The sequence below is a fragment of the Gymnoscopelus braueri genome (assembly GCF_963280865.1).
Source record: "Gymnoscopelus braueri genome assembly, chromosome: 12".
Lineage (NCBI taxonomy): Eukaryota > Metazoa > Chordata > Actinopteri > Myctophiformes > Myctophidae > Gymnoscopelus > Gymnoscopelus braueri.
Window position 1 is genome coordinate 16,649,330 of NC_137614.1, and position 144,179 is coordinate 16,793,508.

At 40.7% G+C, this 144,179-nt stretch overlaps 4 protein-coding genes across 9 annotated transcripts in view; 3 read left to right on the forward strand and 1 right to left on the reverse strand.

Moving 5' to 3' along the window:
- The first annotated feature begins 2,772 nt into the window (after positions 1 to 2,772).
- kif1b (kinesin family member 1B) lies at positions 2,773 to 92,977 on the forward strand. Of its 3 annotated transcripts, XM_080445270.1 has the most exons (47): positions 2,773 to 3,072; positions 4,496 to 4,646; positions 24,482 to 24,558; positions 25,230 to 25,409; positions 27,109 to 27,177; positions 29,089 to 29,267; positions 32,200 to 32,311; positions 33,280 to 33,357; positions 33,467 to 33,532; positions 34,968 to 35,046; positions 35,508 to 35,586; positions 36,375 to 36,517; positions 37,312 to 37,353; positions 39,538 to 39,752; positions 43,107 to 43,186; positions 43,429 to 43,504; positions 45,491 to 45,570; positions 46,048 to 46,154; positions 46,860 to 46,943; positions 51,123 to 51,303; positions 51,719 to 51,791; positions 60,663 to 60,768; positions 62,517 to 62,665; positions 64,925 to 65,103; positions 65,551 to 65,688; positions 70,273 to 70,391; positions 70,856 to 70,941; positions 71,345 to 71,474; positions 72,481 to 72,634; positions 72,811 to 72,901; positions 73,230 to 73,348; positions 73,520 to 73,575; positions 75,090 to 75,198; positions 76,284 to 76,350; positions 76,831 to 76,915; positions 78,549 to 78,654; positions 80,810 to 80,924; positions 81,120 to 81,253; positions 81,406 to 81,467; positions 82,712 to 82,857; positions 83,675 to 83,941; positions 84,587 to 84,658; positions 85,319 to 85,440; positions 86,192 to 86,344; positions 87,285 to 87,477; positions 88,270 to 88,388; positions 89,021 to 92,977. In XM_080445270.1, exons 2-47 carry the CDS (start codon positions 4,541 to 4,543, stop codon positions 89,061 to 89,063), a joined length of 5,226 nt encoding a protein of 1,741 aa, XP_080301396.1. In that variant the 5' UTR covers positions 2,773 to 3,072; positions 4,496 to 4,540; the 3' UTR covers positions 89,064 to 92,977. The 3 variants fall into 3 exon arrangements, with proteins under 3 accessions (XP_080301396.1, XP_080301397.1, XP_080301398.1); XM_080445271.1 differs by lacking the exon at positions 37,312 to 37,353 and having other exon boundaries at positions 39,616 to 39,752; XM_080445272.1 differs by lacking the exons at positions 37,312 to 37,353; positions 60,663 to 60,768; positions 62,517 to 62,665; ... (22 more) ...; positions 88,270 to 88,388; positions 89,021 to 92,977 and adding an exon at positions 54,029 to 58,036 and having other exon boundaries at positions 39,616 to 39,752.
- A 4,691-nt stretch (positions 92,978 to 97,668) lies between these two features.
- Positions 97,669 to 109,645, forward strand: pgd (phosphogluconate dehydrogenase). Its single transcript, XM_080445631.1, has 13 exons — positions 97,669 to 97,749; positions 99,272 to 99,347; positions 99,466 to 99,645; positions 100,081 to 100,146; positions 100,234 to 100,352; positions 100,607 to 100,673; positions 100,828 to 100,962; positions 101,202 to 101,391; positions 103,438 to 103,568; positions 104,286 to 104,419; positions 105,385 to 105,484; positions 108,259 to 108,381; positions 109,031 to 109,645. The coding sequence occupies exons 1-13, from the start codon at positions 97,742 to 97,744 to the stop codon at positions 109,148 to 109,150; spliced, it is 1,449 nt and encodes a 482-aa protein (XP_080301757.1). The 5' UTR covers positions 97,669 to 97,741; the 3' UTR covers positions 109,151 to 109,645.
- Positions 109,646 to 113,145: 3,500 nt separating this feature from the next.
- tardbpa (TAR DNA binding protein a) lies at positions 113,146 to 118,430 on the reverse strand. 4 transcript variants are annotated; one of them, XR_013934160.1, is made up of 7 exons: positions 117,571 to 118,430; positions 116,654 to 116,820; positions 116,416 to 116,556; positions 115,826 to 115,996; positions 115,628 to 115,712; positions 114,632 to 114,784; positions 113,146 to 113,835 (listed from the first exon to the last, which is right to left on the reverse strand). XR_013934160.1 is itself a non-coding variant. In XM_080444325.1 (6 exons), the coding sequence occupies exons 1-6, from the start codon at positions 117,809 to 117,811 to the stop codon at positions 114,684 to 114,686; spliced, it is 942 nt and encodes a 313-aa protein (XP_080300451.1). In that variant the 5' UTR covers positions 117,812 to 118,430; the 3' UTR covers positions 113,915 to 114,683. The 4 variants fall into 4 exon arrangements, 2 of the variants coding, with proteins under 2 accessions (XP_080300451.1, XP_080300450.1); XR_013934161.1 differs by having other exon boundaries at positions 115,592 to 115,712; XM_080444325.1 differs by lacking the exon at positions 113,146 to 113,835 and having other exon boundaries at positions 113,915 to 114,784; positions 115,592 to 115,712.
- A 3,420-nt stretch (positions 118,431 to 121,850) lies between these two features.
- ciroz (ciliated left-right organizer protein containing ZP-N domains) overlaps positions 121,851 to 144,179 on the forward strand; it is a 43,121-nt gene continuing 20,792 nt past the window's right edge. Inside the window, exons 1-9 of the mRNA XM_080444743.1 lie at positions 121,851 to 121,908; positions 122,000 to 122,101; positions 122,314 to 122,435; positions 122,610 to 122,753; positions 122,970 to 123,008; positions 123,462 to 123,599; positions 123,708 to 123,792; positions 123,949 to 124,145; positions 124,253 to 124,370. Coding sequence (XP_080300869.1) covers positions 121,854 to 121,908; positions 122,000 to 122,101; positions 122,314 to 122,435; positions 122,610 to 122,753; positions 122,970 to 123,008; positions 123,462 to 123,599; positions 123,708 to 123,792; positions 123,949 to 124,145; positions 124,253 to 124,370 — 1,000 coding nt within the window. The 5' untranslated portion in view covers positions 121,851 to 121,853. The remainder of the gene's footprint in view (positions 121,909 to 121,999; positions 122,102 to 122,313; positions 122,436 to 122,609; positions 122,754 to 122,969; positions 123,009 to 123,461; positions 123,600 to 123,707; positions 123,793 to 123,948; positions 124,146 to 124,252; positions 124,371 to 144,179) is intronic.

The following is a 144,179-nucleotide window of genomic DNA, read 5'->3' on the forward strand; positions in this document are numbered from 1 at the left end:
CCCAGCTAGACGGCGCCCTTTCCAGTGACCCTGAATGTGGGCTGTCTGGTCTGGGATGAGGCCTTGTGCTGGTGGTAGTGCGGTGACAGCGCTGGGGACAGTGTTGCCATGTCCGCCTATTATAAGCGACTTTGGGCTTGTTTTTCTCTAAAGTTGCTTGTAATGAAATAGTTTTTTGGGGCTTGTTTCTAAAGTGTGGTTGCTTATTTGGTCTTGCTTCCTAATTTTGTTTAAACCAGTGGGTCACATTTTGAAAATATTTTACCCCCATACATTGTTGTTATTTAAAGGGATATTTCACTTTCAAAAAAACTTTTGGTCATTCTATCGTCTACTCGGGCTTTTGTGAGCCCCCCAGACCGTTTTTAAGTTGCTTGATTTAGTATTTAGATATTTAATATTCATTTTATCAGACACGCCCCCTTCCTATACAAACCCATTATAACTTCAAACTCCATTTTTAACATGTTAGATTCGTCAAAAGGGGGCCCCCCCCGCGAGGGGGCCGTGTTTTTTCGATAACTTTTTTCATTTATTTTTTAAAAAAAATTTGGAAAATGAAAAAAATTAAATACATTAAAAAAAATAAATAATAATAAATGAAAAAATTAATAAAAAAAACACGGGCCCCTCGCGTATTAGGAGGGCAGGGTGAGTGAGCAGAACCAAGGACGGGTGTTTTTGATGAATCTAACAGGCTAAAAATTGAGTTTGAAGTTATGGGTTTGTATAGGAAGGGGGCGTGTCTGATAAAATGATTATCAAATATCTAAATACTAAATCAAGCAACTTAAAAACTGTCTGGGGGGCTCACTAAAGCCTGAGTAGACGATAAAATGACCAAAAGTTTTTTTGAAAGTGAAATATCCCTTTAAAATGTATAACTGTTATAAATGTACAAAAATATTCTACATTTTTCTAATTTTCTTAAGTTTTTTGTTGTTGAAAATAGCCGATCTACAAGCTCACAAAGCGTGGCATCGCGACGCTATTTTCAAATAGCCAACGTATGTTTAAAGTGTCATAGTCGCTTACTCGCTTCTTTTGGGCTTGTTTTCATAAACCCGGTTACTTGTTTCTCTCGCAAAACCTGGCAACACTGGCTGGGGAGCGGTGAGGAGAAATCCTGCAGTATGGCGTCACGAAAAAAAAATTATAAAAAAAATCAAGACCTCTCTACATCCCATGGCTCGGAGGGATGATCCCGCTGTGATTGGTTTGTTGGTTGTCATGAAACTTCTAACTAGAATAGATAGACACAGCATCATCAGTTTAAAATCACTATGCTTAAAATGTATAATCCGCACATTGGAAGTATATCTAAAAAACGTGCGCCTGACATACTATATACGAGGCCTGTTTGTTTATGCAAGATCGTCTCGTGACATTTAAGAAGCAGTTAGATTTTACCGTATCTCAGCGTTGACTCTAGCCCTGATATACTGTCATAATATATTATATGACAGTCATGGATTAACTTCAACATAGTATTTTCACTTTCTCCCTTTTTGGTCCGTACATCTGCATAAACATTCACATTTCAAATATAAATGGTGTATTCCATGGCCACGGATGTTACAATTATGTACGGGCCCCCAGAAGTACCCATATATTCCGTATTGTTCAATAAACAGCATTTTAATCTGATCGGTGGCCATTTTCTCCATATGCTTTCAACTACGTGACCCTATCGGTTGGGAGGTGTATTGCACTCATACATTATAGCTATGAGGAAATGGCCACCAATCAGATTAAAATGCTTTTTATTCAACAATACGGAACATACGGGTACTTCTGAGGGCCCGAACATAAGTGTAAGATCCGTGGCCATGGGGTAAGAACTTTATATTTGAAATCTGAACGTAAATATAGATGTACGGGCCAAAAAGGGAGAAAGTGCAAGCACTATGTTGAAGTTCATCCATGACGGTCATGGCAGATGAGATGACTGTCTTGGATCCATGGCTAAGATTGACCGTACTTCAGCGTTAGCTCTAGATTGAAAAGTTTTAGATGTGACTTTCCACGTTCCTCTTTTAAATGTGGCAATGATAACCCGTCTAAAACAAACATGGTACCGCTATCGCTACTGTCCCAAGCAGGCAGTATTGCCAGGTTGTGCGAGAGAAACAAGCAACCAGGTCTATGAAAACAAGCCCAAAGGAGCAACTAGGCCATGCACATGACATGAGCACTTTATCTACAAGCTCACAACGCGTCGCATCGCTTGTAAATCTGCTATTTTCAAACTCTCTTGCAATAAAATGTGGAATATTTTAAACGTTTTTGAAACATTCCAACAACACAAATGCTCCCTGGCGCAAAACATTTTGATTAAAACATTTGAGAACCACATGTTTGAATAATAATTAAAACATTTGGAAGTAAGCCTAAATAAGCAACTACACTTTAGAAACAAGCCCAGAAAACCGCAACTACCAATATTTTCAAGTAAATTAACAGAAAAATAAGTTCAAAGTTGCTTATAATAACCGGACATGGCAACCCTGCACGCAGGCCTACAAAGGGCAATGATGGTCGTCTCCTCGCGTCAGCCGGTTGCCTGGCAACCAAAATAGCCTATCACAGCGCGACCATCCTCCTTTCAGACTATGGGATATATAGGCCACCGTGTCAAAACGACACAACTTCTCATTAAAGGATCACCATTGGCTCGTCAAACCATTAGTCACGGACGGCTCCCCTTTCATTGGTCCGTCAGGCTGTCAATCAGAGCAGGGGAGAGGGAGTTGACGTAATCTCTTCGGTAAATCAAGGCAATCTATCAATTCCGTTTCGCTGGTGTGCAGCAGATAATATACGGCCTGGCTTTTCTATAACAATTGGGGAAATAAACTCGTCCAAAGAGGCACCCAATGCAGTGAAACCCATCTGGTGGTGGACAACATGCTGCTATGATGGGTGTTTTTCATCAGAGTGGACTTCATCATATCTTCTCCGCTCGCACATTCTGATAAACCACATTTTGACGCCCACTAGTTTTCCGCCTGCTTTCCTTCAGTCATATGGTCGGTGTTCCTGTTTTTTCCTGCGTGAGAAGAATCTGCTAAAGTGAGTAAAAACATTTAACGGTATTGTGTTTGTTATGTTGGCAGAAAGTGTTGTTTTTTGGGGGGGTTGGTTGTTCCGCTGTGTTGGATTTTGAGGGCTGTTGATAGATACTATAGGACTGGACTGCTTGGCTGTCCCATTGCCTGATGCCTAAAGAAACCCCATTTATACTTCACCATTATGACGGAGTTGGACGCCAAAAATTTTCCAGCATAAGACGTGTCGCACGGTGAAGTATAAACGAGGCTTTAGTTAAAAATGACAGCTGCTCATCTCGTTTATAACATGGAAAAAATACATTTAGCCTATGTTTACATAATATTGTTTACGTGTACAGTAATTGTCTGCTGTCTGCGTTATCTTCTGTTCTTTCTGAATGCTGTAGAATAGATGTTGAGGCCAAGGCTGTCTGATAAGATAAACCTTTGATGACACAAATCACGGTCCCCAAGAAGACATCCGTATCCCTCCACACCCCACTGTCACTGTCTGTCACTGATGAGTGACATGTTTGTTTCACCTCTAGTCTGGACCCAATAGTTACATTGTTTCATTCCTAATTGTCAAGGCCTGAATGAAAACAATGTATCAAGACCGTTTTTAAAGGGGGGGGGGGGTGTACTGTTCTGGAAACAGCTTCGGGGCCCCCATCATACTTGTGTGTGTGTGTGTGTGTGGGGGGGGCATGACATTTTTGACATATGACAAAAATATAACATTTTATTTTATGCTTAGGACAATACTATAGGTATAGCAAGCAGGCCTGTCTAGCTCCCCCTCCCTCCCTCCCTCCCTCCCTCCCTCTCTCTCTCTCTGACTTTTGCCTATCTACCCAAATAGGGTAGATAAAATTTCATGGGCGTATGCTTTAGCAAGTATGGCTGACTGCACGGACAAGATGAACAATATATTTATTTATGTAGTAATGATGAGACCCAAGAAGTACAGCTTTATTATCAATTGTAAAGAAGACATACTGACTTACTGTATATAGTATGATCAGTAGTTGCATGGCCATGGCGAGCTGCTCTTAAGGACATAACTGGCAGGCCATTTTCTTTTGAACACAAGGCAGATTTAAATACGTTGTACAGTTGATAAATACTTGCTGCCTGTATTTGAATGGTGAAAGATTTGCTTGATTGTTTTTACCAAAATAAAAATGTCCCCAGCGCTTTTGGTCGGCCATGTTTGTTGTAGGCTGTTATGAATGGAAATGGAATATAGGAGGAATAAAGCTATGTATGGTGGGGACTATAATGGAGCTGCTGCAGTTTAGAATGTACCCTGGACTGGACAGATGCAAGCTGTTTTTACTATTTCATTCTGTTAGTTGTTGAGTGTGTTGTCACACTATTGCATTCTGTTTGTTGTGAGTGTTATGTTATTCATGCAAACACAAATGTTTTTATACTTCTTGCAGGAGGGACATATTTGGAATCTTAAGTGAACGTCCTTAACTGCAACCATGTCGGGGGCGTCTGTAAAAGTTTGCGTTCGAGTTCGGCCCTTCAACTCCAGGGAGACGGGCAAGGACTCAAAATGCATCATTCAGATGCAAGGGAACTCCACCAGTGAGTAACACACACACACACACACACACACACACACACACACACACACACACACACACACACACACACACACACACACACACACACACACACACACACACACACACACACACACACACACACGCTATCTACATAGTGACACTATTATCCAAGTTTATACTCCCCTGCCGTGTAGTACCAATTCACTTCAGTACGTCATACAATCTCCTGTCTGCTCTTGCTTCAGGGGTCTTATTTGCGAACAGCAGAATGAGCAAACTGAATGGTGGACGGTTGAGGAACAAACAGCCTGAAAGGGAATAAAAGGCATACTGAGTGAAATTCCTCCTCTTTTGAAAGGGGTGCATGCCTGAGGAGTCTCAGTGTGAGAAACGCTGAGTTAGTCCATTGTGAGGGACAGGGAGGTCACCAAACAGTCTACGCTTTGGGCCCCTCCCCCATGCAGTGTTGCAGAATGCAATAATAGTTATTGTAGTTTTATACATGGTTTTATCATTTCTGTAGTTTGCACATATAGTTTGGCAACACACACTCCCTTCTCGGCACATAGCTCCATTTTAAAGGACAGTATGCTGTATGACAGTTGCAGATTTTTGGTCAAAAGTTGGCCATTTTAAATAAATATTTACGGTAATTACATTTTCAAAAAAACATGGGAGATTGAGATCCAGTATTAAAAATATGGAGTTTAACCTTCGCAGATGTATTGTTTAATGTAGAGGTGGAGGAAGCATGTAAGGAAAATGACCTTACTTTATATTCAGTTGCAGTGTCAGCCAATGCAATTTGTCTCCCCTCCGACAGCATATAATCTGGATCGATGATTAAGATGGACGCTCAATAGATACACTTAATATGCTGCCCAGAGCTTGGGCTCCTTCTGATAACTAAACTTGGCAATGTCATGTTTCAGTTAGACTGTTGGATTTTACATCTCTGTATGTGTGATATGACTCTCCCAACAAAAAACAAACAAACTAAAAAAATTAAATAACTTAATGTTCCATTGGGGACTTGATTCATTTAATTAAATTCTGTCTCCAAAGCTCATGTTCAAATAATAATAATAAAAAGCCATATTGCAATTTGTCTAGATACTTTCTTATAATAATTCAATAGCGGTGTGGTGCTTATGCCCGTGACATCAGATAAACCAATCCATCACTGTATAGTATACTAGTCATGAAAAAACAGTTTCCACACTTTGTTACTCAATCATCCTACTCATTTGAATATAGGTTTGTGTTGGCTAAATGTGCCATGTGCTTCTGTGGTAATAATTGTATTTGTGTGAAAGGCCAGAGGATATCTGTGGCAAAACTACAGGGCTTACACATGTTTTGTACAGATTCAGCCTCTTAACCTGTTACTGTGAGTCACTTGCCATTTCAAATGGCAAGCTTGGCTGACCCCAAACACATTGTTGCGTGTCTCATTAAAAGCATTGGATCAATACCATCTCCCTGACGTCAGGTTACCCTAGAGACGTTAAATGACCCAATAACAAGACAGGGTCTTATTACGGCGTAATAAGCGTGGATCTCGGACGTCATGTGGCCACTCTGACGTCAGTCAGCCATGATGTATCTATGACATACTGTGCATGTTTGGGCCAGGTTTCAACTCGATCTGATCACCATTAAGTATGATGAAAAAAACAATGCGTGGAGGTAATTCCTTGATGTAGGCCTGTTGGCAGCATGCACAAGAAATTGTGACATTTGATCGGTCCAGTGGTTTGTGAGATTATCCCCGGACAAACTCGCAGACAGACAGGCAGGCAGACAGACCCATTTCTATACGGCTCGCCTCCTACAGAGCCACGCAGTAAAAAATACATTGCCAGAGACCCTGTGAGAAACCTGTTCTATTAAAACAGGATCCCATGTATGTGTTTGCCTGGGGCTTGTTCTTTCTGTCACTGGAATCATATCAGCCTCATTAGACTAAGCCCATATGAATCTAACATAAGATCAGGCCTTTCCTACCAGATACGCCTCACTTGTCCTTTATCTCTCAAACTCCTCCAAAGAGAAGCTTTCTGTCAAATCCCTAGTACTTTCGGGTTCATATAGCATCAGATCCCTGGGTTTTCATCATGCCAATGACACCCAGAGGTGCTGGAGGGTGACTTGAGGTTTGTAGCAGAGCTGCAGTAGAATATGCAGTGTTTTTCTTTTCTTTTTTGGTGGGGGTAGTGTGTAAGTGAGGGAGAGAGAGAGAGGAGGCTGCAGTAGTGTCTACTCTACAGTACCTCCTCCTATCACATGGGCAGATTGCAGAGCAGAATGGGAGGCTGGCAGGCAGCCATACTCTTCCCTTCATCAGGACTCCATTGCAGATGGTATGCTGAGAATGCTGTCTTATTAGCGTGATGAGCGATTGTGGCTCGCTTGTGTCGCAAACACACACATGCACACACCTATGAACACACACACACACAGCCCTGATGATATGATGTGTTGTGACTTGTGAGAAAATACGCTTTTTCTCTACGTCAGTCGCTTATGGTTTACTTGCGTTCCTCATGCATTGTTTACATAGGCCATACCCCTACTGGTTCTTTTTCTGAAACGCTTCCAGCAGCTGTTTGTTCTGAAAGGCCAGAGACTGTCATGGCTTGGGTGATGCATAGACATATTCATACTTTTTTCATCTTGAAAGCTAAAATTGTATAGCGTAATTTTGAATTTCAAAACGAGTAAGCCATTTTATGATATGGATCCAATCATCATAAGATATTTGCCATTTCCGACATCGGTAGTCTTTTGTCTTTAGTTTCTTTACAGCCTTTAGCATTTGTTTGTTTATTTTAGTACTTTTTTTAGTGCTATTAGCCTTATGAAGGCTAGCATAACCTGGGAGCGAGAGCTGTTCTGGTAGATTTGGGGTGTTAAATGTATAGTTGCTTGGTCAGGTTGTACTGTAGATGCTTGGCGGCTGTGTGGATCAGGCCATGACATTCCCCTCATTGTTGCCATGTGCTCAAGGGCATGATATGTTTTGGTGTGTGTGTGTGTGTACTGTGTACCTCAGTAGAACAAAGATTGTGTGGGTGCAAGGGTAGGATATGCTTCGCTCACTGTCTCGCTCTCTCCAGTCTCCACCGTGCTTGGAGGACTGTGAAAAATAGTGAGCAGGCTCAGACGCGGTAACTTGATTATCCAGTGTGCAGGAGAGGTGTTGTCCAAGGCCTCCAAGAACAGGCTTGGAACTAAGTAAAGGCCCCTTTCAGCAGACACTCTCAGACATACCACAGCAAATGCAATTACCATGTAACAAGCTAGGCTTTTGGGTTAGCAGGACTGCTCCTCCAAATGTGAGAGAACCCCACGACTTCAAAAGCCAGCCTTCATTAGGACCCTGATGTGTGCACCACGTTGGTCTTGGGCCGGTTATGTAACCCATGTGTTATGTTCTAACTATCAACCAATGAGTAGTTACTCATGTATGTACAGCCCAATGAGGCTGATGACTACAGTAAAGAGAAGACAGTTGGTCTATGTTATGTCTGTTATGTCAGGCCAACAGCACTGAACAAAGCTGTGTAAATTGGATACACATTGCTTGCTCATTGACCTGTTACATTGTTTTATTTTTTTCAAAAACGAGTTATCTAGCTATTTTTTTACATTTTCAAAAGTTTCAAATAGAGCTCATGTGATTAAAATGAAGAAAAGACTCATATCGTGATATTACGATATCCCAGATGACATCTTGTCTCAGATCATCATGATATCAATATAATATTGATATATTTCCCTTTTCCCAGCCCTATGTTGAATGGTCCGTTCATGGATGATATGGGCCCACCCATTGATGGTTTGTCCTCTCTGAGCAGGAAGTGGCAAAGCTCCTGAATGTTATATTATCTCATGATGGTGCTTAGGGAAGGTCAGGTCACTGTATCGGTCAAGTCTACCTCTCAGATACAATTCTGCTGAGTTTCCTCTCAGAGCCAGCTAAGGGAAAGATGCCCTAAAGATCACCTGCAGATAAGGATCGAACAAGGCCCACCATTGCCTTCCAAAGTATATTAAATGTATAGATGTGTAATTGTGTATTAATGATCTCCGCCAGGCCGGTAAACAGAGATTATGTTTTTGCCCCTGTTTGTCTATTTGTTTGTGTGCCTGTGAGCAGCTAATCTCAGGCACTGTTGGACCAATCGGTGTAAAACTTTGAACGCACACACTCCCAGTAGGCCAAGGAAGGACCTCTGCCCCAAATCTTTCAAATCAGCCTCATGGCATTGGTGGTGCTGTAACAGACAGATTCACGTTTCTTTAACCGTAGGTCATACAGTCACAGTCTTTCCCCTGGATTAATATAGGTCATGCCCATTTCTAAACAAAATGTCCCCCCATTTTTTGCAAAACACTTGTTTGTGATCAAGAAGTATCTGCTAGATGTTTCATATTCCATTCCCATTGGCTACGATTGACTTCCAAAGTTTGTGGGCTGTGGGGTAGCACTAGCCAACCCAGTCTGGCAGAGATCTGCACTCTGAGGAGCGTACTTTTCTAGTTGATCATGTTTCGATTAGACCCTGACCAGTTTTGCCAATATATCGCCATTTGATGACATCGGTATGGGCAGTTACGCAGCCAACATGTCCCAATGTGATGTATTGTGCTTGTAGATTGGCTATTTTAGAAATCTATTTGAGCTTATGGGGTTAAATAAATGTATTACATTTATTTGTATTTAATATTTATTTGTTTGCTTATTCATTGTATAATTAATGTTCATATTGAAGTTTATGTATATAAATGATCTATCAAAAGGTTGTTTGTTTTTTGTTCTATTTGTTAAATGTTTTTTTTAATTGATCGGTTATCGGTGGACTCTCCAAGATCGGGATCGCCGTTGAACCCCAAAACATTTGGCATCATCACCTTTTAGAAGGCCACTTGGGCCTGAGGATGTATGCACAAGTGAAGGGAATTTTGCTCTCCCCCAAGTCATCATGACCAATAAATAATCTTTGATGATCATAATATCTAGCAAAACAGTCTGGCTGATCAATAATTATGTAATTGTTCAGCCCTACCTCATAGCCCTCCATCGGGTCATCCCTATGTTCCCTGGGTTCTATGTTCCCCGCTTACCTTAGGGTTATTGTAAGCGGGGAACATAGATACGCTCCCCCCTCTATGATTGCATGTGTGGGGTAATGGTTGAGGGTCTCACTGAATAGCAAAGTGACAGGATAAGACCAAGGCAGATTGTGAGCAGGGGTGTTGCACATGGAAGGTCATCTTCTTACCATTGAACTCCGTGGAGACAGACAGGGCTGATTGACCTGATTAAGGCCAGTAATCCTCCTGCATGCCTCAGGTTGCCACGCCCTGCCCACTGTAATCCCGCTGACCCTTGTAGTTCCACCAAGACACACACACACTCAGGGTGTCGCATTCCTGCCCGACTGATCGTCATGCTTGTGATTGTTTTGGAGCATGACACACACACACACACACACACACACACACACACACACACACACACACACAGACACAGACACAGACACAGACACACACACACACACACTAGTTGGTGATCATCAGAGAGATGCATTCCTCACTGACCGACATGATGTCGAGCTATGGGAGGCTTATTTCTCTGTGTTTATTACTTAATTGGGATGGTCAGGAAAGTTGTTAGGATGGGATGATTTAGATCTTGTGAATTTAGGTCAAGACACAATCCGGTCCATGTGCTGCTGTTTACTTATTTTTCTGCAAACTATTTATAACATGATGTGGTCTGCTGATACTATCAGCTGTTCTATCACCTGCGAGTACCATGAATTTCAAAGTGTTATTCTGTGTATGTTGATCAGAAGCACATGATTTGGCGTAATTTCCGCACCACAGGAGTGAGGTCTCATGATCCCATTTGCACTCTGTCTGTTTCAATGAAACACTGTACACAGTCAACCATTTATCCAACTGAAGTCGGATACAGAAGCTTAACAAAGATGTGTATGTGTGTGTGTGTACAGTATGTGTGTTTGTATTATCTATCTTCTGACTGTCTGTCTGTCTCTATAAACTGGGGGCAAAACAACATGTTGTGAGCTTGTAGATTAGCTTTTTCTTTCTGTGAAGAGACTGTACTGTGAAAAAAGGAGTGGACCAAGTACAGTATAGTGCCCTGGGGACCTCAGTCTTAATTGAGCAGCCCTACAGCATAAGTGCATCCTGAGTGTTATTGTTACTATGAGAGTGTACAGATGTTGGTTCTACTGGTACACATTAAATGCACCAGGAATATGGTATGTCCTGGAATTCACTTGCCCAGGCAGAGGTCAGAAGGGTAAAGTGATAAATGCTCTCGTACATTGCTGTTTTTGCTCTCTAGCTGACCACACACCCCTTGTGGCTTTCACACTCCTCACTTGTGTTGACTTTTCACCACCCTCTCCATTTAGTTTCAGTTTACACATATCCGGGAAGCCAATACTTATGCAGAGTTTTGTTACGGCATTGCTTCACTTTGGATTGATTTCACCCCAGCATCAATCCAGTGATGGGCTTGCTTGGTATATGTGACAAATTTGAGATTGCATAGGTCTAGCTTCATTTAAAGTAAGCTTATGGAATAAAACAAAGAAACAGAAAGTTGACCAATTATCCTAGTATCTGCACTCGCATACTTCAAACGTACACAGTAACTGTGTAGTTGACACAACAATCACAAGGTAGACAGTGTGCCTGCCTGGTGAAGCGTTTGGCAGGTAATTCACCACAGGGCTCAGGGATTGGCAAGACATGAGACGGAAATAATGAAAAGATGTACAGTTCTACAAAACAGGTGGATTTCATTACCTTTCAGATTGTACCGTGTGTGCACCTGGTGAATAAAACCTACACGAATCCTCATGAAACTATGAAACTATGCCAGCTTACAGTTTACAGAAACATGAAATGTATTCTGCTGCCCTGATTAATGATGCACCTTGAGATTTACCAAGTATTATATTGCTTTGGTCTGTAGTCCTTTGGATATTTTGACAGTTATGATGAAGCTCTTAGTTTGCATGTTAAGTAGGTAGCTGAGCAAGCAGCAAAAATGCATCACCCCACATTTGTATTATAGTGAGATATTTTCCTATATTGTACATGGCCCCTCAGTATTTTTAGCTCACTATCAGTTCCTTCAGGTAATTGAGTCTCTGTGCGTTAGTTAGTAAGTTAGTTTGCGTATGTGTGTGTATATATTATATACACAAGACTGTGCACCTCTCCCCAAAGATGAGGGATATGAGGAGAGAGAAGAGCAGAGGATATGATGATAGGAGGAGCTGGCTTGAGAGGGGGAGGGGGGTGAATTGTCGTAGCGGCAGAGACGGTGAAAGTCGTGCACAAGCATGAGTCACGTGCGGGAGAGCGTGATTGGGGGGGCACAGTGCACACAGCCGCCCGGCCAGCCAGGAGTGATGGGATTTCAGTCACACCGTTCAAGGCTTAGAAATGCGTGAAATATATACACAGTTTTGCCAAAGGGGGAAAAAAAGATAAAGCTGTTGTCTCTTTTTCATTGTCCTCTTGTGTGTGGATTGGAAGCACTGTCCAGTGTCCCTTACAGTAGATGGATGCACATTGGGATCTGATCCTAGAGACCTGCACTTGGATTACAGTAGCTGCCTGCCTGCAGACGGCAGTATCCATTTTATTAATATTACTCAAGTGAAAGGCCAGTGTTTAGCCCACAAGTCCTTTATTAACTCTTCCCCCACCTAAGAAGGTACAACGTTAAGTGTGTTTTGCAAAAAAACACAAAATAGCGGAAAATCTTGACGGGCGGAAATGAGCGTGGTGGTGTCCTGTTGTCATGATCCAAGAAATCCAGGGAAAATGTATTTTGATTGTATTACTTATGGTTCAAGAGTTAAAGCCCTAAACATGAATTTTATTGGCCTATAGAGCCACCATGAGGCAGATTTGAAAAATGTATCTTCTTTGTCCTAGTGGGAATCTTTCACGGCAATCGGACACTGACGTTCATGATTTGAGCCGTTGTGGTCCAATGGTGCCGGATATTAGCTGTTCACAGAAAAAAGGACGGACAGACACACCTGGCTTGGTGGAGACAATTAGTCTGGTGAAATTCGACTTAACTCCACCAAACCTTTAAGATATGTCCCAGTTTGAGGCTGCCTAAATCATAAGTCGTAATAGTGAGGACTGATCTCATAACATCACTAGGTAATTATTGTGAATCTAGATGGAAGAAGGCCAGTTAATGGAGTTTCTGTTTGTGTGTGTCTCTCGACTCTCCATGTCTATTCATTTGTCGGTGCGTTACCTCGTCGGTCGCCTGTGTGATAGGAAATGCATGGCTAAAAAAAGTTTTTCACACAGCAGCGAAAATGAAAATGCTACAGAATGGATATCCACATTTAGGCACCTATATACCAGGAACGTTGTGGTATGACTTCCTCTTGAGTGGCAGGATCCTATGCAACTTATGGAAGGGGAAGACAATATTGATAAGGCGTCTGACTGTACATCTTGCTCATTGAGGTCATAATTTATATTGTTTGTTCAGTGGATAAAGATTCACCGGCTGTCTACGCACAATGGATGTACAGTAGGATGTGATACTCTTGTTTATGGGTGCAACAGTTAATCAAACTAATCGATTGAATAGATTATGAAAATATAAAATTTCAAAAAAATGATACATTTTTGTGAATGTGAAATTTAGTATTGTAATTTCTTTTTACATTTTCAAAAATACAGCAATAGCCATTGTAGATTGACAGCGCATCACAATTCAACACAGCTTACCTTGTGCATTGGCTATTTTTGTGTGACACTGTTGACACGATAAAGGACATTTTATTGATCACAAAAATGTATTTGGAATATTTTCGGGTTGATGTAGAAAAGTAAAACAAAAACCAACAAGAAACTGACTTCTCGGTTATTCATTTAATTTAAGAAATTATTTAATATTTTGCTGAGAAAAGAATCAATACTTGCAGCCCTACTCTTTCTTGTTTCTAACACAGAGACCAATATAGGTCCAGTGTATTTTTCCTCTGTTGCTTTAAATCAGACTGCGCTCACAGCAGCAGCCCACATCCATCTCCACGCATCTCTGACTTGATGATGCAAGCAGCGACTAAAGGCAGATAATGGTGCGCTTGTTCTGAGGTCATCGCGTTCCTGGCTTACTTCTTTTCTTCTGCACTTTGGCTCGTTACCCTCAGTGGGCTAAAATGGCCATTGAAAATAAAGTGAATGCAGTTTTTTAGTTCGTTTTGTGTCTGTTTGTTTTCACTCAGACCAACACAGCTCTCCTTCCAGACCTTGTTTCATTTCCTCCCACGGGCTGAATTCAGTGGTTAGCAGCTAGCCCTCTGTAGTCCAGGCACGAGCGGCATAGTGTTGGTCACTGTGCTCATTTTGTTTGTATTATTCATGAAGCATGGTGGGGAAAGGGAAGAATTATTTTTGAATCCTTAATTAATAAGTTGGATGAGTGTTCCCTCCCTCTGGTTGGCTCCTTGAAACCTCTGTCTCATGCTGCTGTGCTGTGTTAATACCCTGCAGCTTATTGAGAGGAGAGACTGACACACTCACACACGCATGCGCACGCTCATATGCGCACACACACACAGCAAGTATGCATGTGTAACTCACAGACACACACACACACACACAATTTCCCTTTACCGCAGAGAAGATGCTAGATAAAAGGTGTTAGTCATATAACGGTGTGTGCAAGAATAGTGAAGATCTACAAGCTCACAATGCGATGTGTTGTGAGTTTGTAGATGGGATATCTTCAACATTTTGCCCCTTTTTTACTTTTTACCTATAATGACATCCCCAAAATAGGGTTTGATTATGAATTGATTATTCTATTAACCATTATCAATTATTTGTCAAATAAACACAACATAAATGTCCAAGTATTAATCTCTATTCTGTGGGTTAGTCTTTTGCTGCTCACAAGGTTTACATAAAGCAAGTGGGCACTTAAAGAGAGGCTATGGTTTCTGTACATAGGCTAGTTGAGGAAATCCAGGTCACTGCTGAGTAAAATGGGTGCCTATTGTGAGAAGTGGATGGTGAGAAGTGAATGTTAGGGGCTGTTTCCTCCCTTGTCTATAATGCCTGGTCTCCACTGTTGCCCACGTCCAGCCATTCCGCCTAGGTCATATGATGTGTAGCAGGGATGGATGTATACTCTGCTGTGTGGAGGCTTGGGTTTTGGATGGGGTTTATCTATGTTTTCCAAGTTTAAACTCAAATAAATTCTAAATAACTTTTATATGGCAGGTATTCCCAAGACTGGTCTACTGTATGTAGAATCTGTGTTGTTCTGGTTCTACTTTGATTATTATTATTATTATTATTATTATTATTATTATTATTATAATTTTACAGTGGAAACCGTTTCCTACAAGCCAAACTTTAACAACCTATTCCCTTTCATGGCTTTTACTGGAATACAAACTGTGATCTACTCTCTACTGCAGATATAACACAGTTATATGGCAGTGGGCTCCTGCCCAACTTCATTTTAGGAATGAGATCTCTTGCCTCGGCCTGGCACTTGTGTTGATGGACAATTAATCCTGCGTTGGCTTATGTCTGGAAAAGCTTTCCAGGACAAGGATCTAGTTTTAACTCATTCACTGCCACAATTATTGCTGGCCGCGTTTGCCCACTGCCAGAGATTTTTCATTTAAAAAAAAAAGTACTCAGGAGCCGAGATACAGAATTTTTAAGTTTTAAGTTAACAAGGAAGTGGATGGGAGTGTAGATCTTTAAACAATCATATCTCCTTGGTCTTTGGGTCAAATTTGAAAAAAAAACTAAAAAAAAAAAAAAAAAAAAAAAATTAATTTTTTTGAAAAAAAAAAAATTACGTTTTTTACGTCAGTGGCAGGATTGGTAAACGGGACGAATTACGTTTTTTACGTCAGTGGCAGTGAATGAGTTAAGTGCTGGCTATAGTGGAGTTAAACAGCTGCAGAAGACGTTCACATCTCTCCAGTGGCTGCGTGCTGTTAATTTTGTTAAAGAAAATATGTTTTTTTTGTTATGTTTTTCTGACAGATTATACATAACCTTTTTAATATTGTTCCTTCACGTTGATATGTCAAAGTTGAGAAGAAAAGGTCTTTGTCCCACTATTAAACCAGACAGATTTTCTGCTCAAAAACACTATGAAATATTCCTTCCATGTCATTCATTTAAAATCTCTAGCATAGTGCCTTGTTAACAGCTTGGCATGTCATGGCAACTTTGAGTTCAGATAACACAGGTGTAATTTTTAAGCTGGAAAATGCCCTGTGATGCTATGGAAGCGCAACTAGCTCTGAGGCCCCCTTTTGTCACATTGGATATGTTTTGATTGATCTGGGACCTTTGCTGCAGGAGTGAAGAATGCCCTTTTTGAAGGAGGACTGCCTCCCCAACCCCAATGGCTTTGACGCTCAAATCTCTGCCATGTTACACTGACAAGAGGATCTTTTATCATTTTGTGAACGTTCTGTTAATGTGAAAATGACAAACAAGTACACACACACACACACACACACACACACACACACACACACACACACACACACACACACGTACAGTACACACAGTAAAGGCCCCCTGTGAACCAAAATTGTCATTCAGAGTTTTGTTATCATTTCACTTTCAGCTCTGATTTCCTTTCAGTCTTGTGCCATCATGAAGGCTTTAATTCTCCGTGTCAACACCTGAGAGACAGCCTAATATCCCTCTCTCTTTGTTGCAGTGCTGTGTTTGTTTAGCTTGTGAATGGAGCGCTGCTGGCTTAGCATGTTCTCTCTCTCTCTCTCTCTCTGTCTGGTAGCTTCTAGAAGCCTTTCTATGGCCCCTGTTGTCCTGGCCAGCAGCGAGGCTGCGTAAACGGCTAATATCAGGGGTCACTCGGTTTGCTAGCTAGCTATCAAAATGTCCCAAAGCGTGGGAGCAGCGTTCGGTGAGGCAAGGACTGTGGCGGAAAGGTTGTGCGGCTGAAATCTGCCCATTCCTTCCTGTCACTGACAGTCTGTCGGCATGTGAAGCGCCAGCTGCCATCTGCTGCTGCTGTATAAATAGACGGTGTACGCGGATGGAGCAGCTGGCCAGCAGGCCAGGCCGCTGCCTGCAACCTTTCCCAGTGGTTTGGAGCCAGCTATTGACAGACAACTCCAACTAGCCTTGTGTCCTCTGTGATAGGGATATCTCTGAAAGGAAGGGCTGTTATATAGGGCTAATAATATTAGGGCTACCCATATACTGTGTAGGCCATTATGGTCATGAATAGTTGGCTCAGGAAAAAAACGCTTCCTTTTATTGGAGATTGTGAGTGCATTAACCACTTTCAAGTTGGCGTCCCTATTTTGGGCATGTCGTAGGCAAGAAATCCAAAAATCTACAAGCTTACAACACGTTGTTGATGCAACAAGTGACCTTGTAGATTGGCTTTGCTGTTTTTGAAATGGGGCTTCTGGTGCTTAAAGCTCTATTATGTAATTTTATTTAGTGAGTAAAATGTTATTCTGTCCAATCTGTATGGTAGAGTGTGTTAATACAATATAACTTATACAATTGGGGTGGTTGTATCTGCTCTCCCTGCTCTTCTATTGAGGTTGGACATGGACAAAATCCTGTTTCCTGGTTTGACAAACATTTTGACCTGAAGGTCAAAATTCAGTTTCTTCCAAGAGCAACAGGTTTAACCTGTCATAAAGGTTTCTGCCTCCTTGCAGAGGTCTACCTAAGGTGGGGGTTTGAGAGGAAATTGTGCTGCTGACTTCAGCGTCTTGCAAAATGCTCCTTCATAGAAAGTCTTTATTAAACTTTTTATTTAAAATTATTATAATTATTATTTTGAAACATCATTGTATGAATTCAACATGCTGTACATGTACATGGGACATATATATATCCACGACCTTCACTGGATATATATATATATATATATATATATATATATATATATATATATATATATATATATATATATATATATATACAACTGGGTCTGCATTACCGACATCACGTTGTTACTAAGAGCACTTACAGGTGGCTGCAATTTGGAACTTTGGCCCCTTTGTATTAAACTGTACTTTCATTTTTGTTTCTACATCTTTTATTTCAGCCCGTCGACAAACATTTATTTTATAAAGTAATCAAATTGGTTAGGGCTACATCCATGTAAAAAGGGTCATTGTCCTTTGATGGAGGGGAACAGGCCACATAAAGGCTTGTCATAACAGATTACCTAATGTGTTTTGCAGGCTCTGTAGTCAACTGCAATACCCTGCATTCAATGCATTGTTCTGGTGTCTTCCTGTGCCTTTACCCCCTCCCTCCCTCTCTCCTCTCTCCTGTTAGAAAGGGGCGAAATGACGTGATCAGCTTTCTGAGTAGAAATGGACAATTCGTCTAGGGGTGGGAATTCAGCGCCTCCCCCTAGAGTTAAAATAATTACTCTGAAGTAATGGCACAACTAATGAAATAGTATGTACTGCTGTTAACATTAATAGGATTAAACTTTCTCATAGTCTGACGTCTGGTCCTCCCTGTGGGTACTGTCCCCGGTCTGACTCAACACCTCTGAGCTTAGGAATATTAGTTTCTTACAGCTCCCCAAGCTTACTAAACTCTTAACCATCTTAGGCCAGAAAGATCCAAGCTTTTTGTCAGGAGCGGTCCCCATTCTTTCTTTTTTCATTTTTTTTTCATAGCTATTGTTTTATGTTATGCCCTCGAATCCAGGGCTGTGCAGGGTTTACTGCACTTGGTGCATGCGTGTGCTGTATCCAAAGGAGGTAATCCATATACCACATGCCACAGTTTCTGTTTTGGAGATGTCGGGTTTGCTGTGTTTTGGCTGCAGCAGTCTCAGCTGTTTGTCGAGTTGTGCAGCAGCGCTCAGGCGCTACTTTTAGCACTTAGCGTTGAGCGGCCAGCGAGAACTCTCCGACACCTGTGCTGCATGGCCCTGACAACCCAGCCTTCTTGCAGGCTCTTGCCAAACAGACTGAATGTAACACGTGGAGAGTGTCCGTCAAGAATGTGCCCCGTAAACCCTTTCTGTTTCCTCTTTAAGATCGAGGAACAGTATTAATGATGCTTGGGTGAAAGTAAAATCATCTGTTCATGTTAAGCTCCTGTTTTGCTGCACCAGTCATGGATAAACTGTGACGTAGGTGTGTGCAGTTATCATGGCATGTCAAAATAGATGATACTGAGCTGTAGTGGGACCGAGAGAATTCACCAAAAATAATATATGGTGCCTACGGTGAACTGTTACATCACACTGCTGCACATATGCACACAGACCCCAGGGAAGTAATTAAAATTCCTCAGCCTAGCAGAAAGGGGCACATATGGTAATGACAATGCTGCACAGATATTATTTCAATGAATGTCTGGGTCCTTTCCTTGCAGCATTTAAGACATTTGCTCTGCTTTCTTTTGTTCTTAAATATGCAATTTATTAAATGAATCTTTGCACAGTCTCTGACGTAGGGCAGTGCTCTCAGTTGCAGCTATTGATCGACTCAAGCCAGACAGCAAGCACTTTAGAGGGTCATTGGAGAAGAGAGGCAGACATTTTCAGCCATTTTAGGCCCCACTTGCCTGTTAGTCTCAGGTGAATGGGGGTAGCTTTTAGTCCCCATCTGGTGCTCCCAGACATTCTAACGAGCCAATTACTGGGGGCATAGTTTTCCCTTTTCACATTGTCCTTGTGATGAAGGCCTGGACACAAAATGTCTGCCAGTCACATCCAGCTGTGCGTTGTTCTTGAGATAGCAGGATGTGGTTAGTTAACTGGTATCCACCCATCCTTGAAATGGAGTGCTCCTGGGGAGTCCTGGCACCTTATTGGCCAGGAAAGAGGAGCTGATCTGATCATCCAGATCGCTGGGGATGGGGAAGGATAAACATTTGACATCCCCCCTCATAACCTGCCATCCCACAGAGCCAGGACGCTAGAACAGCAGCTTGCATCTCTCTGTTAGCAGTGAATGAAACTCTCCTGATTTTGAAATGAGCTCCCCCACTCAGAGTCTCAGACTTGCAGAGTTGTCAAACTTGTCGTCCATTTGAGTGAAAGGGAGATAGGACTTGTAACATAATGACCTTATGATGACATCGATTGATTGAATACTTAACATTTTGCAAAAAAAGGCACAGAAAGTACAGTTTAATACAAATACAATGCTAAAAGGATTGAACCGAAGAAAGCACTATGGCTTGTTTCCATTGGGGTCCTGTGTGTTCAATTAATTGAAACATTTAGTGACAGACAAATATACAATACTATGCAAAAACAATCATATAAAATAGTTGTAATCCAAAAGAAAAATATGTACAGTAAACAGTTCTCGGGGGACACAGCGTTGATGGCGCTCTATTCTCTGTTCTCATGGCTGAATGAAGGTTATGCTAACCTGGTATAGGACCAGTCAACTAGTACTTTGTATTTCAAAGAAAAAACGTCCTAGATAAGTAAGGAAGAGACTCTGGCACTCACGTACAGCTATTTACGGGTGTAACTACTACTCTTGCGTTTATCACAAAGAAACAAAAAGGTTTTAATGCACAAGAGGTGTTTCTGATGTTTGCTTATGGAATATGTCATGTAAAAAAAATCATGGACATTAGTGCATTAAGTATTGAGGCGAGAGACAACAGAATGCAATGTGCTGCATCCCCCCCACTTGTGTCACGTTGAGGTTGTTATGGCAACCAGAATCTGGTCCCATACCTGTTGCCATGGTTGAGAAGGGCAGAGTGACGACGTTGCTCATTAGGCAGAAGGATGCGTTGGCCATTTTAACATGCAAGATATGATTCTACGTGGAATATATTTATCAACCATAAATAGAAAGCAGTTTGATGGTTGACATTATTTGTAGAGATATGTTGTATCTGAGCGTCAGCTCATGCAATTGCGTTTTTTGATTCTCTTATAAGAGAAATAAACACAGTGTGTGAGTTAAATTACTTAAGATGGTTTGAGACAGAGGGGAAAAGTAGTATATATATGTATATGTATATATATATATATATATATATATATATGTGTGTGTGTGTGTGGTGCACTGTAACAAACAAGGCCATGTGGCTCTGATTTACTAATTTCTCAACTTCATACTGATCAAGGCCAGTTGGCGATTGAGATTATTTTTTCGCATTCATAATTTGATGACCAGGCCATCGGTCAGTAGGACTCCGCCGGTCATCAAATTATTGGATTCGGAATGCGACAAAAACGTAAAAATCTAAAAAATTCAAGGCTTCATTTGGTGTGCAATTGATAGAAAATAAGTATTTTTGAAAAAGTTAAGGTGGCAGTTCTTCCTTGGCCTATAGTGGAAATGTGCGTGCAAAGTTTAACGGCAATTGGACGCTGTGTTTTGTGCTATTTTGTCCTGCAAACGTATAATAATATCTCTCATGAGAAAACAACAAGAAAAACGGGTGGTGGAGTTAGCTGGGGAAAGGTTTGGAGGGTGGAGGCATCTCAGAGAGTTTTGGGGAGTGCATTCCACAGGTTTGGGGCAGCAAAATCCCTGTCGCCCCAGGTACGGTACTTGGTCTTGGGGACCTCCAAGGAGGTTTGCGTCACCAGACCTGAGGAAGCGGGAGGGGATATGACGTTTGAGGATATCGAAGAGGTAGGGGGAGACAGATTGTTCAGTGCCTTGTAGGTGTTAAGTAGTATTTTGAAGTGGATTCTTTGTTTGACCGGGAGCCAGTGAAGGTCGTGGAGGACTGGTGTAATATGGTCTCTAAACTTTGGAAGCCAATTGTAGGCAATCTGAATGGAATAGGGGAACGAAATGAAATAGCCGCCCTCCATTTATCATGAAATAACCACCCTCCATTTATCATGATTGGTACAGTATGCATTAATTTTGTCATTTCACAGTACTTTTTAAGTCCTTATAATAGACCCTTTTTAATGGACTTATAAAAGACCTGTTCCTATGACGCACGAGCAGATGGACAAGGAGGCAGCTATCTGGGGTGGAGTGGGCAGATGCGTTCATGCCACGTCGTGAGCATGAATCACCACAGAGCGGATGGAAGGAAATGTGCACATTCACCGATGCAGCCTGCACAGCAACCATCCATCCTTTTATCCCACTGATTGCTAGTATGTAGCGAAGCCACAGGGTCCCATTTCACACTACATTGACATTTTTTGGCATTTAGTTGACACTCTTATCAAGATTGACATATAACAAGGGCAGCCAAATAATAAACCTCAATTCCTACATAATGACGAGCCGCCAACAGGTGTGTACGGATCAGAGCCGTAATGCCCGACGGTATTCCTTTATCTCAATAATGATCATGTAAAAGGGATGGTACTGTAGCAGGACAAGAAATGGAGGACGTTAAGAAGATGGGTTTTTCTTTTTATGTCACCATCCTGTCCCACATTATCCCCATAATGATTAAACCCCCAGTTCCTTCGTCCCACTTCTTGCCCCCCCACACATGTGTCCCAAGATATAAGCTCATGTTATGCTGTATTGGCGTGTAGCCCTGTTTCCTATTGTAAGTTTAGCTTGTCATGGCATGGGCATACTGTACAGTACCAACTGGCCCTGTCATGGTCAAACCAGTGTCCTTCATGCCCCTATCTATGCTGCTGGCACAGGGAACCTGTCTGATCATCAGCCAGGTTCTACTGCTAAGCGGCCTCGGTGGCAGTGGAACAGCCTGCCTGCTCTCTCATTAATAACCACTGTGGATTGTTCCAGGAAAGGGGAATAAGGGCGTTAGTAACATAAGTACTACATTTCTACCTCACCCCCTGGCTCAGTTTCCCTTTAGAGACGGGTCAAAGGTGAAACGGGGCTTTATATAGCCCCCCCCAACCCCTTCTCTCGTTGTCTATCTGTCTCCTCTTCCAGTGCCCAAAATGGAAGTCGCTGCACCACTTCGTGGGGGGGGGGGGGGGTAATATCGTTTTTTTACCTGCGCTAGGTTGCATTATTAGCTTCCTACCAAGATTAGAATTTCATCGCAGCAGCAGCTGCCATGTTCATCACATATTCAGACTGGAGCAGTTGGCATTCAGGTTTCTGAGGACACGCTGTGCTTCTCTGTCAGCATGTGACCCATGGAGGGCGATATGCAATCCCCTGCTCTCCGCATCCGCTGCATTATTGATCAGTGCGTTGAAATCCTCTGAAAACACACACACTCACACTCACTCTAAAAGGAGACATCTCTTTGCAAAATGCTCTCAAGCCCCCCTTTAGCTCAAGGAGCGAGTCACAGACCTGCTCGTAATTGGCCCTTTGACGATGCAGGACATTTGCATATGTAAGAGCTAATTATTGCTTTGAGGATGGGATTCAGAGATTATATTGGAAAGCGCTGAAAAGGCTGCAAAATGCCCTCACAGAGTTGCCATTGCTGTGGTTTGATTCCTGAATGTAAATTGGGCTGTGGGGGTTTTCCCTCTGTTTCTATTGCTGGACTGTTTAGATGGTTGCTATGTCCTGGGCACGCCCGTTACTTCAGCCATGTCTGCTCCTTTTTTTCCACTCACCCTTCCGCTCCTCCTCCTCCTACCCTACCCCCTTCTGCTCTGATGGTGGAGGTATGCATTAAGTCTGGCTGGCCCCAGCCAGCTCGTTGAATTGGCCCGAGTGCAAGGCAGCTTTAGCCAACTCGGGCACAGTCTGTCAAGGGATATGGGTGTTGAGTGTATACTGTATGTGGGGGGACAACTAAAGTCTAGAAAGACCTTACAGTACATTCATTCCTTTGGCTGTGTGTGTCTCCTCTTTCCTTTCCCTGTTCCCCCCCCTTTGCCAATACCACCGCAGAGGCTTAGTCTGCTCTTGGGTGTGGAAAGCTCGTACATCTGTGTCGTGGGACCAGCAAGCATGTTTGAAAGGGATGACATGCCAGACATGGCTGCAGATTGTTGTTCATTAAGAAATGTCTGTGTGGCCATAGGGAACGGCTGGGCAGAGCAGGAATGTTGTGGTGTCATCATCATGTCATGTCATGTGCACAACAGGTGATGGTTGGCTGGCCAGGAAGGGAAGGGTACATGCTTTACCATTAACTATCACTGTTCTATTGTCTCCTTTTTAACCACATGAACCCTAGCGCCCCTATTTTTGGTTGAATATTTGGCAAAAAAAAGCAGATCCACACGCTTGCAATGCGACACACTGTGAGCTTGTAGATCGGCTATGTTCACTGAAAATATTTGGTGTAGAGGGGAAAACAGGTGTGGAGGAATAGTTGGTGTAGAGCCAGTCTAAGTATATATGTTTAAGTGGTTAATAAGCAGTGCTGCTGTATGTAGTACACAGATCAAGGATGAAGATAGTGATTATTACACACATGCAGTTGACTTTCAGTTCACGGAAGAAAAAAGAAGTGTGACTTTTCGTTCCAAATATATCTGTGTTAGTGCCGTGATTCATTGCACAGGAAGTTGATGGACAATATTTACCAGCCATGTTTGAATGACATGTTGTGATTTGTCCATGATGTAGAACTGTATGTTTTTACAAATCCTACATACATACATACATAACTTTTTCTAAAAGATTTCATCTTCAAATCAGTACCCATAACTAAATGTATTGATGCATGGGCTGTCATATCCTTGCAATGTATGTTAATCCATTAGTAAACAAAACTGAAAATAGTAAAACAAAGAAAAGCCTATGATGGCACAAAATCACTGTGCATAGTGCTTGACGTTAAACCGGAAATAAAAGGAAGTGGCCGTTATCTTATCTTCACACTTGTTGTTGCCAAATGTTAGTGGTAACATGTATCTGTTTTTTCTCCCAACAGTCATTTCCAACCCCAAACAACCAAAGGAACCAGCAAAGTCCTTCAGCTTCGACTACTCCTACTGGTCACACACTACGGTGAGCCTGCACATTCACATCCTATTAACCCATTCAAATCAGGAAAGCATCTGTGTCATTTTAGCTTTATATATATAGCAACATAAGATTTTCAGAAAACTCTGAGGATTTAGAACGGTGGTTCTCAAAAAGTAGCAGATATACAAGCTCACAGCGCGTCACTTGGTGCCACGCTGCGAGCTTGTACATCTGCTATTTGAGATTTTTTTTTTAATGTGTTTGAATTTTTTGCACACAAATCTTCTCTTTTGGGGTCCCTGGCACAAAACATTTTTGGATGAGGGGGTCCGCAGCCAAATACATATCATATCATTTTAGGGGTCCTTGGCACAAAAAAGATTGAGAACCACTGATTTAGAAGGCATTATGTGGAATCAGCCTCAGGTCTTAATGGGCAGGGGTGCACATAACTGGTGCGCAGAACGGGACCATTTATTTGGTGAACGGGATTTGGTGAACGGGACCATTTATTTGGTGCGCACCAAGTCACATCTCCAGGTGCTCTTCTGAGTACTAGACCTAAAAAGTTATGTGCACCCCTGTTAATGGGTTAACAGCATCTCCAACATCTGACAACAAAGTGCAATTATAATTATATACTGGCCAAGTTTGATACAGCCTGAGTAGATTAAATATATGTATTTCAATATGCGTTCATATCTTTCCCACAGCCGGAGGACCCCAGCTTTGCATCACAGAACCTTGTGTACAATGACATTGGCAAAGAAATGCTGCAGCATGCCTTTGAAGGCTACAATGTCTGCATTTTCGCTTACGGACAGACAGGATCTGGCAAATCTTACACAATGATGGGCAAGCAGGAGGATGGACAAGAAGGAATCATTCCCATGGTAAGTACAGGTCCCTTTTAGGCACAGGAACTTTCCCTGAAGCTCAGGAACTTTATCTTGTTTTATCTCTTGGTTAAATCCTTGGGCATAATTTCTGGGGCAAAGAAAAGTCCCAGAAAGTCCCTCACACCTACAACTCATCTAACCCCTGCTCATTATCAATCCCTGCTCTCAAGGTAGTATAGTTTTGGAACTATCGGGATTGAACATCACTGGTTGGTCAAGCGCTAGGTCTTGCTTGGTGATAAATGTTACACATGCGCCATGTATATAAAATGGATGGAACAGAATATCAAAAAGGACATTTTAAAATGCTCAATGTGGAAAAAGCTTATTGTACCAAAACAACAACCCAGGAACATCAACTTTTGGCAGAAATCAATGTTTATTACCAGTAAGGAGGAATAACAAAGTGTGTGTTCCTGCGTTTGCATGTTAATCTGTTTACTTATAATCAGTTTCTATGGAGAGGAAAATGCTTAACATTAATTATTGTTTTGCCTTCGGATTACGTTGTCATTTGGCAGTTGATGGTGTCTATGACCAGTAAGGTGTGCGAGAAAGTATGTTAGCATGACCCAAAATAGGCATGGCTGCAGATCATGTAGGTCTACCAACGATCTCAGCCCAGGCGTGTATCAGCTGCAGCTGACCGAATAATACGACACAATGTCCCCATTCAGATACCTGGTTGAAAATGGCGTTGAATACCCACCCCCGCAGCACTCAGCTTCCTGTCTCTGTGCAATCTACAATGTCCGGTTTGGTAGTTTATGACAAACTGCCGTTTCAAATTAACACGAGCGATGGGGTACTGAGTCTGACGCATTTCAACGCATATGTTGCACGTGCATTCAGTCAGCTACAATAATAGGTTGTCGCTTAAAACTGAGCAGCTAAGCATTCTTCTCTGAGAGCATACTGCATTAAGAAATTAGGTTCCTAGCATTAGAACATCACAATTGAGTTACGGTGTTGACGTCCAGTGGCCTGGATGTTGAGGATGATGAGGTTACTGGAATGTTCTTGGCTGCCACTTGCCTTGATGAATTTTGTCAAGTTACATTTCTGTTTATTTAATGTCTTCTTACCTGGCTTCATCTAAGGTAGATTGGATCATTGGATGTCCAATTTCATCAACTCTATGGGCTTGTGAACCTGGCCTTATTTTCAGTAGACAAATGTTACTCCTTGTAGTGATCTTTCTAAATCAGACCCAACCTATTTTTACAAACCTCCTTGATCCAGATTCAGACTGCAAAATATCAGCCAACTCTAATAAAACCATCCAAACACACTTAAAAAGTCCTTTCCATTTCTAATATGTCTCTCCCTTAAGACACTGAACTGGATCCCATATTGTTTTACTTGTGTTTAGTTATTTCATGTTTCATTTTTTTAGACTTGTGTTTAGTGTTACTGTTATGTTTATAGGTCTTTTACTTCATATTTACTTGTTTAACTCTCCTTTGTGTCTCGTTATCTTTGTCTGCCTCCTGTTTTATTTTATGCTTCATATGAAGAGACTGAATATCCCAGCTAGTAGTCATATAAAATATTATGCACCGTTTTTTATTTTCCTTTGTCATTTATCCATAACTTATCCATTGATCTCATGTCTCTATCTCCTTTACATCTCCTTTTCCTTCCTGAATGCAATTAATTGACGGTAAAAATGTCTTCTCTCTCTGCCCCTCAGCTCTGTGAAGACCTGTTTGATAAAATCAATGCAGACAACAACCCAACGGAGCTCTCCTACACAGTTTCAGTAAGTGAACGAGCTTGTTCACGTTCACGGCAATGAATCTGTTCTTTTGAATGAATCTATTATGAACGTCTCATCACTACTCTGGGGACACCACCTCCTTTTTTGTGTAGAAACAGGAACTCGCTTTGGCTCCTCCCCTTTCTTAGTCCACTTCCTCCTGGGTGCTTCTGTCTCAGGGGACACCACCTCCTTTTTTGTGTATAAAAGTCTCGGTTTGGCTCCTCCCCTTTCTTAGTCCACTTCCGCCCAGGTGCTTCTGTGTTTATTGCTACTAACAACAACACTATATGTTTAAGGCAGTGGTTCTGACAGATTCAGCTGTTGGTAGAATCTGTCTTGAGAGATTACAGAAGTATAAACTCTGAGTTCTACTCGGTTACGTGCAGGTGTCGCGCACTGAAAAACGCAGCATTGTGAGCTTGTAGAGGGCGCATCACTGGCGTGTAACTCAGGCTTAGGGTGCGGTCACACATAAGCAACTGAAACAGTTGTATCCCGTTCACTTCCATTTTACGGGAGAGAAGGGAGTGGAGCTTATGGTTGCACCGTGTTGTACAACTGCTAATTTTGGTGTGCAACACCGGCGTGCAAACAAGTATAAATCAAGCTTAAATTAGGCTTTACACTTGCCTTGTTCTGTCTCTGATGAACCCTCTGAAGTCATGGTGTGCTGTTCACTGCCTGCGGTGTTGGGGTCTCTAATTCTCTTTCTCACCACTTCCCACACTCGCCTTGTTTTCTCCCTCTTTTTCTGTCTCCCACCCCTTCTCTGTCTCTCTCATGAACCCTGTCTCACCCCTTCTCTCTCCCTCTCTCTCTCTCTCTCTCTCATATGAACCCTCCCAAGTCTTGGCGCTCTGTTGACTCTGATAATACATCAATCTCACATTGACTGCAGCTTCTGAGCTCTGGGGTTTCCTTAGCAACGGCGCTATTAGGACGTTATAAGCTGTGCAAATATAAATGTCTTGTTTGCTCAAAGCTGAAAGACAAATTTGAGTATGAAAATGAAATGCTAGGTGATTCTAAGATTGTATTTTGAGCGCTGGCTATTTCGTTCATGCTGTATGGTAATTATACCCAGGCGATGTATTGTATTGTATTGGATTAGGTCACCAGAATGGATCTGTGTAATGACATACATTTTTATAATGCTGTCAGCAATAAAGTATATTGTGAATGAATAATGCATATATAGTTTATTTTATATTTTTTACCCCAAAGTATTACAATGCAATTTTATTATAGTGCTAAATCACAACAAGTTGTCTCAAGATACTTTTCATATCAAACAGAGGCCCATTGTTTCCCTACTGAGCAAGAATATGGCAGCAGTGGCCAGGAAAACTTCCCCTTTAAAGGGAAGAAACCCTGAGCAGAACCAGGCTCTGAGAAGGGAGGGAAGACGCAAAGATGCTCAACAATAACCTCCACAACAATAACGACTATAATGACAATAACAACAATAATAACAGTCTGCAGCCGTTTCCATGGAAACCCTCGATCCACAGCCGGGTTTTATTCTATCCTACTTTTAACCCTAGTGAGGAAGTCTGCCTCCTGGACCAAAACTGGGAGTAGGTTCCACACTTGAGAAGCCTGATGGTTACGCTATTCGAATTTTACAGATTCTAGGAATCCCAAATACATCTTCATATAAACACATACAAATTGTTTATCCCGGATAAAAATATGATATTGCTTCTCCGCAGTTGTAAAGTTCCTAAGGTCTCACCAGACGGCAAAGATGCCCTACTTTCATCCCCTTAGTATAACTCTACACAGCAGCAGACCTACATGATTTAAAACCACATAAATTTAGTTTGCATGTTGTTCCAAGTCGATGCCTTCGCAGCATAGCTCTGGGGGCAGCCAAACTGATGCTCTTGTTCTTCATGCTGTGGTTTCTAGGTCAGTTATATGGAGATCTACTGCGAGAGAGTTCGGGATTTGCTTAACCCCAAGAACAAAGGGAACTTGCGTGTACGAGAGCACCCCCTGCTAGGCCCCTACGTAGAAGACTTGTCCAAGCTTGCCGTCACCAACTATTCAGACATCGCTGACCTCATGGATGCAGGCAACAAGGCCAGGTAAGCCCAGCCTCAGGATGACGCAGAGATCTGTGGAGAGAGGATGGGGTGGTGGCCATTCTAGAGCCAGATCAATGGACATTATTTCACTTTTCTGACAGCATCGTTATCGGCAGTAATGCAACCAATGTGTCCCGATTTTTTTAACCACTTTCAACCACTTTGTCTTTATAGATGAAAATATTCAAAAGTTCAAAAAAGTTTTTTTCAAAATTGCATCTACAAGCTCGCAATGCAACACGTGAGCTTGTAGATCTGCTATTTTGAAAATGTTTGAACAGTGCTTATTTAGTTAAATGATAAATATGGTTTGTTTATTTTCTATCTATCAAAAAGTGGTGTTCAATATATATATATATATATATATATATATATATATATATATATATATATATATATATCGTCGGTGTCCGGGACGAACCAGCTAACTCCATTTTCATCTTTTTTTTTTTTTTTCATAAATCAACGCTATTGAACACCCTTTATGTCTGTAAAAAATCAAAACATTTGAACCAATGTAAAGTATTAAAAAGCGCCTCTGACGAAAACTCCCAATTCCATTGGATCCTCAAACTGTCCGTCAAAAACAAACAACTCCCCCCTCTCCTCCCCAGTGCTGCGTTTTCACAGCATGAGTAGAAGGCGCTGCGCAGTGAACGAGGAGGAGGAACGCGGATACAAACTCCCCGTAGTCTGTTAAAACTATGCAGTGTACCTGTTTATCAAACTTAGCACTAACGCTAATGTTATGAAAACAAGTAATTATATTTCTAAAATCTATGAAGTGTTTAATGAGGAGAGCAATGTGACAAGAAGAAAGGCGTTCATAGTTCTACTCGCTCTTTGCAGAAGTTATTGTAATATTTAAAGTCCTGTTTATTATTGTAGGCCTATATAATAAGTGTCATGAAGCATCAAGGCATTAATTCACATGTTGTTGTGATGCATTGTGAGCTTGGAGATCCATTGTTAGCTTTTGGGAATTTGTATCCTTTTGAAACCTCTCCCTCAGCAGCGAGTGGAGCTATTGTTGTTTGGACAACAACTCCATTTCAGCTTGATTTCTGCTTTCAGTCTGAAACTACTAACTCCACTTGCGCTGGGTAAAGTGTTGATTTACCCGCGATTTGGGTAAAGTGTTGATAATATAATGACACATGCAAGTATCTGACAATATATAAAGTCAATATACCAACTTTGATGAGGCAGTATTGCTTTGTTTTAAAAATATAAGGTTTTCTTCATTTCCTGAAAATCTTTTATTTTGTTTTTTCGTTTCCTGAACAATGAGCGTTTTGGAGGTAGCAGGTTCAGGCTGAACAGCAGATATATATATATATATATATATATATATATATATATATATATATATATATATATATATATATATATATATATATATATTTTTTTTTTTTAATAAGTTAAATGTTCTGAAATAGAAACTTTAATCAAATATAGGTTTAAATTTTTATAAAGAATGTTTTAAAGAACTTCATATATCAAATAAAACATTGGTAATCTGTGACCTAGGACTCTCTAAAATTGGGATCGGCATCGGTCGGCCCATAGCTAATAGTAGTAGAATTGATTAAGAGCCCATTTCACATGAAACCCTGTTGGCCTAGAACTGAAACCTGCCAGAACTTAATCTCTAGTACTGCTTCCCCTGTGCAAAGCGGAGTGGACTGCCCAGCAAGCTGCAGATGGATTTGGAATCAGGAAATGTTAATCTTCTAACCTGCATTTTTGACAGGTTGATAGCGACTGTTGACTGAGTGATTGGTGATTGGTTGTTTTTAGAACGGCATGTGTACGCACATATCTGTGTTTATGGGTCACAAGACACGTGTGTGTCTTACTTATATTTTTACTGTGGCCTTCCAGAGTTTTAAGGCCACTTAACATAAATAAAATAATTTAAAAGAAAGCACAAATAAATAGGTCGCAGAGGCTTATTGTCGGTATCAGCCAAGAACGCGAGGGTCTGTCCCTGTTTCAATGCGCTAGACCTCTGGGAGATGGATTTCTGAGGTGGAGTGCAGCATAATCTCCCAGTATATCAGCTCCCAGTACTTGCCGCACCCAAGCCGTGCTACCCGTGCCGGGATCGAACCCATGACCTTGTGTTCGACTGAGCTACCCGGACACACACATTTGTGTGTGTCCTGGTTAAACCAGGGTAGAACTAGAGAAATGCGGAAATAATTTGTGTGTGTGTAACACCAATCCAGTCATAATCTTCCCATGCTGACTCAGAAGGCTTATTTCTAGAACATATCGTGTAAAGCCCACATCTCCCATGTGGCGAGCCCTGTGAAATGTGTATTTATGTTTGGTGTCCTCATAATATTATTAATATTATAGCTGAATGATGTAATTCCCTGGGCTCATACAGACATTAAAGCCCAGTGATGTTAGAAATTGTAATAGAGACGATGATTCAAGTGAGTCGTGAGATTCATTGTTCCTAATCTTGGTGTCCTGAAAGTACTCAATATCAATATCCCTTTTTATTTAATGATAAATAAAATATCGTCGCTGTCGGGTGGAATCCTTGTATGTCCAAAACGTGTTACTTTTCAGGAAATGGGAGAACAGAACCTGTGTTCCAATGGATCTAATGTAGTTAGTGTTCAAGCACAAGTTCTTGTTAATACTTTTCACTGGTTAAATGTTTATAAACCCCACAGAGAGCTTTAACCACTTTCAAACTGGCATCCTTATTTTAGGCATGTTATTATAGATCAGATAAAAATAGCTGATCTACAAACTCACAACACTCATGGCGCGACAGGTTGTCAGCTTGTAGGTTGGCTATTTTCGCTACTTTTGTGTGACACTGTCATACGACAAAGTAGAAAACGGGGCATGAATTTGTGAAAAAGCATAGAAATATGGAGACATGACAAGTGTTTTATGTTTTGACTTACAGAACTGTGGCCGCCACCAACATGAATGAGACCAGCAGCAGGTCCCATGCGGTCTTCACCATTGTTTTCACACAGAAGAAACACGACAGGGACTCAGACCTCTGCACAGAAAAGGTCAGGGAGAGAAGGAAAAGCAACCTTCTGTTGAGACTTGGTTTGAGCTTCTGAAACTTATCTTGGAAGTTCTCCATATGTCTTAACTCCAGCTTCTGAATCTATTGTGGAAGTTCTCACCATGTTTTTCGTTTTACTTCTGAAGCTATATTTAAAAATGCTGATATAACAAGAAATGCACTCAATATAACATAGATAAGGGAATATGTGTATATAATGTATAGCATGTGTACTACCATAGGAACATGAAATATGAACTAAAGAAGGAAAAAAGCCACATCAAAAAAGCATAAAATGTGCTCGTACTGAAAACGTGGACAAGGTTTACATACTCTCATTACTTCATGACCAATCATTCTGCTCTGACATAAGTAGAGAGGATACTTTTATTTTTCTTCTTACTAGTATTTTACCCGCTGCCTACACTTCTTTTAACTCTGAGTTCGAGGTTTAGACAATAGTGTGACTTGGTCAGTGGTGATCTGAGGAAAAGAAATGTCCCTTTGGGATTTTGCTTCCCACACTTCCTCTGATTGTAGAGATAACAAAAGCCACTGTGTTATTCTAAACACAATGCCTATTGTAGTGAGATACAGATTTTATCGCAGTGTTACGTCTCATTTTCCCAGTAGCATTCACATAGTTGAAATGGTTTACAGTTTCTTTTTGGGTGGTTTGGTTGAATTTGTTCAAAAGCTTGAATTAATTCTCAATAGGTTCAAGAAAACAATAAGGCCTCATTCACTGCTGTAACAGTTGCTATAGACCATATTTACGCAGTGGCCATTCTGCTGTTATGTCATACTCAGGGTTTGTTTGACGTAAGAGCAAAATTGCCGCCGTGTGAATATGGTCTAGCAACTGTGAATGATTGTGATGGCAGTGATTATTTCTGGTTCAATGGTGCATCTTACATATTGGTTTTAGTCTGGTGCATGACGTTACAAATCAATGTATTGTACTTTCAGGTCAGTAAAATCAGTCTGGTAGACCTGGCAGGAAGTGAACGAGCAGATTCTACAGGAGCCAAAGGCACCAGGCTAAAGGTAGATCTCCCTTACACTGATTTTCAGCTGATTTCCAACTGAATTATTACAGAAATCAAACCCATGCTTCAGGAATAACACATATTTTCTTTATTCTGTGTGGTTGTAGGAGGGAGCAAACATCAACAAATCTCTGACCACATTAGGAAAAGTTATCTCTGCCTTGGCTGAAGTGGTGAGTGGTGCATCTTGTCTCTCCATTTCTCTATCCTCTTTCCCTCCTGTCTTCTCTTAGCCTCTCTCCTCCATTGTTCCCTCTTCTCCCAGTATTGTCAGCGAATCTGTGTATGTCACTGGCATGCTGTAATATTGTCTGCCCTTCTGTTCTCTCTCTCTCTCCCTTGTCCTGATAATGCATACCTAAAGGATAATACTATCAGCAAGGTAAACCCTCTGACAGCGCAACTATTAACATGCCAATTCTCCCAAAAAAAAAGGCAGATTTGATCATCCTTGTGAAATGTTGATCATGCCACTGTGTCATTTCCACATTAAACGACTTAAACCCTTTATCCTTAGTAAACTAATACGTAGTTGATCTTTACTTGGTCGGTTATTTTTTCCCTCTGCACCATATCTCTTAACCGGAAATAGCGATCTACAAGCTCACAGCACAGTGCGTTGCGACATTTTGTGAACTTATAGATCGTTTTATTTTCTCCGATATGTTCCCTCCAGAATAGGGATGGTAGGGTTCAAGGCGTTAAGACATTCATTGCCAGGTAATAATTAATTAATTAATCCGCCACTGCCAGCGGTTTTACCTTATTTTGAGTCTTTTTGACGATCCACAGAATTTCTTTTTCAACCCGGATGTAAACAAACGACAAGATGTCTCGGTGGAAAGACGAGTCTCTCTTCTTTCGACCGGGAAAAAAAACATTGTAACCCCGATCGTCTGTTCTGTAGTTATCGGCAGTTGAATATAGCTCGTTTTCACCAAAAACACAATCTGGGAAAAGAAATCCGAGATGCATGTATTTTTATAAATCTGATAACATTGTAGTGGACGGGGTGAAAGTGTTTTAGATGACGTCATTTCCGGGTGGATCCTTCTCTCAAAGTCAAGGCATCATTCATAGGTTGGCGAAGAGCGCCCTCTAGCGTAATCACTAAAAACACCACGATGACGTAATATTACGTCTTTGGCAGTGAAGCGTTGGATTTGAGATGACGTAATATTACGTCCTTGGCAGTCCATGTGTCCATTTTTATCACCAGTTCAACTGAAAACTAAATTCAACACGTAAATTTAGTTTGGTTTGACCACAATGATAAAACAAAGAAAAACAAGGGAAAGAAAACCATATTACTAATTTGTGAAATTGAAAAAAATAAGAAGAAAATAAAGGGGGTTTATTAAAACAATTGCACCTCATGAATTGTGGTACCTTCAGGACAAGCAAAAAGCACAATCTTTGCTCTCGGTGTGAATATAATCAAATCAGTTATATGACCTTGTTTCTGCTATATGTGAGATATTTGTCATCACACATTAGTCTCATTGTCAGTGATCATTTGTAATTTTCAGTGCTAACACAGAACATTGAATGAATAATGTTGCTGTCTTCCCAGACAGCAAAGATAACATGTTATTTTGTTTATCACAGAGCAAGAAGAAGAAGAAGACTGAAAACTTCATCCCATACAGAGACTCTGTTTTGACATGGCTGCTGAGAGAGAACCTTGGTATGATATTAATCATAGAAAATGACATATCTCACTTTTCAGTGGGAAATCCATTGTTGTCTATATCTGATAATAATGTACATGAAATGTTTAGCAAAATGATTCCTGGCTCACAAGAAAAGGATGAAGTGTTGGTGTCGTGTAAAATGAGTTCTAAAATGACAGACAAGAAAGACAGCACACTGTATTTAAACCTCACTCGACAAGCAGACTGTTCCCCTCTCTGATTCCGAATCATATGGCAGACAGGTGTGAGTCTTACATCATTAGTACCATGAACATACCAGTTCAGTCTGATAATAGTTGTATAAACTGAAAATGCATTCCCCACATTACTATTAAGTACAGATGATTCAATTTATGCTTGTCCTGCTTTTGTCTAAATCTGATATTGTACCTCTGTCACAAGAGTAGACTTGCAGAGACACAGAACTGACCCTTTATGGATGCTGTGTTTTCAGGTGGAAACTCCAGAACGGCCATGGTAGCTGCCCTCAGTCCTGCAGACATCAACTATGATGAAACGCTCAGTACGCTTCGGTATGTTTTCCTGTTTAAGACACAGAGTGATTGAAATAAAGTAGTTGTCTCCGCCAGGCCGAAGGCGTGGCCGATACTATGTTTTCGCCTGTGTCCGTCCGTCCGTCTGTGTGTGTGTGTGTGTCCGTCCGTCCGTACGTCTTTGTACAGCTAATTTCTGGCACCGTTGGACCGATCGCTGTGAAACTGTGCACACACACTCCCTGGAGGCCGGAGTAGAACCTCTACCTTTTCACATTGGCCTGTTATAGCGCCACCAGGAGGCCGATTTTTGCTAAACACTTTTATATTACTTATTCAGGTATACATTATCTCTATAGTCATGTGATCAAGATTTTTCATATTCCATCCTGATTGGCTAAGATTGGCTTCCAAAGTTTGTGGCGTTGGCCCGTTTTGCACAATATGCCACACATAATGAATGCAGCACATGTTTGCTGGGAAACCTTGCATGCACATTCTCACTTGGCCAAGGAAGTACCTGTGGCGACGCTACAACAGCCCACTTCACGTTTTGGCCGTTACCACTTGAACCGTAGGACGTACAATCAACATATTTTTTTCCCCTGGACTCCTTGGATCATGACGCAACTTATAGGCCCTGTTTGTGCCAGATTACATTTTCTTTAAAACACACTTTTTGCTACTACTACGTACATATTTTGACCAAAACTCACACAAATTGGTACACATTATCTCTGGGGAGCACACTTTTCTAGTTGTCTTCTAGATGTCTTCATCCGCTGAAGTTATCCTGTGGTTGTTGTTTTTCCCGCTTCCTTCGACAGCTATGCCGACCGTGCCAAGAACATCAAGTGCAATGCTGTCATCAACGAGGACCCCAACAACAAACTGGTGCGCGATCTGAAGGACGAGGTGACCCGACTGAAGGACCTGCTCCGGGCCCAGGGCCTGGGAGACATCCTGGACGGTAAGGCTTGATTTTATCACACTGCACAGCTGCAAGGCGTGCAACAATACGTTGCACACTACCTCCTCTCTCAGGGTCTACAGTACCACAAGCTGGCATCATCTCCTCCCTGACATTTCATCTGTTGTTGCTCATCCATCCAACTCTGTGTCTGACGCCCTGCCCTTTCTAGTGGCCACATATTGGCGCCTAAAACTCGATTAGAGCTGCAACTACTGCACAGTAAAAAACATAGTGTTGAATTAACTCTTGAGTGTGTACAAATGTACACATTTGAACTCTCTCAAAGTTACTAATGGATAAATTAACACTGAGGATGAGTGAAATTTGCTAATTCCTTAGTGTTCGTGGACTTACCATAAGGTTAAATTTGTCCACTAAGGTTCAACAATGGGTTTTCTCTGAAAATACCATTGCACTTTCAAGTGCATGTTGTATAGATTCCACGTTAAGTTCATATAACAATTGACGTGACTATGTTGTGTGTGTACCACAAATGGCAGGTGCAGGCTACATTAGTCCACAACACTTAATTAACTGCATATACTATAAGCTCATAGCCTAGTGAAATAGTGCCTATTAATGATTTCTAATATCTGAATTAGTTAATAACCAGTTTATGTGCATAGTTGCATGCTTAACCTAGCACTTGACAAAAGCCATCCCATCTTGTCTAATCCTCTTTCTCCTGTTCATTCTCATCCTACTCGGTGAGAAAATGTCTTTAAACGTTTCCTTCCATTCTACTGGTCCTGAACTCTTATCCTTTCCATCTTCTCCTGCTTACCCCTCAGTTGAGCCTATGGGGGATGATTACCCAGGAAGTGGAAGCAAATGTGTGTATATGAGCAGCGGTAGTCGTGCGTCGTATATTGATTGCTTTTTGCACTACTACTGCTAGCTAAGCTATTAGCTAACATTGCTTAATATATCCCAACCCATTTCCTCATGTGATAATAATGCCGCCCCTCCAGCTTTTTGCATGTCAGTGCTGAAGATGCTAAGATGCTAAAGCTAAACATGAGGAAATGCAGAATTGCAAGGCTTCCACCGGCCCGCTGATGTGGCTACGACTAGCCACTAGATAAGCATGCTTTGCACTCGCATTGGTTTGATTATTCAAAATTATGGGGCTGAGCCAGAGCTACATTATTCACTGGTTAATAATATACAAAATAATAACAAAAACCTCACAAGGTACAGATTGACGTCTTAACTTCATTAACCTCTGATTCCATCTGAATATCTTGTCTGTCTCCTCCCCCAACCCACCAACATCATTTTTACCATTATGGCTCCTAATATCACTCTCTCCAACTCTTCTTCTTGCCAGTAAGCTTGTGGTCCGCACTTTTATTTGATTTTCTTCTTTCATTTTTTTTACTAATTATCCACTGCAGGTGACAATGTTCAAGGCATTAGAATGCAGCTTCTCAGTCCTCAAAGTGAGGCTCAGAACTTCAGGCGGAAAGGTGCATGATTTTACTTTACTGGCTAGCCAGACTAGAGGTATTTGTATCCAGGTGGTGCTCATTTGAAGTGTTTTTTTTGCAGTAGTATTGAGTCAGTAGTTGCTGTTAGCTACGATAGCTAGTGTGCTTTCTTTTTTTGCTTTATTCTCCAAAATCCCCAACCTTTCCTCTCTTGTCCTGTCTTTTGTTTCAACATTCCCTGTAAATTCTCACAAGCTGCAAAGTGTACATGTGTATGTTCACCCAATAATGATTAGCCATAGAGAAGAGCATAAATTGGGCTTATTTTCCCCTAGCCTAGAGACAAACATACATTTGGCTTATGTTCCCCCTTTATGTTCTCTCTTAAGATTCAGTAGGCCAAGAACTAGGTCTTGATTGTTCTCCTAATTCTCTAAGAAAGGCATAACTTTCCCGCCCTTCTACAAATTTTAACTATAAATGTCAGCACCTCTGAAATTATTCAATGACTTTTATCAGTTGACCATATAACCACTTAAACCCTAGCGTCCCTTTTCTGGCGTGAACATTCGACAAAAATAGCAAATCTACAAGTTCACAACGCATCACATTGAGAGCTTGTAGATCGCAAAGAGCGAAAACAGAAGGGAGCTTAGTATAGAGCCCTGAGGGACTCCGGTCAACAAAATTTAGGGTTTAAGTGGTTTTAACTTGTGTTAAGAGGACAATGTTTCTGAAATGTTCTCCTTGAGGATTAGAGGGCAAAATCCCTCGTCACCTGAGACACGCCCTTCAGGCCATTTCTTTGAGATGAGCTAGCTGACCTTTATAGAGGCTGCTCTGGCTGTGTGACACTGGATTTGTGCGACTGTGTGTGTGTTTGTGTGTGCGTGTACGTGTGTGCATCCGCCCCAGGGTGAATCGAACGAGTGAACTGCAGGCTGAACTTTGGCAGCATGTGCCTATATTTATCACTCCTATGTCTCCTCCTTGCAGCCTACGTCTCCCTCCCATACTCCAGTTGATACAATGCCAGCAGTTTTCACACAGGGCATACATTTCAAGACGATAGCCAACTCTGTATCAGTGGACGAATTTAACACACCTAGAAATTATGTTATACATTTTAATAGTTGGATGACTGATAATCTCTAATTATGGCCTGTGGCTGTGGTAAAGGCAGGTTGCCTGTTTAATTGTGGCCTTCGGAGACTCTTTAATTGAATCAAAGCTGCAAGCTAATGTTTTTCCCAGGAAGTGGAATTGAGTGGCACTCGTTAAAATATTTGATAACTTGCCGAGCTCCTAGCCTAGAGACATTACAGTACCTGGCGTGAAAACTGCTGCTCTGTGTAGCTGACCATTTTGCTGGGTGTTTGTCTTAACCCGTTGGTGTGTGATATCCGTGTCTTACACTGCTGTTTCCTCCTCTTTGTCCTCTCTCTCTCTCTTTCCCCAACTCCTCGTCCTTATCTTATTTTTTTTTATATTTGGTTCCTCAATTTTGTGTGCCGTCTACTCCTACCCTGTGTCTGTCTCTCTATGTCTCTCTCCCTCCTCTCCATCTCTCTCCTGGTGTTGGCTCAGACCTGAAAGACATAACCAACAATAAGCATAGATACTTGCTAGCCTCAGAGAATCAACGCCCTGGCCATTTCTCCACAGCCCCTATTGGCTCCCTGACAGCCTCCCCATCTTCTGGCTCGCTCTGCAGCCAGGTGGGCCTGCTGCAGTCGGTCACCAGCATCCAGGAGCGCATCATGTCCACCCCAGGAGGAGAGGAGGCCATTGAGAGGCTCAAGGTAAATTATAGGCCCCCGCTTGTCTAGTCTAATCAAGATACATGTACAGTAACTACAGTAGGATAGGACAGTGACGTCCCAAACAATTGGGTGTGTGTGTAGTTTTGTGTTGCCCTCACATTGAAGCTTAAATTATATTCCATTGCAGAACCCTTTTGACAAGAGTTGCTTGACCAAAATGATATATTTTCAGCTGAACGTTTTTTTGTTTAAAATTCCTCCTTTTTGTAAAGTGAAAGGGTTGAGCGACGATAACGTGACAACGGCGTAACATCTGATCTCAGACTATAAATTGCCTTGCAATACCTAATTTGTCTTGAGAGTTAATGAGAGTTAATTATTTACACTGGTGCTCCCAGTGATACTATCAGAAGGACAGTTATCCCATGCAGCGTCAAGAATCAAGGTTTTATTTGTCACTTGACTAACGTACAGTATACAAGTACAAGCAGTGAACAGTTGGTGGGACTTATTCTGTGTTGAATGCAGTTCGGTGAAATGATGAAAATTAACATGAGCTAAAGCAGGTGTCAGTTTGAGACTCAAAAGATACATTTGGTGTTTCCCCGGAACCCAAAAATATATCATGAATTAACCACTTATGCCTATTTCAATAATGGTGAAAATAGCCGATCTACAAGCTCACAACACGTGAGTGTTTTTTAATTAATAGTTGTTTTTTCGAAAATGTTCGAAATTCTTTTGAAAAGTGTTTTCACATTTCTACTCACAACCCGTAAAAATGTATCAATGACCCCAAAATGGGTCCTGACGCCATGTCTGGGAAACGCTGAGCTAAAGCCTCACTGGGGGTTGCTGCTGAGAAGTTTAAATCACTACGATGCTTTATAGACTGGATAGACTTCATGCACTGACATGGTCCTTTAAGTAAGTGAAAATTAAGTATTTTAACCAGATATTTCATGAACTACAGGCTGCCGAGACGATGTCTTAAAAAAAACTACATGTAGGAAATGATGTGGAAGTCTAGGATATACATTGAAACAGCTTGGCTCCAATGTGGATCTCAGACTTTGTGACCAGCCTGTGACATCAGTCATCTATGACTTATCTATGACGTATGACTCAATTGAGTGCAATCACAGCCCCATTGACTTCATTATGAAATTACTTTTTGAAATATTTTTGTGGCCTACTTACTGTATAGCATGCACAAGAAATGTGGCGCTGATCAGGCCACATTCCAGCCATTTTCGTGGTTGGCTCCAGACACACACAAACACACCCTGTCATAGACATGGCTAGCATCTCGCACAGCAACGGCGTAAAAAGTTGCAACTCAGATACGCAACTCGGCATACTGTAAATACTGCATCCTGCACCCTTAAATAGCATCTTCCCCCGATTTTAACCTGAATACATCTCTCTATTGGGTTGAGGACTTGGAAGTAGAAAAATCTTTGTGTAAGCTGGAATTTTTCCAACGCCTTTGAGAGTGAGCTCTTGAGACACAGAACACGTTGGGAAGTTTTGTCAGATTCTCACATCATGATAGGGTTCAGTTTAAAAATCTGAAAACGTTGCCCTAGAAGGGAGCAACAGAATCCCACAGCTATCTGTTCTCTTTGTTGAAGTCTCCGTCTCCCACCACCTCAGTCTCCAAATGACTGTCTGGAAAACGTCTGGCTTCTGTCTCTGAGGAATGGGAAATTCTAGAAGTCTCAGTCTACCCTCTGACCGCCCATAGTCTATCATATATGTACAGACTACAGTATACTATAGTGAGGATAAGTAGCTAGCCTTTGCAGTGTTCTAATGTATAAAAAAAAGTGAATGATCGAATTGAGAATATGTACTTTTTGTACAATACTTTGTTGAACATTGACAAAATAAATTTTCATATTTTTAATAGTTATCGAGGAAAGATGATTTTTTCTTTTTTTCAACACACCAACCTAATTTGAACTAAATCAAAGTACTGACAGGGGGAAATATTAATATATATATATATTTTTTAATTGGTTTGTTTTTGTTAATTAAAAGCATAGCTCACTGCTTTATTTCATGTTATGTGCAAACTATTGTTGTTTATATGCAGTTCAGATGTAACGGGCAATCAAAGATCCTCTCTGCCTCCAATCTTCATCGAGTGTCTGTGCATGGCTTCCTCTCACACTATTCGTCAAACTCTGTTGATGAGGGAGTACATAGGGTGGCAACGATCAGCCATTAGGAGCAGCAGTTTCCATGGCGACTGTGGTGCCCAGTCTATCTGTCATCCAGTGACGTCAGGCGTCGACGCAGATAGGGAGGATATTGGACCAAAAATAGATCTAGATCTTTACGGTTTTAAAAGTTGAAGGTTGAAGCCATTAATATTCACTCCATTGGTGTTCACAGTGGAGCATTTTAACTAACCATAGCACTTCATTCTACCATGATGTTTAATGGGGGGATTGTTGATACATTTGCATTTGCATATTTATTAACAAAATGCATATTACAGAGGAAAATACATATTCTAGTATTTCAGTGATGTTGAATGCGTTTTTAACGGGTGAATGGACTTTACTACAGTAGGTCCCTTTTTAGTAAATATGGTCAATTGTCATTGTGCTCATAAAATGTGTATAATAATATGAAGACACAATAAACTTGCACACAGGTGCCTTTACAGTGCATGCTTAAAAACCTCAAAGTAATCTAGCGTGTCTGGTGCTGCGTCATGTCACAGAAGGATTTGTAGTGTGACACAGAGCGCAATAAACCATGTCAAGAAGAACAGATGGCTAGGGCGTTAACCCTTTACAAAATGATGTAGCCTTAGTTTAGAAGCAACATCCCCTCGTTTAAGGCCAGTGGGTGGGCTCAAGCCTTCCACACAGAACAATGGTGACGTAACGCAGTGTATATTATATATTATTGTCATACTCTGAGTGTTGAAACTCTGAGTGAAAAATCCGATGCAACTTCAGTGGGATGCTGTACTTTATGTCTCCAAACTGCAAAACGCAGAAGCCCACAGATCCAGATGCTGTTATTACGTACTGTTATTAACTCATATGTGCCAATGACGTCTTTTGACGGCCGTTTTCAGTGTGCCATTAGTGCCAATTTTTTTTGGGTTATTTTTTTTTCTTTTTAATCTCAAAGGAACTAGGAGAAAACGATTTTCAAAAAGTTAATGCTCCATCCACTTCAATGTTAAAATGTAAACGGAGAATTTTTTTTCTCCGTTTGATCCATAATGCCTTTGGCATATGGATCAACAAGCTTGAAATAAGCCTGGCAGTGAATGAGTTAAGACAGTGCTCTTACTTAGTAGTTCAGATTGTAACACACAAGCTACCTTTTGTTCACTTCTCTCTCTCTCTCTCTCTGACATGTGCTTAGGAATCAGAGAAGATTATTGCCGAACTCAATGAGACCTGGGAGGAGAAATTGCGGAAGACGGAAGCAATCCGTATGGAGAGGTTAGTGTGTGTGTTTGTGTGTCATATATCTTGCCACTCATCTTAGAATGCTGTGCTAACCACCCACCCACCAACACAGTTTTCTCTCTTATCTCTCTCGCTCTCTCTGTATTCTCACACGTCTGCAACCTCTCTTCTTCTCTTAACTCATCTGACTGTCTCATGCCCTTTTCACTTTTATTCTCTACTTCCCCTTCTGTCGTCACGCTCTACAACCCTCCCTATTTATTTTCATCATTTAGGGAGGCCTTGCTTGCAGAGATGGGGGTGGCAATCCGTGAGGATGGAGGCACGTTGGGAGTCTTCTCTCCCAAAAAGGTAAAAGACACACACACACACACACACACACACACACACACACACACACACACACACACACACACACACACACACACACACTCTGGTGGCTGCATTATCCCTTTTCCCATGGACAGTGATACAACCACAGCTATCTAGTCCCTGCCTCATTACATCATTACCACTCTTTTCCATGTGATATCATTTCCAACTGGATCCTCCCTGGTTTTTTTTTCCTGCCGTTTTTCCCTCATCATTTCACCTTTTATATCTTTTGATATGATCTGCTTCCTCCACGCCCTCAGCTTAGCCATGAAAGGCCATTTGATGAACATTTTCCCACCGAGAAGGTTTGTTGAAGCAAATGGGTAAAAACATCCCACTCTAGATGTGGCCCCTACACTTGAACCCTAGTATCCCCATTCTGGGGCGAACCTTCTGCGAAAATAGCAGATCTGCAAGCTCACAACGCGTCACGACGCCTTGTGAGCGAAGAGATTGGATGTAGAGAGAAATGCTAGCATACCTAGTATAGCGCCCTGAATGATCCCGGCCCATATAGGATATACAGGCCAGGGTGTAAGTGTTCATTGACAGAATGTGTGTCTGTTTTGGTGATTTACGACCATTAGCCCCTTGTGATTACTGCCATCCCGTGTATAGACATGTATTTCACCTCCGGCTACTAACGTCTACATTGTAGAACATCTAGGGTTCCAGTTTACTCTCTACTGGCCCACAAGATCAGCTTTCCACATGAATTGCTGAATTTTTCCATAATGGCTCCTTGTAGTTCAATTCCCCCCTTCCCATCACAACTTGATATTGACTCTGCTTGCCCTTCTGTTTTGCTTCCCTAAAGACAACTGCTCAGTTTTCATGCTTCTAGTTCTGCTTTCTGAGACCCTGCAGAGAGGGTATTAAATTGTGAATTTAAGGTATACTGGTATTCCCAGAACCCTCCCTGCTTCTCTATCTCCCAGCAGAGGCTTATTATTTATTTTATATACTGTAGTATACCAGGAATATAAAGCTAGGTAAATGTTCCCCTACGCTATCAGTAGAATTTCTTAGTTTATTAAATGTTAATTTATCTCTGAGCTATCAGCAGAATTTCTTAGTTTATTAAATGTTAATTTATCTCTGAGAGAGTGAAAATTAGTAAAAATGAATATTTGTATGGGTTAATTCTTACTCTCTCTGTTAGGACTTTACTGTGTATTGTTTAATCATTAACTGCTCAAACACGACTGTCACTCTCCTTGCTTTAGTATCGGAAAGATCCCCACTTTGAATTCATCCCTTTCTTTTTGGTGTGTGGTTTCACCCCTCCTTTGCTCACACAGCTTTGCTTTTTTTTCCTGTCTTTGCTTCTCATTCGTTTTCATTTTGTTTCTCTCTCTTTCGTTTTCACCCTGCTGCCTCTCCGTGGGGTAGCTTTTCACTGAGAAGCCTTGTGATCTGTATGCAGGCTTTAATGGGGTCTTTTCCCCAAAGAAGGTTGGTGGCTCAGTGAAAGTAGCTCCTAGCATCATGTAGTCATATACAATATGCTGAATGTATCTGGATATGCACATGGCCATTTCAGTCTGTAGTTCAGAATTCCTTCTATTGCCAGGTATGTTCGCACATACAAGGAATTTGTCTCTATGTTGGTGCATTGCACTGAAAGCAACAGTATTATTTCATTATTTACTCAGAATATAAAAAGAAGCAAAAAGAAGCTAGTACATAAACTGTAGAGGCTGGCAGCGTAGGTAGTGGCATATGCATTCCATAATAATGCACTTGTATGAATAAATATTTGTGTGAAGACGATGTGTAAGTCAAAATTCACTGTAAGTACAGTATTTAGGTATCTATGGTTATGCAGATTTGACACTGTCTGACAGTTGTCATTTACCAATGCTTTTACTGGTAAATTTCCAATGCACATGCTGAAACGTTTTAGTTTTTTTTCTGGGTACGTATAATGCCATAATGGGTCTCATCTCTCGCCTCTTGCAGACACCACACCTGGTTAACCTGAATGAGGACCCGCTCATGTCAGAGTGTCTGCTGTACTACATCAAAGACGGAATCACACGGTAACCAAAAACTCAAACCCTCACAATGGAATGCTAAAGGAGGTTCTAGAATAATTTTAGAAGTCCTTGGATGTAGGGTCTCAGAAAAACCACACAGTAATTTTCATTGTTCCTGTGTTTTTGCTCGGCCAGAGATGGATTCTTCAGATCAGGCGGATCATACCATCTGCCTTTGATCACCAAAGTTTTATGGGCTTACGTTACTGTCGTCTCCTCTCTTCCCCCGTTTCGCCTCCTTCAGTAAACCTTTTTGCACCAGTGTATATCGTTACCTCACTGCCCCAGGATGATAATGAATGACAGGATCCAAGATGAAACACAGTTTAGAGTGTCACAAGTTAGCACCTGTTTGTCATGCACAATAGTTTTTATAGCTTCGGCCGTATCCTTAGGGAGCGCTTTGTCACCAAGATGGCTGCCGCTAATATGGCTGCAGTGAAGCATTCACTCAAAATGGCTACCCTTCGTTTATGGCAGGGTGGGCCAGGCGGATGCAGAAAGACGACAAGACATCGTTCTGAGTGGCGCTCACATCAGAGAAGAACACTGTATCTTCCGTAGCGAGAGGAATGCCAATGGAGATGGTGAGAGCATAGTTGTGCGTGTGTGTGTGTGTGTGCCAGTATGTGCATATTGAAACAATGGATGCTCCTGAATGAATCCGTTGTCGGTACCAAAGATGAAATTCACTCTTAGTCATGTAAATGTATCTAATCTCCAGACACGGACCCATACCGTATATCCTAGACAAGCGATTCCCAACCTGTGGGCCGCAAGAGCATATTGCAAGGGGGCCCCCAAATCATTGCCAAAACACTAATACTATAACATTAATAATGTATTTAAAAAAGTGATGTTCAATGTTGTGAAACAGATAAATAGGAACTTAAAGTATTCTATATTGGTTCCGTTGATCATGTATTTACCAAAATCTGATTTGATTTGATTGATCATTAGATAAAACATGCTCTGGGAACGCACTGATTGGCTGCCATGTTAAATGTTCAGAATGGTCGGCCACAAATGATTTTCGAGTGGGCCCTGATCCAGAACCACTGTACCTAGACTGAATGCTCTAAAAGGCAAACCAGGCAAACATACTAACATTAGAATACATGACACACACATCGTCATCTTTATTTATTGGCTTTGGCTAATGAAAAAAGTAATTCAATAAATGCCATTAGTCAGTACTCATTGGCACTGTACCATATTGAAGGTAACGCTACTGAGGCTTTCTGGGAAACGTATGACTCATTGTTGATTGGTTGGTGTCCTGTTCACTGCAGTGATTGTCATGCTGGTTCCCTGCGAGGGATCAGAAACCTACGTCAACGGCAAGCGTGTTGATGGTGCAGTCCAGCTTCGTTCAGGTGGGTATTACAAGGACAAGTTCAACATTTGAAGTATAAGTTCTCACATTCAGTATTACTGAAGCCTAATTTATACAGTGTGAGACAAGCATAATGGCTTTGTCGTACAGCGGTGTTGCTCACCGAAAATAGCTGATCTACAAGCAAGGTTATAGCGACACCATCGCACAACAGAGTATATTAAGTATTACAGAGCTGTGAGCCCTGAGCAATGAGCCATAATTTGTCTCGCACAGTAAACTTAAGGCTTCATGAAATCTGGAGATGGTGCATCTCTGGAAACATGACTTAACTTACTGTATACCAAAGGTCAGGATTTGACGTTTTGTTGACTTTGTTAAATGTGGGCCTGTAAAGCCCTTTCAGACTGTAATTTAATTGTGATTTAGGGATATGCAAATAAACTTGGCTAAACATGACCTATAGGTACTAACTAGTATTGTGTATACAGTAGATCTTCAGTATACACTACAGTCTATCTATGGTACTGCATGTCAACATTGTTCAGTCAACGCGTCATCTTTTTTGACACCCAGGCATTGTTGAAGAGAGACATTTAATTTTGATTTTCATAATCTCTGTGGTCATGTCAACTTTGCCAATACATGAAAAATCACACCCAGTGTGAAGTGGGCGGTGTGGTCATCACAGTGGTCATCACAGTGATGGAAGCTCACTTTTTTTTTAAATTGATTTTTTTAAAGTGCATAGACCTATTTATAGGTTATTAACTCTTTGACTGCGGACGACGCGATAACGCGTCAAGTGCTACTTTGTCCAGTTGGCCGTCGACGCGCTGGACGCGCGTTAGGGTGCATCAAAATGCAATGCAAAAAAAATAATCTCAAAATATCAAACTGTTAGGTGTTGCATTTTGTTCCAATGTCTATACAAATGATGTGTGCAACGTTTGGGGAACATTCATTCAGATTTAGAGGTGCAACGCAGCATGTCAAATTTAGCTATTTTGCAAAAAAGTGCCATTTTGCGTGCTTTTTGAACTCCCATTTCTTGATAACATAACATGGCAATTTCTCAAAAATACAACAAATAGTTATTGAGAAGATGTTTCTGAAAAGAGCAAAATGTGTTTATTTAAGAAGAAACATTGACATTTTCATTGAACATCACTGAAAAATGTTTGAAAATTCTAACATTTTAACAATAACGAAAAAACACTGTGTTCAGCTTGCGTTTGCAGCAGCGAAGATTGGGCTGTTCACAGTGGTCCTGCTCAACTGCCTGCAGATTCTGCAGATGTTGCTCACTCTTGGCTGCTGCCACAAAGTCTGTTGTGAGTTTGACTCCACGCTCGGCACAGTCATTCATAATGTTGATGGCACGCACATTCACCACAACTGCCTGGAATGATGCGCTGTCTGGTAGCCCAATCCTCTACATTGAATGAGAGAAATTCTGGATCGATGTGCAGCTGGTGCATACCGAACCAGCAGTCTGGTTTGGCGAGGTCGGCCAACCTGGTGGTCGGCAAGAGGACTGGAAGCTTTGGCTTGCCGAAACCAGTGCCAAAGCGGGGGGTTGCATGGGAAGATCATCTAGCTTGTGCTCCAAGATGGCATCCGCAAGTGCACAACGCAACTGGCACCTTGGTGCTGAAGAGTGCCAGGGGCAGCATCTCACCGGTCAGGTACCTGAGGTGCCTCTTCAGCGCTTTCATGGCTGATGTTGCAATGCCCTCGTCAACAGACTTGTAGGTTGTGGTAGAGTTTGGGGTCATTCTATGCGGCATCTACGGCTGTGTCACAGGTCAGCCACCATGTTGCGTAGATGTGCGCAATGAAGTTGACAAACGCCCGAATCTTTGGCACCTACTGCCATGTGGTGATGGTGCCCTGGGGAAGCAAGGCGATATGCTGCTCCATCAAAGACAGCTTGAGAGGGTAGAGGAGCTTGGCCATCCAGCCGCCTTGTGCAGAGCTCCTGACCATTGAAAGTATACTGCAGTCTGTGCTGCTTCATTTGCACCCAGATAGACAAGACACAGCTGCACAAACTTGTGGTAGTCGCCTCGCTTGTAGTCTATCACTGCTGCAGTACAGCAAGTTCAGCATGTAACTTGCCCAGTAACGGTTGTTCGGCATTGGCAGTGATGTAGCGGGACAATGGGCCACTGTAATTGTGCGGCAGCAAGTTCCAGTTGTCCTGCAACAAACAAGTAAACAAGGTAACCTCTGCTGAGCGTAACGTCTCCACCTTGAGATCAGTGAAAATGTGGCTGAGGAGCACCTCACCAATGTGATGCAGGCACCCGGACCAGAGCAGTGGTCTACCAAGTGAGAGCTGGATGGCAATGCATGCATGCTGCATCACAGCGTGTCAAATACCATGTTAATAACCTGGTTGGCACAGCACCAGTCCTGCACTAGCTTGTATGTCAGCTCTCCGCACGCCTCGTCTTTCCTCTTTGTATATGCTGGCACACCAAGCAGTTTGAGCTGCTCCGCATCTCCAACCACCACTGTCAAACGCTCCTCCAACTGGCACACATTGCTGAACATCAGTGTCAACTTGCTGTCCCAGTGCAGGGTGCACATGGGAGATGGTGTCCACTGCTTGTGGTGTTCTTGTGCACTTGGCGGCTTGATCGATCTGCTGCTGCGTAGGATGCTGAAATATTTGCACAATTACCGCCCAACTCTGAACTTAAACGTGAAGGCAGCCTGCTGCATCGGTGGGATCTTCAACAGTGTAGCCAGTGACACGAGACTCGGCCGGCTGAGGATGTAGGGTGGAAAGCAGGCTGTGGTGCCAGTCTTCTGTATCGCTATGCTCATCACTTCACTGTCATTTCCTGCTGCTCCTTGGTAAAGCGTGCCTGCCGGGCAGCTCCCAAAAGTACAACTCATATGAAAATATCCTTAATAAAAGTACATCAACACAAAGAATAGAGAGTAGATTACCTCAATTGTCTTCAGGTAAAGGGTGGAGTCTTTTTGCCTCACAGCATTGTGCTTCGTTAGCATTAGAATTGTCCTCGATTCTCTCAGGTTAGCATGGCTACCAAATAAACATTATGTTGAATGTTGAAATGAAAGTTGTAGCTAGAGTGCATTATGCACAATGTGTTGGTGATGGCAGTAATATTAAATTAGATTATAAAAATTAAAAAATAATAAACAAAAAGGTAAAAACATGCTGGTTACCCCCTTTTGCCATAAAAGCTGATGGCCGTTGCACCTCTAAATCACCTCGTATTGCAAAAATATTTTGCATATGTTGTAACAACATGCATTGGAACACTTTTATCACATTAACAGATCAGCAGGTTAAAATTGTATTTTTTGATGCACCCTAACGCGCGTTCATTGTTTAATCTCTGATTGCGCTATGCTGCTTAATATTCAATGTTATTCTCGAGTTCCACTTACTTCACGGACATCTGCATCCGGTTTCATGACCTGGATTCCGTTTCCGGTCATTTTCGTCCAAAATAGGTAAATAAACGGGTTTTCACACGGTATAACGGACAAACGGACAGGTTCTCTTCTATAATCTATGGTCTGGGTGACGATCAGTCATCGCCGTCGTGTATCACATCGTAATTTTGGCCGATCAAAACAATCTGGGACGACGTCACATCCGTTTTCATGTTTTTCCCTGTCTAATCTATCAAGAAGGGTGAGAGAGACCCAACGACCTGATCAGGCTGTCATGTGCTGCTCTCTAGTGGCGGATTTGTGCTGGGTCTTTAAATTATGTGTCCTTAAATTATTTTCATGAGAAAAATTCAAAATATAAAAATAAAAAACACATTGCTGGCACTGGGGGAGTACTTTATGAAAATACTCTGGCAGTCAAAGAGTTAATGTCATCATGTGTCTCGCTAGCCAATCACAGTGCTGAATAGAGTCAGCCAATAGAGTCAGCCAATCACAGTACAGCTAGGGGTGTACTAATGAGCCAATCACAGTACAGCTAATGAGATGTCCCAACCCCACTTATAGGGGCGGCTACACCGCCCAAAAAACCATGTCACCTTTTATATTGAGGTGAAATATAGAAAATACTAAAAATTTTGTTACATGTACCATATATTCACACTGCTTCACAGGTCCTATATACCATAGTGTTGCTAATTGCCACTACTTAACTGAACATGTCCTCCAATGGAACGATGTCTTTGTCAACACTTGTGTGTCATCCATCTTGGTCATTTAGGAAATCGCATCATCATGGGAAAGAACCACGTATTCCGGTTCAATCACCCGGAGCAGGCTAGGGCTGAGAGGGAGAAGACCCCATCGGCAGAGACCCCTGTAGAGCCCGTGGACTGGACGTTTGCCCAGAGAGAGCTGCTGGAGAAGCAGGGCATTGACATGAAGCAGGAGATGGAGAAAAGGTAAGGCACCCAGGGAAGAACTGTTTAGAAGATACATTTAGAGTAGAAGCATCAAAAGCGTGTTATAGATCCATTTCTATAGATTTATTATGGTGCATAGATTTACAATTAATTGGCATGGAATATACATAGATTTGAAGTGAGACGTGTTTTGACCTGGTCGGTCTTCGCTGAGGATGACCGACCAGCCCATCAATGAAAGGACATACTGAGTACTGGCTGTTTTCTCGTTTCTTTGTACTGTTGGAACTCTCTTGCAAAGAGTGTTGCGGTCCATTCAGTTTTGTTTGGGAATATACATAGATGCCTAGATTTTGGAATATGCATTCTGTAGATGCGTAAAGGTTTGGAATATGCATAGATGCATATATTTGGGGAATATTAATATGATTTGTTTGCTGTTTTTTTTGTCTAGACTCACTGAAATGGAGATTTTGTACAAAAAGGAGAAGGAAGAAGCAGACCAACTTTTGGAACAACAGAGACTGGTAAGTTCTGGCTGGTGTTCAGTCAAACCCACTTCACGACAATGAAGTGCTGCTTGTAAGCCACTATCATGCTAGTTCACATATAGTTGTCAAGTTTGCAGTAACTGTAGCGAAGGTTTAACTGAAACCAATCCTTTGCCAAGACACTCTTTTTGAAGTTGGCTTGTAGCTTAATTCATTTTCGGGGGTTACACAAAATGCTTGCTAATGGTTGATTGTTTTGTTTTGATATTTGAAATATGATCCAGGATAGAGGGCTATGATGGGATGGTTGCTAAGTTAAAACACGGTTTACCTATGGCTAGTAATAATTGTATGGCTAGGTTTGCATTTCGGTAATAGTCTTGCTTGCTCCGTTGAAGTCCGACTAGTACTAATTTTCACTCTGAGATCTGACACTTTTTGAGATTCTGTTGTGTGTGTGTGTGTATGTGTGTGAATCACACTTGTTACTCTTGGCGCATGACTGTTCTTGCATGGAAGTTCAAATGTACTTGCTCTTGTTTCAGATAGTTGACCCCCCTCTCTTTATTTTTGATTGATTTCCTGTTGCAATTTGATTCAAAGGGAATTTAATTATAATGCTTTCCCCTTTCCAAATCCCTGTTTTCACGTTTTCTTGTGTCTTATACTGTAGATTTGAACTGAATCTTGCAAAACAGCACTTTTAAACCGTATCTAAAACAGAACATGAATTTGATCGAGATGAAAATGTATTTCAAACTCAACATTGCTTATACGATGGTTTATTTCTTATATAAAATGCTGCTGCTTTTGCATGGTTCATGTTAATAGCATGTTTTCTTAACTCAGTACTGGTCTGTGGACTAAGTTGCAGTGTTTGCTGATAAACTAGTCAACCTTGAGGTGGCTGTTGATTTGCTTGGTTTAGATTTCTACTCTAGTTTTCTTGCTCTGTTTTGTCCTGAGTTCTCATCTCTTCAATGCAGTTGCTGACATGTACAATGCATTGTGATAACCAGTGTTCCTGCTGTAGTATTTTGAAGGCTAGTGACAATGTGGTTTCTCATTGACTTCTTTGGCTACCTCTCTTTGCTAGCCTTACACAGTGTCTTTGTAGCACTCTGAGGGCATGGCTCGACAACAAGAGTTATCACTGCTCGCATCAACAAACCAAATAAAGACCTCTTCTGTACTCTGGTGGTTTTATGTGCAAAACTATACATGTGTAGGATTCAGGCTCTCCACAACATACATGTCCAGTTCACAGACACATTGTCACCCAGAAGATTTAAAGTATCCGTTTCAACTGGTTGTGATCTGTAATGTTCTTTGTCTACAAAAACAAATGAGAAACTGCATTTTCTTTCAACTAACATCTTTCTTGTAGTGGATTAACACTTAACCTCAATTTCGTCTGTCCTCTCTCTACTGGCTTTTCCAATAAAACTGCAAGAACACTTTCGTCTTCTAACTCACTGCTAATACTAAAGCAACTCAAATCTTCTGGACTTCAAATGGGGGAAAGCTTCGAAATTCATCTGCCTTTTTGCATGCCTTTGAAGCATGTTTGGAATCCAGCTCTCAAATACCCAAATTTCCAATTGCGAAGAGGAATATGACAAAATGATTCAGAATCACTCCAATCAACATCTGTCCTCTGTTCTGTTGATATTTTTTTCTAATCATGATAGCCATGCTTTACCTTTTTACTTTTAATATCAATATGCAACATTGGGAACAATAATTGCATCCCCATTTTTTTTAAATAATTGTATTTGCTAGCATTTTGTTTGCATGTCCTTAGAATATGATGTACTCATAATAATGATGAGTAATTAATTCATAACCATATAACCACTTTAAAAGGCAATATATTCAAAATGAAAGAAAGTCAATGGAAGCCACTGTCTATATATCTTTGATTTAAGCTGAAATTTGATTTTACAGTGGACATGTTTTTCTGGGAATGATACTGCATGTTGTCATACATCTTGTAAGGTGATGTATGCTAAATATTTTAGGTTTTGCTTAAAGAAATAATCACTGGGGAATCTGGTACTTGCCAAAAAATCTTGTCCTAGCTCTTGAGTAATACATTGCTGATGCAATTTGTCCAAGAGCTTAATTCATGATAAGTTCCCATGTTGCATATTCATACCTGTATTCATTCTTTATTTTTAAAAAGCCATCCTTTTTCTCTTTGATTTCCCCATTTTAATTTCTCCATTTTTGTTGGGAACCATTTTGTTTGTTTCCTTTTTTGTTTTCTAAAGGACGGCGACTCTGATAGTGGGGATGACTCAGATAAGAGGTCTTGCGAAGAGAGCTGGAGACTGATCACTTCCCTGAGGGAAAAGCTGCCTCCCAGTAAGCTGCAAACCATAGTGAAAAAGTGTGGATTGCCCAGCAGTGGGAAGAGAAGAGAGCCTGTTAAAACGTACCAGATCCCCCAGCGTCGCCGTGTCACCAAGGACTCCAAGTGGGTGACCATCTCAGACCTGAAGATTCAGGCAGTCAAGGAAATCTGCTATGAGGTGGCGCTGAACGACTTCCGCCACACACGGCAGGAGATTGAGGCGCTGGCCATCGTAAAGATGAAGGAGCTCTGCGAGAGCTACAGCAAGAAAGACCCCAACGAGCGGGACTCGTGGAGGGCCGTAGCGCGGGATGTCTGGGACACAGTAGGAGTGGGGGACGAGCGTATTGAGGACGTCCTCACCAACGGGACCAGAGGAGGTGCCGTGGTCATGGACGACCTGAAGGTGCACATAGACAAGCTGGAGGACATCTTGCATGAGGTGAAGAAACAGAACAACATGAAGGATGACGAGATCCGCGCTCTCAGGCACAAGATGGTCAAGATGGAGAAGGTCCTTCCGCTCATCACCTATGATGGTCAAGAAAAGCCTCCCAACACCAGTCCCCTAGGCAGCGCTCCCATGATTCCCAGTCCACGAGAAGCCAAACCGCCCTTACCTGAAAAGCCTGAAGCAGAGGATGGAGAACAGCAAAAGGGGCAAAGTGCAGGAGATGACTCAACCCTAAAACGAGGCCATATGCGCTGGATGCGTCAGGAGCAGGTACGCCTGAAGGGCCTCCAGCAGCAAGAGATCTCCCAACAGCTCCGGAGGCACAATGGACCGCATCGATTCATTCCCCCGGAGGACCGCAAGCTCCGCTTCCCCTTTAAGAGCAACCCCAAGCACCGTAACTCGTGGAGCCCTGGTACCCATATCATCATCACAGACCAGCAGGTCATCGAGTTAAAGGTACCCAAAGAGGCTGTTGAGGAGGAAGATGGTGAAGGTCAGTGTGAGGATGGAGCAGCTACTAGAATGGCGGCTTCGATTATTGCAGTCACTCCTGCAAGTCCCAGCCCCCCGGTCCCACAAAGAAGCAAAGACCTGGAGCAAGGTCTAAGTCAGGGTCCCAGATACAACCATAGGAACAACAACAACCACCATCAGCACCCTCAGGAGCGAGGCCGCAGCAACTCCTTCAATCATCGCCAGCGGCCATCTAGCACCTCGGAGTCACTGCAGCACAATGAAAACAGTAGGAGGCATTCACAGGTCTTCTACCAGTCCCGCCACTACCAAAATCAGCCACCACAGCCTTCGCCACATCCCCACCAACAGCCTTACCACTACAACAGCATGCCCTATGCAGATGCAGGCTTCAATGGCTACCAGCAGTACCACCACTCTGACCAAGCTAACCATCCAATGAGCTTTCAGGCGCCTCCAAGAATGCGCAGGCAAATGTCAGCCCCAAACCTGAAAGCCAGCAGGGAGACGACAGTGTGAGCGGGACGATGGGGAATGAGAGGGATTAGGTGGAGGTGGCAGATGTACTTTGAGTAGGCAAACACATTACAGATCACAACAGCTCAGAATCCTGCGAGTCAAACAGCTAGAACTGTGACATTTTTGCACTTGAACAGTGACAGTGTGTTCTTGGTTGATCCAAATCTTTATCGTATGTATTATAAGAAGACATTTTATCATCACCATAATCTATGCCTTTGTATCAGTTATGCTGCACTGTGCGTTCTGTCAATACTTGCATTGGGAGAAACTGTTATGAGGAACTGAAGCCAATAGAAGAGGCAGTGACTTTTAAAAGAAGAAATTAGATAAGAATTGCCTTTCCTGCGTCTTTTTCCTTCTTTTTTTTACACATCATCATGATAATTCATCAATCATGTTTTCGTTTGTTTGCCAAAAGCTCTTCATTTTTGAATTTCTGAGTTTACATTTCTTGCCACTTAGTATTGATTTATCTTGAATGTTGCAACCTGTTATAAGTGCTACAAAGTGCCCAATATAGTAATTAAAACATTAATATGCATCAATATAAAGTGTAACCCTAAAACCTGCCCTCTAGGACGGAGCTGTTACTCAATGTTGGGGTTTAATTATTACCTTGTTACAATTTAACTTTTTTGTCCAACATACATCTTCTTTGGCCTAGATCTGGAATCAAGGGACCAGTTGGTTGGACGTTTTTAAAATTAATTACAGTATGCCTAGTTAATAGATTGATGCCTTTTGTCCATCACATGACTGAAACAGTGGTACAAGAAAGTGTTATTCAAAGTGCCTTTTGATTAATTAACCCATTAACCCTGCTCTGCTCCTTTCATAATTCAAATTAAATGGCCTCTTCTTTTGTGTATCCTATCCTATCCTTTCCTTAATGTTCTTCCAGGGAGCATACAACTCTTTACCTACAATTTACAGAGTCAACCTTTCTGTAACACTAACCAGAACTAACTTTTAATTTAGTAGTAATATATTGATCAACTGAAATTATAAATTGATCATCAAACCCCATAGTTTTGTTTTTAATGAAAACGTTTATTATTATTATTATTGTTGTTTCAAATAAGTGACTGCCACCTGATATTACAGAATCTATTTTGCACTTCTGCAAGTCATGGCTAAACTATATAGTGTTAATCTTAATTTACAAATGTCTGGGATGAGAAATTAATTGAACAACAAATCTTTTAGTTCAAATCATTTAAAAAGTAACTTTTTTGATGTGATGCTGCATTCTACCAGGATCTTGGAATTTGACAAAGACCCGATGAAATGAAAATAACCAGTAAAGTCCTCAATGTTCATTTGTCCTGTAACTTAACACATGATTTTTACTGTGTATAATTGACTGAATTGTTTATCCAAGTACCTAACCGGATGGTAGGTATAAAACCTAAATGTTAACAAGGTTAAGAAAATGACCCAAACCTGTCCCCAATATCATTCCTCTCACTCTTCCTGTAGAAGCCGCATATCATGAATTTAGCTCGGACTTCTTTTTTCTCTTGGTCTTTAAAATTAAATGTAGTTTTTGTGGTTCACTGAGTAAGCACACAGAAACACAGCGTCTTTGGACTGGATGCCCAACAGGGTGTTGTCATGGCAGCCAAAAGAATGTTGGAAAGTGAACAATGAATCAAAAGTTTTTGCATAATGTTGCATAAATTCATTCCAATATCCATGTAAATGGGTTTTGAGAACTGCCTTCTTTTGGCTAGATGAAATGGCACATACAGTATATTTTATCTATATGATTAGTACTAGGTATACAGTATCTGTAATACTAACACATTTTGTATGAAATCAGTTATCCAAGTTATCAATTGGGAAACTAGTTTTTGCCTCTATGCTGTGGTTGAGGCCTTATATGAATGAACAGCCACTATTCCTGTGACACTGCCTTATCAATTATCATCCCTGCTGCTTTTACATTTAGCTTTAAAAGAGCCCAGTGATTATCATACAGTCTAATGCCACTTGACTTATTTTCAGAGAAATAGCGGCCCTCTGCTGTATTGGAAGATACTTCTAAAGATGAAATTCAGCTTGGGTTCAGAATGAAGAAATAATTTTCTTTTTAAATCTTTTCCACGTTTTCACAGTTTTTTTTTAGTATTTACTCTATGCATTTACTATGCTGTAACACAAACCAAATGATATATAGATATATAGATATATTCGTATACAAATAAACCTAGTCTCTTTAACTTGCGCTGTTCTCGCCATCTTCAAGTGCTCCTCTCTTTTATGACCGTCTTAGCTTACATGTGCTCATGCTCCAATAAGTGCTTCATTTAAAGAATGTTATTTAACGCATGCACTGGTGCTGACCGCTTGATATTACCAGGTAAGCTGGAAAAGTATACAACTTGAAATGAAAAATGTACAGGTTACTGTTCTTTTTTGAAAATATACATATAAATGAACTGTTTGTCGAGTCTCGGTTCAAAGTGTTGAGTGTTGTATCATGTCTACTATCTAAATCTGCGTCTGCAATATCAAATGTACCAAGTTGTGATGCTCCTTAATCAAACATCTTGTGCAAACATATTGTCAAACACTATTGTCCATAGGTAAAAAAAAAAAGAGGGGAAAAAAAGGTTTTATTGAATCCCTGTGTTGATGTTTATTTTCAAAGTATGACTGAAATAAAATGACATGTTTCAAATGCAGTCATATATACTGTATGGTGACGGGTGTTCATTTTGTTAATTATAATAAAAAGGGTTAGCACATGTAAAGGACAACAGAGAAACCCAAAAAGGTGTTTAAAATGGTTTACCACACTTGATGAAAGCTTATGGCTGAAACGTCTGTCAATCTGCCACAGTAAAGCCTTTTGCCTTTTCGTGTTGCCCTTTACGCGTGAGAACAATTATGTTTGATCTTATTGGTCACACGCACTGTTTAGTTTTGAGCACACTGGACCTCATTAGTTTGGTTAATTTGTTTTTATTTCAGGGAGGGAGTTTGCACTAAGCTTGACCTCTGCATGCAATAAATATTTAAGGACCCCATTGCAGCGAAGACTATTTGAGCCTACAGTATGTATGTATGTATGTATGCAGTAAAAGAGGCTCTCCTCTTAATGCTAACTACAGTATATAAACCACAGTCTCTAATATGGTTACAAATACAAAAGACAAGTGTTTCTGATGTTCAGAAATGTACAATGTATAAGAAAGAATGCAGCTTTCATGATAATTGTAGTGATAAAAAAAAAGACATCAGATAAAATAATCGATTAAAAATGACATTTAAGTTTCACAGGGTGGTGAACTGATACAGCAGTTGCAGTGTTTTCAGTTAGTTGGTACTGCAGCAGCAGAGAGGAGGTTCATGACAAATGAAAGGCTGCATTGTCTCCCCAAGAAGACCCAGAACAAACACGATGAGGTCATCAGGACCACAGCCTGCCCTGCACTGATGGCGCCCCTCATTGGATTACACTGGACTCAGCTCCGACCAGCACCTCTCTACACCACGTCCGCACATTCATTTATTTGTTGTAACCAGCAGGGCTTAAGTTTCCTACTACTGTGATAAGAATGTAATTATTTATTTTCAAATGGCCCATAACATTTTGGAATGAGTTTCAAATGAAGAGTGACGTGTCACGTGTGTGTACGTGCGTGCAATTCCATATTGTTACAATAATCATTCCATACAACAAGAATCGAGCCGTTTTAGGGTAACCTACCAAACTTCTACTGTTCAAGTTTTAATGTGGAACAGAACATGAACAGCCAACGAAGGTGTGCACTATGGTCTGCAACTATAGATTATCGTCTTAGTGATTATTATTAGGGCCCGAGCACTGCACCAGTGCGAAGCCCTATTGAAATCGCAAAGATTATTATTTTCCCGATAATGAATCACGTTTTTGGGCGCCTTAACATGCTCAAAAAGTTGTGCAACTTTGCACACACATTACAACTGGTGAAAAAATATGTATTTTAATGGTCTCAAAAGGGGGCGTGGCCTAATGGCTCAATAGCGCCCCCTAAAAAAAAATTGCTTGAAGCCCCACAATACGGTTTCACCTACATGTATGAAACTTGGTACACACTCGGTTTAAAGTCCTTGTCCTTCATTGGTGTTACTTATCTCCGCCCCCTCTTCTGATTGGTCTATATTTGATAGTTTCTAGTTCTTGCTATAACTTTTGAACGGTTTGTCGTACAGACTTGTGAGAGTCACGTCTCTTGAGTTGGTTGAGAGTCCTTGTCCTTGATTGGAATCACTTAGCCCCGCCCTCTATTCTGATTGGTCGTTATTTCATAGTTTCTAATAGTTTCTATTCTTTGCCTTAACTTTTTAACAGTTTGTCGTAACCACTTGTGAGTTGCCTCATTGAAATCGGTTTAAAGTCCTTGTCCTTCATTGGTATTACTTAGCTCCGCCCCCTTTTTGATTGGTCGATATTGGACCCTTTTCTAGTTCTTGCTAGAACTTTTGAACGGTTTATCGGACGGACTTGTGAGTCGCGTCTTTTGATTCGGATGAGAGTCCTTGTCCTTCTTTGGAGTTACTTAGCCCCGCCCCCTATTCTGATTGGTCGATATTTCACTGTTTCTAACCTTTTCCATACGTCTTGAACAGTTTGTTGAAAAACCTTGTCCTTCTTTAGAGTTGCTTAGCTCTTCTCTGTGTTCTAATTGGTCAATATTTGCCCCTAACGTGGACAGAGGTGCGAGGGCCCGGTCATCGCTGCTTGCAGCTTTAATTATTTTTGTATTTTCTATAGATTATTTTATAATTCAAATCAATTATTCATCAACAAATCAATGCAAAAACAGAAAGTGTTTTTTTTTTTGATCGACTAAATCGGATTAGTCTGGTAAACTTAATCCAACAATGGTGTCACACAACAATAGCAAAAGTAGCCGATATAGAAGCTTACAACGAGTCATATCGCGATGCATTGTGAGCTTGTAGATCGTCTATTTTCGCCGAAAGATTAAATTGATTAGTTTGATTAACTGACTGATGATTAGCCAGGCTGTTCTCCTGTCATTATGTTTCAGCTGTCCTCTCTTTCTCTCTCTCTCTCTTTCTCTCTCTACCGTACGTTCATGTCCAGGATTATGAGAGCAAACTCCAGGAACTTCAGAAACAGGTGGAGACTCGCTCTCTGGCTGCTGAAACACCCGATGAAGAGGAGGAAGAGGAGGAGGAAGAGGAGGAAGGTGTGTTTTTACTTTCACCCAAGCTCACCCAAGATCCTGTAATTTGAATGTTATCCAAGACAAACAAGCAAGACACGCCATCTCCGCTTTACTTCCCGTATCTGTGTGATGTAGGTGGCCGCCTCTTTAGGAGGCCAGAAGTAGGTTGTGAGTATTCATTCCAATGGGAGAAGTGAATGTGAACACAGCTTGGGACCGATTCTTTAGCCCCATGGTCACTGAACTAAATATTGGACCCGTTCTTCTGAACATTTTGACACTAAAATGGCATTTTCAGAGAGGCAAATCAGGAGAGTGTTGTTTTGGAACTTTCTCTGTCCCAGCAACGCACTCTCACGATATCTACCAACGATAATCATAGGACGTTCGCAAGATCTGACCTCAGACGGCGGCCATTTAGAAGACTTTGTGCACCATTTTGCACATAGTGGCGAAGCGTGGGATGGCGTATCTTCCTGAATTAAGCGTCTTTGATGTTATCAAAGCAGAGAGGACTGCACAGTAAAAATCTGTGTAAATGTAACAGGATGTCACTGTGTTAAGTCAACTGTAATAAACAGGCCAAATCAAAACATATTTAAAAAGTAATAATTTCAAAGCATATCTTGGAATTAATCACAAATGCCGTCTGATATATGTTGCTTTCTTCTACATTTTCTCCCAGAACCTAAGCTAGAGGGATGTGCGTATTGTATTTCCCCTTTTCTTAATCATCAAAACAAAATCATATCACACATGAACTCATTACATTTACTGAACAATTGTTAATGTCACCTTTCTAATTACCCACTCAGGGAATTAAGTCCATCTGATCTATTAATAGTCTCTAATCCTCTAAGAATGAAATATATGCTACTAATATTGCAGCTTTCAGCTAATAAGTATAATAATACCTGCATTCATTTTAATGACGTCCAATAAAAACCATGCGATTTGAAGCTGTGTGTGTGTGCGTGTGTGTGTGTGTGTGTGTGTGTGTGTGGGGGGGGTGGGGGTGTGTGTGTGTGTGTGTGTGTGTGGGGTGGGGGTGTGTGTGTGGGGGTGTGGGTGTGGGGGTGTACGTGTACTTGTATTACTATACTTGTGAGACCCAAATGTCCTCAGAAGTAAAGTAGAATTTGAGAAATAGACATTGTGAGGATAAAATATTATATATATATATATATATATATATATATATATATATATATATATATATATATATATATATATATATATATATATATATATATATATTTTAGTTAGGTTTAATTAATAAAAAGATTCAGGCATAGGATTAGGTATTTAGGGGTTAGGGTTGGAGTCATGCCTGATTTATATTGGTTGGGCGTTCTACAAGCGCTGCCAACACGTTTTGAGCTTGTAGATCTGCTATTTTTGTCTTTAGCGTTACGTTTAGAAATGATTGTAAAATGGTAAAAATGACATCCTACCGCGCGGGTGTAACAGACCGAAAATAGTTGATCTACAAGCTCATGCAGCTAAGTGAAAATCATATCGATGCCATCACAGCCAGTCAAAAATACATTTTAGTCGACTAAATCAACTGTAGATTTAGTTGACTAAAATCTTATGATATTTAGTCGACTAAACTAGACTAAAAGTAAAAAAAATCAGATGGCTAATATACGACTAAAACTAAACAATTTTATTCAAAAGACTATGACTAAAACTAAATCAAAAGTTGCAGGTCAAAATCAACACTGGTGCTGAAGGGTATCTGCTTATGTTTCTGATTCCCCCCTCAGTACCGTGGACCCAGCATGAGTTTGAACTGGCTCAGTGGGCCTTCAGAAAATGGAGGTACCATCAGTTCACCTCCCTCCGTGACCAGCTGTGGGGGAACGCTGTGTACCTGAAGGAGGCTAACGCTATCAGCGTGGAGCTGAAGAAGAAGGTATGGCCAAACATTCCTTTTCAACTTGTTTGGAGACGTTTTTACTATGAATGAGAAATCATAAACAGCTAATAGCAAGAAATGCAACGTTCAGAGCCTGTAATGGCATGACAATGTTTATGTGGGACCTCGGTGTGATTAAAGTAAGAACTCTTACCTCGTCAAATGGGTAATAAAGATATGCGAGAGGGGGATACAAGGAGAAATGCAGTTTAAAACCCAATACTATTCAATACAATTTGACAAACTGACAAACTGATCCGACTACTTCTCGGACTGGGGCCCATGACCCACCTCTCTCCCACTCACTTTGCCAGCCTAGGCTGGCTCAGGGTGGAAGACAGGGTTAAACAACTAAAAATGGGTCTGGTCTTCAAAATTGTAAATGCAGATTTGCCCGAAATGCCCCCTATACCCGCATATCTGTATAAATACCTCGAAAACGTTAGTGACACCCACAGCCACGAAACTAGAGGGAGCGTAAACAACAATCTGGTACCACCCACCCATAAAACAAACATGGGCAAATTCTCCTTCTATAGCACAGCCACCAAGGAATGGAATAGTCTAACCCCATCCCTCAAAAAATGCAGTTCGCTGGGCTCATTCAAAACAGCCCTAAAAACTCATCTTTCTGGAGGCCGAAAGAGGAGATAGTACCAGTTTCCCTGTAGACAGACGACCCCCCCACCCCCCCTCCTCTTTTTTGTACATATTTTGTATTTCCTCATGCATTTTTTGTATATAATCGTTATTTTTCCATGCTTCACCCCCCCCCCCTTTTTTTGTACATTTATTTATTTATTTATTTTTTATTTATTTTTTTCATGCTCCTTTTTTGGTACATAGTTGTATTTTTTCTGTATTATCTGTATTTTCATGTTGATTTTTGAACTGTTTGGTTGCTACTATATATGTCTATGAAATTAATTCAAGGACCCCAACGGAAACAAGTCCGCAAGGACTTTTTTGGCCGGACCTTTTAGTCAAAAGCATTATAAATGTAACTGTGTTGTTTTACATTCTTTTGCCTAATAAAAATTTCAATCAATCAATTTTCAATCAAAAACAGTAGCATAAAAGTCTTCCGGTATCTGAGGATCTAAAGATGCTCCTTTCTGAAAGCTTCTATTCTTTGCTACTTATTTATTTATTTAGATTCATGTGGTTATGTACCTGAGCTCTAGCAGCCAACATCTATATGCTGAGCAGTACATTAGCCTCACAAGCATTCCCCACAGAGTCAATGGTGTTTGCTCTTTGACTGTAAAGCATTTGATGACGGCATTCTGTTGCGCTGACTGGAATCCTAAACACCATGATGTGAAAAAGGACACCACAAGGTTGTCCACGCTTTCTAATCAGCAGTGATTGATATTGGCTGTGCTGTGAATAATCGATATTCTGCTCGACGTGCACGCTTGACAACACGCCGTAGCCGTCACTGTTTTCGTTTGTCATTTTGGTTCCACGGTTTGAGATTTATCATTAAAGATGAACAAATACAATCTGATATAAATCAAAGGCTGGCGGTGACTTGGTACTGGTTCTCAGTCTATTACGGTCCACCTGACCACTGGGAGAGGCTTGTGATTTATATTCTGATTAAACTGTAGGTGTGTGGAGCTCTAGGCGCAGGGTGATAGATATTGAAGATGGCTCCTCTGTCACACAGGTGGTTGTCAGTGGCTTTTTATTTATCTTTGGGTCTCTGCCCGTTATTTATATCCAGTGTTGTTTTCTGGTCGAGCCTTAATGTCTGCAGTGGACACTGGAGCGAGAAAGGCACAAAATGGAGGGCTGGGTATGGATGTACGTGACCTTTTTACCTTGGTGTGTCTTCAGGGATTAAGAGCACCGCTGTAAAGTGCAATGAACCCTGCAGCATCTCATGTCATTCAACAACGACAAGGAAAAGCCTGGATCATAACAGCTTTTGCCTCTTATGTTTTCTTGTCTCTTTCTCAATCTCTCTTTTTTCACTCTCCATCAATTATTGCCCTCCACATTTTGGAAAATGCTGCTAAATGATAAGCTATTGTACCTGTCTAAGACAAGACCGTATGCATATTCTTCACTGTATATAATTTATTATTATTATTATTATTATTATTATTATTATGTCCTTTTTGCTTTACTACATTATTAAGTTGGAATATTAGCACAATTTGCAGAACAACAAGATTTGCTGCTTGTACTTGTACAAGTTGGTGACAAATAAGACCTCCTTGATTCACTTCCACCTTTCTCCTTCTTCAGGTCCAGTTCCAGTTTGTGTTGTTGACAGACACGCTGTACTCTCCGCTGCCACCCGAATTGCAGCCCCCAGAGTCAGAGAAGGAGCGTGACTCCAGGGCTTTCCCTCGTACTGTGGTGGCTGTGGAGGTACAGGACTTGAAGAACGGAGCCACTCACTACTGGTCTCTGGAGAAACTGAAGTAAGGCACACACACACCATATCCTTTTACGCCTGATCTATACTTTAGCTGATCTACAAGCACACATCGCGTCATGCTGCAAGGCTTTGTGTGGGCTTGTAGATGTGCTATTTCCGGTGTGTGACACCAGTGTGTGCAAATAAATATTACTCAGGCTTTAGATTTGCCATCGATTCCTTTGTAGTATGATTTAAAGGAAAAAACTAAATAAATAAGTCAGTCATAAAATCAAGTAAAACACAAAATGTGGAACAAATAATAGTGGTGGTTAATTTTTTATTTTATTTAGTGTTTTGTTTTAGTGTGTTTTGCACACAGGAGGGGGGTGTAGTATAGAGACCCTGGGGAATCCGGTCAACCAAGTGTAGAGTTTAAATTACTAAGTGCCCATTATATATAAAACAAATAAAACCTAACCACCACGGACGGCTGTGATGTTATTTGCAGAGCGAGGCTGGACCAGATGAGGGAGATGTACGACCGTGCTGGGGAGATGGCCTCCTCCAACCAGGAAGACGGAGAGGGTCCACTAACAGGAAATGACCCCTTCTATGATCGCTTCCATTGGTTCAAACTGGTGGGGAGGTATGTAACACAGCAAGAAAATAGTTAAAAGAACGAGTTCTATAGTTTTGAATTGTGCAGCATGTATTGTGTCTGTTTTCCCTTTTGGCAGTTTAGGTTTTAAGACACATTATTTAGTCACTTAGTCAAGCTGGGAACAAAGTGCCTGTCTTCTGTTTTCATTTGGGCTTCCTTGGATGTGTCCCCTTCCATTCCGTTATTAATTGTCACATATTTTTCTTAACAAATTTCATACTGGTATCACGTTTTTAACATTTGTTTTCATCATTTCTTTTTTATGTTTTTATGCTTTCACATGTCACCTGTTGTTTTTCATTTGCTAATTGTTTATTTTCATTTCATTTTGTCACTTCCCTTTTGTGTATTGAGATTTATTTGTAGCTAACGAGATATTTGTTTTATTGCCTCAAAAACAAATAGTGACGTTTTCATTTATACAAAAATATTTTCTGTCATTTTATATGCTCCATGTTTTAGTTTTTCCTTATATTACTTGTGTTGTGATTTCATCCTTCCAAAGTCATACAAATACTTGTAACTACGTGTTAATTATTTACTTAGCTTATCTGCATAATGCAGAAATTGCATTTTTATGCATATTTAGTTTCATCGTTTACACTGTACATTAGAGGATTCACAGGAGTGTCCTTTTAAATGTTGCATTTCATTTTGATTAAGCATTTTCTCTTTTCTAAACATTTAGCTGGTGCTACTACATTAGCTGCCAAACTCTGACATCTGAATACATTACTTACTTACTTGTGTAAAATACATTCATTAGCAGCTTGCAGACCTCTAAGTTGCAATAACTTGGCAGAGACATACCAAATTACTTCTTGCAAAAGTGATCCCATCTGATAGAAAGACGATTACATTTTCTCAGATAGATTAGTTCTCAGTATGATTTCCATATTACCAGAAGGAACGAGCTAATAAGTGACATTGCTACTGATTAGTGACGGGACCATCAATATTAATGGTTGATTGTTAACCCATTAAAACCGGGAACGCATCTGTGTAACCACTTTAACCATTATCTCATACTTTGGATATTCAAAAATAGCAGATATACAAGCTCATAGCGTGACATCAAGTGCCGTGCTATGAGCTTGTAGATCTGCAATTTTTTGAAAAATCTTGAACATTTGTGCAAATCTTTTGAATATATGTATTTTTTAAAGCGAACATTTTTAACTCCAGTCTTTGCTTCTGGGGTGGGGGGTCCCTGGAACAACATATTTTGAGCTGGTGGTCGGCGGCCAAATACATATAATTTTGGGTGGTCCTTGACTCAAAAGTTTGAGTAACACTGATATAGCAACATCTTTTTTTTTTTAAACTGTTCGAAGTTTAGAAGACATTTATAGAATCCCCAGAAGCAAATATTTGAGTTACAAATGGTCGCTTTAAAAAAATATATATATTGAAAGATTTGCACACATTTTCGAGAAAAAAATGCAGATCTACAAGCTCATAGCGCGGCGCTCGGTGCTGCGCTATGAGCTTGTATATATGCTATTTTTTAATAGCCAAAGAAATCTTAAAATGACACAGATGCCCAGATTCCCGGTCTTAGTGGATTAATATCACAACAAAGTGTGTGATATTAACTCCTTTTAACCACAACATACAGTACATAACTTTATCTATTGTTACCTTCACTTCGTTCTTGGCGCCGCCTCCAAACCACAACACCCCCCACCCCACCCCCATATCCCTCACATCTTCAGTTCCCCCATCTTCCACGGCTGCGTAAACGAACGCCTGGCCGACCGCACGCCCTCCCCCACTTTCTCCACCACCGACTCGGAGATCACCGAGCTGGCGGACGAGAGGCGGAGCGAGATGTCCGACTTGATCGACGACGACGAGGCGTTCGTGGACGACACCAGCTCCGACGCCGGCACGGAGGAGGGCTCGGACATCTTCAGCGACGGACAGGACCCCTTCTACGACCGCTCCCCCTGGTTCATCCTGGTGGGAAGGTTGGTGACCAGCCATGGCATCCCCTCGTCATCTTCCAACACATGCAGCAAACTACAGGATAGATGTGTTGGGATGGGTGCTGGATTTTTTTTCTGTTCTTAACCCTTTCGATCCGGGAACGCATCTGTGTCATTTTAGATTTTTTAGCTATAACCATTATTTTATACTTTGGCTATGAGCTTGTAGATCTGCAATTGTTTTTATAATCGTGAAATCAAATCTTTGAATATATGATTTTTTTTTTTAAACTAAAATCTTTGCTTCTGGGGGGTCCCTGGAACAAAATATTTTGAGATGGGGTCTGCGGCCAAATACGTATCATCTTGGGGGTCCTTGACATGAAAAAGTTTGAGAACCACTGATTATAGCAAGGATATAGTTAGGATTTAGAAGACATTTGTAGAATCCCCAGAAGCAAAGATTTGAGGTACAAATGTTCGCTTTAAAAATATATATATTCAAAGATTTGCACACATTTTCATGATTTTTCAAAACATTGCAGATCTACAAGCACTCAGTGCCGCGCTATGAGCTTGTATATCTGCTATTTTTGAATAGCCAAAGTATAAGATAATGGTTAAAGTGGTTCAAATCTAAAGTTATTTCTTGCTTTTCCGGTCTTAATGGGTTGAAAGGAGAGAGGAGGGTCCACAACAACTAATTTTCCAGCAAAAAAATATAATAAAAGATTCACAGTTATTTTCAGCATGTGACACCGTCATGCAACAAAGTATAAGCCTTTTGTTAGTGTCCATTTATGTCCATTATTGTGGCCAAGGGGTTAACGAAATGGGTAAGGCACAGGAAATGTCTGATTTAGGCCAGGAAGGGGCGCCATGTCACCCAAAAGTTACTTTAACTAGTCATTGGTACTGGTTTGGTTACACATGACAGACAAACCACACACATCAGTAATCACTTCTTAATTTAGACAGAATCTAAACTGGCCCTTTTGTTGCAAAACTGGATTCTGAAGATAAATTGGAACTTTATTTATTTTTAATCTATTAACATTAGTCATACTTGTGTTGAGACGGGCCTATTTTGTGTGATTTCAAGTAATCAAGTAATTAAAAAGTCAAGTAATTAAAAAGCCAGCATCCTTTTCACTACATCTCTTCTCGGTATGCTATTTTATCCCCTGTTTAGAAGCCGTCATCAAAATTTTGACTGTATTAACTCCCATTTGTGTCTGAAGTATTTGCTGTGGCTCCGCTCTATCATTTGATTTGTCTGTATTATTATTATTATTATTTGTATTATTATTATTATTATTATTATTATTATTATTATTATTATTATTATTGTCATTGTTTGAAACTGCTCTTTTAATTCTTTTCCTATGTCAATGTATTCAACATTGAGTTGATCTTTTATTTTTGTTCCTGTGTTTACAATAATGTTCTGTACTGTAATCTACTGTAGATCCTAACACAATGGCAGTTGGCAATCATGCAGCCATACCTGATCGTAATGGATTTGATTCACTACGTTGTGCTAAAATGAATTAGCTTGGTCTAGCATAATTTGAAATCATGTCTTTGCATCCAGCCTAATAGCTGCAGTGGCATAAACAGACAGCTGATCAAAGCCCTGACTGACTCCCTGCTGTTTTATCAATCATAACCTGCTCCTGCCCATGTCACAGTCACTACAGTGATATTTTGCCAGAATTATTTCACCCCTCTGCCTTGGCCTTGCATTCACCTACAGATTGGGTGGGTGGGTGGGGTGTGGGAGGGAGCAGTATAGGAGCACTGCAAATCAACTCACACAACAGCATGACAGTATGTGTGTGACTGCAGCTAACGCAGCCATAAGCCTGATTTATGCTTAGTTGTACAACGGTGTCATGCAGCAAAAATAACCACAAGCTCACAATGCGTTGTGCTCTTGTAGATCTGCTATTTTCAGCGTAGGACACTGTCATACGATGGAGTATAAATCAGGGAAAACAGCGACCATAAAAAAGGCTGCTGCTGCATCTGAACTGGTCTGCCATTACACCTGTCACGTTTGCAGGTTAAAGAATAAGGTGGATTTCTGTAGCTACTATCATTTCAATGTCTTTCAACATGTTTTGTTGATGTTGTTTTGTGTTCTGTTTTATTTTATTTTTTGTCCTTTAGTAGATTAAGCTTCTCACCTAACAACATTTATAAATGTCACTAATCTAGCGCATTGTGTATAACCACTGTGTTTGTTAAAATCATTCATCTCTACTCAATAGACTTGGGTTGTTTGAAAACATGTTTGTGGTTCTTGTGCTTATAGTACAGTATGAGAGGTTTGCATCACCAAGAGCAGTCATATTAATGAGTTTCTTCTCTATAGATAGATATTGCACTGACATCCTATTACTGCAACTTCTGAGATATTTATCTAGAAAAATATGTTGGCTGTTCTTTGCTTGTGTTACTGTGTACCCTTTCTATGTAGCATTTGTGCACATCAGTCTGAAATTCTAAGTTAGCATAAGACTTCAGTGAAGGAAATGGCCAGTTATACTGTATATGAAATCTTTTATCGAGTTTGAGCTAAAATGAATACCGTCTTTGCAATGCTTTGGTTTTCATTTCATTTCATTTCTACTTGCAGAGCTTTTGTGTACTTGAGCAATCTGCTGTATCCAGTGCCCCTGGTGCACCGTGTTGCCATAGTGACGGAGAAGGGTGAGGTCCGTGGCTTCCTGCGTGTTGGGGTTCAGGCTGTTGGCGGTGAGTACGGTAACTGCAGCCTCTCTTAAAGCTTCATTTATACTTTGTCATACAACAGAGTATAACATAGTCTTTAAGTCATCACTCCCACTTAACAGTCGCCTTTTACACTGAAAAGCTTTACCTTTAACCCTGTAAAGCCCCCACCCCCAACTGCTCATTGGTTTAGTTATCATTATATTTATGCTCTTTGACAATATTTCAGTTACAGTATATTGATTAAAATGTTAATGTTACTAAGTAACTCCATATCAAATTATTGTGTCTGATACCAACAATAAGCCACTCTGACTTACTTACTTAAATCAAATATTTTTCATTTGCATGAAAAGAATTATAACTTGGGTTGCGCCGTGGCTCAGTCAGTTATGCCTGATTTGGACTTGGTCGCCCGCCTCTGTATTGATCATGGGAGGATAACTTGTTTCTCTGTACTGATGGGAGGATAACTTGTTTCTCTGTAGCTGACGAGGAGGCACCAGACTACGGGTCAGGTGTGAGGCAGTCAGGAACCGCCAAGATCTCCTTCGATGACGAGTACTTTCAAAAGGTACGTCCTGAGTCAGATGAGAACAAGTTTTACAGACTGGAAAACACTTCTTTGTCGTTGTTGTTGTTGTTCTTTGGCGTAACCCACGGATGGTGATAAATGATAAAGTCATCGTTGGGGTGAATTAATGAGGTTGTGTTTTGTTGCTGTTTTAAACCGTCTCCTCTGTAACTTCCAGCTCTACTGTATATCTCCAGTCATACTGGATGGGTAGAATGAATAAATGCAACAGCAAATGTCATATATTCAACCTGATACCTTATTCATTTGATATTGAGCAGGTAGAATGAAAAAAATCTTTGCTTGCCGCGGTGGAGGTTTGATTCATCTCTCTTCACCATCTTTATGCTAATGTCCGTCCTCTTTCTCCTTCTCTTGTCTGTCTTCTGCTGTGCGTCATCAGAATGACTTTCCCTCCACCGTTATGATCCGCTCTGGCTTGTCCCTGGAGGAGCTACGCTTTGTGGAAGGTCAGGGTCAGAGTTCGGAGGTCAGCACGCCTTCTGAGGAGCTCAACAGAATCAATGACATGGGTATGGCTGCCTGACCCTCACCTCTCCACTCCACACATTTTAGAGCTCATGGCCCAATGGTGAACTTCACTGAGCAGATGGTCCTGTTCATTGCAGAGGGGGGGGATTTAAATAGTTCATATACTAGTCCTTACCCAGGGATGTGCGCAGTCAAAGTATTTGCAGACTTTTAGTTATGTATGGGCAAGGCATGTGGTCATGTTTGCCTAGCTGCGACAGTTACAACACACATGTGCGCGTGCACCAATACACACACACACACACACACTGGACCTGCTGCGTGTGCGTGTGTTTGCTGGGGGACCCGAGTCCCGACGCTCTGCTCCGTTATGTTCTGCTCCGTTGTATGAGTGAGTAAACAACACGCTAACGCTGTTAGCACCAAGAGCTAACATACTCTGGGGGCCCCGTGGCCCAGAGTATGCATGCGCACGTACGTGGCCGCGCTTGCATGCGCACGTGGCCACGTGCGCATGCGCAGTGACGGCAAAAACTGTGGCCGTAGACTTACACAGTTTCCAAAAAACGCTAGTAAACAGCTTGAATTTGGGAAAAGTTAAAAGGTGTGTCTGCACATGGTAATGATCATTGCCCATGTGCAACTTCAGATCAATTGCTCAGCCCCTGAGGAGAAAAACGTGTTCAGGCAGACAGACAGAGGTTCACTTAATTATAGGAGGATGTTCTGGCAAATGTAGGCAAATAAAGGGGTTTAGTTATGGAAATTAATCTGATGGAATCCACACTTGTTTGATGACAAAACACTGGAATGATCTCTGCAGATCATGAGCCTGATGAGTCTTTGCGGACAATTCTATAAAACAGTTCGTACACATTGAAATGTTTATAATGCAGTCTTATGAACATCCACTTCCACCCTGGTGTCCCTTTTGGGCATGTAGAAAAAAACATGAAAATATTCAAAAATAGCAGATCTACATAAATGGTTAACCGCTGGTCATTTTCAGTGCAACTCAGTTCAATGCTCCATTGTGTTTAACTCCAGACCTGAAGCTGAGTAACATAGAGGAGACCAAAGTGAGTCACGGCGAGGGTCTGGCAGGACAGCTGGAGGTGGGCAGCATCTTTACCTTCCGCGTGACCGTGCTCCAGGCCAGCGGCATCCTCCCTGAATACGCGGACATCTTCTGCCAGTTCAAGTGAGTTCACTGTCCTGAAACCCAATGTCACGCCGACCAGTTAAATCAAAGTGTCTTGGATGTGATATTTTCTGAAATAAATATGTGGCGGATGGAGTTGATTGACGAAGCGTTTTCGTCTCGTACGCAGGATAACCTGTGTGACATGTTGTTATTGCTTTTGATGCACTTTTCAGTTTTCTGCATCGCCACGATGAGGCTTTCTCTACTGAGCCGCTGAAGAACACTGGAAAAGGAGCTCCTCTGGGCTTCTACCATGTTCAGAATGTAAGTTCAGCAAAACACACATGAAAGACTCTTGAAGTCATACTGTGTACCTACCTTTTTCAATTCAACTAAAAGTTATTTCACAATAACCATTCCACATAAATGTGTTTTTTGACAACTTCTCCAAACACAATTTTAGTCGCTCAAGACCATGCTTCATTTGTTTTTGGGGTGGTGCTTGTTTGGTTTCATTTCAAACAGACGTCTGCGAATCGCAGTTCTAACAGACCATAGAGACTACAAAAATGAAAGTTACACAGTATGACTTTAACAAAACTGAAAATGTGAAAATATATTTAATATTTGCGAACTCGTCTTTTATTTGCAGTTTTCAGTGGAGGTGACCGAGTCCTTCATCGAGTACATAAAGACCAAGCCCATTGTGTTTGAGGTGTTTGGCCACTACCAGCAGCATCCTCTGCACCTGCATGGCCAGGATTTGATGGCGTAGGTTGAATTAAGATCAGTACAGTAGTACTGAAATGTCTTTACTTTGCTGCTAATTCATATTTTTTCAAGCAGCTTTTAGTAAATGGTTTGAAATACTTTCTCTTCAACTTACTCAAAATGTTCTTATAAGCAATCAATGGCACTGATTTGATCTATTTCCTCCTCCAGTCCTCCTTCGCCATCTAGGAAGTACTATCCTATACCCATGCCTCTGTCCAGACCAGGTAGATATTTCATACAGTATTTCTCTTTCTCACTACCAAGGAACACGAGTGTTCTGTACCTTTCACCATCACTGTAACAGGCATTTTTTTCTGTTCATCACTGTTGGAGTTCTATTTGCATGCCTCATATTTCCTTCCACTTTTTTTCTCTTTCATTTCTTGCTTCCTTTGGATTTCTTCTCAATCATCATCCTTTGTTTAAAAAAAAAACCCTACCCCCTCTCTGCAAATCCCTAACCCTAACACCCCCACCCTCTCTCCCGTCATTTGGCCCTGATCCTTAATACGCATGTAACCCCAGACCATGCCCGTAAGATAGAGTTGGTCTGCTACCTGATGAGCGGCTATGTGCACGGCCAGGTTCTGAACACTCTGTCGGAGCACGCCAACGCCTTGGCCTCCACCGCTGTGCACAGTCTGGAGGATGAGCTTGACCAGCTCAGTCACTTTCCCTTCCTCCCTGTGCCTTTTGGCCTTGCACTGCCTGTGCCCCACCACCATGGTTGGTACAGCAATGGAACACTAGTACCTGTCTGTATACAGGATTGCACAGTAGATGTGCCTGTGTTGTAGTTGCTATCCTAGCCTAGCCTAGCGCTGTGCTGTGCCCTTGCTGCGACTGCAGACTGTAGCTAGGTATGGTCCCCGGTGGTTCTGTCTGCTGCAACTTGGTTCAAGTCTATTTTGGTCTTATTATTGAACTGAGGCCAAGCACTCTCCTCACAGAGACACATTATACCTGAGCTGGCAACTGTGAGTAAATCTGCAGCATATTCTGGGGCTTAGGTTGTACAATCAAAGAGTATTTATCATAATCATATACAGTATCACTGACATAAAGTGATGCAAATACTTTAAGCCTTTCAGGCAGGACCACAATTCCACGTTCATTTGTTATAACTCACGTTCCTTTCAGGCACATCTTAACATAGAAATATGTATAGAATGTGTGTAGCTGTGTGCTTGTAGTAGGATTAGCATGTGAAAAAAGACATATAATCCTGATGTGACGTGTCACACAGCAGGGTGCCGTCTGTGACAGCATAATCTGTGAGGCTGCATCTGATTTTGCTCCACATAGCAGTATGTATAACGTTTGGATGTGAGGGTGCTGTGACGTACACTCTGCTGCCCCTAGTGTCTTTACCTCACATTGCTTCACATGTGAATATGGTCAATATGTAACAAGCCTGTGACCCTGCAGGTCCTGCATGGAATACGATTGTTTACAGTATGTCTCATTGTGTGTGTGTGTGTGTGTGTGTGTGTGTGTGTGTGTGTGTGTGTGTGTGTGTGTGTGTGTGTGTGTGTGTGTGTGTGTGTGTGTGTGTGTGTGTGTGTGTGTGTGTGTGTGTGTGTGTGTGTGTGTGTGTGTGTGTGTGTGTGTGTGTGTGTGTGTGTGTGTGTGTGTGTGTGTGTGTGTGTGTGCGTGCGTGCGTGCGTGCGTGCGTGCGTGCGTGCGTGCGTGCGTGCGTGCGTGCGTGCGTGCGCGCGCGTGTGCGCGTGTACGTCAGTTCCAGCCACCAAGCTGAACACCATCACCAAGTCCAACCTGGGCCAGTGTGTCAGCAAGTATGACCTGCTGGTCTGGTTTGAGATCAGTGAACTGGAGCCTACCGGAGAGTGAGTACTGTCCATGCACATGCGTATCCGAATAGAAACTCATATTCGCACTAAGTATAGAATGCCGATATTCATTCCAAACTATTTTATGTCCATTTAACTTGCGAAATGTTGCAATGAATACTTTTCTTTGCTGCCAGTAGGGCTTGGCGATCAGTATTGTGATTTGAGACTAGATATCATCTGTGATTATGGATATCGTAATATCATGATACAGTATGGCATATGTCATACCTGACTGTTCTACTGTAGTTGTTCTATTGTTTGCCTTCACCCAATTAGTTATTATATACAGTAGGCATTATATATAATCATTTATTATCAAAAATCTCTTTGTATAAACATTTGTGAAAACACCAATAATCGTCCAGTATAGTACAGTATAGAAATCAAGGTATTTGGTCAAGAATATTTAATTTGTCCATATCGTCTAGCTCTAGCTGCCAGCTGTCATTTTGTCAAGGGAGTGGTGACATTTTACAAATGGTACATTACATTACATTACATTACAGTCATTTAGCAGACGCTTTTATCCAAAGCGACTTACAATAAGTGCATTCAACATAGGTAGGGAAACAAAACTACTAATCACCAGAAGTCTTAAGTGCATTTTCTGCAAAAACAAGCAACCAAGAGTATACCTAGTGCTAAGGTAAAAGTGCAATATATCAGCTACCTACTTTCTTAAACAGATGAGACAAAATAGCAAAATCAAATGAGCAAGAGCTAAAACAAATAAGTGACTAAACAAGATCCAATAAAACAATACAACAATAAAACAAGAGTTCGTACAACTAGTTAACAACAAGTAGGCCAGGCAAAGAGGAAGGGTAGTGTTTCCTGAAGAGGTGGGTTTTCAGCCTGCGGCGAAAGATGGGCAGTGACTCTGCTGTCCTGACATCAGTGGGAAGTTCATTCCACCACTGTGGGGCCAGAACAGAGAAAAGTGGTACATGCTCAATGGTACATGATGCATAGATCTCATTTCAAAATGTCATTAGTGAAATACAAGGTTTACTTGACAGTTTACTTGCTAATATTTGGGGTGTCCTGACTCATTCTGACCCCCGTCTCCCCTCTACTAGATACATCCCAGCTGTGGTGGACCACAGTGGAGGCCTGCCCTGCCATGGCACCTACCTATTACATCAGGTACTGCAATGCCAACAATATCCAGACCAGTTACCTTGATTACGGATTATTTAGAGGTTTTACATTTCGAGCTTAACATAATACAAAATGACATGGTGTTCTTTTTTGTTTTCATTTTATTGTATGATATTACTGTAGTCTTCAAGTACTGTATCTCTCTTTTGCTGAATTGGTCTTGAAGGATCCGCAGTGCAAATCTTCCCTATAATAGCAGCTGGCAGTTTGTTAAAATTAACGATTCAGTCCTTTTTGACAGCACATTGTAACTCCTGTAAAGCTCCTGTATAAAATCCTGTTATTTTTATTATCTCGTAATAATTCTTAGATTAGTGTCTCTCTTGTCAGCAGCCTTAACTTACTTATAGTCATGTACTGTAGCCTACTCGTATGTCTTATATTAGGGAGCTCGTCATAGTCTTAATTTTGTTAGTCATGCCTTGTGGTCTATTATAATCCAAGCTCCTGTCATGTATGCCGCAGGGTATTCAGCGGAGAATCACAGTGACGCTCATCCATGAGAAGGGCAGTGAGCTACACTGGAAGGACGTCCGTGAGCTGGTTGTGGGTGAGTGCTCTCCCCTAAGGGGGTCCTAGATTTACCTCCCCACTCCAGTGAGCAGGCACCAGGCACACCTGAAAATACCATTCCATTATCAACATTTTTAGACCCATTTTGTCAGTTCACATAAAGTTCAGGTTAATTTGATGGGGGGGGGGGGGATTTCATCTGAAATTAACGTAAAACATTTTTTTTAAAGAATACTGCCCCCCCCCCCCCCACTGTTTACGGCTTTTGTTTTTATATATCAACAAATCAAATGACATGAGCGTTGTTATCATACTTCTCACAAAGATGTCATGCAAAAAATTGCGGAAATAGCCGTTCTACACTCTCACAACACGTCACACTATTTTAGACATGTTTCGCCTAGAATGACATTTCCCAAATAGGGATTGATTATTATTTTATTAAATTATCGATGAATGATTATTTCTTGTATTCGATTAAATCGATTAGTTTGATTAGCTGTTGCACCCCTACATCAGACTAAAGCCTGATTTACACATCGTACAACAGTTTTCCATGCCAAAAGTACTTAAAGTAGCCTATCTATAAGCTCACAACGCATCTTATTGAGACACGTTGTGAGCTTGTAAATCGGCTATTCTTGGCGCTGTGACAAAGTCGTATCACGGAGTACAAGGAGAGGGAATGTCATGCATAACTGCGGCAGTGGCTCATAAAGCGCTATATAAATGCACCATTTACCATTTAACTGTTTCCTTATTCATACTAGATTAATTAAGATTAAAAGTACAGTAACAACATGCAAACAGGATGGCAAACACTTATTTCTTCAGTCTCATCAAGCTAGATTTTATTTTTACAACATATTTTGTACGCAGGGAGACTCAGTGCGGTTTACAGCAAGAACGCTGAAGGATATTATTATGATATGATTCTTCGTAATGTCACAGAGGAAATAAAAGTTGCGAGTCCGTCACATTGTGCACATAAACGTGTGTAAAAGAGCATCTTTGTTGCCTGGCTTTCCCTGGATAAGTAAATCATGAGCTTGGATAATCTATTAAATACTTGTGTCCATTTCTTCTCCGTTAATTTCTTTCCATTTAACCGGGTTTGTAACTGATGGGGCAGTTATCCAATATACATGCAAATTCCACTGTAGCGGAAGTGATTTTGGCCCTTTAGATAGCAGTAATCTTGGTGTGTGTGTGTGTGTGTGTGTGTGTGTGTGTGTGTGTGTGTGTGTGTGTGTGAGAGTGTGTGAGAGAGCGAGAGAGAGAGTAATACTGTATTACTGTATTATTAAGAAGGCACATAAGGGCACGGTCACACATACGCGTCAGAAACGGATGCACTGATCACTTCCTGCTACAGCGTATTGATGCGTCGGAAAGAAGTGCGGGTTGACCCTACCTGGCAGGCTTTTCGCTTGTAGTTTTCTTTCAGTGAGCCAACCACCTCAACGTAAGTCAAATGAACTACAAACCAGCAAATTGGCACTGCCCACAGTCCGCAAGACAACCTGGGCATGTGTTGGCTATGTCCCTTTAGACGCGTATTTGTGACCGTGCCCTGATTCTTTTTGTTTGCACATGCCGCAGTGGAAGAGATTTGAGTCCCTTTCATTGGTAGTGATCTTGAGCGGTTCATGGTGCTCTGTTCCCCGCAGGTCGCATCAGAAACAAGGCAGAGGTGGATGACAGTGCTGCTGATGCTGTACTGTCCCTGAACATCATCTCTGCCAAGAACATCAAGTCATCCCACAACTCCAACAGGTAGGAGAAATAAGTACCTCAAATAGAAATGCATGTAGAAAAATGGGTACATAATTTTCTTTATCCAGAACCGAATAACATGTATGTGTATTAAATAGCCCCTATAGAATACACCACAATGAGTCATGTTTCATTGCCTTTATTCAGCTGTCTATAGTCAGTAAAGGCCTATATTAGTCATGCACTTCTAAACACAATCCTTTCCACATACTTTGTTGATAGGTTGCCAAACAGAACAAACAGCAAGTCACTTTCTACTGCTGCAACACAATCATTGCCAAATGTCTGCATTCTGGGGCTTGAAATCACTCACAGTGTAGAAACACAATGTGGCAATTGTGTGTGTGTGTGTGTGTGTGTGTGTGTGTGTGTGTGTGTGTGTGTGTGTGTGTGTGTGTGTGTGTGTGTGTGTGTGTGTGTGTGTGCGCGTGCGCGTGTGTGTGCGCGTGTGCATGTGCGTGTATATTACCATATATACTGGCATTGTTGCATGAGCATTTCCATTTTCATTGCGGTTAAGTTTTCTGTTAATTTGCTCCATTGCATTGTTTCTGTTACATGACTCTTTCTGCTTTTTTCCTCTGTTTTGTTTTCTTCTGTGCATTCTCTTTTTTCCTGCCGCGGCTGGACTCTTGAACATGCTCAGGCTTTGTATTGATAAAGAAATTCCTAGGTACCAGCAGCAGCCAGAGAACATAAAGATCTTTCTGAGAAAGACCTTTATGGCTCTCTTTAGTCCCATAGACCTCTCGCAATGCTTTCCACCATTTTATGTTTCACGTTCCAAACACTTTGCTTTAGGGTTGCCTTTATTACCTATGATTATCTGATTTTTGTTAATTATTATTATTATTTGTTAACTATTAGAAAGGCAATCTTAATTGCAAAGTGCTGTCATTTTCCATTGTTTTGTTTGTTTGTGTATTTTTTATTACAACATTATTTGTTTACCACAACCCTTTTCAACACTGGAAGTTAGATTTTCTGGTGCACCCAGATGTCCTTAATTCTGCTGTTACACTCTGTGAATTTAAAATCATTGAGCAGCATGTGTGTAGGCCAACACAGTGATAGAGCAGTGATATTCAGGAAGACTCTGAGGATAACAGTGCCCTCTATTGGTGAAGACAAGAACTGTATAGATGAGTCATCTAAATTAAAGGCTGGAGCTGACATTAATCTCACTCACTGAGTCATATGGTATAAAATGAATCGTCCGACATAAATGCATCTATCCATTTAGTATATAGATTAACAAATATGTTTGTTTGTTCTCTAGAAGGAATTCCCTTATCAACATTTTTAGACCAATTTTATCAGTCCATGTACACTTTACAATTTGATGTTGTTTTTTATCTGAAGTGACCGTTAAAATGTTGTTCCATTGAGCTATTACAGGATATTAAAAGTATAGGACGCAGCTAATCCATTTTGTGCTCGGAACAACCTGTTCTTTTTGCCTGCTGTATTAAACACGAAGCACGTCGGCAAGTTCTCAACAGAAACACTCTGCTAACGACAGTAGTGTGGCACCTACTAATGCCTCGCATGTTGTGGAGGTCTCACTTCGGTGTGTTTTCCTCACACCCTGTCATCACTAGGGATGAGTGTATGAAGGAGGGGCCCCTTCACCTAACAGCATGTTGACTGTCAAAATGAGTCACACGCTTCTAGAACTGTTACAGAATGATGACGTGGTTTCTACTTGGGGATTTAATAGTTAACTTTCTCCTTTTTACTAAACGGTATGCTATGACTCACTGTGTGTCCACTGTCCAGGTCCTGTTTTTGTGTGGACGTGGTTTTTAACCACGTCGGCTATTTTCGAGATCTTTGTAGAGGGAAACATTTAGGGGGCCTAGCTAGTATAGACACCTGAGGGACTCTGGTCAACTAAGAATATAGGGTGTAAGTGGTTAAGTACCGTTTTATGACAATGTATACATTTAGATGAATTTGAATCCTAGTACTAGTGTTTTTAAACTGTAACAAGGCTTTCACAGTAGACTCTCTGATTGTTTTTTTTACATTTCCCATACTGACTAGCTAGGCCTCCACAAGCAGATTATTATCATAGGTGTTTTTGTATTTCTGTCTTACTGTGGGATCTTGTTGTCCGTTTGGACCTGAAGGATTTCTGCTTTGCCTTCTTCAGGACCTTCTATCGCTTTGAGGCGGTGTGGGACAGCTCCCTGCACAACTCTCTCCTGCTAAACCGAGTCACACCCTACGGAGAGAAGACCTACATGACCCTGTCTGCTTATCTGGAGGTTAGATACTGCCTCACTCTACTGGCTCCATTCAGTGCCACGTCTTTGTTTTCTGACTGCCACATGGCCGACACGCTTAACCACTTTAACCATGGCGTTTTGGGCATGACAAGAAAATCTAGAAGAAAATAAATAAATAGCAAAAATAAAATGTGTGTGGTAAGGTGATTAATGGCTTTTCTCTTCACTTCACAGCTTGACCACTGCATCCAGCCAGCCATTATTACCAAAGACATCTGCATGGTATTCTACTCCAGAGATGCAAAGATCTCCCCACCTCGTTCCCTGAGGAACCTGTTTGGGAGTGGATACTCCAAAACACCCGACTGGTAAGACAACAGAGAGCGACTTTGTACCCACCCCTTTGCCAAAGACAATGATCGTAATTCTTCCTCATTCACAAATAAGCAACACTATGCCACATGGATGTTTGCAAATCAGATCGTATCCCTGAATCAAACCGTCTCATGCTCCTTTACAGCAACCGGGTGACCGGCATATACGAGCTGAGCTTGTGCAAGATGTCTGACACAGGGAGCCCAGGTGAGTGGTCTTCTCCAGTACAGTACTGAGAGAAAAGTTAGGCATCTACAGTACTGTACATAGTTCTCTTGTTCCAAATCTTTTAGCCAAGTTGGTTTAAAAAAAAAAAAAAAACATCACATGGATGCACCTGGGATGTATCATCAGTGTTGTAGTCTGGGGTCATTCAGTGTTTCGGGTCTCGCAACATACAACCTCGCCCAGGTGACCCAGCCGGTGTTGATCAAGTCCCGACTTACGTCCCAGTAGCTACCCACGGTCAGTCCTCTTAGGGCAAGACAGGGCCCCTCAGTCCGCTTCTTCGGACCTACTCTGCCGGGACCGGGGGAGGCTCTGGCACGTGGAGGGACTAGGCTCTGTGGATGGCCTCCTGTCCGGGCCCCTCCTTCGTCTCACCAGGTCCAGGACCTGAGCGTTGCACCAGACTCCCCCGCTTAAAACATTTCACTCCGGCGTGATGGTGTCTTAGGCTGTGGTGGTACTGCAGGCTCCACTTGCAGCTTGCCTGAAAGGCCCTCCTTAAAGGCCTCACCGTGGGTTTGTTGGGCTTCTTCCTCATGGAAGACACAGGCTGGGGCGCCAACCCATACTGCTCCCGGGTGCCATCTACATTCCGGCTGTCAACCGTCTCTCCGGTGGTCACCAGACTGTTCCTGGTTGTCACATAGTCTATTCCTATGAGCCACTATAAATAGAATAACTATAAATAAAAAACATCACATGGATGCACCTGGGTTTTATTTATTTGCACAGAAATATTTCCCACACAGGAACAAAAGTTCCTGTGTGGGAAATTGTGCAGGCAAGATGAAACAGCCCTATGAAGTAGCTCATAATAGAATAGTTAAAATGTTTCTCACGCCACATTGTGTGAATGTTTCTAACAGCACAGGGAACTGCTTAACAGCAAGAATTAGTTTTTCTTCCATTCATGGAACGGAGCAGGAATTGTGGGTTGAGAGAAGGTCAGATGAAAAAAGTGAAACAAAAACATATGATTGACGCTTCGCTGCGTCAGTGGAGTGCTGAAAAAATGTGAAGCCAGCTCAACCTTTTTTTTTTGCCATGCAGTGATAAGTGTTGGCCATCAGTTTGTAGCTTCATGTTGCTAGCTTCCACTGGAAATAACTTGTAGCCTGTTGCTTTCTCACCGCTAGTGTGAACGCAGCATAAATCAGACAAAAGCACCAACAACAAAAAAAGTGGCAATGAAATAAACTACGTTTGTTTGTTTGTTTGTCCAGGTATGCAGCGGAGGAGGAGGAAGATCCTGGACACGTCGGTGGCCTACGTGCGCGGAGAAGAGAACCTGGCAGGGTGGAGGCCCCGTGGTGACAGCCTCATCGTGGAACACCAGTGGGAGCTGGAGAAGATGGAGCAACTACATGAGGTGGGCATTTGTAAAGTTTTATCTTTGTCATTAATATTATGGCCTCTAGTTTGAGGGCAGTACACTGGCACACTCAGCTGATAACTCCTGATCACAGTGTTTTCTCAGAAGTAATGAATTAATTATAGCCAAATATCATAAAGCATGTCCCAAAAGACTGCACACAAAACAAAAACAATAATAAGTAACAAAAGCTTGTACACAAAAATGCAAGCCACAAAACCAAAATAAACCACATACGTTATAAACAAACAATAGAAAAATAATAATAATTATCAGGTCAGTGCAGAGATATCTTTCATATTTTTACACACATATTTTTAACATTTTTAAGCCTTTATTGACAGTGATAGTGGAGAGAGACAGGAAATGTGGAAAGAATAGGGGAATGAATTAGGCATATGGTCCGGCCAGACGGAAATTGAATCCATGGTACTTCATAAGTATTGTGAGCCTAAATTGTTGCTGTGGATGTGGCGTTCCTGATTTGGGTGTGTCACCAAAATTCTGCTGACATTTTTAATGAAAATCATGTCATATTATCTAACCTGGAAAAGAAAAAAACTCTTCCCCTTTATTGACTGGATCAAGCATACAGACAGATTTGGTTAAATAAAATGCAATAAATGCCAGTGTTCTTGTGGTGGGTTGACACTTTTCTTGAGGCACACCTTGTTGTACATTAACCGCCAGTAGTACCGAGGCTCAAACGGCACTGATCCCACATCACTTGAATCACTGCTACAAAACCATCCAGCCAGGATCACCTTTACAAAGCCATCCAATCATCTCATCATTTTTCTCTCCGTTTGTCCAGGTGGAGAAAACCCGCCACCTGCTCCTGCTGAGGGAGAAGTTAGGAGAGGCGGCCCCCACGGGGACAGCGGCCCCCACCACCAAGTCCCTGAGCGAGTGCCTGCTGTCACCCAGCATGAGCTCTGGCACCCTGTCCACCTCCACCTCCATCTCCTCACAGATCTCCAGCACCACCTTTGAGAGCGCCATCACACCCAGCGAGAGCAGTGGCTACGACTCGGCCGACATTGAAAGCCTGGTGGATGGAGAGAAGGAGCTGGCCACTAAGGTGAGGGAGATTAACCACTTAAACCCTCTATTCTCAGTCAAATGGACCTGAGTGTACTTGGACCGTTTTTTTTCCCGTCTACACAAAATCTCTTTGCCAGAAATAGACGATCTGTGGGTTTTAGAAATATTTAACCAATGAAAAGTATTAACATGAGCTTATGACTAAATTTTAAGTACAGAAGAAAGGGAGTCTACTGCCACGCCTCAGCCAAACTAGTTAAGCCTGGTGCGTCAAAGGAGCAGGACAACAGCAGTTGTAGAAGAGAATTCACAATTAAAGCCTTTTTTATTCAGGTGCTGGTACAAATAGAGTGAATAGAGTGCTACTGCATCTTCCTCAAGAGTCATGACTGTGAGGAGCATCGAAACGTCAGTCACTCTATTTGTACCAGCATCTTAATAAAAAATGCTTTAATTGTCCGAGCTGCTCCAGTGTGTCTAAATATTAACTACATTTCATTTGATCCATTGGAACACAGGTTCTTTTTTACATTTCCAAAAAAGTTACGGTTTTGGACATACAAGGTTTCCGCCCGACAATGATATAATGCTGTGGTTTACATTGCCTCATACAAACCACAACAGCTAGCTTTCACCTCTGTCCTCATATGACTGACTTGACTTCTCCTTTGTTCTTTTGCAGTGCCTGCGCCTCCTGACTCACACTTTCAACAGCGAATACAACCAGGTTGTCAACAGCATCAGTGACTGCAAGGTGAGACCACTGTAGCACAATGAATACAACTTTGTATCAGAGATGATGGTTTTCTTTCCTTTCTATAATGCAGTGGTATAATGCTGTGAGACAAGTCCAGGTGTACGTTGGGATTTTGTGACAACCACACATTTTTATTGCAATATATACAACTCAACTACACAAAAATCTGTATTTTGTGCTCACTCATTTCCCAATTCAGAATCAAATTCTCTACCTTAAAATCTATTTTAACCACTTCGAGGAAGACCGATCAAGTTGAAGGACATGATTGCTGGCTGTTTTCTTGTTTTCATTCTACTGTTGGGCAGTGCACCTTGAGACTCTTTTTAATACGGAGTGTTGCAGGATTCCGTTTTCTGTAATTATAGGGGAAACGTTGAAATATATTATTATTATTATTATTATTATTTTCTAAAAATAAAGAATAGTGAAAAAAAATACCTGATCTGCAGACTCACAACATGTCAGGATGCAATGTGTTGTGAGCTTGTAGATCTGCTATTTTTGCTATGAATACAGGTATGCCTTGAGATTTTGACTTGACCATTGGTGAGCCTTGAGCACAAAAGGTTTGAAAACCACTGCTACTGTATAACATATCCTTTGGAAAGAGAAACCAGAGTGTTCAATGCCAATCTCTTGCTCTCTCCTGGCCAGCTGTCTGACATCTCACCAATGGGTCGTGACCCCTCTGTGACCAGCTTCAGCAGTGCCACGCTCACCCCTTCCTCCACCTGCCCATCTCTCTCTGACTCCCGCTGTGGATCTGTAGACCAGAAGTAAGACTGTCCTGGAATTATTCAATAAGACGATTATCTTTTCTGGAATGTATTCGATAAACCCCAAATTATAATCATTTACGACAACACCAGTTATGTACAAAAAGAGGTTCTAACAGGAACAGAACATCACACACCACAGAACCCCAAAAATATGTAAAAACTAAGAAAAAGTTCAATTTGATGGCATTTGCAGGAACCTACGTTGACCCTAGTCTATGTGATGGGGGGTAGAGGAGCTTGTCACACAGTTAAATCATTTAGAGGAAGCCAATAATATAAAAACAATGACCTACAGAGAACAGAGGCGATCAGAGAATTAATCATTCCACTAAGACCTTCATAAATTCATTTTTATTTAAAGGAAATTTAATTTATTGAATTGAATTGGAGTCTTTATTGTCTGAACTTCAGGATGGCGTGCAAAAAGCACCAATAGATATAAAACAACCGAACAAACGTGGTACAAAAACTGCAAATGATTCATGCTAAGTCGTCAATAGCAACAAATAATGAGTATAACCATTGAACATAAAAGAAAACATGCTGTATATGCAAGGCTACCCATCATTAGTCACACTATTTTACACCACCAAGACTCAGGCTGCATAATCTCCTATATAAAATCTTACATGTGAGGCCCCGTTGTCCGTTCACTTTCAAAGTCACACATGGTACATTTTCATACCTCAAGGCTTTTATCAGCAACATGACATTGACATTATGCTGACATTGGGTGTTTGTTGTTAAGGACCCCAGAGAATAGCTCCCGTGCCTCCAGCCCCTCATGTTCGGATTATGAGAACTTCCCGATGGTGCCCACCCTGGAAACCTCCTACCTGGCCCGGGCTGGCAAGAATGAGTTCCTCAACTTGGTTCCCGACATTGAGGAGATGAGGCCAGGGTTTGTACAGCCATATTTTTTCCCTATCATTTATATCCTTTTAAAGCTACACTCTGGGACTTATTTTAATGAATAAAATGTCAGTTTAAAGGACGACTTCACCCATTTTCAACCTATCTTCATATAATTGGTCCTCACTAATGCTCATTATAAGATGATATCATTTTTGTCTACTCGGCCTGTCTCTAAGGAGGGCTGTGGACAGTTCAGAAACCCGCCTACCAGTGACATCATCGATGGGGAATCCAAGCTAATATAAACTGCAGGCTTTCTAATCCTGGGAAGTTAGCATGCTATAATGGAAGCCACTGTTCTCGTGTTAATAAAAATCGAAATAAAAAATGTGAAATCTTGTTTGAAAAAAAAAGCCTGCCTAATGATGATGTCACTGGTAGGCAGGGTTCGGAAGGCTTTGGGAAAAAAAGACAGGGTAGGAAATAAATTGTACCACTACCATCTTATCATGAGCATTAGTGAGGACCAATTATATGAAGATAGGTTGGTCCTCACTACAGTATGGTTGAATATTTTAATGCATTATAAATATTACATCTGCAGTGGTGGGACGTTGTCAAAGTTATTTGAAGCAGACAACAAACTGGATTGGAAACTAGATGCGTCTCCATCTTTATTGTTGTTCTGACATTGTTAAAATTACCTCCATCGGGAGACAACAGACTTATGGATCGTAGCTTTAACTAGAAATGTCTTTAGGCTTACTGTGTCTCAGAATAGTGTCTTTTTTTAATGGTCCTAGCTCTGCTGCCCAATGCTGTCACCTAATCTAACCATTATTAAGGTGGACTGATTTCAACTTAAAAAGTGCACTATTCCGACCTGATACTACCTCACAAGAATAAGCAAACCAGGTACTGGGGGGTTTTAATAGCTTTTTATTGGCTAAACAAACGTCTTCGTCTTTTCACTGTTCGTTCATCAGCTCGGTGGTGTCCAAGAAAGGTGTCCTGAGCTTCATGGAACCACGCTCCAACTCGTGGGTGAAGCACTTTGTGGTCGTGCGTCGGCCCTACGCCTTCATCTACAACAATGACAAGGATCCGGTGGAGAGGGGAGTACTGAACCTCTCCACAGCACAGGTGGAATACAGTGAAGACCAGCAGGCCATGCTCAAGGTGGGTCCACTTTGAAGTAATGAGCAAAATAGCTGTCCATGTGAATATGGTTGACCCATTAAAACAGGGAACCACTGTGTAACCACTTTAACCATTATTTTATACTTTGGCTATTCAGAAATAGCACTATGAGAAAAATCGTGAACATTTTTTACATTTTTAACTCAAATCTTTGCTTCTGGGGGGTCGCTGGAACAACATATTTTGAGATGGGGGTCTGCGGCCGAATACATATAATTTTGGGGGTCCTTGACATGAAAAGTTTGAGCACCACTGATATTATAGCAACATATGTTTTCTTTTTAGAATTTAGAAGACATTTGTAGAATCCCCAAAAGCAGTTGAGTTACAAATGTTCGCTTTAAAATGTATATACATTCAAAGAATTAAAAAGAAAATAGTGTGGCACTCGGTGCCGTGCTATGAGCTTGTATATCTGCTACCCCGGTCTTAATGGGTTAATAAACTGATATCTGATATCTCAAGTATATAGTTCTATATACTTGTTTAGACAAACATAAAATTACACGCAAGCATTTTCATTAACATACAGACATGACGCATTTATATGTAACATTACAATGCATCTATGATTGATTCCTCTGGAATTACCCACTGTGTCCTAAATACATGCACAAGTAAAACTATTTTTCTTCATTATGAAAGATACGCTCAAAATTGTCTACGCTGCATCTTCTGTTCCTTATATAGAGTGTTTTTTTGGTTCACCTTTTCACGCTGTGGAATATTCTAGGACACTGGCAGTGTAACAAATGTCTGTATTCTCTGTAGACTCCCAACACATTTGCTGTGTGCACAAAGCACAGAGGAATCCTCCTTCAGGCCAACAATGAGAAGGACATGAACGACTGGCTGTATGCCTTCAACCCACTGCTAGCGGGAACGATAAGGTACACACACACACACACACACACACACACACACACACACACACACACACACACACACACACACACACATGCGCGTACACACACACACACACACACACACACACACACACACACACACACACACACACACACACACACGTGTATGTATAATATTTTATATATATATTATATAATTTTATATACGTATGTGTGTATATACAGTATAATATATAATATAATGACCATACTGTACAACAATGACATGACCTTGTACATTTTGTACCCATGCATGATAATAGGGGAAGTTACGCATTTAGGCAGTCTTTTGGTAGTTTAGGTAGTCTTTTTGGTAGTTTGGTTGTTTTGAAGTGAAATGTTGTCTTTATAATCTAATACACGGGGGCAGTATGAAATAAAATATACTATGGAACGTGTTAATAAGTAACCAGATGGGGGAAAGTCTTGCCTAATTGTATAGTGCATATTTTTTAATTTGTTGTCTTTTTGATTAAAAAAAAAATCTAATCTTATCTAGTTTATGTTAGTACTATATTTATATACACAGGCATGATACTAACGCCCAATTACTGCTTGATGCTACTTCATCATTCTGTAATTTATCTAAATAATGGCATAATGTGTTGCACCCACAGATCCAAGTTGGCACGAAGGCGCACTGGTCTGGTGAAGAACTGATTGGGGTCGACCTGCACACAGGAAGCCATGGCTCCCATTCTTCTGACTAGCCTTTGAACAAGTGTTAACACTTATTAACCATTGTGAATCTTGACGGTTTTTCTCTTGTACGTAGATTCTGTGGCTTAAGTATCCTCTCAAGCAACTAAAAGTTTCAGTTTATGAGGAAATCCCACCTCCCCTTCCCCTCAGCCAAACACACCCCCTCTTCTATTTCTCCCTCTCCCACGGGCCTTTTGTGTTTTTCGATTTGATGACAATGTTTTGGTCTTTTTTCTTTTTTTGGTTCGGCTTTGTTGTCATTCCCTCAACCCCCTAACTAGTAGCATGTTGTAATAGTCTACTTGTGTGTGCACGATTCTTCAGAAACAGGTTCTGGCCACTCTATTTTTCAGTTGACTAATTGTCTGTAAAGATTGTCTTTATCAGTGTTACTTGTCTGTGAAGAGGAGTTTTATTTTTTATTATGATTTTTTTTTGCCTGCATGACAACTGCAGCAGTCCTCAGGAGAAGACCAGATTTGCTTATAAGAAAAAACAACAAAAACGACATACAATTATGGCAGTGAAAACTATGGGGTGGGGGGAAGGTCATGTTACTAAAAGTGAAATATTGGTGTACACTCTGCTACAGAAAGCAAGGCTGGTTCAAGAACTATTGCTGCTAGTGATTCCTTAGGTTTTCATGCTTATAAGACTTTGCATTGGCCGCTGCCTTTTCCCAAATGTAGAACGTAGCTCCCCTATACCACCGCCTACACAGTCTTTAGAGGCAATTCCTGAATACGGAAAATCAGTCAAGGTCCTTACTCAGCAAGGCATAACTGCGACATTGGGTTTCCACTGTTCCCCTTTCCCGTATGATTTTCATATTCTACTGTTGTACCCCTGTATATACACCAGTCCAACCACAGTTGTGCCCTCAGTTAGCGAGTGATCATCCCAAAGCAATCAGGCATGTGATAGATGTGTCGGTATTAGAAATACACACCAACTCAAGAAACAAGGGTAAATCAAAATGACTCATATCTCAGCAATGAGAAAATGAATTAGGATAGTTCCATGAATAACAGATGTCTCTGTTCTTTTGAAATGTTCATTTCAAAATGCTGTAACAGAGAACAAGTCAAAACAGGAAAATACTAAGTCATGGGCAGGGTTTGGGGGGGAGAGGAGTAGTTGGCACTGTACCTACAGTAAGTACAGCACTCTGAGGAGAATATCATGTGTACATAGCTTGGATCAGTGTGGTAGTTGCCTCTCATACATAGACATTCCTCTCTTAGCACTTTTCTTACACCATGTTGAGGTTTATTGTCCAAAGAACCTCAACATTTGCTTAAATGTTACTTTTTTTCATCGCCTGTTACAGAAAACAAAACACAATGAAATATGATAATGGGAACCAAGGTATAGTGAAAGAGGAATGTTCTAGCCCTGACCACTGCTAGTGATTAGGTGAAAGGTTCTAGCACATTACACCTTGAGGATGTAAAAATGTACGATATAGCTTGTTCTGACGGGTCCATTTCTGTCATGGCAGTGCAATTCAGCAGGGAGGCTCGATGCACCATGGTTTTCCATTTAGTTTCTTTCTTTTGCATTCTTGAATCTAAACCTCTTAACCCAGCTAACTCTTACTGGGTTGATGTTGTGATTTTTGTTTTTAAATTAACATTATTTTGTATTTTACGTGTTCATTCTACAGTGGAGTGTATGAAATGTAAAAGAGGGCATTTATTTCTTTAGTTTGATTTGGCTTTATTGGTGTTTAATATTATTTTGCACATTAATACTTAACTATAGCAAGGCACATTAGTACTTAACTATAGCAAGAATATATTCAGTCCAAGACAAAATCTTAGCACCATGTGAATATGAGACCTGTCCTTGATACAGGAATACTGTTATCTCTGCAAGGCTACAACAGGGAGCCTCAAGCTATTTATGCTGGGTTGAGTATTTATGTGTCTGCTAAGGTTTAACAGAGGGACGTATTATGAAAGGGATGAAATATGCTCAAAGCTTTGTTTTTTTTTCTAACGATATTTGTTAATGAAAATATTTGCTCTGTACACGACAAGGTCATTTGTGGCCGCCAGATCCTTATATTACAAAGTTATGAAATGGCAGTGGATGACTCTGTCTTTCTAGGATTAGTTCCACCCTCTTCTATGAATGGTACAGATGGGCATGGACAGACACTGGTCAGCCAACCAGTTGTATGCCCAATCTTAAAAAGGGATAGCTTTGTTTACATGAGTCCCTGTAGATCTGGGACACATTCAGGAATTGATTATAACGTGACAAGGATTGGCAATGTATTTATTATTTGCAGATGTGAAGTCACGCAACACGTTGTCAGAGAACAAATGGAAATGGCTGAAAGGATCTGCCCACGGGTCAGCCAGCCTGTTGGTCAGAGAACATCCTTTGATGTTGGGTTACTAGTTTATGAGGAATGTGTTGCTTCATCACAATCTGCAGACAGAACATTTTGACCTATTGAGAATAATTGATTGATTCAGTACTTTGCTGAATGATGGTCATTCAGCAAAGTAATTAGCCATGGATAATGGATCATGAATTTTGAAACCGACTGTAGAGCAAATTCTATGCACTGAACAGAACGCAAATTTTACCTCACATTAACTTCAGTATATTGAACAATGACATGTATGAGCTGATAATAACCACTTTAACCCTGGGCATATCATTCTAAAATGGTCCACCCCCCCCAAAAAAAATAAAAACATTCTCAAATAGCAGATCCACAAGCTCACAGATTGTTTGCGATGCAACACATGAGCTTGTAGATTGGCAATTTAAAAAACATTTTGGAATAGGGCTGAAGTGGTTAACATATTGAAATGAATACTCCATGTATGAGCTAACAATATATTGAAATGAAGAGTTGTCAGAGCAAAGATTTTCACTTTGGCTACTAATCTAGAAGTACATTATTTTGGGTTATTTGTATTTATTGTTTGCAATGTATATATTAGTTTGCAGCTCTTTGCACATAATAAAAGGTATAACTAACAGATCAAATTAAGTCTGTGCGATTTAGTTGATTTACTCAGAATTAACCAAATGGTGTGGTTGCCTGTGTCAGACTGAGCTTGGAGGAAGTTGAATGTATTATCAGGATGTTGCTGTTTTTTCCCCACCCCATCATTCTAAAAGGTTACTAAAATGTAACCCAGCACACCCTGTGCTGGGGACATGGGTTACATTGCTTCCTTTTTTAAGTGTTTTAAATTGAAATTCGCTTTTGATTTTACTCATAGAAATTCTCAGTGTTTGTACAAATGTAACCAAGTTACATCTGCACTCAGAGTTAAATGAACACTCCGAATTTTCATGTAAGCGTATTTCAGCTAGCTAACCATCTAAATTATATAACAAATTGTGTGTGTTTTCTTTTCTTTGGGTTGTTTTCATTTGATCTAATATCAGGGAGTATAATACAAAGTAGCTAGTACTTATCCAAAATGATAGCATACCATTGTTTCTGCTGGTGTCTTTGTTCACCTCAACACTTCTCCCATGCTGCCTTTCAAACAAAACTAGCCATGATACTTTGCATTTCCCCCTCTGATGATTAATATTTATTAACTGCATTACCTTTGGGTTTGTTCATCACAAAAATGGCAAACCAAGACATTAACACTGTACATTATTTGTCAGATTGGTTTCATTTTCATACTTAATTTTGTAAATATCTGTGTTGTATGGGGCTTGAATTAAAATGTAAATATGTTTCCTGTATTTGTAATAATTATAATCCATTTGCTGTATAGCATAGACGTGTCATGCAGATATCCTAATTCTGTGTATGGTAATATTGCACCATTGAACTGTTTAGTGAATGAGGTAACAATAAAAGTACAACCCGTGCATTAGCAGAATAAGTGATTCTGTCTGTCTACTACTTCATTTGCAACTTAACACTCATCTCAACTCATGTCTTGTGTAACGTTACACCACTGACGATATTGTACCATCTGGTAGGCTGCTGGTATATCTGGAATATATATATACACTACAGTATATATATATATTTTTTAAATATGCATTCTTTACAATAGAAGGATTCACATGTGCACTTATGAGACTGTGTGATAATTATAGACCTCTTTATTCTTGAAACACATTATTTGGCGCATCCTCGCCACAGTAGGTGACATTCAGCGGTAGCCTACTTTCCTTTTGATCTCAAGACTTAACCTGTTCATTACTGATCCATAAGGTCATGCTGCAACTCAAAGGTATGTTTATTTTATAAGCAAACATTGTACTTTTATTTGTGGGATGCAATGATGACGGATCGTATTTTAGGAAGTTGAAGGCGCTACCTAGAAGGATGTCAATGGTAAAACTAGAAAAGGGTGCTCCACTGGGCACATATCTCCACCAGGTTAGGTTGCATAGCCAAGACTGTAAGTTGTGGGTTACAGCTGTCGATACACAAGGAAGCTGTATGGCAAAATAGCATTTACTGGATATGACACACATACAGTGTTGCATTTAGCATTAGTGCTTTTGGAGGTGTGCTGTATAGTGGCCCCTCAACATGATTCTAATTTGGGATTGATTGGATGTTGTGTTTAGCATCAGAATCTTTATTGTCACATTACACCTTTACAGGTGTAAAAAGGTTATTTTTCACCTACTTTTTTGCACCTGTAAACCTGTGATGTTGCGTTCATGATTTTTTGGAAAGCCAGTGACAGGCAAACAGTAAATTGTCACATAACATAAGGTGAAAGTGAAGTCATTTTTGTCTCTGCGATGTTTAGAGGCCCCTCAATGTGTGATTCAAAAAGTGTGTTTTGAAGAAATGGCAGAAAATCGAGTTAGGTGGAAATGGGTGTGAGACCTATATGGGGAGTTACATAGCCCCCCCCCCCCCAGATTTGAAAAGACTTAGGTGGAGTAGGCCTATTCCTTGGCCCACTGGCTGTGTAGCCTGGCATGGCCACACTGGATTTGTCTGGTTTCCTGGCTGTGTGCAATAAAAGTTTGACGATGGTCCAGTGGTACAGCGGTTTCCTAGTTCAGCTGTGCGCGCGCACACACACACACACACACACACACACACACACACACACACACACACACACACACACACACACACACACACACACACACACACACACACACACACACACACACACACACACAGGGGTGAAAACATCATATCCGCCTTCCGGGCGTGGCATAATAATATAATAATCTCTGCAACACTGTGTATCTGAGTCTTTGAGTTTTATCGTTTTTTAAACGTTTTTATGTACCGGTACTGTGCTGTACCACAAATTGTCTCTCAGAGTGGTCTCAGAGGACATTACAGTTTTCTAAGTCCAAGTCTTCCGGCCCAGCGGACATAATTATTCATTGAGTGGAAATGATCTCTGTGAGAGAATGACAGATCTGATCAAAGGGTTTCACTCCTCTAAGAGTTACTCACTGCTATACTAAATCACATAAAAATGAGTTGCTAATTTTTTTTAAATACAAATAATCCATGTGTTTCAGGCTCACATATTGCAGCAGAATATGGAAAAGGTTGTAATTTACAGGTTAACTAAAACGAGGCTTCAAAAAAATGTGTAAAATAGTGGGCAGTCACCATGCCTAAACAAATGCCCAGTCCACACCAATGATTTGCAATGCAACGAAACCATTGCAATACTGCAGCAGAGAGAAATTGTTGTTGCAGTGACCATGTTGCAGGTCAGCACATTGGGTATTCTGTTTCTGTTGCAAGGGGTTTCAACTTGAGAGTGGTTGTGTAATTTCAACTCCCTTCATTGCAAATAATTGGACACAGTGGTGGAAAAAGAACTCAAGTAAAAGTCTGGAATAAAAAATGGACTTGAGTAAAAGTACAAAAGTTTTGGTATCAAAATGTACTTAAAGAACCAAAAGTAGAAAGTACTCATTATGCAGAATGTCCCATTTCACAAGTTTTCAAATGTATAAAAATCTTTTGAAAATAGCAGATCTACAAGCTCACAATGCCTCAAGAGGCATTGTGAGCTTGTAGATCGTCTAATTTCAAATAGCAGAAATGTATAGAGGGCTAATGTGGTTAATAGTGGTATGTTTTGTAATAATAATCAAAATCTACGTAACTAGTATCTAAGTAACTAGTAACTAAAGTTTTCAAATAATTGTAGTGGAGCTTTGCCTCTGAGATGCTTTGTTTGTCTCAACCTTGTACAGCACTTTGGTCAGCTTCTGTTGTTTTACATATGTGCTTTATAAATAAAGTTTGATTTGATTTGATTTGATATGTAGTGGAGTAGAAGTAAAAGTACTGAAAATTGGAAATACTCCAGTAAAGTAAGAATACCTCAAAATTGTACTTAAGTACAGTACTTGAGTAAATGTACTTAGTTACTTTACATCACTGTGTGTAGACAGTACTAGTGGGTGGGCGTCTGAGTAGCAGAGATTATATCCAATAGGAGAACTGATATGATGTCTCTGCTCAGATTTCTGAACCAATGAGAGCTTGTGAACAATATCACTGTAGCTTCTTTGACGCCAGGTGATAGGCAGACTTTTGCATGGGCGTAACCATAGGGGCGCAACGGTAGCGGCGTAACCTGGGCGTGTTCATTCAATGGGAACTAGGGAATTCTATTCTAGACCCCATATCCCAGGGAGATTGTCGCACTGTTATTGGCCAATTGCTTATACGTCAACGTCGATGACAGCCGATTCATGAGCCGATTAGCCAATTACGGTGCGACCATCCCATCGGGCTATGGGACCCAAACTTCAACAACGAGCAGCGTTGCCATATATTGCGAGAGAAATAAGCAAATAGGCCTATGAAAACAAGCCCAAAAGAAGCGACTATTGGGCCACATGACATGAGCGTCGGATATTTGAAAATAGCCGATCTACAAGCTTTAACCTGTTCATTACTGATCCATAAGGGCACAACGCGTTGCGTTGTGAGCTTGTAGATCTACAAAAAAAAAAAGGTGAAACATTTTGAATATTTATTTTATATTACATTTTAACACTAATTGATTAATTGATTGATGTAGTTTATTTAGAAAGACATGAGAATAGTACATGACAGTACATAACAGTACATGGAAGTACAAATTCACAATACAAGGTCTACTAAACTGGAAATTCTCATTAAGCACTAATAAGCTTGTTTAAGATGAGAACCCCATGCACACAAATCATGATGTCATATAAGAGGCAGACAGATATACACACTACTATACAGAATGTCATACAATCAGCTTTCAGGTTACTGGTATGACGAGAGAAAAAAAATATATAAATATATATATATATATACAAAAGAGGAAAATGAAGGAGGGGGGGGTATGGGAGGGTAGGTTAAGACTTAGACAGGGGCCATTTTCGAATTGCAGCCTCCTGAAGGTGTATCTTTAGGGCAGTTTTGAAAGTGAGTAGGGTTTTACACTCCTTTACTCCTTTTGGTAGGGCATTCCACATTTTTGATGAATAGCATGAGAACGAGTTCATTCCCTTAGTTGAGCCAAATCTGGGTTGAACATGATTTGTGGAGCTGCCTCTGGTGTTATGATCATGGACTGCATTAACATTTTGGAAGTATTTTGACAAATACAGGGGGATCCCAATGTTGTGGTGTATCTTGAAGACCAGGCCCATAGCAAGTTGCTGTACTCTGTCTGTCCTCAACCCTAAGCCTAGCTGTAGTATACAACCCTCGTAGACGTATTTATGATTCTGACGTTTTCAATCGATTGAAAACGTCAGAATCATAAATACGTCTACGAGGGTTGTATACTACAGCTACCCTAAGCCATCCAATCCTAGCAAAATGAGCAGGGGTTAGATGGGTTCTGTGATTGAGGCCAAGAAGTAGCCTTACAAGTTTGTTTTGGGATGTTTGGAGCCTTGTTTTTAAGGCCTTGGAGGTGTTGTGATACTGCTATAGCATATATCATACTGTGATAATCTGCTATAGCTGTAGTATACAACCCTCGTAGACGTATTTATGATTCTGACGTTTTCAACTGAAGACGTCAGAATCATAAATACGTCTACGAGGGTAATATACTACAGCTTTAAATCTGCTACACAGTGGTCACAAAATACTTTTAGATGGGGGGGGGCAGCTTGTCCCTGTGTAGGGGCAAGATCCAGGGGAAAAAAACTAAAAATCAACACTATAGCAGCCTCTCACCCTATTCTGTTGTAGCCGACCACAGAAAGTTGCCTTTGTTTTCAAGTGAGGCTCATTTGCATTCGGCCGAATTGTTAATGAGTGGCCATTAAAAACCAGTTTAGCCGTCAAACCGGTTCTGGCCCGGTTTGACGGCCCGGTTTGACGGCAGATACCCCCCCCCCGGGGGGGGTATCTGTGGATAAACGTTGACCGGTATCTGTGGATAAACACATTCATTTTGGGGTCCTTGACAAGAAAATGTTTGAGATCCACTGTTTTAAACATTATTAGGAAGCACGCAAGCCCAAAATAAGAAACAAGCCCAAAGGTCGCTTATAATAAGCGGACATGGCAACGCTGACAACGAGGAAGTAGCCAGAGGAAAGAGGAAGCCTCTTATGAATAAAGGAGGATCGGATTTACATGCGACTGTCACTAGAAGACGAGCACTGTCGGATAGCAGCGGGACCCTCCATACAGCACCACCATGGCACAGTAAGTTCCCTGGGACTTTTTTTTCACATTTAGATGTTCGCTGCAGTTGATTGATGTTTGAGTGTCGAAGTCTGAACGCAAAACGGACTAAATAAACTGAACTCACTTCTGCACACTTTTGTTTTATCCGATTTGGTATGATTCAGCTTTCGATAGCTAGCCAACCAGGAATGATGGTACAAGTAGTTCTTCTGTCTTGTCTTGACATGACATTTGACATGAGAACGTGAGACTCAAAAATGTGTAGAACGTGTGTCGGCTACACAGACATGGTTGCGCTTAGACCTGGAACTGTGTCATTTTTAGATTTGAGCTAAAAAGCATTATTTTACACTTTGGCTATTCAAAAATAGCAGATATACAAGCTCATAGCGCGGCACCGAGTGCCGCGCTACGAGCTTGTAGATCTGCTATTTTTGAAAAATCGTGAAAATGTGTGCAATTCTTTGAATATATATATTTTTAAAGCAAACATTTTTAACCCAAATCTTTGCTTCTGGGGGTCTCTGGAACAACATATTTTGATGGGGGTCTGCGGCCAAATACATATAATTTTGGGGGTCCTTGACATGAAAAAGATTGAGCACCACTGATATAGAAACATAGGTTTTTCAGAATACTGTTGAGATTTAGGAGACATGTAGAATTGACTTCAGGTCTCAATGGGTTAAACCGAATCGGGGTTTGCATTTGCTACGTACTGACAGACATTTGAGTTAAATTTCCTCTAGCGAGAATTACTTTTACATGACATCATCATCGCGCCCTAGTATGTGGATTATGTGGGAAGGGGAATGCACGTCACCTGAGCCTCGTTGCAGGTGCAAACAGGTGCTTCTCTTGAATTTGGCTCTTTTTTTGGGGGAAAAACGAATAGATGGACGTCCCTTAGACGCAAGCAACTCGTAGATGATATTTTTAATATCTGGCATCTAGAGTTTCAATACCAACCCTAGACAGCCCATACATCCAAACAGGAAGGTATTTTCTGTCTGCATGGACTGTCAAAGGTTGGTATTGCAACTCTAGATGCCAGATATTAAAAATGGCATCTAAGAGTTGCTTGCGGCTAGACGTCCCGTCTTGATTTGTCAATGGTTACACTATGGTAACTATTGTTTTTGCTACAGAACAAAGTATCACTGGATATGATGATCCGTTTCACAAACTCCATGCTGCTATACCTGTGTTATTATGCACCTCCAAGACTATGCTGGACTCGGCCAGGCCCCCAAATACTGTCTCAAACGATGGCAGTATATAAGGATGTTTTTCAACGTTGCACAACAAAAACATGTTGTCATTGAGCACAATTGCATACTTTTGTGAGAACTTAAGTTGCTTCTTTGTCTCTATATTAGTGTAAATGGTGCTAAAGTTGGTGTGCCAGATGCACAACACGCCCATTTATAAATATGATTATGCTTCCTCAGAGGCTGAGCAAATATCGATATCTCTTTCCTCCATCTCCTCTGCAATACATCAATTTATGAATATGATTTTTATGTACTTCCCCTCACAGAGCAGACATCGCACTGATTGGTTTGGCCGTTATGGGCCAGAACCTCATTCTGAACATGAATGACCATGGCTTTGTGGTAAGCTATTTAATTATGTAATACTTATTTTAACATTATTGAGTGTGTCTCATGAGCTATAGAATGCAGTCTAAACTTGGTCATTTGCTTTCTTCCCCTTCATCCGAAACCTTCGCAGGTCTGTGCTTTCAACAGAACCGTGTCCAAGGTGCACGACTTTCTGAAGAATGAAGCCAAAGGAACAAAGGTGATCGGTGCAGAATCTCTGGAGGACATGGTGTCCAAGCTGAAGAAGCCCAGGAGGATTGTGATGCTGGTCAAGGCTGGTCAGGCTGTGGATGACTTCATCGATAAACTGGTCAGTGGAGTGATGAGTTGATACTGATCATGGTGTTATATATTTTTATATTATTAGTTTGTAAATTGGTTGGGAAATTTTTAATTTACACCAGCCACAATGCAAATAAATTTATATTTTGGCTGGTAATTAATGTTGCTGGCTAGTAGTAGTCTCATGGTCAGATCTCTGCCTACAGTACTGATACAATGGTGACTCGACATATGGGCTTGAAAAGCAGCTGTGCTCTAGTCTAAAATAATGCAAATGTTGCAGAATTAATTTTCCTCTGTGTAAAAAAAAGAAACAAAATCCCTATGAAGTTAATTGAAAAAAGAGTTGCAGCTTCTGCGTTCTGACTGATTCTAATAGCGGTTTTTATTTCCTTTTTTTTTGTGAATTTTGAAAGTATGCTTTCAACATTTGTAAGCTCATGCAACATTTGTTCTACCTAAGGTTCCTCTTCTTGAGACTGGGGACATCATCATTGACGGGGGCAACTCTGAATACAGAGACACAACAGTAAGTCACAGAGAAATTGTGTTTACCTAAGGCATCAGTCTTTACTACTTCAGTTTACGGCATAGTGTTTTCTGACTGTTAATGTAGCGGCGGTGTAGGAGTCTGAAGGAGAAAAATCTACTGTTTGTGGGCAGTGGAGTCAGCGGTGGAGAGGAAGGAGCACGCTATGGACCTTCACTGATGCCAGGAGGGCATAAAGAAGCCTGGTGAGAGACATAATGCTGCACTGATAATTCATCAAGTTGTAAGGGGACCGTGACGGTGTGGGACATCATGCATCCTCATAGAATGAAGACAATATGGATACAAATGTGTTTAATTTAAACAAGGCATCTCAAAACCGTAGACATCTCAAAACATTAGCACACAATGTATTATTGCGGAGTTGCTATTCAGAGTGTGCCACACTGAATGCACTCGGTGAGCTTATCACTGTACGGTTGTGTTGTTTCTCTCACAGGCCACACATAAAAGACATCTTCCAGGGCATTGCTGCCAAAGTTGGAACATCACCATGTTGTGATTGGGTCAGTGAAGCACTATGTTATTGTTTATGTAGAACTATGTACCCCCCCCCCCACACACACACACACACACACACACAAAAGAATGGCTATGGTGTGGATATTATGATGATGGTAAATCTTTAAAAAAATATATATATACTCCTTTTTTCCACAGGTGGGTGACGAGGGTGCAGGTCACTTTGTGAAGATGGTTCACAATGGTATCGAGTATGGAGACATGCAGCTCTGCTGTGAGGCCTACCACTTGATGAAAGACGTCCTGGGCATGGACCATGACGAGATGGCACAGGTAAGGGTGTCACAGTACAGGATATATGCATGGATATAATGCCAGGCTTAAGGGCATGTCGGTTTTCTAAGGTTCTGATCACAGCTTGCATGCCCCCCATTCATGACACAGCACTGTATCTGTTCATATCAACAGCCTTCTTGTTGTGTCGGTTTTACACGGTCATAAATAAAATACCATGGTAAAGTCACCTGCCTGACCTTCTTTTATCACTTTCACCTCTTTACTTTTGCTATTAGACTTTTGACAACTGGAACAAGACAGAATTGGACTCCTTCCTCATTGAGATCACAGCCAATATCCTGAAGTACAAGGACTCGGATGGGAAACATCTACTTCCAAAGATCCGCGACAGTGCCGGCCAGAAGGGGACAGGGAAGTGGACTGCCATCTCAGCCTTAGAGTATGGCACTCCCGTCACCTTGATTGGTAAGAGAGAGGAGGTGGTTTACTGTATTCTAGACAAGGAAGTAGATATTTTTCCTGTTCTCTTCCTCCTTGGCTGGGCGTTTTCAGTCGGTAAACTACATCTGTCATGCTGATGTGGCAAGTAATTCTGTCAACAAACTACTGTAATTACAGTGTAGTAGAGCTAATGGTCACTTTCTTTGCTAATGTTTAGCCTTGTTAGCTAGCAGGCTGCCACTATGGCTTATGAACTCCAAGAGACTGATCAATGGACTGTAGGGCCTTTGCTCCTTAAGAAGATTTGAAGGCTTTTCTAGTAGCCTGCTAGTGCTCATCTGAATTGACATAAGTGGGGATTTGTGATTTGCCGTACTGGTCTTTGGTCTTTGCTGTGGCTATAGCCACTATATAAATGAATGTGGGCTAGCTGGGATTTTAAACAGATTTTATTCCAGAATTAAGTTGTTTTGATAATCAAGACGCAATGCTTCAGACAAGATGCACTCCTAAAGCTTTGTTTCACCACAGCGTCTCTCACGAAAATGTATTTTTAGTGAGTGACACATTGTGCGACAAAGTGTAAATTAGGCCCCTTTCTGTTGGATGTTTGTATCACCAATCACGATTGAAACTTGCATACAGTAAGTTCAATTGCAGTCAAATGAGAAAGTAATACATCTTATTCACTGCTGTACAATTTTGTGTTTTTACTTTATAAGTCCCATCAGCAGTATGGCCTACGAGGTCAAACGGTAGCCAAAATAACAAACTGTTATTATAATTTTAATTTCCCTTGCTATGGCCTCTAACCAGTATTACCAGTCAGTGCCGGGGGATCAAAAATGAGAGGAAGAGATAGAGACAGAAGAAAAGAGCCTATTGTGTGAGAGTTGAGCCAGTGTGTGTCCATGGGAAGGCAAGTGGATAGGCAGGCTCAACAGTCTGCATGGCTGGATTTCCACCCTCGGTAGGGATGACATTCCACACCACGATAGTTGTGACACAATGTATTCTATGTTCCTCTTCCTCCTCATACTTTTCTCTTTTTCACAACTCTGTCCTCTCACCACTCTGTCTCTGTCTCTTGTCGTTAAACCCTATAGCTGTAGCAGTTTTTTTGCAAGTCATGCTTACTTCAACATTTTCTGCCTCATCTTAACCACTTAAGACCTACTGTATATGTTGCCATTAGAACATTTCACAAATTTTACAAGGACTGTACCCGCTGAAATTCTGTGCTATTGTAGGATAGGAACTGGGCATTTAATGCAGTGGAAGTTAACTTCCTTTAAATGTGGCAATGGCAAGTCAGTCTGCTTTTACTATAGTGCTGAGTCATGGTGAACCTCTATTGTCTTTACCGTGGCACTTTGTCAGCCCCGTAAGGTACTTGATGTCAGCCTTGTCTTGGCAGAGAGGTGACAAATACGTGGTGAAACGTTCTTTCATGAAAGGCCAACCATTGAGCTATGCACAGCTTTGGCTTTCTGGTGCTAGCTTACAAAATATCGTTTTTACAACCATCCCTAGCCATCCCAACCACAGACGCTATTTCAGATGCTGCCACTTGGAAAGTGGCTTCACAGCCACAAAGCCACGGGCACTGTGCTGAGAAATGGCTACTTCCACCAGACAATTAGGTTTATGAACAAGCAGACCAGGAAGTAAGAACGATATTAATACGTTTCGGAAAGGCTAATCTCTCCCCCCCCATCTGCATGCGTGTGTCTCTACAGTGCACAGAGGCTGTCTTTACTATCACACACAGCCTCTCACACACGTACCTCAATATTCAACACATATGCACATTGACATGGCATTAGTGGGCTAGCCCTCCAAGGCAATGGTAGGGGGGGGGACAAGGAATTTTACAATTGTGTACTCTTATATAAGATGTAGTAATAAAAATAATACAATCTTAAATCGGTTTTCAATTCACTGTTCATTCAAACTCGGTGTCTGCTTGGCAGAGAGCACAGCAGCTGTGCTTACAACATGTGATGTACTCGACCACCGTAACCCTGTCTCCAATACAACGTCATACAACTCCTTGTCTGTGTCTCTCAGGGGAGGCTGTCTTTGCCAGATGTCTGTCTTCTTTGAAGGATGAGAGAGTGGAGGCCAGCAAGAGCCTGTCTGGGCCCCAGGGAGTCAAGTTCAGTGGTGACAAAACTAAATTCCTGGAGGACATCAGAAAGGTAGAGACTGCACATCACTAAGACTGTCACGATTACATATTTAAGTTGACGATTAACTCTCATACAAATAATTGCTATTAACGATTTAATTGTTTTTGGCATTGAACATTGGAACACATGAATACAATGTTAACTTCTGTTTGGTTTTTAGGCTTCATTATCACAAATTGCACAGGGCAGATATAACAATTAACTTCAATATACAAAGAACTTATTGACACATTTAATACTTTAAAAAAATGTTTTAAAAAATGGTTGATCTACAAGCTTGTAGATCTGCTATTTCTGCTATTGTTAAAATGTTTGAAAATATAAAATGTTTCAACATGGAAACTATTTTGACGATTATGCAAAATAATTGCGGACTATCTCAAATAATTGCTATTTGGCGATTATATTAATAATTGTGACTGGCCTAGCTGTCATTAGTCAAACTTGCACATTGTCAGTGGAATATTGTGACACAGCCAGGAATGCCACATCCACAGCACTATTTAGGCTCACTTGGGATACTTGGGGAAACTCGACATTGGCCGCAAACTAGACGCCCTAGAGAGTCTAATAATGGTGTGACCTCCCTGTCCAATCTTTAGCCATTGTTGATCAGTTATAAGTGGAAAGTTCATGCTTAAAGCACAACCGAGTAAAAATGCAACCGTTTCCCTCTTTAAAAACTAACCAAAATACATATTGTTTCTTATTTACATCTTTTTTCAGGCCCTCTATGCTTCCAAGATAATATCCTATGCCCAGGGCTTCATGCTACTGAGACAGGCAGCCAAGGAGTTTGGTTGGTCCCTTAACTACGGAGCCATCGCTCTGATGTGGAGGGGAGGTTGTATCATCAGAAGGTACAGTCCAGTGAACTCTGGGGCATGCCGTTTCTTCATATCACACCATACTTTGTCCTCCGTCTTGTGCAACCTCTGTCAACAGTCTCTTACTTACTACTGATGGTGAAACTATGGTTAAGTGGTTTGAAGAAGGCTTGATGAGTGAGGAAATGAGTCTTTATCAGTCAGAATATAATTTAACCCATTTAGACCTGAGACCAATTCTAAAAAGGCCTTCTAAATTAAAGACACTTTTAAAACTTTTATTCAATAATATAAAAAAAACATACTCTTTCTAATAACTGTAAAATCATCATTAGCCAGATTTCTAATTCATCATCAAATGTGGTGGAGAGAGAACCAGCTGTATGTTGTAATCCTTATTGAGAAAGGGAAGATAAGGTTTCCTGTTAAATGAGAATGAGAGAGGAATGGGGAAATATCAGATTCTGAAATGTATTCTATACAGTGTGTGCAACCTGGCAAACGTGTTGCATAAACCTAAAACAAACATGACACTCCATTATGACTTCTCATAATCTGTTCTGAAGCTGTACCTTTTTGTTTCAAAGGGCAATGTGCTCAGTGTGCTTATTTGAAGCTTAGTACTGTACATTCTGCCAGGTTAAGTTGAATAGACAATGATTCTTTTGATACACTACTAGTAATTGTAATTATCTAATTTTTATTTGCAGTTTTTAAGGCAGAAGTTCCTTTTCGATAGAAGCCCATTTCCACCAATGAATGAAAATACTGTAAAGGATGATTTTTTTTACATGCAATTCCAATTTTTACCTCTCAGTATAAATGTCTTGCAGTTGCCTAGCTCAGATTTGTAAGAGGAAAAAACAGGGTTCTGTTACAAAGCAATTTCGAGATTTGACTAATTCAGGCCTCTTTACTTTTTTTTTCTGTGGCGGAAATGGGCTTTCATATTTTTTGCTACTGTTGGCTAACATCTTGCGTTTTCCCATCTCCATCAGTGTCTTCCTGGGGAAGATCAAGGAGGCATTCGACAGGGACGATGAACTGCAGAACCTGCTGCTGGACAACTTCTTCAGTGATGCTGTACAAGAGTGCCAGGTAGGAGGAAGTGGTGAATGGCCAAATCACCAAGAATATTGGTGCAAGAATATTTCCTCTTACAGAAATGCAAGGAGGAAAACCATAGTACTGCAACCATCAATTATTTTCTTTGCGATTATTCTATGTCTTTTTTTCTTTTGTAATTAAAACCAATTCTAATATTTTATTTATAATTGATTAAATCAATTGGTCTGATTAACCTCTTAATCCCCATTTCATTGTACAATGGTGTCACGCAAATAGCCAATCTACAAGTTTACAATGCATCACAATGTGCCGTGTTGTGAGCTTGTAGATCGGCTATTTCACTATATTTTAAAATGCTTGAAAAAATGTAATCCTCCCCAAAATCGATTAAATTATTTTATTAAAATAATCGATTAAATTTACTTCACAATAGTAGCTAAAACTAACTGTTAAGAACACTGTTTAGCAGCTGGACATGCATCAGGACATAAACTGGACCAGAGCCATTCAGTCATGACGCATCACTGCAAACACCTTGGAGATCGAGGGAAAATGTATACATTTTTAAAACATGTCATACTTGGCAAGTAACACATTATTTGTGTCTACAACTTAAATGTGGCTACCAACTAAGTGATAGAATCTATCTGAGCCCTGTACATGGGTCTGTTAAAAATCTGATTTGAAACTTTGTGGTCATCAAAGTACCCACAATTTCTGACTTGTACTGTAGTCTTACACTCTCACGGTTACATTCCTAACCTTCACATCAAGTCCATCTGTAATAGTCCATGAGCCAGACAAGATTTCATTATCGAAAGAGTGGGCAAAACCATACCTATATTAAATTGTTTATAGTGTCAATACGAGTAAATAAATATATGATAACTTCTAAGGAGTAGCTTTTTTTTATCAATTGTTTTTATTATTATATCGACAATACAATCATGTTCGAATGGGTAAATTTTTCAACAAAAACAAGATACAAACACATACACAACTTAAAAACAACACAGAAGGTTAATAAAAATAATAATAAAAATAAAGGAGTAGCTTTTTCATGGTTATCACACGTTTTGTTATTTTCCCCATACGTACATGGACACACGGACAGGTGAAAAAATGACAAAATTTAGAAAAGAGTTATCATAATGAAACTTCCTGAGTTGATTACTTACATGAAGACAATGATTTATCGTACTACAAGTTTTCTGAAATTGTATATTTAAATATGCAAATTAGGCATTACGAAAATATGCCCGAATTTGTATAACTTTCCAGAATCAACATTGGAACATTGGACAAAGCCAGAGTGAACATTCTTATTTCATTTTCTTAAGATGTTGGAGTCAAAGGTTTTTAACGAGGGAATATTCAATATCTGGCTCAATTTTGGGGCTCTGGCTCATGGACTAAATGCCTAATTTGCATATTTAAATATACAATTTCAGAAAACTTGTAATACGATAAATCATTGTCTTCATGCAAGTAATCAACTCAGGAAGTTTCATTATGATAACTATTTTTTTAATTTTGTAATTTTTTCACCTGTCATGTACGTATGGGGAAAATAACAAAATGTGTGATAACTATGAAAAAGCTGCTCCTGTGGAAAGGTTATCATATATTTATTTACTCGTATTGACCCTATGAACAATTTAATATAGGTTTGGTTTTGCCCACTCTTTCGATAATCATTTTGGGGGCATTTTGGGGGCTCTGGCTCATGGAATATAACAACAAATTATGCATTTATTCCTTAATCTTACAAGATTTCCCTGACTAAAATCTCCTGTACAAATAAAATGTACAGGAAGAAATGTACAGTATATAAAGCTGGACACATTAAAGTGCTAATCATTCAAATAATGCTTTATGTACACCTGGACAGTGCTTTCTTAATAATAAAGTGTCAGTGTATCGATATGATAGAAGGGAGCACGACGGTATATCGCAATATCAATTTTCTTTTTGTCCCACCCCTATAAGGTAAACGAGCAACACGTCATACATTTTCAGCTATTTTCAGCTGGCAACACCATCATATCCAAGTATCCAGGCTTCAGGGATTTAGAACACTGTTTGGCAGCAGGATATGCATCAGGACACAAACCAGACCAGATCCATTAAGTCATGACGCATCACTGCAAACCCCTTGAGGATTGAATAGTGTTACATATGACAATGACCAACAAAATTTGGTGGATAAAATGCTGTGTGAAAGCACTGTTTAATACCTACGTAGTGACAATACTAATATGATGACTCATTTATGAAGACATCGCCCCAATGTGACCGATGACAGCGCGAGGAGGAGAGGGTCGGGTAGAAAAGAGCAACTCCTCCCCACAGGATTTAAACGTCTCCATGCAGAGTCAGACAGGACAGCATTGGGGGGTTTATAGATGACGATATGCAGCCTTATACAGACATGGAGGATGCAGAATTTCAGCATAATTAAAGTGAGCCACGCTATCCCCTCTCGTCTGTCTATTAATTATAACTTCATGATACAACTTCATTGTCAGACATGACAAGAATTGTCCATGTCCAATACAGCCTACATGGCTATCTCACTACAGACGGATGGACCTCCTAACATACCTAGTGCGTTTAAAAATAAAATGCACTCAAAAGTCTATTGATGGTACAGCAAATGCCTCAGTATTTTACCATTTCCTAGTTGACTTGTCTGAGTCATTCACATCCCTAATTGCAATCCGCTTTAATATAGGTTTTGGGGTATTAACTTTGATTCATTGTGCATCTAACCATGCTTCGGTCTGTTCCCATTCTTGCTGTAGGAGTCATGGCGCAGGACAGTGAGCACAGGAGTCCAGCATGGCATCCCCATGCCCTGTTTCACCACGGCACTTTCCTTCTATGATGGTTACAGACATGCAGTGCTGCCAGCTAACCTTCTCCAAGTAAGTCAGTTGATACATAGTGGAAGGCTAACCCCGTCTGAACATATGGCCAACTGTGGGGAGTGCATGAGATTAAAATGGTCTTGTTGTGTCAAGTAGCTGGTTGTAGTCTGTCTGTTTTGGTCCTAGTGGGCTTTAAGACGGTGGGCCCCATATTGTGCTGTGCCTTATCCCTTACACTTAATCTTATTAGGCATTTTTTATTTTATTTTGAAAAACTAATTTATTTTATTTTGAAAAACATTTTAAAATAGTCAATCTACAAGCTCACAACGCATCTGATTTTAAAAGGTTTTTCAAAATAATGAAACATGCCTAATAAGAATAGGCATAAGGGATAAGGTGCCACGCAAGCTAGGGCCCCGTGTAAGGTATGAGTTTCTATATCCTTGAGTAGACTTGCCAACGCTGAGCTGTCTATTTAAAACCTCTTACATAAACCTGTTCAGAGTATTTAAAACCAATTTAAGAAACGTATCGTCATGGATCAGCATAAAAAGGAAACTGCTTATGGGATGGTTTCTTCTTTCTCACCTGTGTTTGTGTGTCTGTCTGTATCCTGCAACCAACTGGCTACCTTAACAACTGAATTTACCTTTGGAAATAATCCACACTCATTAAAATTGTACCTTCTCTGTTCTCACCTTAGGCCCAGAGAGACTACTTTGGAGCCCACACATATGAGCTGCTGTCCAAACCTGGCACCTTCATCCACACCAACTGGACCGGTACTGGCGGAAACGTGTCCTCTTCTTCCTACAATGCCTAAGGTGCAATTCCACATCTTGTGTACACACAATAAAAAAAAATAAAACAAGGCTGAAGACCAAGGATGTGGGCAGCTGCCCATGAAAGTATTCCCATTACACATTCCTTCTCTCCAGACGGGCCTGAATATTGTGAGACCCAACATATCCCACTTGAAAACCCCTAAATACAACTTGTATTGAAATATTCAAAATAACATTGTTACTATTTTATTTGTATTGAAATATTCAAAATAACATTGTTAATATTTTATTTATAATGAAGTGGAATCATTTTAAGTATACATGTGTACTCCTACCACTTTTAATTGATGGAATGTGTTCTGATATAGGGCATTTTTGGTTAGTAAAAAAAGGCGGACAAATGTGTCTCCTTCAGACACGAGATGGTCCTATGCTGGCTATCAAACAGTCATGTTTGGCTCAGAGTTCAAAAGGTGAACCGTTTGCACTGTACTGTATTAGGCTAAATAAAGACCTCAATCCCTTTATAATAAGCTTGTATGGTTCTTACTCCCTAGCCAGGTGCAACAGGATTGTTTGTGTGTGTGTGTTACTCTTTATATAGCCATGAGTAAAATTAGGCAGCACCTGACTTAAGCATACCATATGTTTTAGTCAGTTGCTGCTGTGTACATTTAAACTGTGTAATACCCGGTGTATATATAAATTACCTGTCTAGTCCAAAACTGAGACCATTGTTACAGTAGGCTGGTCAATTATTTCCCCCCGTCAATAATACCTATTGTATTTATATTGTTATCGTTGATTAGTCAGACTGCCACCTTTTACAACGAGGTAACTTAATGATCGTGGAATGAGCAACACAGCTAAACATGTGGGTAGCGCCCCCAAAAATATGCCAAGATCCCCTAATATGCTTCTGTTGGTATTCGCAGGTTGCTCAAAACAAGAGCGATTACCAAGAGAAGCATATTGGGGGATTTTGGCAAGTTTTTTGGGGGGGCGCTGCGCTACCCACACGCTTAGTTGGGTTATTCATCTCACGATTGCACAATCCTTAGTTATACATCGTTGTAAAGGTGACTAATCAACAATAACGATATAAAATACGATACCGATTGGTATCATTGAAGGGGAGAAAAAAATCGACTGTCAGTTTGGAATGTGGATAAATAAACTGTTTGGAAACTTTTCATTTCACTGGTCCTACATTGGTGCCATGTATTGGCGTCTCTCAATCTGTACTTGCAGTTAATGTCCAATAGATGGCCCCTGTGGTTCTTTAGGTTTTCCAGCAGTATCTGAAGAAGGTAGCCTTGCTGTCCAAAATGTTGGTTTTCAGTTTGATTTTACCATACAGGACACAGCTTAAAAATATATAGTGTGTGTATATACTGTATATAATGTGTCACACTATAGTATGCTGTATGTGGCATGATGTGGTTTTGCAGACTGTCAACAAACGCACATGAAAGTAGAGTTTGAGGGGAAATTTAAATAAAGTAAATTAAAACAAAGTAGGCAATTAATGGCAAGTGTCATGAAACAAAGCCAACTGACTACAAACATTTTAGTAGTGCTTTGTAAATCGCCTTAATAGTATTTTGAACATGTAGCCACACACGGATAGTAACTGACCCTTTCTGCTAGCGGCAGACTTTACGGCCAGCCCAGAAGTATCTTCTGTTGTAGACGTATGAAGAGGTATGTAAGAAGAAGCAAATGGATAGGTATTAACTTCATGTTCATAGGACGGTGTAAGGGGAATGGAATGACCAGACCACATGTCTAATTAGAAAGGTGTACTCAGTAGAGTGCAAATCCTCATCTTACGGAGTGGTGCATGTGATGACAATGTTTTGTGTGTGTGTGTACGTACATGAAAAGGCACAGGGCAATGGGGAGGAAAGGCTATGATAAAGGATGTTAATTCCATGTGTCAGTTATGTTTAGGGGTGAACTGGGAGCACAAATCAGTCAAGGAATTTTAATGACTGTGGCCCCCATATCTGTCCAACTTGATATACTGTAAAAATAAATAAAAAAGTAGTTCGAGCATGCAGGCAAAGCGCAACAGGACTGGTAGGACACAACCTGTTTTTATGGTTCGTAAGTATACTGTACATGTGTACTCCAACCACTTTGAATGGAGTGTTTTCATATAGGACATTTTCCTTGCCAGTCAATACAAAAAGAGGGTGAGCAAATTAGTGTCTCCTCCAAACAGGAGGTGATCCTATGCTGGCTACCAAAAAACACATGCAGGCAACGGGACCAGTATGGTAGGACAAGTCCTCTGTGTTTTTATGGCCTCTTTTGAGCTACTTTCACATCACAATAGTAAAGCACATTGTTACATCAGAGTTTACGCGACAGTGTCACACCTGCAATTAAACCACAAAGCTTCACAGCAGTGCACCTGCTGCTCATATAGTTTGTCTTTGCAAGGCCATTGTATTTGATACCATTGAGGAGTCTACCATAAGGAGCCACTGAAGCCAAACCACTGAGCTTTCTCAAATAGTCCATTGTTTGGCTGTTCAGATTAGAACTTTGTTCCTTGAAAGAGCACAGTAGATAAACAAATACAACTTTTATTAACATTCTGGTTACATAAACCTTAATTTTCATGAAAAAGGTTGATCCCAGCATCATTTTTATTCCATACACTCCCTGCTTTAATGTCTGTATTCCGGTGTCCCTTGTTTGATTAGAGGGATCATTCTCTACAAAAGGCCTAAAACATGGATTTAAACGGGTTGAATTAGAGTATGGCTGACCGTAGTACATATGGTCACAGAGTCATCTGACATATCAAGCAGGTGAACAGGTAGTAAAAATTACACCATCTCAATACGAATTCATGGCCATTAAACACATGCGTCCTTATTCTGGGCAAAACATTTGAGGAAAATAGCAGATGTACAACCTCGCAACACAGTGTGAGCTTGTAGATAGGCAATTTCAGCAGAGGCGTAGAGTAGAAAATAGGAGCAGAACAGAAAGACGGCACCCACTGTATGTGCAAAATCTTTAAATGCAACAATGGAACCCCAGCTAGAAAAATGACAAGATACAGGTGTCAGAATGGATGAAAACATTAGGTCTTTAAAATAAAAAATTTGGTCGTGCACACATTGACTTTCAAAGGAAAAAGACAGATGGTCAGAAACTTGCAGCAATCCAATCAGCTTTTGCTGTTAATTAGTGGCGAGAATGTATAAATTAGAATTTTATACGTTTTACAATTCCCCACTAACATTTGTGGGAAATGACATCGCTCTGCCCATTGAAAATAAACGAGGTACATTTCCCATGTTTGGGGTCCAAAAGCTGCGGAATGGTAGGCAGAACTTGCAACACTTGTGTTTTGTAAAGAACAAAACAAGCTGCCATCTAGTACATGACTCTTGGCATCACCTGCCTAATAGCACCACCAAGTAGGGCTGCACAACTGTGTATAATTATAAGAGTACTGGTCATGATCACAATATCTTGCAAAATCAAGATTTTAACCATAGTCATGCAACCATACCACCACCATTACTACCCTCTCCCGACAGGCCCATCAAGTCAAATTATAGGCTCTGGTTGATGACATCCAGCAGGAATACATGTTTTACAACATTGATTAAATTAAGTTAGTTTCAAAGCATCTTCAGACTGCACTCCTGTTCCTGGCTGGTATCCCAACAGGCCCTCTCAACCTATTCCCAGGCAAATCTTCAGAAACTACATTTTCTAGTTTACTGAACAGTTAACACTAGAAATTAATGTCTTAAGTCACATTTTGAAAATATATCGCATTAAACTTACATTGCTAATTAAATGTTAACCATTTTAGATGTCTTGTCCCAACAATTCCTGCTATGTAGTGCCACCAAAAGGCAGAAGACATTATTCAAAGTGATGTGTATCACAAAATCTGCCACACTTAACTGACGGAATGAGTAACATTTTCTTGGCAATTAATGTACAATATGGGTCTTAGTAAAACGTTATTAACGCCTTATCTACATTAAGAGAACAACAGTTGATTAAAAAATGTTCAAACTTTTATTTTACACTCAAGGACTAAAAAGCTTTCAATGATCAATACACAAGTGAGGATTCCTGCTGGCATGTTCAATCAACAATTATCAAAATTCCCTGCAAAACTGACTCATGTTACACATTCCAACCATGTTACAATCAAGCTCTTAAAAAAAAAGAATGAAACAAAAGCCACTTGATGCCCGATTGAAATTGTACAGTTGAACCACATGAAAAGAAATGAGTCTGAATAAAATCCTTCCATCACAAATTTACAATTAACAGTGTTTGTTATTTAGACTAAGAATTGACAACAAAATAGTAAACCTGATATAAAAGCCAGGTCTCCATCTTAACAGTTTGGGACAAACAAAGGCATAATCACTGCCAAACAGCAGACATTTAGAGGTGTAGCTGTAAATTTTAGTCCTACATTTGAGGTGAATATAGGTACAAATAAAATACCTCAGCCCAATTGAGTCTCGTCCGTTCTAAATTTAAATAGCGGGTTGTCCGAGTGTTCTTGTTAGTGAAGTTGTTCCTTTTCAGGATTAAGGCATTCTTGCAGCATATCCATTGTTGGTTTGTGCTGGCCCACCCAACAATGCACCATACTCCAGTCCTCAGCGTCTCCAAATTTGACTCCAATCTGGATTCAGATGAAAATCTGGGCTGGCCATGTCCAAGGTCCCTATACATGCGAATTAAAGTTTTGGCAGTTCAATTAATGTGGAGTGGAAAAAATAAAAGTCACTGTAAAGGAGGCAACATACCTAGTCAAATTTAGTTTTTATTTGAGACTTCCCTTTGATTCACAAAACATAGAAAATGCATTCAGAACCACGTCAAACACAAACTTTCAATGGGGGCTTGTCACCCACTCGCCACTCCAGCCAGCCACTGAGGTTACACTTGCATCAATACACACACTTCCAAGCTCCCCCAATGCTGTCCACACAAACCTCACCAGCACTAAGTCACATTTTCACACAGAAAGGGGTGGTAACAAGGAGAAATTAAAGCACACATCATACACTGCATTCACATCAAGTCAGACAAGATAAAGCTACGAGAGGGGTACAAATACTCATAGCACATAACATTTCACCGCTTTTTTTTTTTTTTTTTTTTTTAAGATTTAAGCTTGATAGAAAATAATTTGGGAAAAGTAGAGACCTTAGGGATCTCAAGAGATGCAAAAAAATGTCCTTGTGATGGTAATTAGGAACACACTCGTACTCGTTTCTTCCTCTCACACTCGCACCAAAGCCACAGGTTCTTCCAACTCTCGCAGGCATTTGGCTCTTAGAAAAATGTTTGCACAACCAGTCCTTTCCACACGTGCTTTCATTTTGCTCTCCCGTTCGCTCACTCTCAGTCTCACTCTGTCCACTACCAATCCCACTCATTTGATCTTTAAAAAGCGATAAGAGCAGACAAGATTTTCTAAATCCATGAAAAGGTGAGAAAAAGAGACAAACACCCACCGTCTAACACAGTATATGAAGAGTGAAGCTGTGTTCTTTGATGGCAAAGCATTTACACATGGGAAGAGGGGAATTGATACTGAGATCGGTCGAACATTGCTGCCCATGAGGCGCTTCCTCCCGGGAAATTGGAAAAGAGTTGCTGAACTGTTGCTGTAGAAGAGATTTTCATGAGGGCGAATTCCATAAAATGTCAAACAAAAAAATTATACAATCAGCTGCATACAGAGATTAAACAATATCAATGCCATTAACATACAGTGGCTGGGCAGCAAGGGGGGCTTATCAGATATTCGTGCATGTTTCAGAAATATATACCTTGCATGCACAGTCAATCATGTCTCAAAGTAACATTTTCTCAAAAGAAAAAAAAAAAAAAGTAATGTGGCAGTTTCCACTAACAAACTAAACACTTCAACCACTCAACTGGCTACATAATTAGTCACACAAGTATAAATCTCCTCTTAAACAAAATAAAAAGGCATCTTTCTTAAATAGGAAGGACATAAAGATATGACTTGTTTTTCTTCATCCCCCTAACCATACTTACCAGGATTAGCCTAATGAAGAAAAAAAATAAAAATAAAGGTTAACTCAAAGCTCTCTACATTCCCCAACTAGAAGACTTGGACTCCATAGAGGTGCCAAAGCCAGAGCTGAAGCCACTGCTAGAAGCAGAGTTAGTGCCCGCAGCCCAACCGAGGCTAGCTGAGTTGGGGCTGCTATAACTGGTGCTGGTAGAGCTATAGGTCTGGTCTCGGGTTGTTGCGGCCGTCTGACCAGCAGCGGTCGTCTGACCCTGCTGGTTAGCCAGCATACCCATCATACCCCAACTGCTCTGTAGCGCTGCCTGCGCAGCGGCCATCATTGCTGGGTTGAGACCTAGAGCCCCAAAGTTTACCCCACTGCTACTGCTACCTAGCCCGCCACGATTAGTGCCGTAACCCTGGCTGAACCCACCAGCCCCAAACCGCCCTCGATCCATCATTTGCCTACTATTATTGTGCTTAGGCTCGGCGTTGGAGATGTGCACACTGACACCCTTGACGATAAGGTCCTCTCCACAGAGTGCCTGTGCGACCTGGAGGAGAAAAAAAAAGCAAAGAAATGATGACACCAACACATCCTGACGACCACACACACGGATACCACGATGCACAGTATGCAAGCTGAGATTGAGAGAGAAAACCGCACCTGGTCATCGGCAAAGGTGACGAAGGCAAACGCCCGGAATGGTTTGGGGATGAAGACATCAGTGACCTCTCCATACTGCATGAAGAACTGCCTCAACTCATCTGTGGTCATGTCCTCTGTGCAGCGGCCAACAAAGATTTTACGGCAGCGCATCGGCTCATCAGGACCCGCCTATGACAGACAAGACACAGCAATGCAATCAGTTACGCATTTTATCATGGCGTGTAAAAAATACCCACCCCACATTGTGAAGAATAGCAATGTAGAATATAGGCTCTGTGCTGTGAGTAACTGTAGTCCCAGATTTTCAGAAGGTGGCATACACGTTTCCTGTTTCAGTTCATTTTCCTACAGCCATTTGATTGGCTCAGCAGCAGAATTGAACAGGAGACACATGTGAAAGTCTCATGTGTGTTTCTGATTCAAATCTGCTGCTGAGCCAATCAAACGAAGCTATGGGAAATCGAATTGGAAACAGGTATGTCACCTTCTGAAAATATGGCACTACAGTTATGCACAGAGACCATTTTGCTTGCTGCCAGCTATATTGCATGTGTATGCGACAATAAGCACCCTTGACCCGAACATACCTTTGAGTTGGGAAGCTTGCAGTCACACCATCTTCCATCAATCATGTGCCTCTGAGAGACCACTTTGTTTTGCGTCTCATAATCAGTGAATCGGACAAACCCAAACCCTTTCGAGTTTCCCGTCTTTACATCTCTCTTTACCTGCAGACAATGACATTTATGGGTCATTTAGTTTTTATTTTTGCATTATCCATGCAGATTGCCACACATTCAGAGACCAGATCATTGTCATAATTACCTGAACCATGATGACTTCACCAAAGGTTGCGAAGTAATCTTTCAGGTCTTGCTCTGAAGTCTTCCACGGCAGGCCGAGGACAATGAGATCTGATGTCTTCTGATTCAAGCCCCTCTTGACTTTGGATGCGGAGGCAGCATCCATTTCATCCATCTTCCTTTTGTTATCTAGAAAACAAACAAAGTGTATGCACATTTTAACACACCAATCAACAACACTCAATGCTAAACCAAAATCCTCCATGTTAATTCATGCATTTGTACCTCCAGTTTTACTAGCCCACTTATACAAGAATTGAGAGTGCTTCATCATTGTGGTCAGCTGTGTATTTGCACAGAGAAATAGCAATGTATGAACATGACACATGATGTTGGGAGTAATGAGGTAAGTCTTCAAATCTATTCATGGTTTCATTTCTTTCGCATTTGTAACTAGAGGGTACAAATGTAACCAAATAAGTAAGGGTCCATTTTGGTTACATTTAAAGAGTTCAAACTAGTGTACATTATTAGTGTGACAACCAGTGGTGTAAAGTAACTAGGTACAATTTAATCAAGTACTGTACTTAGTACAATTTTGAGGTATGCTTACTTTACTGGAGTATTTCCAATCTTCAGTACTTTTACTCCACTTACTCCACTACATCTCAAGAGGCAGAAATTGTACCTTTACTCCACTACAATTATTTGAAAACCTTAGTTACTAGTTCGTAGATTTAGAATACTATTACAAAGCTTGAACAGAGTACTTTTAGTACATTTTGATACCAATACTCGACTACATTTTGAATACTGGACTTCTACTTGTAACAGTATATCTACATTGCCGTATTGATACGTAGGTAAAACATTTGAGTACTTTCTCCACCACTGCATTAGTGTGACAACGCTTTGCAAACATTAACCCCATCACATCACCTTTAGGGTAGTTGACGACGTACACCAGGTTGCCCCAGTCGCTCTCGGGTGCGTGCAGGACGCCTTCGACCAGCCGGACGCCTCGCATGCACTGGGACTCGGGGCTCCGGTACCGCAGGCCGCACGCCCCGGGGAACTGGGCCGCCACCGTCGACAGCAGGACGGTGCCGTCGTCCTCGGAGGGGATCTCCATGGGCTCTTCGCTCTCATCTTCGGCCACGCGAATGTACAACTCTGCCATGTTTGTGGAAGAAGAAGAAGACGAGGACACACTAGGCCCCGAGCCGCGGACTGGAGTGGATGTGAATAGGTATTATGCACACGACTTTTGACTCAAAAAGATTGGACACTCGATATGTCCAGCAAGAAGTTAACTTCTTCAGCTAATGGCTAATGAAAAAACTGCTGAGTAACCGAAGCGAGTGGACGCAGCTCGGGCTATAGACGCTGTGTGAGGTTCGGGAACAATAGTGTTAGCTTACATTCGCCTGAACAACTGTTTAAACCCGATATGCGGCGGCCATGAACGTCGGCGCCGATGGGACGGTGTATGTTCTTTCTTGCCTGCGTATAGCGCGCGCGCCTGTTACCGATGAGCTAACAAGCTAAGCTAGCCGGCTAATGCTAATCACCACCGTCGACACGCTTTTAAAACAATGAATGGGTTTCAGCGCTTTGTTTAACCCTCCTCCTCGACTAAATGCAATAAGTCCTCGCCGCAACTACAATGGGCCGGTTGTATAAAAAAGCTACAGAAGCAATGTTTTTTTTTCCGTTCCCGATTCTCCAACCTTTACGAGAAATGTATTTTCTTTATCTCTGCTGCTGCAAGAAGCGGCTAACCTTCCTGTAAACAGCAAATTGGCTAACAAAATGGCTGCTGTTCTTGTAGACATTACGTCATTGAGCAGCGTTGCCATATTTTTTGTGAGAGAAATAAGCAAACAGGTCTAGGAAAACAAGCCCAACAGAAGAGACTAGGCTACGGCTATTTGAAAATAGCCGATCTACAAGCTCACAACGCGTCGTGATGTGACGCGTTGTGAGCTTGTATATCTGCTGTTTTCAAAAATAATAATAATGAAAAAGGTAATTTTTTGAAACACTTTTAACAACACAAATCTTGTATGGGGTCCCAAGCTGACATGAAAATGTTTAAGAACCACCGGTTTAAACAATATTAGGAAACAAGCCCAAATAAGCAACTACACTTTAGAAACAAGCCCCCCAAAAAAGCCACCCACAACTACCAACAAGCAACTTTACAGAAAAAGAAGCCCAAAGTCGCTTATAATAAGCCGACATGGCAACCTCATAGATAGAGTTACCCGATATGATAGATACGGTTCTCCATCTATTTTTAAAATTGTAATATCAAAGAGTCCCATTTTTTCCCGACCTGTCAATTTGTTTTATTCATTAAAGTTGAATGATTTAATCTGTGACTATAGTAATTCGGAAGATGGCGCTCTTGCATTCCAATAATAATTGTATTATTCTGTGCGCAAAGTTCTTCATTCATAAACAAACGTTCTCTAATCAACGCCTATTTTTGCTCGCTTTCTGCTGGAATTTCAAATGCTCCGAGTCCTCAGATCATTGGATCTTGTTAAAAATAAGAAAAATGTAATACTGTTAAACTTCATGACTATGATTCTAGATACATCGAACAGGTGCTCTTGGGTTAAAGCATTATTGAAGTTCCTTTGTGGTAGTAGGTTACTAGGCTGACATCGAAGTGAGAACATCAGGTGAACTTAATAAGAATCCAAGGCAAGGCACTTCGTACAGTGGTGTTAAAAAACCTTTATTATCCGGTCATGGCTTGGCAAAGTTTTAAAAACGCAGGTGACCAATAGTCCATGAGCCAGAGCCCCAAAATTTAGCAATGATTATCGAAAGAGTGGGCAAAACCAAACCTATATTAAATTGTTCATAGGGTCAATACGAGTAAATAAATATATGATAACCTTTCCACAGGAGCAGCTTTTTCATGGTTATCACACATTTTGTTATTTTCCCCATACGTACAAGACAGGTCAAAAAATTAAATAAAATAAAAAAGAGGTATCATAATGAAACTTCCTGAGTTGATTACTTACATGAAGACAATGATTTATCGTATTACAAGTTTTCTGAAATTGTATATTTAAATATGCAAATTAGGCATTAGGAAAATATGCCCACATTTGCATAACTTTCAAGAATCAACATTGGAACATTGGACAAAGCCAGAGTCAACATACTTATTTCATTTTGTTAAGATGTTGTCGTCAAAGGTTTTTAACGAGGGAATATTCAATATCTGGCTCAATTTTGGGGCTCTGGCCCATGGACTAAATGCCTAATTTGCATATTTAAATATACAATTTCAGAAAACTTGTAATACGATAAATCATTGTCTTCATGTAAGTAATCAACTCAGGAAGTTTCATTATGATAACTCCTTTTTAAATGTTGACATTTTTTCACCTGTCTTGTACGAATGGGGAAAATAACAAAATGTGTGATAACCATGAAAAAGCTGCTCCTGTGGAGAGGTTATCATATATTTATTTACTTGTATTGACCCTATAAACAATTTAATATAGGTATGGTTTTGCCCACTCTTTCGATAATGAAATCTTGTCTGGCTCATGGACTACAACAAGGGTAACAGGATAGGTGGGCACTGGGGACATCTGGGCACCTCGATGTAAAATTGGCTATTTTGTCCAAATCCAAAATGTTAAAAACTAAAATAATTGAAATGGTTTTGGCTCCGCGAGGGCCCCATCACGAGGCGCTTTTATACTATCCTTGTATATTTATTATATTTCTTTTTAAAATGTACAATTTAGGCATTTAGCGGACGCTCTTAAATGAGTAGGAGTTCTCCCAAAAAATGAATTATTTTCTATCAATTACACACACCCCATGAAGCCTTGAATTCAGAGAGATTTGTTTAGTTTTTATTGCATTCCTAAGCCAATAATTTGATGACCGGAGGACCGGAGACTCATTGGCCTGCATTAGTCTCCTACTGGAGACTCCGCCGCTTATCAAATGATTGGCTTAGGAATGCAACAAAACATAAATCTCCATGAATTCAAGGCTTCATGGGTGTGTATATGATAAGTAATTTTTTGGGTGAACTACTCCTTTAATCCAGAGCGATTTACAGTATAGGCAAGGACAACACAAGGTAACATCATGCATAGAAATAGTGATCATAGGATCAGAAGTAAACCAAAAACCTATCATCAGTCTAACAGCAGAATATTCAAAAAAATCTATAATCTGTAGGGCTACATTGAAACTCTACACTCTAGGCTACTCAACAATGACCTGCATGGCATCTGTCTACATACAATGCTATCTAAATTTCTTATTGTTTGGTGTGTGCGGTAGTAGGCTACAGTGTTTTGTCACCTGTTGACGTTGTAAATTGTGATAGTCAATTAAGAAGAAAAAAATAGTTAAACTGTAGGTTATACCCTTATTTTTAACTCTATGGTTACACCAGATATACTTCGCCGTACCAGTACGATGGTGTTGGTCGCCGAAAATAGCAGAGCTACAAGCTCAACATCAAGTTGAAATCTGCAAATTGTTGGCACGCTACATCGTTGTGAATGTATAGGAACCTCAACATATCAATCAATAGACCTGCACACTTTGGTAATTGTGTAGGTGATAACCCGAAAACCTTGTTTTAACAATAGGCCTACAGCATTGGTAAATAAACCAGATTCGGAAAGTAACATTTTATTTATCCTAATACTTATTTATGCCATGAATATATATTTCTAAGAAAGGAAGATGGTGATTAATAATGCCATGTCTCTTTTAATTCAGATTTCCCATAAAATAAAATAAAAAAGATTGCAAAACGAGAAAATAATTTAAAAGTGAAATATAGCCTATTTAATAGCATCTATAACAAAATAACACAAACATATGAGCCTTGTGTCATTTTTCACACATGCATGAATCTCTCTTGTCCTTCCTTTTTATCTTTTTATCCCCCCCCCCTTTCATCGCCGTTTTACAGCTGAAAGCAAACACAGGTGGTTTTGTCCTCAACTCTGCAGGCTATTTGCCTATAAATAGGGTCATGTTGTGCATGCAAAGTCACTTTCTGGGTAAATGTCCTGTAACCATCTCATAACAAGCAGACATTCACATTAAAGAACATATTTAATACAGTGCTATACCCTAAGTTTCACTCTATTAATCTTAAAATGATACATTTAAAATTCACCAACTTGTACTATGGTGTGTTAATTTCCATTATAGGCAATATGCATTGCCTTCAGAAAAGAGAGTTGATGGAAAAGCTACCAGCAAAATTATCAGGTAAATGGTAAACTTCATTCTGTGGTGTTTCTGTCACCATCGTTGTCTCCATTGCAGACTGTATACTGAGAAAACCGTTGTATATTCTCAGAAGGAGATGTGGAGTGCTTCTCAGAGTACATGGAGATGTGGATCCACAGCAGGAGAATAGAAGGTCTTCGACTCTGGCTGTCGGGAACCCTACAGATTGAAGGTAATTACTGTGGATTTTCCCATATTACAATACAATATTTCCTTTTCACTGTAAGTTGTTGTCTAATGCCACAAAATGAAATTAAACAATTAGGGCCTAGAGCCAACAGAATCTTCCCTAATTTTTTTATTTCATGACAGGCACCCTTCAAAGATGCTATTGACAGATCTTGATGTACAAAAGACTTTTCTCTATCTCTTTATTTTAACCAGTCAATTTGGAATCCCCGGATCTAATCCTCCAACTGTCCACATGTGGATTTTCTCTGCACAAAGATACAGACAGGAACTACATTTTCAGAGTCAGTTACACTGGATGTTTTGTCCATCAACTGGTATGTTATTGTTTTATCGTATTTTATTATTTGAATGTATTTTGTTTCACTTATATGCACATAACTAAACAAAAATGTATTTTAAACCTAAACCATGCAGGAACTCTAAAATTACCTGCCTATGCTGATGGGATTGCTTGTAAGCATGCTCTTGTTTGTGTGTTGACTGTTTAGCATGACAACAATGTCCTTGTGCTGAATTTGGTGGAGAGGATAAGTCGATTTGGAGGCCGGACTCACAGTTTCATGATGAAGTGCCCTGTGGTTTCGGTACTACCTAACAGAGAGTACATTAAGTGTGATCCAGAGTACATTCAGGTGAACTCAGATTGAATGGAATTCACTATACAGCATGTTGATTACCCTTTTATATACAATGATAAGATTTTTTCACTGTTCTTTTCTCTGAGTGACACTGTCATGCGACAATATCTACAATATATAAACAAGAATTGTGAGTGCTTCATCATTGTGGTCAGCTGTGTATTTGCATAGAGAAATTGCGATTTATCAGCCATTACTGTATGTCCACAGGTGACCAGACAGATTCCACATGACAGCTGGAATAATGATGTAGGTTTTCAAATCTATCCATTGTTGCATTCCTTGTATTTATTGTACACATTTGTACCATCAATGTACATTTGTATTGGGAAATGGAGACTATTTGATATTCGTTTGATAATATAACAATTTAATTTAAAAAATGATATTAACAACATTAAAATAGAAGGGAAAGAGCCACTTGATGCCCGATTGAAATTGTACATTTGAAAAGAAATGAGTCTCCATCAATTACAATTAATAGTGTTAGGGTTAGGGTTAGGGTTCTTTCAAAATGTTTAAACACTAAGAAAATAGGATAATGGCTTGATGCGACACGTTGTGAGCTTGTAGATCGAGTATTTTCACTATTTTTCGTACCAATACGTTTATAGGACTTAAGAGGTTAAGACCATTTACCGCCCTCTGTTTTATTACAAATCGAACCCTGACTGTGTGTGTTTTTGTGTAATTTGTTTGTAGTTGGACTGGTCACTGTCTCTGAGGGGTAACCTGGTTGTTGCTGCAGAAGATGCTAGTCTGATCCAGATGAACATTGACATGACTGGTCCAGACATAACAGTCCAAGGCAGGAGGAGGGAGCTCTTGAGTCCTGTGAAAGTAAGGAACTTGAGGCAGCATCATGCCATGTAGTGGCCATTGGCAGTATTACAACTCAACTGAGATCCATGCCGAATTGCCTCCTTATCCACATCGTTTGGTTCACAGGTAATGGACAAATCAGGAGAATTCTTGGCTTTGAAGCTGGTCAGTGGACAATATGCATACAGTATGGAAGCTACGTGTCCAGATGGTGGGTGGAAGATAGAGAGTTGTTCATTAAGTTGAAAGTTTGTTGTGGTGGTCACTCGTCAATATGGTGCAGTTTGAGTTGTAGCTTGTCCACATCTCTACCAAAGTCCTTCATGTACACAAATTATGACACATTTTAATTCTGTGTGATTTTCAGTGACCGATTTCAAAGCTGGTGAATCTGTGTTGAACATCTTCAAACGGCGCATGGGCTTGACAAAGAGAGGGGACAACGATACTGAGACACTGACAATCCGTAGCGTGTCAGTGAACCAGACAGATAAATTCACTGTGCACGAGACAAAAGACTTTGTCCAACTGATCATTCCTACTGGCCTCATCCTCCAGACCAAGGTAGCTGCCATGATATTCACGAGTCACATTCGATTGCTGAAATGTAAGCATGTTTAGTATTTTCTCACAGCATTGCATAACCATCAAATCATGAATTTCTTTTACAGCCCTGCACAGACAACACACCATTTTGGCAGCCGTTCTACAGGGTAGATGTTGAATTCACCTTCAAAGAGATGCAACACAAAATGCACTGGACCATGGAGAACACTCTGCCATGCACAGGTAAGTGTGTAGTTGGGGCTGATCACCACAGTAAAATTAAATAGGTAATTAATTTCTACAAGCCGTTTGAACTAAGAGTGATTTAAAGTCTGTACTGACAGCTAAAATAATAGCATACATAATAGTGTTGAGTTACAAGGAACTAATCCGATCTATACTAGTCATTACTGGAACTGCACAAGTATTGTAAAGTAATTGTGTTTCAAGTAACTGATTACTTACTCGCAATTACTGTACTTGTCACTATCTGCTTTTAGTTGCATTTCAAACAACATACGTAGATTTATTGCTGCAGGGTTTTTAGATTCAGGCTTTCCATAATAATTTACTAATCTCTTTGAAATCATACTAATTATGTTAAATCGTTAGTAACTAATCATATAAAGTGTTACAGTTTGTAGTCCTAAAACCTGGAAGTAAGTTACCAATTAGCTCTTCCAATATCAATTCATGCAGAAAATAATATCTATGGTAAACAAAAGCCTTTCACTTGTAAATAGCATATGTAGTAAAAAACTAAAAAAGCATAAAACGTGTGGAAATTATGTTGAACAAAATGGGTGAATATCACCAATATCAAATCCTAATGCAAATATGCCACTGGGAATTTGCTATCGGAGCACCGGACAATTTGCAATTCTCACATAACCACAATGATAGCAAAGTGAACAAATATTTGTTTATTTTTGTTACTACTGACATGGCTCGTTTCTGCCATGTTCCAATGAAGAAGCAAAGCAAATGTTTTGGAGGGGAAACGAGGTGGAGACATTATTACACAACATTTTATGTTTACTGTGGCAAAAGCAAAAATGAATATTATTAGCTATCTAGTTCAATTAAATGTTTTAATATGATAAGGCTATAACGTTGCATTTGCAGCCTGGCTCATGTCATTAAATGGCAATGGTATGATTTTATATTTTATTTAATGTGCATATTTGAAGTGTTTATTTTTAACCATACCTCAACAGCAGTAAAGCCTACTGTGCCATGCGACACATTTACTCCTATTGAGGGGTTCTCTGCCCCTTCTCTCACCACCCCGGCATTAGAGGGTTTAACCACGGAACAACCTCTGGAGGAAACCTCTGCAGTCCCTGTAATGAATTCAACTGATGCAACTCCAACTGAAGAAACAAGCATAGACATTTCTACCACCAGCTCACCATATGCTGAGACAGAGACCACTGGTTTTAATTTCCACATCAATGAGACATCAAGGAGTCCAAGTGAAAAGTTATCTGCAGAGTTTGTTGATGGCACCCTCACCACAAATGAAACAAAGCCGTTGGGTCTTAAAGATGTAACTGATGCAAGTGATTCAACACAGCTAGAATTCCATCTCGGGTCATCAGATACAACTAAAGCGCCAGCAGAATCTTACCTCACAGTGATTACAACTGATGACATTGATACCAAAAATACAACAGAGTTGGTAGATTTCTAGGAAACGACTGAAAAATACTGAGACAGTACAAGTGGGAATCTGATGAGCAGTTACAAACAATGATGTAAGTGAAATTCGAACTCCTTTGTAATATAATTTGATACCTGCTATGACAGACCACCTATTTCACATGAACCCATGTAATAGTAGTACCGTCCTTTTTGATATTTTCCATTTCAAAATAACTCCTAAAAAGATGTGTAATTTTAAACGCTACTCTTGAAGAAGCACTTCACACATTTCCAACCTTATTTTCATATAATTGGTCCTCAATAATGCTCATTATAAGATGGTACCATTTCCGTCTACTCGCTCTCAGAGGTGGGCTGTGGACATTTCAGAAACCTGCCAACCAATGTCATCATCAATGGGGATTCCATGCTAATAGCCCACACGGAAATAGAAGCCATTGTTATTGTATCAATTTAAAAAAACAACAACTTTAAAATCCTGTTTGAAATGACCAAACCTGCCTACTGATGATGTCATTGGTAGGCCGGTTGTGGAATGGTCAACATAGACAGAAATGGTAACATCTTATAATGAACATTACTGAGGAGGGGCAATGACTGTATATGAAGACAAGGTTGAAAATGGGTGAAGTGCTCCTTTAAATTTTATTTGGGGCAACACACTTTAGTTTTTTCTTTGTTTCAGACAATAACACAGCTGTCTTGGACATCCTGTTTGTAACCTTTGTCCTGGGAAATGACATAAACTGTAGAAACTGCTGTTAGGTAGCTATGGTCATTTAATAGCGAGCCAATAAAAAAACACACCCATATTTGTTTTTATTTATTATTATTATGGTTGTTTAAAAATGTGGTGCTGTAATCAGCTTATAGGATGTTGACAAGAATTTCACATGTCCTCATAGCGACATGAGAATACTGAAACCGTCTACATGACACCATGGCTCTTAAAAGCTGGGGCGTCAACTTAGATTTGTGAAAATTGCATTAGGAAAAAGGGGGCTTTAAACATAGATGAGGAAGAGAGGCTTTAAAGCTGCACTGGAGAGTTTCCACATTTCGTGGACGTCAGCGTCCCCAAGTGGCATTGAGAGGTATTTGATTTTGTATAGTGCCAGTGTATGTTCTTCATTACTGAAGCTCATTGCAGCATTCCAATAGGGCAATAGTCAGATCTTACAAGTTTTACATTGTTTACGTGATTTAGATTCATAAGACACTTGGCTTTAACAACTTTTTCTTAACAAAAGTATAGGCTTTATTCTTTTGTTCTGTAAGGAAGTTGGCACTAGAGACATGAAATTCAGAAATAAATATGGTAGGCTACTTCACATCACATGGCATGAAACCCCAACTTAGCTTAAAAGTTATGGTATCAGGATAGGTACTTGAGAGAACCCGTCCCATTTTGGCAGAACCAAACATTTTTACATTAGAAAACCCATTTCTAATCATTCATTCCATTTTAAAACACATTTCACTCATGAATAATTAGGTACATTGTTAGCATTCAGTGTTCAACATTTACATTGTTGTCCTAAACATTTATATTTACAGCAGATACATTTGTCCTTCCACAATGGTTTCTAAAACACAAGCTGCTGTGTCAGACAGGATTTTCACAATTTCTCAGCTCAAAACCTTACCAAACAAATGAATAATGTGGTACACCAAAGACAAAGTGTAATTTGAATGATACCAATCTTCTGAAAATATATTTACTTACACTAACTCTGATTTAGGGGTACAATTATACTTTTATATTCAAAAACGATTATTAAACATAATTTGATTTGCACAGGGCCCAGTTCTCCTAGGGCCCAGTCCATAAAAAGCTTGTTTCTCCTCTAGGTTAATTTAGCAAAAGTTCCCAATTCTTCATTGGGCCCACATAGAAAAAGTGTCCAGTACTCTTGCGTTCATCTGACCATACCTACAAAAGCAGAAAACAGCTAAATCAGAATACGTAGAGATAACTCATAAATCATTATGCACTTTCCCAGCCAGGTGTTTATGGAAAAGGCACTTTTCTTGGCAAGACAATTGACCTTGTTTCTATCTGATGACGTGATGCAATGATCCCATCATAGCATCCATCACATTCTAGATGGCTGTTAGCAGCCATGAGAGATGATGTGTTGGTCAGTCACTGCTGCAAAGGTTGATTACAAAAGCAGAAATGCAGCCAGACCTTTCTGCCAGCCATTGCCTGAGGGTCGACATTATCCAGACACATACAGTACAAGCCAGCCGTTTAATAAACATGTCTCCCTCCAACAACAGGCTGATGCAGAGAAGATCCCTAGACAGCTTATACCAATTCCCAGAAAAGCCTGGTATTAATGAAACTTAACAATGGTTTGCTTCTTGAACAACCCTGAAGATCTTATGTCTTTGTCCAGGTTTTATAATTGTTTAAATCATTAAATCCAATTAATATTCTTCAACCAAGTCATTCTTTCTTTATTAAATTAAAATAAATTTAGATTTTAGTTGGGTCCAGACATGATGATTGCAGTGGGGTATTTTGTAGTTGGGTTTGCCATGCACTTTGGGGACAGAGGAGGGCACTGTTGGTCACGTTTTCAGTAAATTATCAAGATGAGACCATGGATGGGACAGCTGTATCAGAAATCTGAAGAGCTATTCAGTTGTTCCTAATGAACCATATTTGGACAATTTTTGCATTGGATTTATTTTCAACCACTGCTGCTTTTATGTCCCCTCTGATTATCAATCTATGGAAGATCACAGGGCAATTGTACATCAGTAATTGGTGATCTGTGTGCAGAAAGTAATTCAGTATTTTCTTGCGTTCTTTATTTTCTTGCGTTCTTCATTTGATTGCGTAATCATTATTCCTATACATTTATCACGCTGTATACTTTCATTCATATTCACCAAATTCTCTTTGACTTAACTTCATGTTTATGATGATATCATATAATATCAATAAGAAACAAGAACAACATTGCGTCCACCTCTGTTATTATGACCTCTTGGTACGCACCAAAGGCAGCGTAAATGACAACAATGCAGTGTTTCGCAGTTAAATGCATCATATACAGTGGGCTGTGGGGCAGAAAATCTAAACTTCCTCGTGCCTTTGGTTCCCATCTGCTCGGTGAACTTATGAGCAGGAAACAGAATAAGTGGTGCAAAAAGTACACCAACATCCCCAGTTCTTTCATGTGGCCTCTCTCGGCCATTACTCTATCTGTATAGACTGTTAACTGTCTTAACAAAGTTAAAAATCCCTTTCATGTTCCAGTGTTTCCTTTTTGTTTTAATTTCAGTCAGAACATATGGTTTGCACATCTGGGAGATGCTAAGCATGGTGGCACCCAACCCCCACACTGCTTCTGTGAAGTGATCCATATATGGCCCGCACTGTTATTGCTCATAATCACTCATCATCATTATAAACAAGGCCTGTCTTGATTGGCTAATTTCAGTTCGTTTGTGTGAAGCCTCAAAATGTAAAATTCCACAATTTCCAACCAACACAATGGCTTAAGCCTAATTTATACTCCGCAGTCTGTAGTATGGCATACGATGAAGTATAAATTACACATTGCGAATAGTGTGGAAAACTTTTCCTAGCTTTGTTTGGTGTAATTCAGACTGGCCCGCCTTTTAAGAACTCTGAGACAATGTAGTGTAGGCGTTCTTTCTTCTTCACTCACTACCGTGCAATTACATTTGCCACATGCGACTAATTTGAGTCTGCATACATGACCTATTGCACCCGGGTGTCATCATTTTTTAAAGCAAGAACTCTCTGTAAAGCCAATAGAAAGGGGTATTTAAGTTTTTGTGTAGGCTACAGGCTTGCTTTTAGCTCACTGAAAGCCTCATGGTTCTGTAGAGAGAACATGGAAATTCTCATAAAACACCATGAAGCTATAAACACACAGTGAAAGTAGTTTATACACAGATGCAGTGTTTTCAGAATTCTTAAAGTCCCATTCAACCAGGTGACAGTACCATATAACCACAAAAGATAAACATGAATTAAGATCAGATCAGGAAATTAGATAGTGATATTTCCTCGATTCAGTTAAGAATATCCTTATTTTCTCTTATAGTACATAATAGATAACAGTATATGAATCAACATTTTGAATTCTCTTGAGGCCACTTCCATTTCAAAGTATATCATTTTGATGTCAAAATACATGTGACACACAATTTTGATCGCTATAGAGGATTTTGTTTTCTCTGCAGTTCTGAGAGTTAGAAAAAGAAATCTGAGTGAAGAAACTGTTCTGTTCTGCTCAGCTCAGCAGAACAGCACTGACTAGCCGGGTCTGGCATGTTCGGAGGGTGGATGGGAATTCAGTGCCACTGGAGGCATGGAGGGGAGACGAGTGGGAGCAAGGGGATGTGGGGCTCTCAGTGGTTTGCAGGGCTTCTTCATCTCGCTCCGCGGGTAATTACAGAATCACGGGTCAACCACGCATGTAACCACGGTTACGTTGCACAGTAGCAGATGTGCTTATGACATTATCCAGCACGAGTGCAAAAGGTAAATAAAAACAGATGCAGCTGGTTGCTACGGACCCTCGCCAAACTTGCGTATACCCCTAATTGTTCCCATGTGGCCCCTGGCGAGCTGGAGCAGTAGTAAAAAGGACGGGTATGCCCTGTTCCAGAGATGCCCATGTCTCTGAACGGGGAGAAATTTATGAATGGGACTTGGTTTCCAGAGGGTTTCTGGTGGTGGATGTGGTTGTGTGTGTGTGTGTGTGTGTGTGTAGTGTGTGTAGTGTGTGTAGTGTGTGTAGTGTGTGTGTGTGTGTGTGTGTGTGTGTGTGTGTGTGTGTGTGTGTGTGTGTGTGTGTGTGTGTGTGTAGTGTGTAGTGTGTGTGTGTGTGTGTGTGTGTACACACACACGTGCAATTGTCTCAACCTTTTCTGAGCTTTATTTTTGTGTCTTTATTCCTGTGAGAGAGCACTGCTCCTCCCTGTCGTCCGGACTTTCTCTGTGGTCTTGCGTGCTAATTACCCAGTCATCAGAGGACCCCATGTGAAGGGGAAAGAGAAATCGGATTTGCCTGAGGGCCATGTTGGTCTTGATGCACTTTTCGTAAAAACCATGACTGGATGTGTGCGTGACACGACACAATGTCAGGGAGGTCCCCTCTTGGACCTTGGCCAGGCCTGCATCCCAGATGAGAAATTGAGGAAGGGGCTCAATTTCAGTGATATCCTGTCTGTGCCCGGCATCTGATTGCTGTGTACAGCAAAGCTACGTCTGGCGAACGTGTGTGTCTGCGTGTGTCCATGTGCTTATGGCTGGTTTTAGTTTGCATGTTGCACAGTGTGTTGCAGCCATAAGCGCCAATGACACACAGGTTAACAAGATGCTCTAAGGGTGCTTGAAAATCCTGTCTTAGATAGGGACTGTTTTGATAATTCGATAAACAAATGATTTGGCGTTTGTTGTGCCTCTGTCGCTTCTGTTGAACTAGAATGTAGTCTAGCTTCCCCTCTTCGACACCCCTCACACACACACACACACACACACACACACACGCACACACGCACACACGCACACAAGCACATACGTCTTACACTATGAAACCCACTGCCAACGGCGCGTGCCTCCTCTCCCTCTCTCATTAACCGCAACTGTCAGATCCTCCAGATGACGAGCAATTAAACCAGATAATAAACGCTTACCATCAATTCCTGTTTGTTGATGTTGTTGTTGTTGTCGTTGATGTCGACGAGCGGGGGGCTCCTCTCCTGCCACCTTAGTGCTAACTAGTACTTCAGTTAACACACACAAGTGTCGTGAGGAGAGAGTCTCGCAGCACTTTGCCAACAACTAAAAAGGCCTCTACCTGCCACATATATGGTGACCGGCTGGCAATAAGACTAGTGTCTAACAGTTAGAACTTAATCAGATGCAGCTCATGGAGGCTGTTCTTTTATCCCCGGGCTTCACAGAGAAAAAGACAACAAAGCGCCTCAAACTGCCAAGATAAAATACTACTTGGGCTCGGCCGTGTCTTAGGGCTTCTAAAAGGCCAGTAATCTTTGCCGTGTGTTGCTGGCTGAGACGACATGCTTTAAAGACTCCTGTGTTTGCTCATGTATTAGAGCGATAAGGCTGGCCGTCGCGTGTTCCTTGTGTTCTGATGGGGCTCATCTCCCATGCCAATTAACCACTTAAGCCGAACGTAGCCGATCTACAAGCTCATGTTGCATGGTGATGCGTTGTGAGCTTATAGATCTACTATTTTCATTTTTTTGGAAAATGTTTAAAGACAATTTAAATTAAACAAAAAATATTTTTTGTTGGAAAAAAATTAATGTGTTCATCTACAGAACATGCCCATTAGTGTGATGATGCCCAGGGTTAGTGTGGTTAAAAGATGATGCTGTGTTAGAAGGATGGAGGGAATAATGAGTGTGAGGTTTTGTTTCTGCATTCAAGGCCAAGTCTGACCTGGCCTGGCTTGGCAGCCAAGATGAATTGGACATTATCCAATGGTGTCATTGACTGACATGGGTCAATGAGCTCAAAGCAAAGCTCAGTCCTTCTGCTTGTTTTTGTGCAACCTGAAGTCAGGATGTTGCATCTTCACAGGAGTACAAGTCCGAAAAGTAATTATTGCCTTAAATTTCATTGGCCTCCATAATTATAAGAAAAGTGTGTGATGGTGATCTTGAAACAATTTGATCTCTAAAGAGTGAACTATCGTTGACCTGTGAACCAGACTCAAGTGCATGTTTACCCAGGATGCATTGTTTAGCTTATTAATAAGGAGTGTCGTGGATGGTAATTTCCACTTGATTTTGAAGGCTGGACATGCTGTTCTTGGGTACTTTGAGACAATGCCCTTTCTTTCAAAGGCTATAAAAACACATATACAGCTGTAGAAGGAGTTTCCTGACCCAATGGCAAAATATGATATCAGATATTCCTACTCCCAATCAGGATGGCGTGGCATGGAAAATAATATACAAGATGAAACTGTGGCCTGTTCAGAAAAAAGGACAAAAAAATGATCTGATTTCCCCTTCTCCATGGAAAAATGGATGTGGCCTCTTGTTTTGAAGATATTTCCCTCAAAAACACTTTGAAAACTAAACAAAATTGACAGTGGAGGATTTATTGTCTTCAGCTCTTTTGTCTTCAGCGCGTTGTGTTTGCGCCTTTGCCATGGAAACGGCAAGGTTATTTATCTTTACAGCCCTTTTACAATAACGTCCCTTTCCTGAGCAAACAACAAAGGAAATATCAGGTCAAGCCTCTTCCTCCGTCTTGTGATCTGGTCAATTCAGCCTAAGGGTTCTAGTGCAAGTATATATAAATACATGTGCACATGCATACGCCTGCACATGCATGTACCATCAATGCCCCCACACATACTGTACACTCTCACTCTTTGTCTGTCTGTCTGTCTGTCTGTCTGTCTGTCTGTCTGTCTGTCTGTCTGTCTGTCTGTCTCTCTCACGCACGCACGCACGCACGCACGCACGCACGCACGCACGCACGCACGCACGCACGCACGCACGCACGCACGCACGCACGCACGCACGCACGTCAATCCATCCAGGTTTAACATGAGCAATTCACAGCTGGAGACTGTGATAACATTCAAGCTCTATTCTTTTCCTTTACAGTCAATTTGTTTAGAAAAGTAGCTTACTGGTGACGAGCGAGGGTTGTATTGTTTTCCAATTCATGCTGTCAACGTGTGAGAGCTGAAATGAGTTGATAATCAGAAACACTAGATGGAGACAGAGAAAACTGACTGACAAGCTGCATTTTAGAAGTGTAAGTGAAATAAGGTCTGAAGTCATGTAAATAGAGGATAATAATTCTTAGGCACAATTCTTTAATTTTCTCTCTCTCTCTCTCTCTCTCTCTCTCTACATAGAGAGAGAGAGAGAGAGAGAGAGAGAGAGAGAGAGAGAGAGAGAGAGAGAGAGAGAGAGAAATTTACCCCCAGTGAGTATTATTTTACTTTTTAATTTGATTTCTACAAAAAAAAATTAATTTACTTATACAAATTTGTACAAATTGGGATAGTGTAGATGTCTAGACACACATTCAGATATATGCACTTTAATTCAGACAGTAGCATAGTGGAGTTTTTTTCTTTTTACAGTCTAACGAGACCTTATACGTAACAGCAGCCACTGAATTCTTTGTAATGTACTTCATGGAAATGAACCTCATCATGCAGACATTGAGAGGTTTTTGCCGTGTTTGGTGTGCTGTGTTTTGTCCTTTTTTCACTGGTTAAATTTAACAATCGATTTTTCAAGCTAAAATGTGCTTTGTGTAGTCATCTGTGAGCATCTTGAAAATCCTTGTGACTTGTGTGTACTCCAGTATACTTTAGCTGTCTAGTGCTGTCCCCTTTCCTAGCAAGGGGGTGACAAGCAATTACTCCTTTTAAGGAGCTGTTCTCATGGATGTTGCCAAGAGTATATGCAGACTACTTTTCTCAATCCACATAAACAGTGCCAACAATACAAGAAACTGACTAATTTAGATGAGGAGGAATAGGCATAAAAGCATGAGGTGCGTAGAAAGAGTGCATGTCACAATTAAAACGTCTTAATGGGTGAAAGTCCCACGATAGATCACATGCAATTTACATCAAGAGTCGGTGTAATAAAGACTTTGTAAAACTTACATTGAAATTCAATTAGAGTGCTGAATGCATAACCAAAGCCGTGAAAAATGAACTCATTGGGGGTCCCTTTCATTACTGCCCTGAGGCAAAATAGACCATTAATTTAATACATTCCATGTTTTTTCACATGAGCATTTTTAAGTTGGTGCACATTTCCGTCCTAATGTACCTAATACAATGAGAGAGCTTGCCAAAGACTGCATTATACAAGCGATGAAGAAAGCCCCCCTCCAGTTGTTACCTTGAGTAGCCAGGCCACTTTCAATCACTCAAAGCTTGAAAAACGACCTGGCTCTTAAAACAAAACAACAAAAGAAGAAATTATGATATTCTTTTATTGATTCATTGCATGGTGAATAGCCTATTCCTGTACTGCAGGTGCCTCCCCCGCCCCCCTTGCACAGGGTTTCAGAAAATGGCATCAACTTTTGACTGCAAACAGTTAAACAGCAGATTTTAATTAAGATATTAATGTTTTGTAACGGCGAATGTGCACACTTCAGTCACCCACAAAACCCAAAGACAACAAGGAGCCCTTTAGATCTCCCACCCTTAAGAGGAGAGCTAATTAAAATAATATTTCATTAACTCTTCCAGCTTGGTAAATATAAGTTTACTAGGGGTCAGTAGACTTACATAATCATTTACAATATACTTACTCCATAAAAGAGTAGGGAAAAGTAAAGTTGAAATGAAACAAAGTGCTTTATTGTGTCCTTTTTGTGGGTTTAGGGTTAGAGGGTAGGTCATGTTAGCGAATAGCCGCTGTCCATTTGATTGTAGCGATATTTTATCAACATCCTTAAAGGATAGTTAATCAACATTTATCTGCGCTGTTTTAGGTTTTATTAGAGAAGTTATTATGTGGACAAACTCATGGCTTTACTGGGCATCTTGTAGTCTTTTTCTTCCTCCCATTGTTTTTACAGGTCTATCCATAGAGGTTACAGATGAAGTCAGCCTATAGAACAATGTACCATGTTGTAAACAAACAGTGTGCTGAATATGATTTAATGCAAGGTGGACTGCTAAGGTGAAATGTCCCAAACGCTCTTTTTCCAGATGCAGACAAGAACGGGCTTGAACACTTAAGCCAGTCTGGGTGAGTCCTGGTAAAAGCACAAAGGAAAACAACACACATCCATTTTCACAAATCTCTAAAAATAACAAAATGGGGGATGGCACTGAGCTACAGTATGTAAGTGTGGCAGAAAGCGGGGGAACAGGGTTGTTAGTACGGGAAAAAACATGTATTATTAATAGAAAAACTGTGAATGTAGTGCTTCTTATCATTGTTTCACCATGCATTTCTCCATTTGTCTTGTGATGCTAAATCTTTTACGTTTTTATTTTTTCAACACCGCCTTGATGTTACATATAATTAGTGACTTTGCAGTAAATCACTTCTGACACCACTATGTTAGCAAATTAGACATTTCAGATAGGGAAGATTCACATGGGAGTCTAGAGCCACGAAAAGTATGAAAGTAACCTAAATATTACATGCGCTCCCCTAGAACAGTGGCAAAATCATTTGAATTAACAGAAAAGATGTGAAACCTAATTGAAAATTCCTGATTTATTTATATATGTTTAGAAAGCTCATCATGTTTTCAAGAGCAGGATGCAGCCACCACAAACACAACACCATATCCTACACTGAAAAAGGGCAGGAAACGCTGAAGTGCATATTTGATTTATTTATTTTCACCCAGACGGATACTTAGAGCTTTATACAGATTTTGCCATTTGGAGGCTGAAATAATGGATGGGGCGCTCATCCATTTTTAATTCCTTCATGTTGTGTGAAGGGTAAACATGCTGTTTGAGATGTCTTTTCTCTGCTGAACTGTGTTTTCTCATTACGGGACTGTGCATAGGGAGCAAAAACTAGTCACAAAAGTGCTTAAAGTGTATCACGACGAGTCTGTGCAAGCTGACTTTCCATCATTGCTTATGTCCAAAAGCTGCTCATTTCTGAATTGAAAAGGCCATTTCAATTCACTATGCACAGGCTGCGTGCACAATCACACAATGTCCCATGTATGCTAGAACAGTGACAGTTGTCATTTTCCATTCATTAATTTGCAGTATTCACTGAACATTAATCTAGGAGCCACAATGTGGATCTTGCTTGACAGACCATCAACCCATGGGGAAGGTTCTCTGCCAGTGTTACAGTACAACAGCTCTCAATTTGGGCCCAGACATCAAGCCACAGATCCGCTGATAATTCAGAATCATTTTTAATAAGTCGTAATTACGCGGAGGGTCTGATTGTGCTCTGCAGCCCTTGAAAATGAAATATACTACATTGGGGCCTGATGGTAAAGGATATTGCTTGCCGTTCATACATAATTGAGCGATCTTGAATGTCAAACCAGTGGGAGAAAATGCAACAGAAGCAACAGTACACCTCACCACAAACTACACAACATCCTCTCCAATCTGAGCCAACCAGCAGAGAGAGACATGTGTTATGTGGTGTACCAAAGTGCCCCAAGGAGGTGTACATTGACAGGTTATGCATGTAAGAGTGCTTCCCTAAACTGCTACTTTTGAAGTAGTCCAAGTTTGTTTTTGTGTTTTACATGATTCTGTTGGATAATACACAAGCCACTTCGATATAGGGCCATGCGCCCTGACCTAATGTGTGTCCCATTCAAGATAGCGTGAGAGTTCATTCTTCTACGAATTTGCTGTCGTCACTTTTCTTTTTACTCCTTTTGCCCTAAAATTATAAGTAGCTCATATGCACACATCTGTTGTTCTCGCTTTCTCTCTTCCTTTTTCGCTCTTCTGTTTCTCATTCTGTCTTTCTGTAGCTTTCTCTCTCTCTCTCTCTCTCTCCCTTTCTCTTTTACTCCCCCCCTCCTCTCTCTGAAAGTACCATGGTGGAGGTCTGACTGGAGGTAGAAGAGAGTTGTCTGTATAGACATAACCTGACTTTGTTAGTAAATGAAATTCGTGGGAGCTCTGGATGCAGGCTATTTATTTCCTTTTGGTCTTCCCAGATAAATGACTTGCTGTCCCCCGAGCAAAGAGCCAGCTTTATATTTTTGACGTTTTCGTGTTTAATGTGTTGTATATTTTATATGGCCTATCTTTATGCCCTCTCCCTTTTTGAATTTTCTTTTAAAGCTCAAATACAGTTATTGATGCCCTGCCTCTAGTGCATTATGCATTATTTGTTAGTAAGTACCATTTTTGCATATTGACGGTAACAAGAAAATGCATGTATGGAAATTCTAATATAAATTGACTTATGTGTAGAGGCCCAGATTCTGCCCGCTAAGCTCTTCTGCGAATAATATATAGTTCTTTATATTGCTAATCCCGGGGACTCTCTTAAAGACTCCTAGCTAGGGGAGCGGGGGAAAAAAAACAGCCTGGACCTTTAGCTTTTAAAGACTTTTATCTTATATTACAGGAATGACAGATTGTGCCTCTTTCTATGGCTTTTATGCTTTGTTTCAAGAGGCTCCCGGAAAGGGGGAGAGCAATGAGACGAGGGGTGATATTGATAAGGATGGAGGGTGCAGAGGAGTGTACTCCAATGTAATGCAGCTTTATGGTGCCCTTTTTCATTTAGCATGAACGGTTTTTATGATTCCATTTCTTGGGCGAACAGGGAAGGAGGAGGAGAACAGTAAGGTTGAAACATAGACAGGGGACACTTTGAAGCCTCCTAAGAGAACACTAGAGTGCTTCTACCCTGTGAGTCATGTGTCTGATCATGGGACAATTTTATTCAAAAGGAAAATAAAGCAAATGTAAGCCCAACAAAAAAATATGAACACCTCTTGGGTGTGAAATGAGTCTACAGTAGTTGAGAAGTAACTAATTGATATTTAGTCCAGGCCCTGCAGTTACCCATAAAGCGATGTAAGCAGTCGCCGGGGGCCTTGCAACGGGCATGGGGCCCCACACGAAACGGCTGTGATCTGTCTGCTGCATACTTACACTTGTATGAACAGCTGTTTACACTTGCTTCACTGTCTGCAACAGATGAAACATCACTCTACTGCTGGAAAAGACACCAAACTGGCGACCTCGAGCCTCAATGACCTATACGTCATTGGCTGTGATCCAAATCGCTTACTCATTCACTACTCACTAGTCATTACACAGTAAAATCTATCTACAGTATCTATGCATTCCAGAAATTTCTGTATGTATGTATTGTATGTGTCTGCCTTTATGTCTTTACATATCTTGAGAACCGCTCATCTGATCGACTTCACACTTGGCGGGTGTATTGCTGAGGACCCAAGGGAGTGCAGTGTCAAGTGTGAAGTCGATCATATGATCGGATCTCCAGAATGCTGCAAGCAGCTATACTGTACCATGGTTCTCGACAACGCTGCAAGCAGCACTTCCGGGAGCCAAGCAATAATCCTGTTTCTAATGAACACGCGTTCCGAATGGGCATATGCTCCACTAGTATGCTCCACTAGTCTGTATAAAAGATAAGAGTCCACCAAAGAAGAAACACCTTTGAAACACACTAGAAAATGTCCCACAGTCTTGTGCGTCTGTTCTGCTGCAATAGGGAAAAGATCATTCATTTCTAGATGCTACGTAAAGTTAGCTAGCTATTCCTTCATAGAAATAAAAATCTTCATCTGTGGGTAACATATAGTAAACATAAACATAAATACTGTACGTTAACAATCATTCACAAGGCCCGGACCCCTGACCTAACGGTCCAGGCACGTAGGCTCCAATGTAGCCCGGCGGCCTTTGCTGCGTGTCGCTCCCCGTCTCTCTCCCCATTTCCTGTCTTAAAGACGGGGTGCCGTGATTTTCAGTGATTCTTCCCCCCCCTAAAACATAATCATCAGGTATTATGGTTATACTAGGAGGAAGATTTTTTTTCAAAAAAGTGTACAGAAAGTGTTAACATATTTTTTTTATGTGGACACGCCTCCAGTTCATTATACCTGGTTCTCACCTTAGCACCTCCTCCACCACCTTAGCACCACCCACCTGTCCTAGTCCCTCCTCCTCCTCATGCCCACACCTGTTGTGTTATGATAATGAGGGGGAGGGTATGTTTTTACTATGTCACTAAAGCGCTGTTTCTCTATTGGCACGTTTGACCCTCAAGGTTTCAGCCTCCAGGAAGAAACTCAAAATAGTCAGAGAAGACATAAAACACCATAAAAACACCACCAGGGGGCTTAATGAAGTTCTATCAACCTCATAGACACATGAAAAACAGAAAAAGTGCAAAACCATGGCACCACCTCTTTAACTTCACTTCTTCTATCAATAAAAGCATAAAAAGCCCCAAAAAAAAGTAAGAAAAAAAATGGTGAGAAATTAGCCACAAGCTAATTACTAATGACACTTTGATGATTAATAACCGCTATAAAAATATTAACTTCCGAAACAATTACAGTGGAAGTTGCTTATTTGTACACTGTCTCTCTCACTGTATCTTTGTTGGTTACCCCATATTTTGTTGTGCATTCTGAATCGTTTTTTGTTGACTATGTAGTGTATGGAATTTTGTATCGCGGTTTGGAACACCCTATAAAATGGCAGACACCATACAGTAAGTACTCCCCAATATATTGAACGAGTGAGCCATTTAGAACACATTTATTGTTGGGGTGTTGAGTCGTTCGCATCTCATGATGTCATCACACCACATTAACCAGCCAGTGTTTACACATTTTGTTTGTAAAAGCTGAGTCTGGGCAGAAAAAAAAGAAAAACAGATGGGAGGATAACAAACTAAAAGCAAGAGGTACACTTGAGTCATGTAACAAAACATTTATTTAAAATCCTTTTAGCTAAGATAAAGCAATCAAGTGTTGGTACAACGTGTGAGCTAGGCAAAGATCTGAGAATATATTTTTCTTAGAGACTAGATGAAAGAGATTATCTACCTTAGCTAAAACCACCATGATATCAACGTGAAAGAACAGAGCCAGGGAAATGGAGATGATGCATATGAGAACAGAAGTTGTCTAAGAGTTGTTTGAACCCCTCTGTTTCATTTGCGCTATAACACACTGACCAAACCTATTTAAGATTTAATATATCTGCCATTGCATTTATGGTTTTTAAATGCTATCTTATTTCTAAATTTGTTTAATTGTCTTGTCTTTCTTCTGAAATATAGTCCCTTCAATGCTCCCTAATGGAATCTAATGGCATTGGAATGCTCAGCCACAGTATGGAATATGTGGCTCACTTATGGATGGTATTTGTCCACTCATTGAGGTTACAATTAGATTATGAATCTTCATCAGTCTACTGTACTCTATACCAAAATACAGAAGCTGCAGTGTCAGTGTGCAATCGCCCTTCGGGTTCTCCAATGACCTAACTCTGAATTTGCAACCTTATCATCGGTGTCAGGCAGAAACCTTTTATCTCGTATTTAATTTCCCCCCCTTTTTTCATAAATGAATGCCCTATATATATTTTATACTTTGTTGTATGACGGTGTCGCACAAAAGTGGTGAAAAAGCCGATCTACCCAGATTTCCCCCCCCTTTTTTTGAGTGACTGTACATGTAATGCTCAGTAACCTCAGGATGCTTCCACAGCCAAGAGCTCTTTCCCTCAGGCAAGATACAGAGATTTAAGGACATGTTGGTGACAAGACATGGCACCGCGGAGACAGAGCCAAACTTTTCTCTTTTAGGTCAACATGTTCTCAAGCATATTCTATCAGCTCTACTGGTGGAGCTCGGTTATACTGAAGTTAACTTATTTGCCCAATGATATAATACAGAGGCGGAATTATAAAAATCACAGCCAGTGTGAAGTAAGCGGTGCCTTTGATACATTTGTTTCATTGAGCTATATGAACTACTAGAGGATTAACTACTTCCATTTAAGGCAGAAGCAGTCACTTGTAGTGGAAGACTATTTCAGTACACAAACATACGTACAGTATGTGTCCATGATACATAAGTGAATGGATGGGCAACATCCATGGCTTCACGGTATGGAGTTGGTTTATGTATTTCTTAGTATTATGTGGCAAATACTGCATATGAAATATCGAAACGGCAGGCTGCTGCTATGGCGTGTGTGTGTGTGTGTGTGTGTGTGTGTGTGTGTGTGTGTGTGTGTGTGTGTGTGTGTGTGTGTGTGTGTGTGTGTGTGTGTGTGTGTGTGTGTGTGTGTGTGTGTGTGTGTGTGTGTGTGTGTGTGTGTGTGTGTGTGTGTGTGTGCACGAGAGCGTGTGCGTCATCCGTCATGCATGTGTGGCCATTTGCTCTTTGCCTTCCTGTGTGTTTGTTTAAAAGTGGCACATTGCAGTGTGCGTGCCATGTGTGTGAGTGCCGCGCTGTGCTGCCCTGTTTGTGTTGTAATCAGTTGCAGGTTTGGGTTATAATCAGGTGCAGGTGTTCATGATACAGGAAACATAAATAACATTGATGATTTCCTATTGTTGATCATGTAGCTAGCCCATGTAACAGTGGGGCTCTAACCCCAAATTTATACCAACAGCAATAGTATTTTCCTTCTAAGCATTTTTGCGTGTACACCTAATCCACGCCTAATTCAGACCACAGCACGCTTCTGGTTGGTTGCTGCTTTGTGTCGCCACAAACCTAATAGAAAAAATAAATCCTCAACTTTTTTGCACCACTTTTGGCTGGCTCTGCCTCCTGCCACAGCAAGGTGGCTACTCGCCAATGGAACTATGCTGATTTCTCAGAAGGCAGAAGCGGAATACCGGTCATGATGTGAATTCTGCATTGGGTGACTCTGTCTGTCTGTCTGTCTGTCTGTCTGTCTGTCTGTCTGTCTGTCTGTCTGTCTGTCTGTCTGTCTGTCTGTCTGTCTGTCTGTCTGTCTGTCTGTCTGTTTGTTCATTGTCGAAAACACAGAAACGAGATATCTTGAACACTACTGGCTGATTACTGTCAACATTTCACACAAGATCTCTCATCGCAAGATTGCAGATTACAGGAAATATCAGTCGGTTCAAACTTAGCACTTTAGTCGAGTTGTCTGAGCAGCAAGGAGTCGCCTTTAGACTCTCTGTACCTTTTGGAGGGACCTTTCTGCGCACAGATAGTGATGGGTTGTATTATCACTCAGGGGATATTGGTTGTATAAAATATATACAGCTTTTGTATCCAAAGATAATAAAATGTATTTTACATTGATCAGAAGTCTGTGAATGCAGTGCACTTGGCATCCGATAAAGACACATAAATCATTGTGCAAAAATGGACCACAAGTTTTGTACCAGAGACCTGAAAAGCTCTTTAAAACATATTAGATGAAACCTTTGGATGGACAACCTCCTTGATCCTTGCTTAACAATCTCCGCTCTGTGATCCTAATACCGATACCAATGTTTAAAGCATCCTGTCCATACGAACAGGACACCGGTCTCCTGTCTCTCAATGAGGTTTCATTGTTTTATTCCCTGCGTGTAGGACACATAAAGGCTTTATAAGGGCGCTTACAGACAGACTCCAGCAGAATCAAGCTTTTTGAATCTGTTTAAATGATTTTAAAGGCGGGGCTGAGGGCTGTGATTTCCTGATTTATGGCTTCCCCCTCTTACTTCAGATTGATGCTTTGCTTTTCCATTTCCTCCCGATTTTATGGCTTCATCTTGTGTCCAGAGATGTGGCTTCTCCAATAAAGAGCCTTTTAACTTTGCTCGCTTTTCTATAAACAAAGGACAAAAAAAACTCTTTTAAAAACGTATGTAAATGAGTCACACTTTAAGAGGATTCCAAGATGTTTACAGTCTGTAAAGCATGTGTGATATGAATGAGAATTTTTACTATTCACGTACAAAAGTAACACAGTATGCATGTTGCAAATGCAAACCCTTTCAAACCTACTTTATTATTATTATTATTATTAATTTATTCATTCATTGATTAATTAAAATCTTTTAATTTTTTACATTTATCCATTAAGCTTTCTACAAAGGAGTTCCAAACACTTGGTATTTTTTAAACCGGACAATCTTCAAATCTACTCTAACCCCATCTCATGGGAGCTGGTGTGTTGGTGTCTCAACAAGAACAAGGCCTGAAAAAAAGAACAAGAGTTAGTGAGACAGGTGAGGCACAAAGAAAGACATCCATTTTAATTAAATGTTACACAGCCCAGCTCCAGAGCCTTAATACAACTTGGCTTATTGTGAAGATTTCATTTGGACAAACAAGATGACTGCATCTTTCTCTAACTATCACCCACAGCCAAGGAGCGCCCCTGTGATACAGGCCTGTAAATGACTGATGTTTGTAAAAAGCGACATTTCTGCCCAGTAAGCATTTCTACAGGGACACTCCCGAGTTTTTATGTGCGGGTTCATAAACTCCCTGCCTAATGCACCCTGACACTCTGTTTTGATATCATTACAGCATTATACTCGTCCCTTTTTGAGTGAAAAAACGCCAGTACTTAGAAAGTCGAAATTCATAAATAAATTTATGTCAAACTGCACTTAATATTGATTTTGTTAGTGTACAGATTCAATAATAAGGTACCGAGTGCATGAATATTTAAATATAATCTTCATTTCTGCATCTCCTAATGGCTTCTTCTCCTCTACACTCAATTTAAACACAATTTGGAAACTATAATGTATTGAAAATGACTGGAATTCTGTAATAAATCATTGGCGGGATATTGTGGACCTTTTATAAGATAGTTCAATATTAGTCCCAGGGGGGATTCATGCAATTAGATTTCTGTTTTTAAACTTCTCAATTATCCTCTCCCACTA

Bases quoted from the DNA above. Each gene is read 5' to 3' on its own strand.
- kif1b (XM_080445270.1), top strand. From the start codon at position 4,541: ATGTCGGGGGCGTCTGTAAAAGTTTGCGTTCGAGTTCGGCCCTTCAAC. The intron at 27,178-29,088 runs GTAAGTGAACGA...TGTGGTTTCTAG, and splicing joins AGCTCTCCTACACAGTTTCA to GTCAGTTATATGGAGATCTA. The intron at 65,104-65,550 runs GTAAGGCACACA...TGTTATTTGCAG, and splicing joins TGGTCTCTGGAGAAACTGAA to AGCGAGGCTGGACCAGATGA.
- pgd (XM_080445631.1), top strand. The intron at 100,147-100,233 runs GTAAGTCACAGA...CTGTTAATGTAG, and splicing joins CTGAATACAGAGACACAACA to CGGCGGTGTAGGAGTCTGAA. The intron at 104,420-105,384 runs GTACAGTCCAGT...CATCTCCATCAG, and splicing joins GGAGGTTGTATCATCAGAAG to TGTCTTCCTGGGGAAGATCA.
- tardbpa (XM_080444324.1), bottom strand. From the start codon at position 117,811: ATGGCAGAGTTGTACATTCGCGTGGCCGAAGATGAGAGCGAAGAGCCC. The intron at 116,557-116,653 runs GTAATTATGACA...CATTGTCTGCAG, and splicing joins GTGAAGTCATCATGGTTCAG to GTAAAGAGAGATGTAAAGAC. The intron at 115,997-116,415 runs GTATGTTCGGGT...TGTCTGTCATAG, and splicing joins GCAAGCTTCCCAACTCAAAG to GCGGGTCCTGATGAGCCGAT.